General features: G+C 34.1%; 1 protein-coding gene and 1 long non-coding RNA gene across 7 annotated transcripts; both read right to left on the reverse strand.

Annotated features, from left to right (window-relative positions):
• Nucleotides 1-33389: 33389 nt before the first annotated feature.
• On the reverse strand, nt 33390-37376 carry LOC143231813 (uncharacterized). The gene is made up of 2 exons (XR_013017217.1): nt 37317-37376; nt 33390-37267 (listed from the first exon to the last, which is right to left on the reverse strand). It is a non-coding gene; the product is annotated as an uncharacterized LOC143231813 (long non-coding RNA).
• A 2298-nt stretch (nt 37377-39674) lies between these two features.
• Nucleotides 39675-108567, reverse strand: LOC143231820 (CCR4-NOT transcription complex subunit 4-like). 6 transcript variants are annotated; one of them, XM_076466502.1, is made up of 20 exons: nt 108463-108567; nt 101605-101682; nt 97310-97378; nt 94890-94955; nt 93469-93515; nt 90895-90984; nt 88435-88582; nt 87150-87314; nt 85692-85759; nt 78035-78100; nt 77110-77313; nt 74782-75125; nt 70718-70843; nt 63906-64157; nt 55651-55814; nt 52329-52458; nt 46353-46442; nt 43977-44093; nt 43221-43289; nt 39675-40011 (listed from the first exon to the last, which is right to left on the reverse strand). In XM_076466502.1, exons 2-20 carry the CDS (start codon nt 101632-101634, stop codon nt 40004-40006), a joined length of 2253 nt encoding a protein of 750 aa, XP_076322617.1. In that variant the 5' UTR covers nt 101635-101682; nt 108463-108567; the 3' UTR covers nt 39675-40003. The 6 variants fall into 6 exon arrangements, with proteins under 6 accessions (XP_076322617.1, XP_076322599.1, XP_076322620.1 ...); XM_076466484.1 differs by having other exon boundaries at nt 43221-43292; XM_076466505.1 differs by having other exon boundaries at nt 108261-108527.
• Between the last annotated feature and the right edge of the window lie 11605 nt (nt 108568-120172).

The following is a 120172-nucleotide window of genomic DNA, read 5'->3' on the forward strand; positions in this document are numbered from 1 at the left end:
AAAACTGATTTTCAAACAGTGTGCAACAAGAACAGTGGGTTAGCGGCTCGTATCCCGACATTTATTCTTATCTCTGCCGTACGTTTTGTTGAAAAACTGAATTATACACAGAGAAAAGTAGATAGTAAAAAGATAAAGGTTGTTCATAGTTTTATATATTTTTATCTTCTCTGAAATCGCACACAGAAGTAAGCATGTCCACTGAATATTTACAGAAACGTACGAGTCAACAGAAAATAGAACTTAGAAATAAACATTATAAACTACAAATAGAGTGTGAGCTGTAACGTAAATCTTAGTATCTGTCATGGTAGAGGTCACACGGAGATGGAAGGTATATAAAACAACACGTACTTGTAAATTTCATCCTAAGGTTTAAATTAGGGCCAGGAGTGGGTATAATAACAAACCTTTAGCAAGACCCACATACGTTTCTACCCACCCCCACTTTTATATTTATATACACAGTCAGAATAGGGAACTGTTATTTATATACACTAGTCAGGATAGGGAACTGTTATTTATATACAGTAGTCAGGATAGGAACTTGTTATTTATATACACTAGTCAGGATAGGGAACTTGTTATTTATATACACTAGTCAGGATAGGGAACTTGTTATTTATATACACTAGTCAGGATAGGGAACTTGTTATTTATATACACTAGTCAGGATAGGGAACTGTTATTTATATACACTAGTCAGGATAAGGAACTTGTTATTTATATACACTAGTCAGGATAGGGGACTGTTATTTATATACACTAGTCAGGATAGGGAACTGTTATTTATATACACTAGTCAGGATAGGGAACTGTTATTTATATACAGTAGTCAGGATAGGAACTTGTTATTTATATACACTAGTCAGGATAGGGGACTGTTATTTATATACACTAGTCAGGATAGGGAACTGTTATTTATATACACTAGTCAGGATAGGAACTTGTTATTTATATACACTAGTCAGGATAGGAGACTGTTATTTATATACACTAGTCAGGATAGGGAACTTGTTATTTATATACACTAGTCAGGATAGGAACTTGTTATTTATATACACTAGTCAGGATAGGAACTTGTTATTTATATACACTAGTCAGGATTGGGAACTGTTATTTATATACACAGTCAGGATAGGGACCTGTTATTTATATACACTAGTCAGGATAGGGAACTTGTTATTTATATACACTAGTCAGGATAGGGACCTGTTATTTATATACACTAGTCAGGATAGGGAACTTGTTATTTATATACACTAGTCAGGATGGGAACTTGTTATTTATATACACTAGTCAGGATAGGGAACTTGTTATTTATATACACTAGTCAGGATGGGAACTTGTTATTTATATACACTAGTCAGGATAAAGTCCTGTTATTTATATACAGTAGTCAGGATAGGAACTTGTTATTTATATACACTAGTCAGGATAGGGAACTGTTATTTATATACACTAGTCAGGATAGGGACCTGTTATTTATATACACTAGTCAGGATTGGGAACTGTTATTTATATACACTAGTCAGGATAGGAACTTGTTATTTATATACACTAGTCAGGATAGGAACTTGTTATTTATATACACTAGTCAGGATAGGGAACTGTTATTTATATGCACTAGTCAGGATAGGGAACTTGTTATTTATATACAGTAGTCAGGATAGGGAACTTGTTATTTATATACACTAATCAGGATAAAGTCCTGTTATTTATATACAGTAGTCAGGATAGGAACTTGTTATTTATATACACTAGTCAGGATAGGGAACTTGTTATTTATATACACTAGTCAGGATAGGAACTTGTTATTTATATACACTAGTCAGGATAGGGAACTTGTTATTTATATACACTAGTCAGGATAGGGAACTTGTTATTTATATACACTAGTCAGGATAGGGAACTTGTTATTTATATACACTAGTCAGGATAGGGAACTGTTATTTATATACAGTAGTCAGGATAGGGAACTTGTTATTTATATACACTAATCAGGATAAAGTCCTGTTATTTATATACAGTAGTCAGGATAGGAACTTGTTATTTATATACACTAGTCAGGATAGGGAATTTGTTATTTATATACACTAGTCAGGATAGGGACCTGTTATTTATATACACTAGTCAGGATTGGGAACTGTTATTTATATACACTAGTCAGGATAGGAACTTGTTATTTATATACACCAGTCAGGATAGGAACTTGTTATTTATATACACTAGTCAGGATAGGGAACTGTTATTTATATGCACTAGTCAGGATAGGGAACTTGTTATTTATATACACTAGTCAGGATAGGGAACTTGTTATTTATATACACTAGTCAGGATAGGGAACTTGTTATTTATATACAGTAGTCAGGAGAGGAACTTGTTATTTATATACACTAGTCAGGATAGGGGACTGTTATTTATATACACTAGTCAGGATAGGGAACTGTTATTTATATACAGTAGTCAGGATAGGAACTTGTTATTTATATACACTAGTCAGAATAGGGAACTCTTATTTATATACACTAGTCAGGATAGGGACCTGTTATTTATATACACTAGTCAGGATAGGAACTTGTTATTTATATACACTAGTCAGGATAGGGGACTTGTTATTTATATACACTAGTCAGGATAGGAACTTGTTATTTATATACACTAGTCAGGATAGAAACTTGTTATTTATATACACTAGTCAGGATTGGGAACTGTTATTTATATACACTAGTCAGGATAGGAACTTGTTATTTATATACACTAGTCAGGATTGGGAACTGTTATTTATATACACAGTCAGGATAGGGACCTGTTATTTATATACACTAGTCAGGATAGGGTCCTGTTATTTATATACACTAGTCAGGATAGGGACCTGTTATTTATATACACTAGTCAGGATAGGGAACTGTTATTTATATACACAGTCAGGATAGGGACCTGTTATTTATATACACTAGTCAGGATAAAGTCCTGTTATTTATATACAGTAGTCAGGATAGGAACTTGTTATTTATATACACTAGTCAGGATAGGAACTTGTTATTTATATACACTAGTCAGGATAGGAACTTGTTATTTATATACACTAGTCACGATAGGAACTTGTTATTTATATACACTAGTCAGGATAGGGAACTGTTATTTATATACATTAGTCAGGATAGGAACTTGTTATTTATATACACTAGTCAGGATAGGAACTTGTTATTTATATACACTAGTCAGGATAGGAACTTGTTATTTATATACACTAGTCAGGATAGGAACTTGTTATTTATATACACTAGTCAGGATAGGGAACTTGTTATTTATATACACTAGTCAGGATAGGGAACTTGTTATTTATATACACTAGTCAGGATAGGGAACTTGTTATTTATATACACTAGTCAGGATAGGAACTTGTTATTTATATACACTAGTCAGGATAGGGAACTTGTTATTTATATACACTAGTCAGGATAGGGAACTTATTTATATACACTAGTCAGGATAGGAACTTGTTATTTATATACACTAGTCAGGATAGGAACTTGTTATTTATATACACTAGTCAGGATAGGGAACTGTTATTTATATACACTAGTCAGGATAGGAACTTGTTATTTATATACACTAGTCAGGATAGGGAACTCTTATTTATATACACAGTCAGGATAGGGACCTGTTATTTATATACACTAGTCAGGATTGGGAACTGTTATTTATATACACTAGTCAGGATAGGGACCTGTTACTTATATACACAGTCAGGGTAGGGAGGGACTTGTTATTTATATACACGGTCAGGATAAAGTCCTGTTATTTATATACAGTAGTCAGGATAGGAATTTGTTATTTATATACACGGTCAGGATAAAGTCCTGTTATTTATATACAGTAGTCAGGATAAACTCCTGTTATTTATATATATGGACGGTAATACTTCTTAACAGTAGAATCATCATATACTTTTTATCATGTTGTAGTCTTAAGCCTATTCTAATTTTGAACACTACATTCTTTATAAAGTTCCTTTAGGTGTTTCAAGAATTGGAAGAGTGGATAATAATAGCTTTCCACTATATTTGTTATATCCATCGCCGACGACGCGTTTCATTCAATCCAGAGCTCATCTGGAAGGCTGGGATTGTACAACACAGTTACTGTCGGAACATTGTTTATATAAGCCATTTAACACATTTGCTGTAATGTGAACACCTTTTATAAGTTGTTGAAGCATGATTATATACTGTTCTAATTCTTTAAAATATCTATGGGAATAGATAGAGTGCACTGTTAAAAATTATAACAAGCATAACACAAACGTCTTGTGACAAATATAACACTGGTTTACAAAAAAATATTTTTTGTTTGAGGCAAGAATGTGAATAGGTGTTTTTTACTAATTTGGGTGTGCTGAATTCAAATTTATAAACAGTTTTGCTCTCTCACCTCTAGTTTTCTGGCTTTTAAATAGTCTCATTTTAGTATATACAGAGAATATACGTGCTTATTTCAACAGTTGCAGCAGCTTATTACAGATAAAACAGGATAGATAAAGAACATTGACGGAATAAATATACTTGGATGACACAATGTACACAATTCATAGTACCGCAGACAGTTAGAAGTGTGTTTTCTTAGATGATCTGGTGTATTTTGCCTCCGGGATGTCACGCAAGAGCATCCAGCAGAAGTCTCCCATCATGCTGGGGTTCCACTTGCCTTGGTAGTTGCTCTCCATCTTCGTAATGTCTTGGTGGAATCTTTCTCCGTGCTCATCACTCACTGCTCCAAGGTTTGGAGGGAAGAAGTTGAGGTGGGAATGGAGAAAATGAATTTTGAGTGACATTCGGCATCCCATATCCTCATAAGTCTTTAGCAACTTCTCAATATAGGCTTGGTAATTTGGTACGCGTGTGTTACCAAGGAAGCCACTACAGACTGACTTAAATGCTTCCCATGCTCTCAGTTCCTTTAAGGTAAGAAGCTCCTCAAAATCAGTATCCTTCAGCACTTCTCGGATTTGAGGTCCGACAAAGATGCCCTCTTTGAGCTTAGCAGCACTGAGACCTGGGAACACAGTAGACAAGTGTTGGAAGGCAGCACCATTTTTGTCCATGACCTTCACGATATTCTTCATCAAACCAAGCTTGATGTGAAGAGGAGGAAGAAGCACCTTCTTCATGTCAACCAGAGGATTCTCCTTGACGCTGTGTTCGCCAGGAACGAAAGTGCTTCTAGACCCCCAGTCTTTCTGCTTGTAATGCTGGGATACAGCTCGACTATCCCAGAGACAGAGAAAGCAACAGTACTTTGTGAAGCCCGCTTGCATACCCATAAGAAGACCAATGACCTTGAGGTTCCCACACAGACTCCAATGGTACTGGTTGTACTTAACAGCTTCTAAAAGAAGCTCCATATTGTCATAGGACTCCTTTAGATGGACAGAGTGTGCAGTGGGAATGCTGGGATATTTATTCCCGTTGTGCAGAAGCACAGCCTTGAGACTTCGCTTGGAAGAGTCTATGAAAAGACGCCAGTCTGAAGGATTATGTGGCAAACCAAGGAAAGTGAACAAGCCAGGTACATTTGTGCATTAGCACAACTTGTTTTCCATGTCGAAAAATGAAGCAAGGTCTTTGTTCCGATTCCTGAAACTAGTGATCCTTACATCTTCCTGGACTAGGTTCCACTGTTTAAGCCAAGAAACCAAGAGCTCTGACTGCTGTTTTGACAGATACAAATCACGAGCAAGGTCATTCAGGTCTTCTTGCGTGATCCAGTGTGGCTCGTTGCCACTTGTTCCTGAATAAGAAGAGTCAATATCTTCGGAAGAGATTGACTTGGCAGAATCTTCCGTTGGAGCCATTTCTTCATCTGATGAGGAAAGAAGATCCTTATTTACTGGAGGTGTTGGGACAGGAAGATCATCTGAATGGGGAACGGGTCTAATAGCAGATGGAAGGTTGGGATATTTGATCTTTTTTCTAGAAGATGCATTGAAACCAGTTATATTTGTTAGACAAAAATAACAATCATCTGCATGGCTTCGTGGCTCTCTCCAAACCATCGGGACTGCAAAGTTGAAAGCCGCTTTCTTGCCATTACACCAAGCAGTTAGTCCATTGTAGCAGGGTTTATAACAGATGTGTGGAGCCCAAGATTTGTCCTGATCACCAATTTTACAGTCAAAATAATGAAAGTAGGCAGTTCTGAGGAGGGAAGTGATGGTTCGACGCTGTGCAACTGTCGTGAAGTCTCCACACACGTAGCAAAAAGAATTGGCCTTGTTGAGGCATCCTAGGTGTTTTGACGAGCTTGAAGCCATTGGAGAATCTGAAAAAAAAACAAAGTAAAATTAAATCATATGTAAGGCAATAATAATTATGTGCGTCGTTGGAAATTGTAATACAAATATATACCCAAAAGATTGTGTAACACAATTGTCGAGGGACACCAACCTCCTGCGCTGACTGCCAGTGCACTACTGGCTGTTAATTGAGACGTGTTGGCTACGCTTAACTGCCAAAATCCGTCTTGATATATAGCTATATATATATATAATGTAATGCTATCACTTACATTTATTGCATAATAACTAAAAAAGAAGACATAAGCCACACAATATTAGAAATTAACCCTGAATGCATATACGCCTTTATGTACAGTATGCTTATCTAAAAAACTAGAGGTGATGAGTAAAAACAGATTTCAAATCTGAATTCAGCACCCCAAATTAGGTTAAAACAGCTATTTTTGTGCTTGCCTCAATTTCTTTGTAAACCAGTGTAATTAAATATAACTATTCATGGCGACGAATATCCACTTGAAGTAAAAATGTATTCTAAAGACTGCTGGTATGGGTATTAAAATATTAACTACAGTACAGAACAGCGTTTCAACATTCTGTGCTAATTAGCTTTAGATAGACGAAACTTTAATTCACAGCAGAGAATGTGCTTAATCAAGGATTTTATTTGACCTCACAGACTTTCTTTTCATTTCTACTCTCGGCGAAAACGAAATCTGTAATATAATAGCCAAACTGACAATAAGGTACGTTACAAATAAAAACACCAGACACTCTGTAATATAATAACCAAACTGACAATAAGGTACGTTACAAATAAAAACACCAGACACTCTGTAATATAATAACCAAACTGACAATAAGGTACGTTACAAATAAAAACACCAGACACTCTGTAATATAATAACCAAACTGACAATAAGGTACGTTACAAATAAAAACACCAGACACTCTGTAATATAATAACCAAACTGACAATAAGGTACGTTACAAATAAAAAAAACAGACACAAAAGTACAATTTACTATATAATCTGGTAAGAGAAATTTTAGAGAAAGTTGGTCGAGATGCATGAGATTTAGCTTTTTCTACCAGTCTCACATGCTGGATTAATTAATTATGGATTATAATTAATAGTAGATGTATGTCAGGGCTGGATTAAGGGCAACTGATGCCATAAGCACAACCCAACAATGGTGCCCCTCTCAGCCCCTCCGTTGCTTAACTAACATGACATTAAGACTCAATAAGTACTGAAAGTGAAATAAAAGTTTGAAACTTTATAACCTTTCTTCAGTTTTCTTCCAGGTCAGACCCCACAATTATATTCAATAAAAACATTTTTATTTTATTTATTTAACAGATTGGGCATGAATCAAAATCAAACAATGACTGAGGCCTTTTATTTAGAACTGATGATGGAAATCACTTGTTTGATTAATGATAACTAAAAATAATTATTTTTACTGTATATTTGTTTTCACTCTGAGTTAACACTTCTCACTTTGGTGTTAAAAATTCACACTTTGATGTTCACAAACTCAACTTTGATGTTAAAAATTTTCAATTTGATGTTAACAAAAATGAAAAATTTACTTAAAACCCTTTTATTCGAAAAAAATCTCACTTTGATGTTAACAGTTTCTCTCTTTGAACTTAAAACCCTGTAAGCAAATTATTTACTTATGCCTTAATATTTATTTAAATTTTATAAAGTCTTATTCTAGATTTTTCAATTCCAAAGTCTTTGATCAATCCTAAAAACTAATTTGGCGTAAGAAATCTGCTTCTATACTTAGCAGAAAGAAGGCATCTAGCCTGTCTTGTCGCATAGATGTTCTGTTGGGATTTTTAATATGCTTGAGTTGAGAAAATGAACGCTCAGCTGTGCAATTTGTGACCATTAATGTTAAAAATAAACGCAATGCAATGTCTACGTTTGGAAACGTACACTCAATTTTGTCTTCTGAAATTATTTTATAAAGTTCAACATGACTGAATCTGGTTTTTACAGTTTTTGTTGCACTAAACTTTTGGCGCACATGAGTGAAACTGCTGAAGCTCAGCAGAGAGATTAGTGTCCAGGCCCTCTGGGTAAGCATCAATTAGCTACTGGGAACACCTGGAATACCTTTCAGTTTCAGCAGATGAAGTGACATCATTTGTCACATCACTTTGGAAAGAACATATGTTTGTACACCTCTCCTCTTTTTCTCATCTGGGTTTCTAGTTTGTCAACAATTGTGTTAAAGGTGGCATTCAGATCTACTTCTTGTGTATCTCCATCATTGAGTACCTTCTTTCTGACATATTTGCAAGTTTGAGCAGCATTGTAATCAATATCTGGTAGTATTTCCTTTGCAACTGCTTCAAATCTTTCAAAGTCATCCCTTAAAGTGCATAGTTGCTCAGCTAATGACCCGTACAGATCTGCACATGTTTTTAAGTTCACATCCTCATTTTGCAGAACTTGACTTGCTTTATGAAACTTTTGTAAAATCTCATCAGACATGATCAACATTAAAAACAAATTCTAGCTTTTGCATCTTATTTACAATATTGTCTACTTCTCTTCTAGTGTCTCCCTTTTGTGACTGGTCTTCAACTGGATATTCTAAAGCTTCCAAAATCTTAAAGACTTCAAAATTGCTGTTGTTACCAAAGCATGTGCCTCTTCTCTGGTACAAGAGAGGGGTTTAAACACACTTTCATTTCCAAGACAAGCTTTAAGAAATTTCCATCGGCTGATTGAGGCTGAAAACAATGTATAGAGCAAATGTATTGTAGAGAAAAAACTAACTGCCACTTGACAGCAGCCAACAGCACTTCAGCCTAACAATTTAGTGAATGGGCTGCTCAGGGCACATATATGACAACCTTATTTTCTTCTAAAATCATTTGCTGCAACTCCTTATATCGCCCAGACAAGTTAGCAGCATAATCGTAAGACTGACCTCTATATTTTGAAAAATTAAGTTTGCAAACTTAAAAAGCGTTCAGTAGGTTGCCCATCGTTTAAATATCACAGTGCAACACTTAACTGATCTATATGTGATAGATCTAGCATCGAGTCAACTGACAAGCTAAAATAACCAGAAGAACTCATTGAACCAATGGCTCAGAAGGTCCACCACAGGTGGTTTTGGACAAGTAAGAAGGATTTCCTTTTCCAGAATTTCCATATTTCAAAATGTGCCCTGTTAAAAATGAATCAAACTGACTCATGAGCTCAAGCAGTCCTAAAAAATTTACATTCTGCAGTGAACCAAATTTTTCATCTGTTCCTCCAAAAGCCTGGCCACGTTTAACTAACGTATGAATAACTGCTATTACATGCTCCAAGATATGTTCCCAGTAATTGCACTCTTCTTTAATTTTTTTCCAACTATTGTCGCAAACCTAAACCTTATCTGCGAGATAAGTATGTTAGCATAGAGTCTCGGTGAGTAGTGCTTCTTTCATAACCATCAATTACAATAGTATTTCGCCAGTCACTGAACCCTTCTCTTTCAACAAAACATGAGGAAATTTTAGGGCAAAAAGTTTACAAACAAAGCAGTAAACTGACCCTGTTGATGGTGAACACAATAACCACTCTCTTGTATTGCTCACCATTGGCTTTTACCCCAAAGAAAAGTTTTTGCGAACAGTATCTCGTTGGTTTGCTACTATTGAAAGCCTGGCAAGATTTGCTAAATGGTCCATTGTGGTGTTTACATTAAGTGGGTCCACAAGCAATTCAATAAACCACATCATCAGCAGAGAAATCAAGTCACAACCCTGGATCTTTTGCTTTAGTTTCTTCATCTTTTGTAGACTGAAGCATTTTACCAAAGTTCAGTAGATTTTCATTTTCAGCAATTATTTCAACTTCAGACTGTCTGTAGAGCAACTTGCATCAACATTAACACGAGAGATATCAGGAGAATTTACAGGCAAAGTGAGATCAGTTGTGGGACTTGTGCCAGTTGAGCCAGTTTGCGACACCTTAAGGTCATCATGATGTTCTGACCTTAAAGTGGACAAAGTGGTACTTGTATTTGTGGAGCTTAGTTCAGCTTGAATCTTATCAGTCACATACAGTGCAAGTGACTTCTGATGGCGGAGATGGATTTTAATTTGAAAGCTCTTGTTGTGTAAGTTGAGTGAAAACATTAGTCAACTTTCTAGTCTTGGTCACTAAATCCAAAGCCTTTTGTTGGTTCTTTTTTGCCAGTTTTCTCTTTTGTGCACAACTTAATTGAACACGCTTCATCTTGACGTCTGGAAAATACTGAAACAAAAATAAAAAGAGAAACACAAAAGAATATGGATCATATATAGTTATAATGATTAGAAAAACATGAAATTCATAAAGAAAAACATTGGTAAAACAGTCAAACATACTAAACTCTAGGTCTATATTTAGACAAAGATTGTCAGAAAGTTATCCTAGGACTCAGGTCCATCAGCACATAAACATGAGTTCATAAATACCTTTATTGATTTGCTGCATTCTGATTGGTTGAAAACCAGTCGTGACCAGTCTCGAATCGATTCGAGACTAGCTTCAATCCATTTTAGGAGAATTAGTTTTCAGTCATTGCAAAAGTTTCATTAAGGTTGTTGCTGTGGTAGCTGTATGCAAGAAGCAATGTCAATGATAATATGTAAATCCATTGTGAGCCAAAAAGTATTCCAGAACAACTTGTGATCCACAACACATACTGTAGTAACATATATACACAGTGATCATTCTGTAATAGTACACATATATAACATATAATCAATTGTAAACTGTACTGCACATTGAACTACTAAATACTGGGTTAGGCCTAGGCTAAAATACCTTAATCTTAATCAAATATCTGAAGAATGAGTTGTAACCTCAACTTTGAGCTCAGTTTTGACCTGGGGACTTTAGATGAGCCAACAAACCATACATCAGTAAAATATGTCTGAAAATTTACCTGCATCCGAAGGCAAATTCAAAACGACGGCTTTAAATTAGTAGTGGCCCTCTTCATTATTCCAGGCTACAGTAGCGTTTCCAGTGTACTTGCACTAAACTAGTTACAGTATTTAGGCCTAACGTTACTGTCACTCAGTTGTCAGATAACATTACCGTTAGGCCTGATACTAATACATTGCAACTGAGACCACTAACGTTAAGCCTAGTACTCAGTACTAACCTTGCTCACATAAACTTGTTCAATTCATGCACTTTTTCAGATAATCCTAAATTGATTTTGTTGATTTGTCGGTTCTTTACAGTATCTTTGTATGACCACGGTGTCACAGTACTGTACTACTACTAATAGTATGGTGTATACATAACAACGTTAAGAATCATGTTGTTGTACATGTCGGAGTCTTACGCAATTTGACGTAAAAAGTCGAATTATCACCTTTAGGCTGCTCCGATCAATCAGTTGTTTTCCAGGTTTTCAGAAATGTAATAGAACACATACTAATCTGACTTTATAGTCGCAAAATAGTTGAATTACACCTAAAGGTTTGTCGTGTTTGCCTCTGCATTTCTTCTCGAACTATTCGTTCGTCTCATAAAAATATCACCAGAGGGCCGGGACGGGGCATTATGACATCAGGATAGGATCAAGGAAGAAGTAGGGAAAATATAATTGTGATCTCCATTTTTGGGTCTAAAAATGGCATATTTGACGAAATTTTGTTGGCTCTTTATGAATGGGGATAAAAACAAGGGTGACCGGTCTTAAATCACATATAAACCCGGACACCCTTGTATTTATCTCCTAAGTAAATCTGAGCTTCAGATCTCTTTATATTATTACATAATCATTTGGTAAAAGAGTAGCCTAAGTGTTGGCAGTGGGTGGTGATTACTAGCTGCCTTCCCTCTAGTCTTACACTGTTAAATTAGGAACAGGTAGCGCAGATAGCCCTCGCGTAGCTTTGCTCAAAATAAAAAAAAAACAACTTTCACAAAATAATGAATTCTTACTTCAAATACATAGTTTAGTAGTTTCTCGAAACTTTAGTCACTCATCCAGCCAAAGAAAACGTTTTTTTAACACTTCAGAGTAAAGTCGAACACGGCAGATAAGGACAACAGCAAAAAAATCGACTACAGTTGAGTGTGGCAGTGAAAAAGTTAAGGGTATGAAAGTTAGGGGAAAAACGTAACGGTTAAATTTTATATTCTATCAACAAATTATTTAAATCTCAAATATGACATTAAAATATCATATCAAAATTTTTCAGCTATTATTTATATTTTCTTTTAAAAACCTACAGATCCCGAATCTGTAAAAATATAGTAACTCGGTGCTTAATAGAATTGGCACGGAATTATTTAGTGAACTGTAATTATGCATTCTATATATTGAAATTTCATAACACGTTGACTGAACGTAAATTTTGTGACATATTTCAACTCTATTGTTACAGTTTTTAATCTGTAATAATCTAAGTAGCTCAACCTTCTGTTTTATATATCATAGGCCTAAATTTCAACCACAAACGACACAGCTTTCGGTTTAATTGTGAAAAAAATATTTAACAAATGTGCTTTAATACTCGCAAGTCTTTAAATGGTATATGGTAGAGTTAATTAATCAAACGTCTATTTTGTTTTGAAATGTGAAAAATAATGCTGTGGAATGCATTAAGTCCAACTGGATGCCCAATACTGCATCCATTTGAAGAAAATGTTGCTTTTTGAAGGAGAGCGTTTAAAAAATTAGTATTATTTTACTTAAAATAAGGAATGATTAAAGTTTTAAAAAATCCAAGAATCTGGGCCTAACGTCAGAGAATAACAACAGATCTATCATATATTACTAATATTAAGCCTAGTACTGTAGTTTCATCAACTTCAAATTGTTTATATGGTAAGCCATTTTATTTATACATTTATATCACAAGTCTTTGAAGCAAGAAATGCGTGTAATTGTTCTATATAAATAAAACCTAAAGCTAGTTAAGACCCTTTACCACGTGGAGAAATTAAAAATAAAATATTCTAAATCAGTACTTCAGACCTTCATAAGTTTGTATTAACTTAAGCCTAATGATTTTATGGTATAAATGGCTCTCGAGTATTCTTATAGGTGAAGCCTGAAACTGCTAGGAATCTAAACGCCTACAAATATTCCCTACCATAAATTATAAAATACTCGATGTATTACAATAAAAGACAGATGTTTAACCATAAACGATAGTTCAACCTTTTTTTGTGCTTGTTGACAATTTATTATTAGTTTATTTGTACTCAGTATTTAATTTTCCGTGGTTTTATACCCCGATTGCAATGAGATCAAAGTACAACATATAAACTGGTAGAACTAGTACAAGCGTGTGTCATTTGGTAAACATTTCCAAGAACCAATCTTTTTTTTTTCCTGCTATATTTTTGTAGGTCTTTATTCCATACTCAACTTATGAAATTAATATTTTTAACAAAGTACTTTAAATAATATTAACATCAAAATAATCACTAAAAATAAAAAATGTCTTTTTTTTTCTTTACTAATCATAACAAGCATACAAAAACATGTTCGTTTATAAGGGTCAAACCCAGTCGAAAGTTTTGTACACGACTAGCTGTAGGCCTAATCCTAAAAAATTGATGCCTTAGGACCCTAACTTAGCTTTTATTTTGAAACTAATTTAATGGGAAGAACATTATCCTCGTTGATGCTAAGAAAATATATAGGTTTTAAAAAAGGACAATTAAATACAAGAATTAGAAATTAAAACCCAAGCTCTTTCATCAGGAACAAAGTGAGAATGACTAAGTTAAGCGAAAAATGAAAATAAGTGTTGAGTAACGTCACAGTTATGCAAGACAGATACTACCATGACAAGTCAAGATGTATGGTGTAGGAGCCTAACTTCCTCCAATGTAAGATTTGTTTTCTGCTGTACAATGTTTTAACGTTTCATATGAAATCAATATACCTTCTCGCGTGGTACCGTGAAAGATGGTTATTAAAGAATTTTTCTTTGACCAGATGTATTATGTCTATATGGAGAATGTTTAAAGGTGAATTTTCAACAAATTTAATAATTGCCTTAGAAACTGTACTTTGGTCAGGTATAATTCCTGTGTGGTTGCCATATTTTTAAACACTTTAGTTTTTGAATAAAAAATGAAATAAAATATCCGGGACCTCGAATTCAACTTCCTCTCGGTCGTTCGGCTGCTTCCGTGACGTTTTACAACTATGACGTAATAGTTGCCAAACACGCTTCGTTGCGCGATGACCATTGTGTTCCTTTCAGTGCTGGTGTTTTATGTAAATCTGTCGGTGCTTTTTTTTCGGATTACATACTTTGTGAGACTATTTTTGTCTTGATATTGCTACTTTATGTTTGTTTTATGATAACATGGTTTACTGCGTTGCTTATGGTTGTAAAAACGTTTCGGCATCGGGCAAAAGCTTCTTTTCGTTTCCGTGCAAGGAGAAGGAACCGTCAAGGTGGCGACAGTGGGTGCGGATGGTCAACAGGAAGAACTGGACTCCTTCACACCATGCAAAGATTTGTCAAGATCACTTTGAACGCTCATGTTTTGTGTCGGATCCCACTGTTTTGGATTCCGTGGGTTTCAAGCCAGGCAGGTTCTGTAGATGTTTTTGTATCATTTTTAAATGTGGAAAAGTTTGAAGAATTCAATTTTTCAATTTAACATTTCAAGATATATTAACTATTCACACTGCTACATCTAGTTTGATTTTATAGACAGAATTATGGCGTATAATTGAAATTCATTTTGTTACGAGTCATAAATACTCGGTACAATGATTGTGTAAAAGCCGAGTATTAGTTACCATAGTCGGCAAAGTATAAACAAATAAAACTTAGTCTGTGATACCAATAATTTATAAACACCAGACAGGTTTGGAGATGAAATAATACAGACCATATTTGTTGTCATGACTTAGGCATACCGTTCTTCCACTGGAGCTATAACCGACTCGCAACCGGCCTGGGCACTATCAGTATCACTCACAATTCCGCTACTCTAACTCGTGGAACTGTCCTCATCACTAGAACTTGTCAGATCTGTATCAAAAGTAACTGTTCTAGGTTCGTTCAGAGTAGGTTCGAATTGATATAGCACTACTCAACACTGTTCAGAACACAAAGTCAAAACAGACTCCGCCTCTGTTTCTCCGTATGCACTGACCATGTTTATTTACATTCAGCGCGCTGTCGTTGGCGATTTGTTTGGCAACTATTACGTCACAGTACTTTTCCTAGAGGCAAATGTAAAAACTAAAGCGTTCGGATTGCCGCTCGGAAAGGGCTCTTTCTGCACCAAGTTCTATGTTTCATTTATTAGAGCATATATTTTATAAAAAATGTGAACTTGCAAAATTAATCAGTGTGAGTAGTTCTTTTGACTGTAAAGTTTTCATTTTTCTGTAAAATTCACCTTTAAAAAGGAGGATAATCTAATTTACGATATCAAAAGTCAACATGCAACACGGAAAATGTTATGAGAGACAGGTGCTATGAGATTAAATCTGGAAGCAATTTAGCAAGAAATATAATGTAAAACATACATGGCTGTTAAAATAAAATCCATGAACATCCAATGAAAAGTCGACAAATTATGATTGTGTTATAACACTACGTGGAGAACTAGATATAAATTAACATAAACATTTATGTTTTATTATGGTAAAATACTGTACTATCTACATACACTGTAGCTGTTAATTGCTAAATTATATTACTAATTTAATCAACTCTGTATAACAATAGTGTGTCAGCTGTTCCAATCATTGGCTGTTATATATATACATGCATGCTCTACTGAAAAAAAACAACAAACATGTTTGCATGTTACGTCGTTCTGGTGTGCTTTTCCATAAATAACAAATGTAGATTTTCAATGTGATAGCAGTGTCATAATGATTACATATTAAGGCTAGATAATTCAGTCTGAGAACAGACGGAGAGAAGGTGTCCAAAGTTCACACGAACATGAATTCAAAGGCAGTGTGGCAAAGAGTTTGAATAACATGAAGATATTCTAAGCAGTCATCCAGTATTTTGGACGTGACCTGGACAGATATAGAAGGTTGTATTGTCTTCCTATTGTAAAGAATTCGGCCTATAAAACCTAACAGTAGCAATACCTTTTTTGGTTTCCAATTACATATTGTGAACATGTGACTATGTGAAGCCAATAAATGCTGATATTTAATCAGAAGAATGTATAAAACGTTAAAGAATTCCGTAAGTAATTGTGTTATAATTACATAAACATAATTGTTTTACATCACAAAATATAGCCGACTACTCTTCCCTTTTGCGTACGTGCATGCCCCATTGATATATCTGCCATAAGAATATATTAATGGTGACAGTTTGAGGATATGTTCGTCACTAGGCAGACTTTGGCTGACAGTTGTCGGGCGGTCAGTGGAAGTACTGAAGTACTGTCATATTGAAGAAACAAACAGTATAGGATACAAACAGATTCCGTGGGTTTTAGAGCATAACCGTGGACAACGAATTATTAGAAGCACGTGTTATAATATGATGATTCGCATTCCACTCTTTTCTCTTCTGATAAAACAGTGGAAATAAGGAGATAACATGCTAGATGTAATGTGAGTGTAACATGTTGCAGGCAGTGTAATGATCTGATGGATGTATTGTGAGTGTAACATGTTGCTGGTAGTGTAATGATCTGATGGATGTGAGTGTAACATATTGCTGGTAGTGTAATGATCTGATGAATGTATTGTGAGTGTAACATGTTGCTGTTAGTGTAATGATCTGATGGATGTATTGTGAGTGTAACATGTTGCTGGTAGTGTAATGATCTGATGGATGTATTGTGAGTGTAACATGTTGCTGGTAGAGTAATGATCTGATGGATGTATTGTGAGTGTAACATGTTGCTGGTAGTGTAATGATCTGATGGATGTATTGTGAGTGTAACATGTTGCCGGTAGTTTAATGATCTGATGGATGTATTGTGAGTGTAACATGTTGCCGGTAGGGTAATGATCTGATGGATGTATTGTGAGTGTAACATGTTGCTAGTAGTGCAATGATCTGATGGATGTATTGAGAGTGTAACATGTTGCTGGTAGTGTAATGATCTGGTGGATGTATTGTGAGTGTAACATGTTGCTGGTAGTGTAATGATCTGATGGATGTATTATGAGTGTAACATGTTGCTGGTAGTTTAATGATCTGATGGATGTATTGTGAGTGTAACATGTTGCTGGTAGTGTAATGATCTAATGGATGTATTGTGAGTGTAAGATGTTGCTGGTAGTGTAATGATCTGATGGATGTATTGTGAGTGTAACATGTTGCTGGTAGTGCAATGATCTGATGGATGTATTGTGAGTGTAACATGTTGCTGGTAGTGTAATGATGTATTGTGAGTGTAACATGTTGCTGGTAGTGTAATGATGTATTGTGAGTGTAACATGTTGCTGGTAGTGTAATGATCTGGTGGATGTATTGTGAGTGTAACATGTTGCTGGTAGTGTAATGATCTGATGGATGTATTATGAGTGTAACATGTTGCCGGAAGTGTAATGATCTGATGGATGTATTGTGAGTGTAACATGTTGCTGATAGTGTAATGATCTGATGGATGTATTGTGAGTGTAACATGTTGCTGGTAGTTTAATGATCTGATGGATGTATTGTGAGTGTAACATGTTGCTGGTAGTGTAATGATCTGATGGATGTATTGTGAGTGTAACATGTTGCTGGTAGTGTAATGATCTGATGGATGTATTGTGAGTGTAACATGTTGCTGGTAGTGTAATGATCTGATGGATGTATTGTGAGTGTAACATGTTGCTGGTAGTGTAATGATCTGATGGATGTATTTTGAGTGTAACATGTTGCTGGTAGTGTAATGATCTGATGGATGTATTGTGAGTGTAACATGTTGCTGGTAGTGTAATGATCTGATGGATGTATTGTGAGTGTAACATGTTGCTGGTAGTGTAATGATCTGATGGATGTATTGTGAGTGTAACATGTTGCTGGTAGTGTAATGATCTGATGGATGTATTGTGAGTGTAACATGTTGCTGGTAGTGTAATGATGGATGTATTGTGAGTGTAACATGTTGCTGGTAGTGTAATGATGTATTGAGAGTGTAACATGTTACTGGTAGTGTAATGATGTATTGTGAGTGTAACATATTGCTGGTAGTGTAATGATGTATTGTGAGTGTAACATGTTACTGGTAGTGTAATTATGTATTGTGAGTGTAACATGTTACTGGTAGTGTAATGATGTATTGTGAGTGTAACATGTTGCTGGTAGTGTAATGATGTATTGTGAGTGTAACATGTTACTGGTAGTGTAATGATGTATTGTGAGTGTAACATGTTACTGGTAGTGTAATGATGTATTGTGAGTGTAACATGTTGCTGGTAGTGTAATGATGTATTGTGAGTGTAACATGTTGCTGGTAGTGTAATGATGTATTGTGAGTGTAACATGTTGCTGGTAGTGTAATGATGTATTGTGAGTGTAACATGTTGCTGGTAGTGCAATGATCTGATGGATGTATTGTGAGTGTAACATGTTGCTGGTAGTTTAATGATCTGGTGAATGTATTGTGAGTGTAACATGTTGCTGGTAGTGCAATGATCTGATGGATGTATTGTGAGTGTAACATGTTGCTGGTAGTGTAATATCTGATGATCTGAGTGGAACATATTGTGAGTGTAACATGTTACTGTAAATGTAATGATCTGATGGATGTATTGTGAGTGTAACATGTTGCTGGTAGTGTAATGATGTATTGTGAGTGTAACATGTTGCTGGTAGTGTAATGATCTGATGGATGTATTGTGAGTGTAACATGTTGCTGGTAGTGCAATGATCTGATGGATGTATTGTGAGTGTAACATGTTGCTGGTAGTTTAATGATCTGATGGATGTATTGTGAGTGTAACATGTTGCTGGTAGTGTAATGATCTGATGGATGTATTGTGAGTGTAACATGTTGCTGGTAGTGTAATGATCTGATGGATGTATTGTGAGTGTAACATGTTGCTGGTAGTGTAATGATCTGATGGATGTATTGTGAGTGTAACATGTTGCTGGTAGTGTAATGATCTGAGGGATGTATTGTGAGTGTAACATGTTGCTGGTAGTGCAATGATCTGATGGATGTATTGCGAGTGTAACATGTTGCTGGTAGTGTAATGATCTAATGGATGTATTGTGAGTGTAACATGTTGCTGGTAGTGTAATGATCTGATGGATGTATTGTGAGTGTAACATGTTGCTGGTAGTGTAATGATCTGATGGATGTATTGTGAGTGTAACATGTTGCTGGTAGTGTAATGATCTGATGGATGTATTGTGAGTGTAACATGTTGCTGGTAGTTTAATGATCTGATGGATGTATTGTGAGTGTAACATGTTGCTGGTAGTGTAATGATCTGATGGATGTATTGTGAGTGTAACATGTTGCTGGTAGTGTAATGATCTGATGGATGTATTGTGAGTGTAACATGTTGCTGGTAGTGTAATGATGGATGTATTGTGAGTGTAACATGTTGCTGGTAGTGTAATGATCTGATGGATGTATTGTGAGTATAACATGTTGCTGGTAGTGTAATGATCTGATGTATTGTGAGTGTAACATGTTGCTGGTAGTGTAATGATGGATGTATTGTGAGTGTAACATGTTGCTGGTAGTGTAATGATGTATTGTGAGTGTAACATGTTACTGGTAGTGTAATGATGTATTGTGAGTGTAACATGTTGCTGGTAGTGTAATGATGTATTGTGAGTGTAGCATGTTACTGGTAGTGTAATGATGTATTGTGAGTGTAACATGTTGCTGGTAGTGTAATGATGTATTGTGAGTGTAACATGTTACTGGTAGCGTAATGATGTATTGTGAGTGTAACATGTTGCTGGTAGTGTAATGATCTGATGGATGTATTGTGAGTGTAACATGTTGCTGGTAGTGCAATGATCTGATGGATGTATTGTGAGTGTAACATGTTGCTGGTAGTGTAATGATCTAATGGATGTATTGTGAGTGTAACATGTTGCTGGTAGTGTAATGATCTGATGGATGTATTGTGAGTGTAACATGTTGCTGGTAGTGCAATGATCTGATGGATGTATTGTGAGTGTAACATGTTGCTGGAAGTTTAATGATCTGATGGATGTATTGTGAGTGTAACATGTTGCTGGTAGTGTAATGATCTGATGGATGTATTGTGAGTGTAACATGTTGCCGGTAGTCTAATGATCTGATGGATGTATTGTGAGTGTAACATGTTGCTGGTAGTGTAATGATCTGATGGATGTATTGTGAGTGTAACATGTTGCTGGTAGTGTAATGATCTGATGTATTGTGAGTGTAACATGTTGCTAGTAGTGTAATGATGGATGTATTGTGAGTGTAACATGTTGCTGGTAGTGTAATGATGTATTGTGAGTGTAACATGTTGCTGGTAGTGTATGATGTATTGTGAGTGTAACATGTTACTGGTAGTGTAATGATGTATTGTGAGTGTAACATGTTGCTGGTAGTGTAATGATGTATTGTGAGTGTAACATGTTGCTGGTAGTGTAATGATGTATTGTGAGTGTAACATGTTGCTGGTAGTGTAATGATGTATTGTGAGTGTAACATGTTGCTGGTAGTGTAATGATCTGATGGATGTATTGTGAGTGTAACATGTTGCTGGTAGTGTAATGATGTATTGTGAGTGTAACATGTTGCTGGTAGTGTAATGATGTATTGTGAGTGTAACATGTTGCTGGTAGTGTAATGATCTGATGGATGTATTGTGAGAGTGTAACATGTTGCTGGTAGTGTAATGATGTATTGTGAGAGTGTAACATGTTGCTGGTAGTGTAATAATGTATTGATGTATTGTGGTAGTGTAACATGTTGTTGCTGGTAGTGTAATGATGTATTGTGAGTGTAACATGTTGCTGGTAGTGTAATGATGTATTGTGAGTGTAACATGTTGCTGGTAGTGTAATGATGTATTGTGAGTGTAACATGTTGCTGGTAGTGTAATGATGTATTGTGAGTGTAATATGTTGCTGGTAGTGTATTGATGTATTGTGAGTGTAACATGTTGCTGGTAGTGTAATGATGTATTGTGAGTGTAACATGTTGCTGGTAGTGTAATGATGTATTGTGAGTGTAACATGTTGCTGGTAGTGTAATGATGTATTGTGAGTGTAACATGTTGATGGTAGTGTAATGATGTATTGTGAGTGTAACATATTGCTGGTAGTGTAATGATGTATTGTGAGTGTAACATGTTACTGGTAGTGTAATGATGTATTGTGAGTGTAACATGTTACTGGTAGTGTAATGATGTATTGTGAGTGTAACATGTTGCTGGTAGTGCAATGATCTGATGGATGTATTGTGAGTGTAACATGTTGCTGGTAGTGTAATGATCTGATGGATGTATTGTGAGTGTAACATGTTACTGGTAGTGTAATGATGTATTGTGTAACATGTTACTGGTAGTGTAATGATGTATTGTGAGTGTAACATGTTGCTGGTAGTGTAATGATGTATTGAGAGTGTAACATGTTACTAGTATTGTAATGATGTATTGTGTAACATGTTGCTGGTAGTGTAATGATGTATTGTGAGTGTAATATGTTGCTGGTAGTGTAATGATGTATTGTGAGTGTAACATGTTGCTGGTAGTGTAATGATGGATGTATTGTGAGTGTAACATGTTGCTGGTAGTGTAATGATGTATTGTGTAACATGTTGCTGGTAGTGTAATGATGTATTGTGTAACATGTTAGTGGTAGTGTAATGATGTATTGTGAGTGTAACATGTTACTGGTAGTGTAATGATGTATTGTGAGTGTAACATGTTACTGGTAGTGTAATGATGTATTGTGAGTGTAACATGTTACTGGTAGTATAATGATGTATTGTGAGTGTAACATGTTACATGTTACGATGTGAGGACTGTACTTATGGCAGAGGCCAAGTACGTGAACTTCTTTTAAACAAAAGACAAACATTCATAGTGGAGCTACATTTGTCATTGTTGATCACGTACAACCCACATTGCCTTTGTGGTGTAGTGGAGCTACATTTGTCATTGTTGATCACATACAGCCCACATTGCCTTTGTGGTGTAGTGGAGCTACATTTGTCATTGTTGATCACGTACAACCCACATTGCCTTTGTGGTGTAGTGGAGCAACATTTGTCATTGTTGATCACGTGCAGCCCACATTGCCTTTGTGGTGTAGTGGAGCTACATTTGTCATTGTTGATCACGTACAACCCACATTGCCTTTGTGGTGTAGTGGAGCTACATTTGTCATTGTTGATCACGTACAACCCACATTGCCTTTGTGGTGTAGTGGAGCTACATTTGTCATTGTTGATCACGTACAACCCACATTGCCTTTGTGGTGTAGTGGAGCTACATTTGTCATTGTTGATCACATACAACCCACATTGCCTTTGTGGTGTAGTGGAGCTACATTTGTCATTGTTGATCACATACAACCCACATTGCCTTTGTGGTGTAGTGGAGCTACATTTGTCATTGTTGATCACGTACAACCCACATTGCCTTTGTGGTGTTCTAGAAGTTTTAGTTAATAAATAGTCCATTGGCTAGCACATCAATCAGACTTCCATTTAGTTTACACCTCTATGATAAACTTAAAAGTCACTTTGCCACCATAATATTCTTTGTAGTTACAACAAATGAAACAAGACTTTGTGTAGAATACCACACAGGTTACAATATGTTACAGGTTATTCAACCAGATATTACATTAGAGCATATATAAAATGGTCAGCTACTATAAAAGGTTGTTGAAGTTACACATTGCTCTAGTTTCTCTCACTGAAAGGTTGGATGGAACCGTAACTTATAAGAAAGAAACGAAATGAAAAAAATCAATTAACAAATACAGTAACAGCAGTTGTTACAGTTGACAAGTTGTTATTTCACAGTAACAGCAGTTGTTACAGTTGACAAGTTGTTATTTCACAGTAACAGCAGTTGTTACAGTTGACAAGTTGTTATTTCACAGTAACAGCAGTTGTTACAGTTGACAAGTTATTTCACAGTAACAGCAGTTGTTACAGTTGACAAGTTATTTCACAGTAACAGCAGTTGTTACAGTTGACAAGTTATTTCACAGTAACAGCAGTTGTTACAGTTGACAAGTTATTTCACAGTAACAGCAGTTGTTATTTCACAGTAACAGCAGTTGTTATAGTTGACAAGTTATTTCACAGTAACAGCAGTTGTTACAGTTGACAAGTTGTTATTTCACAGTAACAGCAGTTGTTACAGTTGACAAGTTGTTATTTCACAGTAACAGCAGTTGTTACAGTTGACAAGTTGTTATTTCACAGTAACAGTAGTTGTTACAGTTGACAAGTTGTTATTTCACAGTAACAGCAGTTGTTACAGTTGACAAGTTATTTCACAGTAACAGCAGTTGTTACAGTTGACAAGTTGTTATTTCACAGTAACAGTAGTTGTTACAGTTGACAAGTTGTTATTTCACAGTAACAGCAGTTGTTACAGTTGACAAGTTGTTATTTCACAGTAACAGCAGTTGTTACAGTTGACAAGTTGTTATTTCACAGTAACAGTAGTTGTTACAGTTGACAAGTTGTTATTTCACAGTAACAGCAGTTGTTACAGTTGACAAGTTGTTATTTCACAGTAACAGTAGTTGTTACAGTTGACAAGTTGTTATTTCACAGTAACAGCAGTTGTTACAGTTGACAAGTTGTTATTTCATTTACTAAAACATTTCGACTAATTGGTAAAATTAGTTTATTCGTGCAAGTGAGAGCACATATATAAGTACTTCATTAATTCTTTAGACAAGGAATCTCTGAACACACTGTATGATCATCTTTACAGTTCACAAAACGTGTCTGCAACGGTACACTTCGGTAAACGAAATATTCCAGAAAAATACATGTGATAATTATTGTCTAGCGTGATAACCGTTTTGATTTTTCTAGTTCTCAGTTTAGTTTAGAATATCAATTCCATTTATATTATCGGAATGATATTTCTGTTTCTTGAGAGTTCTTACAATGCAAAGTATTTCTTCAGTTTTCAGTCGCCTGGCATGGCCAGGTGGATAAGGCACTCGATTCGTAACCTGAGGGTCGTGGGTTCGAGTCCCCGTTACACCAAATATGCTCGCTCTTTCAGCCGTGGGGACGTTATAATGTGCGGTCAATTCCACTATTCGTTGGTAAAAGAGTAGCCCAAGGGTTGGCGGTGGGTGATGATGACTAGCTGCCTTCTCTCTAGTCTGACACTGCTAAATTAGGGATGGTTAGCGCAGATAGCCCTCGAGTAGCTTTGCGCGAAATTCAGAATGAACAAACCAAACCAGTTTTCAGAAGAACTGGTCTGTCACTAAACACTGTGGAGCTTAGTATATAGAGATGGGTAGAGAAATAATGGTTTCTGCATTTAATCTGTTTTAGTTGCTTACAAATAACTGTTAAGTTATAGCCTTATTTGAGCACCTAATTGCCATTATCGAGTGTTTCACAGTTTCTGATACTCCCAGTATCATTGAAAAATGTTACTGAAATAGAGAACTTGGAACTCATCAAAGTGTTCATCATTGTTTTTTATTCTCTCACGCTAGCAAAAAGATCGATGAATTTTTCGAACTGGTTTTATTACAACAGAAAACATTTTAAGAACACTGCTGAATTCAATCTCTTATTTTATGATGCTTACAAATAACTAATGAAGTGGAGATATAGCCTTCCTATTGTCATTATCGAATAATATTATTCTGTTCGTGTGCCACATGTATTTTTGTGGAAAATTGATAAAAATGAAAACAATTACTAGCAGTGAGTTTAATTTATAAGCATATAATATTTCCATTTTTCATAAATAACAGTTTCATTTCTTGACGCTAGATGGTAACACAACTTATTATATAATGACCTTTTCTGACTTTTCATTGTATTGTACAACATGGTATCTGACAGAACAATGTTATAAAAACAAATGAATAAATAAATAAAAAAGAATGTTATTATTGAAGGTATCAAGGAGATCACGTATACATGCAGCAGACGTATTTGTGTACTTGTTTTTGATGTCCGAGTTTCTTAATTGTCAAAACAATGCATTATATACTGGTCTACTTTTGTTAAAATTTTCAGTGGGGCTGAGCCCATCAGCGTGTGTGTGTGATTGCTATCACACTTCCTGACCTAGGATCTATACAGTGTTCTCCCTATTAACCTACATGACCTTAAAACGTGGTGCGCTCTATTATACGTATATACAGCGAGGTGGGGTGGTGTTAATAGGTGTGGTTTCCGTAATTAACGTCGGTCCAGCGCTCAGGGGTACTTGTACTGTACTTTGGGTACCATTTTAGCTTCAATGACCGTCATTATAATCCAATCTTTAAAAAACTCATATGATATTAATATTATATATTATCACCGAATTATAAAAATGAAACAAATGTTCCATTATCAGTAACAACCATATAAGGTATGCAGTGCGCAAGAGACTACGAGTTCTAGGAGGCTCACCAAGCCATAATTCAAACAAGTACCAGTGTTCTACCATATATATAATCATTCTACATTTGTGTCGGATAGGGGACTATTGGGCTCATAAGTAAGTGTGGTACTCACATATCAACCTAATTATATACGAGGGCTGTTCAAAAAATACGCGGACTGACGTCATAAAACAAAATGTACTTTATTTAGAAGTTACAGGTCTGGGACCCCTTCAAAGTACTCCCCTCCCCAACGCACACACTTATCCCAACGATGTTTCCACTTGTTGAAACAGTCCTGGTACGCTTCTTTTGTAATGTCCTCCAGCTCCTTCGTCGCATTTGCCTTAATCTCGGGAATCGTCTCAAATCTTCTTCCTTTCAAGGGTCTTTTGAGTTTGGGGAACAAGACAATATCTCAAGGAGCAAGGTCAGGTGAGTAGGGGGGGTGGGGAAGAACAGTGATCAAGTGTTTGGCCAAAAACTCACGAGTTCTCAGGCACAAATTTCGCAGCAACGCGGTGCATCTTCAATTTTTCGGTCAAAATCTCGTAACAAGATCCAACTGATATCCCACACTCTTCAGCAAGCTCCCTGACAGTCAGACGTCGATTTGCCCGCACCAGGGTGTTGATTTTGTCGACGTGTGGATCGTCAGTTGACGTGGAAGGACGTCCAGGACGCTCATCATCTTCAATGGACTGTCGACCATCCTTAAAACGTTCATGCCACTTGAAACATGCCGTACGCTTCATAGCAACATCACCGTAAGCCGTGTTAAGCATAGCAAAAGTTTCAGTCGCAGAGTTTCCAAGTTTAACACAAACTTTCACAGTGAGTCGTTGCTCATTCAGGTCATTCATTCTGAAATCCGCCAAACGAAAAATTCGCACTTCACTTAAAACCGCGTAGCTAATACACAAATGAAGATATCTGCAATCGGGAAATGGCGTCGTAATCAGCTGATCTGTGCGAACCTAGCGACATCAAGCGGATTTCCCTGGAACCAACTGGAGCCGCGCAATTCAAACAGTCCGCGTATTTTTTGAACAGCCCTCGTATATAATCATTCTACATTTGTGTCTGATAGGGGACTATTGGGCTCATAACTAAATGTGGTACTCACTTATCAACCTAATTGAAGAAAATGGTATTTCAAAAAAAAGAGAATTGAACAAGTAATTAACTAATTACAATAATTAAATATGATGTAGAAATGTCAAAACAGTAATGAGGTAGTGATGAATACGTAGAACCATATAAACATCCTTACGTAAGTAGCCAATAAATACAGTCAAACTTATTTATAAGTTTATAGTTATCAGCCACTGTAAGACGGTATAGCACTGTTCAGATTAAACGGTTTTATTCAAACTTGAATCCATGTAATTGACAGGAATTCAACATTTAGTTGTAAATAAAAGCTATTATTGGAAATATTTGGCTACTTGTATAGTGAGTTGTGTATCCATCCATATCTTGTTTCAGTATTTTTTTTAGTGTTGCCATCCATATGTTATACTTAATATTTGCATTTTTTTACAAATACTTTTATGTATTGCATTTGTAGCTGTTGATACAAAGATATACAAGTTTTGTATTAGCAACTAGAAAATCGCTGGTCTTTGTTAGCTGAAAATCACGTGTTTTAACGATCGTTTCTTAGCTAAAAGCTAAATGTTTGTATCCCTCGTTCTGTTGACCATTTGTAAGATTAAACTACATGTTCTAGGTACTGTGTAGTGGATCCTGTCTGAAAACCAGAAATAATTACATACCTTAGTGAAAATGACCGGTTAGTAATAACAGTGGTCCTGCTTGTACTTTTTCAAGTTGTGGAAAATATATATATATATATATCGGTAGACAACACCTGTATTTGTGTAGAATATATATACATATCGGTAGACATTACCTGTGTTTCTCTTATATCCTAAGCAGATTGGTAAAATTGGATTTTACCTTTCTGTGATATACAATCCACTTTTAAAGGCTATTACTTAGAGCACAGTGTTTTAAAGAAAAGTTTCAATACTATTTCTACTCTAAATTTGACTGTCTATGGATAATAGTAAACTACAAAATACACCATCCAAGTTCATTATACCTGCAGCTTCTACTTTAAACTTTGATATGTATGTGTGTGTGTATATATATATTAATTTTCTAGGAAGTGTAGACGAACTGACGAGGTTGGTTGTCGAACCCGAAACATCAAATTGTATTAAAGTAGCTGAATGTTTTTCTATAATCACATGTAAGTAAAGACATCAACTTGTATTAAAATAGCTGAATGTTTTTCTATAATCACATATAAGTAAAGACATCAACTTGTATTAAAATAGCTGAATGTTTTTCTATAATCACATGTAAGTAAAGACATCAACTTGTATTAAAATAGCTGAATGTTTTTCTATAATCACATGTAAGTAAAGACATCAACTTGTATTAAAATAGCTGAATGTTTTTCTATAATCACATGTAAGTAAAGACATCAACTTGTATTAAAGTAGCTGAATGTTTTTCTATAATCACATGTAAGTAAAGACATCAACTTGTATTAAAATAGCTGAATGTTTTTCTATAATCACATGTAAGTAAAGACATCAACTTGTATTAAAATAGCTGAATGTTTTTCTATAATCACGTGTAAGTAAAGACATCAACTTGTATTAAAATAGCTGAATGTTTTACTATAATCACATGTAAGTAAAGACATCAACTTGTATTAAAATAGCTGAATGTTTTTCTATAATCACATGTAAGTAAAGACATCAACTTGTATTAAAATAGCTGAATGTTTTTCTATAATCACATGTAAAGACATCAACTTGTATTAAAGTAGCTGAATGTTTTTCTATAATCACATGTAAGTAAAGACATCAACATGTATTAAAATAGCTGAATGTTTTTCTATAATTACATGTAAGTAAAGACATCAACTTGTATTAAAATAGCTGAATGTTTCTCTGTAATCATGTGTAAGTGAGATTCATTCGATCTCGGGAAGTGTTTTAATGATTTATGAAAGACTGTTTAGTTTTTGGAATTTCGCACAAAGCTACTCGAGGGCTATCTGTGCTAGCCGTCCTAATTTAGCAGTGTAAGACTAGAGGGAAGGCAGCTAGTCATCACCGCCCACCGCCAACTCTTGGGCTACTCTTTTACCAACGAATAGTGGGATTGACCGTCACATTATAACGCCCCCACGGCTGAGAGGGCGGGCATGTTTGGCGCGAACCCGCGACCCTCAGATTACGAAGCGCACGCCTTAACGCGCTAGGCCATGCCAGGCCCATAATAAAGTTTGGAAAAAGTTACTCCATGGCTATCAGCGCTAGCCGTCCCTAATTTAGCAGTTTTATTGTAGAGGTAAAGATGCTAGTTAACACCACCCACTGCAACTATTGGGGTGTTGTTTAGCAACTAATTATAACACACCTGGTTGTGAAAGGACGAACTTGTTGACTGACGAAAATTGGAATCCGTGCCCCACCTGATTACTAGTTCGCACGCCTTGCCCGTCAGAGTATGGTAGCCACACTCACACTGAGGAAACAAAGTACACTTTAACTATTTTTCTGATTTAAAAAGAAACTTCAAATAAAATTTTCACTATAGCAGCAGCTGAAACATGTTTACTTTATTAAGATACTGAATGAAACGTGTTCAGTTATTTCAGTAGATACTGTTGTGTTGGTTATGCAACACAAAGAAAAAAACAGAAAAAAGGATAAGTTAAAACATTTTTTCCTATAATATTTAGAAGCATTACTAGAAATTGTGACTCAATCACTATATAGATATTGTTATAAAAAGGATCAGTGTATAGTATTGTAAATTTCTAATGACCTATTGAGGAGAGATTTAAATTACCATTTTGTCAAATAAACCGAACCATTTCTATATAGATAGTGCTGCCACCTGCCTGATACACATTGATCAACTTATGATTTTACCAACATACTCCCATAACTCTAATTTATACTTCAAGTGTTATACATTGACTGACTCTTTAGTTTTCCAGTAATAATCAAAGTTTCAAAATGGCTCTGGATACTTGTTAATGCATTTATAATTTCAATATACGTAAAACAATGGTAATGACTTTTTTATAGCACCCATTTTTACTGTGGTTCAACACCTGTTTTCATTTACAGCATCTCCTACTGGAAGGTCGACTTTTATTCAACATTATCTCACCCCAATCTACAGTAAGTTTCTGGAACTTGTTCGCTGACATACATCCCACACCTTTCTGGCAATAGCTGCACATCCAACAGGTCAGTATTTTCTAGAAGTTTTACAATACATAAAACATTGATTCATATGCTTCTAGTAGTAAGTTTTATTTATAAATGATGGTCACTACTGATAACACAATCGTTTCCATAAGATATAAACGTACTAAATCATGGTTAAAAGGCTGATAAAAGTTTCGTTTATAATGTTTCTGCTCCTTTGCTGGACGAGTTTTCTTCTAAGCAAAACAGTGTTTGTAATTAGACACTATAAACTGGACATCAGCTGATGGTGACATAACTCTGTACTATAGGGTCCCAAGCTATTATCAATGAATATCTCATTTACATGTTCATAAACAAACTACCGCACGAAATTCAGGTAATGTAGACAGTAATTTAATGTACTGGTTAAACTATGAATGTAGAACAATAGATTAAGATGAAGCTCTTAAGACCACCTATCAACATTTATAATTTTGGACTACTAACCAAAAGAAAACCATAGTACTGATCAGTAGACAGTTAACTCACCTCCTACTTGCTTCAATCCATGCCAAGAGACTGACTCTCACTCTTATAAAGCACCCATACCGTTAAGTGTAGGTTATATTTTATAGTATAGCAAAGATACGAAACCAGCACACCATATCCAAAATTCTTGGATTTACCATGTGGTTAGTCCGTGTTATACAGACTAGAAAATCAAGTATCTAATATTTACACAAACTTCATGTACGGTATCAGAACCATAAGTGTCATTACATTTACGGTATTAGAACTAAAAGTCTAGTTTGGCGTCATTAAGATTATTTTCTTCATTCAGTGTTTAGTGTGTTACATAACTTCTTTATTATACAACTACCTTTATATTCTTCAAAATTCATTGTAACATGACTTCTTTATTGTACAAACTTTATTCCCTTCAACATCCACTGTTTACATTGTTATAATGCTCCTGTATTATAAAAGTTTATTCTCTTCAACATTCATTGTTTATAGTGTTACATGGCTACTTTATTGTACAACTAACTTTATTCTCTTCAACATTCACTGCTTACTTTGTTACATAGCTTCTGCATAATACAACTAACTTTACTCTCTAACATTCATTGTTTACAGTGTTTTCTGGATTCTTTATTGGACAAATAACTTTACTGTTCATTTTTTCAAGTGTTTCGTACCTTCTTTATTGTACAGTTTACTCTCTTCAACTTTAATTGTTCACATTGTTACATAGCTTCGTTTTTGTACAACTAACTTTATTCTCTTTAATTATGTACAGTGTTAGGTAGTTTATTGTACAACAAACTTTACTGGTGTTAACATTCATTGTTTACATTGTTATGTAGTTTATTTATTATACAACTTTATTATTGTACAACTAACTTTGCTTTCTAACATTCATTGCTTACATTGTTACATGCTTTATTATTCAACTATTTTTATTCTCTTCAACATTCATTGTTTAATGTTACATAGCTTCTTTATTTTAGAACGTTCTCTTAAAAATACATTGTTTACATTGTTACATGGCTTCCTTATTGTAGAACTTTACTCTCTTCAACATTCATTTTTACATTGTTTCCTAGCTTCTCTGTTGTACCACTAACTTTATTCTCTTTACTATTCATTGTTCAGTTTACATTGCTGCTTTATTGTACAACTAACTTTATTATCTGCAACATTCATTGTTTACAGTGTTACATAGTTTGTTATACAACTAACTTTATTCTCTTCAACATTTATTGTTACCTGTCTTCTTTGTTGTACAACTATCTTTATTCTTTTTTGTATTCATAGTAAAACTAATTATTTTCATCAGTATTCATTGTTCCAAGTGTTGTGTGGATAACTCATTACAGAATAAAATTGTTGTTGTTTCGAATTAAGCACAAAGCTACACAATGGGCTATCTGTGCTCTGCCCACCACGGGTATCGAAACCCGGTTTTTAGCGTTGTAAGTCCGCAGACATACCACTGAGCCACTGGGGGGCTAGAATAAAATATTTCCATCTTCCATATTCATTGATCACATGATATGTACTGCTTTTACTCATTTTAAAAAGTAGCATTACATATGATTCTTTAATATCTATTTTTCCTATTGTATATTGGTCATTGGTTTCTGAAAGTAGCAGCATTATCCCTTTCAGCAATCATTGTTGGAGACTTCTTATTACAAAGTATTAGTGATTATGTGGATGTGGGTAGGTTTGGTATTCCCGGATTTTCATAAATTATTTGACAAGGTTCCATAAGGGGATAAGTTAGCAGACTGGACAAAAGAGGGACTGGATGAAGGAAAGCAGAGGGTTGTTACATATGGATTTCAAACTGGATTGATGTCAAAAGTAGTGTACTTCATGGCTCAGTCTTATGATCTTTGCTCATTTTGACTTATACCAATGATAGATGAATGGTCAATAAATTATTTAAATTTACAGATTAAATTTACATCAAGGTCTTTGTTGTGGCTAGTTGTGAAGAGGATGTTGCTGATTTACAAAAGGATTTAGATCATTTAGTGAGTTGGAAAAATATATGGTTGATGGATTTTAATTATATTAAATGTAAGGTAATGCATGTGGGTTATCATAGTTTGAATTATAAGTATAATTTTTATGGGAATAACCTTAACAGTGTTATGAAGGAAAGGGATCTTCGTGTAACAGTTCATCAGTCTCTAAAGCCATCCAAGCAGTGTGTTGTTACGAGGGGTAGGATAAATAGGATATTAGGTTGTATCTACAGGTATATTGAATACAAGTCTAAATAGGTTATAATTTTATTGTACAGGTCACTGGTTGATTTGGAATAGTGTTGGGCTCCTTACCTTATGAAAGACATTGAATTACTAGAAAGGGTTCAGAGGAAGGTCACTAGAATAGTGCCTGGGATGGAGGGTTGTTATAAGAGAAGAGACTGAAATCTCTGTTTTCTCTTGAAAAAAAGAAGAGTTAGTGTAGGTCTGATTGAGGTGTTTAAGATTCTTATTGGAACCAATAATGTTGGTGCATCATGTTTAACAGTGATAACAGTAAGAACAGAAAACATGTTGGAATGGTAGGAGTCATCTTCAGCTAAGACTGTTTCATTATACTAACAGGGATTTGGCCTGTGAAATGGGTTGCCTTCAGATGTTCTAGAGGCAATAAATTTAAATGAGTTTAAAAAAAGCTTGATGAGGGCTAGCTTTAAGATTTTTAAAATTAATTTCAGTTTAGAGGATAGAACAGCTAAGATGGACCAGTAGGTCCCATCTTGTTTGAAAACATTACGTTAATGTGTTCTACCATTTAGTAGATTTTTGGGATTATCTGGTAGAAATAATGCAAAGTCCAAGTAATAATAATGGATTTATTTATTTAATCATGTTTACTAATAGGTAATATTGTCATGCCCGTTTTCACAAAGACCATTTAAACAGAACTACAATACTGTATGGTTAACTCACTAATCCAATTTTAGAAACGGTAAGCCTCACCATCTAACAGATACTGAACTCAATTTGTTAATACCTAACGATTAATGAGTAACACTCTCTGGCATTCTTGGTTTATACTTGCTACAAGAAACTTCCATATCGTTACATGATTATCTCAATGAGCTCCCTCTAACAAGCAGATATCTAACTTAAAATATTAAAAGTATATATCTTAACACAATGATATTGTCAATATTCATTGTTTGCAATGTATAACTGGAAATTATGAAAACAACAACATTAGGAAAAGTAGACAGTAGTCCTCATACAAACATTACTTGGACAATTATGTTTTCCTTATACCACAAGTAGCATCTTACATGCTCAACAGAATTGGTTAAGTTGTATCCTATGCTTACTAGCAAGGTGTGTTTTTACACATCATTGGCCTTAACTACAATCATAAGTAACAAGTTCCAGCACCTGGCCAGGTAAGGATCTAACAAATATAAACAATGATTGATGTTTCCAGTGAAGTGTTTATATCTAAATTAATTTTTAAAATGACATACTTATTTTAAAATATAACTTTTTTTTTGCTAAGCACAAATGTACACAATGGACTTTCTGTTGTGTGTCCACCCAGAGTATTGAAACCCAGTTTTCAGCATTAAAATTATAACTTTTACTCCATATACTGACAACATATATTATGTTATAACAACTAAACATGAAGTGATTTCATATGCTGGGGAATTTATAGTTTTGTTTCTTCCCATAGTAACAAATTATTTTATCAAATAAAAAACATTCTTACATTAGTATCTTTTCATACAAACTTCATGAGTGCTACAGTTGGTATATCCATGAATTATAATTATTACAAATACATTTTACTTAAATAAAATTGACATACATCTTACACAGAGGATGCAAAATACACTAAGTTGTTTATTTTTATGCTGAACTACCCTCACAAGTGTCTACTAAAAACAAAAGTTTATGATCTTTCAGATGCTGATGGGTTTTTCACATAGGTAATTACAAACTCATGATCTTTATTAAGGATTACACGTTCTGAAATTAATAACCTACTGAAGTGTCATTACAGGGTTTAAATTTACAAACCTGAAGTGTAATTAATTATAGGTTCTCAAATTAAGAACCTACTAAAGTGTGATTATAGGTTCTGAAAATAAAAATCTACTAAAGTGTAGTTATGAGTGACATTTGAAACTAGAGATCTTAAGTGTCATTCAGGTAACAAGCTTGCCAAAAAGAACATTCCTTAGCTGGTACTTCAATTTGCCAAGCTATATATTAACATTCTGTACAGTATAACTACTTGAAGATTTCATCCTATCCACTAACTGTAAAAATAGTTATTTTTTATTCAATACTTATTGTTTACATTGTATACAACATTACACATTGTAAGCAGGAACATTCTTTAATAATCATTGTTTATGTTGTACAAGTGGCTACATTCAGTGTAAAAAGTAAATTATTCATACTTACTTGTTTACCATGTATCACCTCCCTTTATCAGTGCCATATTTTATTTCCCTTATAATTTGTTCATGACATCTTGTCCAGCTATGATTCATCAGTTAGTCTGAGGATTTAAAATTTAAAGTAATGGGTTTTGATACCTGTGGTGGACAGAATAAAAAATAGCCCATCATGCAAGTTTGTGCTTAACAACAAACGATATACCAAAAGACTTGAGACACAAGTGAAAAATAATTTATACTTGAACATAATTTCTTTAGAATAATTTTCTGGACATCATCCACCTATGCCTAATGGTAGATACTGATCAAGCCTCAACTAGCAGTGGAATGGATGTTGCAATTGACATGTTTAGAAAATCAACTTCTTTGGCTCAAAAGGTTAAAGTCACTCAGGTCATTATGGATCTTCGGTAATAATACAATCCAAACATTCACTGGTTTTCACACCCATATGAATAGACAAGTTATTGTGATGTTATTGTTTTTATAACACATAGAAATGAATCAAATTGTTAGGTTTTTGTATGTGTATGAAAGTTTCACAACATCAACCATGAGTAACATGACTATTTAATGTCCAACTGTTATTTCATTATTTCTGATAGATAAGGAATGAATCCTCTCATTACTTCAATTAGCTCATGAAACTTGTCAACTAAACAAATATTGTACAGAGGACAATTTTAGATAATGTCTCTTTCCTTTATTAAATCAGTAATGACCTCATTATATGCTAACTGCACACTCTCTGTGTCAATTATCTAATTGAGTCCTTGTCTTTAAAACTCCAAATCAGAAGTCAATGAAACAGTAGAAATGGGCCCCCGTTTCAGGGTTTTTGTTTTATTCCCTCTTTTTGAGTAAACTTCATAAAGTTTGAAATGTGAATAGTTTCCAGTTACAAGATTATCAAACTAGACCATGCTAAGTGGTGAATGTTAACGTGAATAGTTTCCAGTTACAAGATTATCAAACTAGACCATGCCAAGTGGTGAATGTTAACGTGAATAGTTTCCAGTTACAAGATTGTTAATCAAACTAGACCATGCTAAGTGGTGAATGTTAACGTACACTTGATGGATTTTCTTTTCAGAAACATTCAAATTACAATTTTTCTACAATAAATTTGAACTATCAGTAACTTTATTACTAACTTATTTCCTTCATGGTATTTTGAAGGAAATTTGAAGACATTACAGAATCCTTAAGATAAATTGTTTTCTATTGATGTTCTGAAAAGCTAAACATCCTACATTAAATATACCAAAGACATGGCTAATGTAATGGTTTTCTTTGTGTATGAAACAGCTACATCCAGAAGTCCAGATAAAATGAGTCTTTAAAAAACAGTTAAAAGGGTTGTTAGATAAAGAACATTAAGTCTTTTGCTAATGGTATATGAGCTCAAGTGCCAAAGATACAAGTAGGAATATAATACATCAGCCATTAGAAAACACTGCAATCAAATAAGAAAACTGTAATGTTAAAACTTACATCACTATAGTTACCAACTACAAAACTAACTCTTAACCTGAATACGAGTGCAAAGCCACATCTTCAACTGTGGCAAGACAAAAGAACAAATTAAAGTGTAGGAAAATCTCAAAACAAGAAACTCGACAAGTGACTATTTATTGACAGATGACCATCCTAGCAATAAGACTTATGAGACATTAAGTTAGAGTAATACAGCATCATTACAGATATTTAAAACATTGTCAGTGTCCCAAAATATGGAAAATTGCAAGGCTGTGAAAAAGGAACCATCCCAATCCTCACTGATCTACTGAAAGCAGAAAATCAAAAACTAAAGACAATGGCACTCAGAGCTTTAGTGATGTAAGTATATTTTGGAACAGTATACACCTATAATCTCTGCAACTGTAAAATATAACACTTTCCTCTCCACAGTAAACACCTATAATCTCTGCAACTGTAAAATATAACACTTTCCTCTCCACAGTAAACACCTATAATCTCCGCAACTGTAAAATATAACACTTTCCTCTCCACAGTAAACACCTATAATCTCCATGACTGGAAAATATAACACCTTCCTCTCCACAGTAAACACCTATAATCTCCGCAACTGTAAAATATAACACTTTCCTCTCCACAGTAAACACCTATAATTTCCATGACTGGAAAATATAACACCTTCCTCTCCACAGTAAACACCTATAATCTCCATGACTAGAAAATATAACATCTTTCCTCTTCACAGTAAACACCTATAATCTCCATGACTGGAAAATATAACACCTTCCTCTCCACAGTAAACACCTATAATCTCCATGGCTGAAATATAACACTTTCTCTCCACAGTAAACACCTATAATCTCCATGACTGTAAAATATAACACTTTCTCTCCACAGTAAACACCTATAATCTCCATGACTGTAAAATATAACACTTTCCTCTCCACAGTAATATAATTTCCATGACTGGAAAATATAACACCTTCTCTCCACAGTAAACACCTATAATCTCCATGACTAATATAACATCTTCCTCTTCATGACTGGAAAATATAACACCTTCCTCTCCACAATAAACACTTATAATCTCCATGGCTGAATATAACACCTTCTGTAAACACCTGTAATCTCCATGAATATAACACTTTTCTCTCCACAGTAAACACCTGTAATCTCCATGAGGGAATAAAACACTTTCCTCTCCACAGTAAACACCTGTAATCTCCATGAGGGAATAAAACACTTTCCTCTCCACAGTAAACACTTATAATCTCCATGACTAGAAAATATAACATCTTCCTCTTCACAGTAAACACCTATAATCTCCATGACTGGAAAATATAACACCTTCCTCTTCACAATAAACACTTATAATCTCCATGGCTGAATATAACACCTTCTGCAATGAACACCTGTAAACTCCATAAGTGAATATAACACTTTCCTCTCCACAGTAAACACCGTAATCTCCATGAGGGAATAAAACACTTTCCTCTCCACAGTAAACACCGTAATCTCCATGAGGGAATAAAACACTTTCCTCTCCACAGTAAACACTCCATGACTGACTATAACACTTTTCTCTTCACATTGAACACCTATAATCTCCATGATAAACTTGTATAATGTTACTGCTAAAGGGTGAAAATATTAATTTCCATAGCTGATGGTAACAGAAATGTTTGTGAATGAAGCTTACATGTGTTGTGGACTATAAAACCACAGATGTTTAACTTGATATCACACTACCATCCAGCATGTAGTTTAAGACAGTGTAGATGAATCATTTCTCTTGTTTATATATTTTCTGTACAGTGACTACTAAAGGAAGATTCCTAGCACTTGATGCTAACATTTCTCATCTCCTCCATCTTCTCTATTTTCCCAGTCCTAATATTTGCAGGCACTGTTTGAAGGTACCCTATCATAATACGTATTTTAACTGAATCAACTTGATATGAAACAGTTTCAGTGTTAGAACAATCTCACTCAGTTTTCTAATATAGGTTTATAGTAAATGTTCTAAATTCATGCATTGTAACACCATCCTTATTTTGTTTATCCTGAGTGATAATCTATGATATATCATGGCTTAAAAATGTCATCAATTTACATTGTTTTCCCACAATCCACCATCCCTAAAGACTATTACATTTTAAGTTTAATTTCTATAGGTTATGACAATGGTTGCAAAACTCAATGGGAAAAACATTTTAGGAGCAAAAGTGTCAAAGGTTACTTTATTTCAGAAGACTTTTATTTCACTAACAGCAAATATTAACATAACAGTTAATGTGATACTTAGTTTTCATTGTTTTTTTACCAATTTTTTTATGTCCAAGCCAAATCAAATACTTAATTACAAGAATAAGATAAATTCATTTTCTTCAACCACAAGTATTTAGTTTGTTTATCTTGTAGATGGTAAGATAAATATGTTTGCGAATTTAAACAGACACAAAACTTAAAACACTCTTTCTAAGATTCCTGAAATGCACAACAATATCTTATTCAATAAGTAATATAAACTTATTGGGCATCCTTTAAAATGGATTGTATATTTGGTTTCATTAATTTTACAGATTTTAGACTTAATGGAGAATTCTAAAGATGATATAAAAGCTGCTGCCAAAAAAACTATAGATATCATTACATGGAAACCTTGAGATTTTCTGTAAAAAATAGTGAAGATGATTGGATGGAAACTTTTGATAATGTGGTGTTTACTGTAAGAAACGGTGTATATGATTACATGGAAACCTTTAAATTAGAGATTTACTGTAAAAGAGCTTTATGTGATTACATGGAAACCTTTAAATTAGAGATTTACCATAAAAGAGCTTTACGCGATTGCATGGAAACCTTTAAATTAGAGATTTACTGTAAAAGAGCTTTATGTGATTACATGGAAACCTTTAAATTAGAGATTTACTGTAAAAGAGCTTTATGTGATTACATGGAAACCTTTAAATTAGAGATTTACCATAAAAGAGCTTTATGCGATTGCATGGAAACCTTTAAATTAGAGATTTACTGTAAAAGAGCTTTATGTGATTACATGGAAACCTTTAAATTAGAGATTTACTGTAAAAGAGCTTTATGTGATTACATGGAAACCTTTAAATTGCAGATTTACTGCCCAAACAAGTGTAGATATATTTATATGGAACTAATTTGATGTCTTTCAGTTATTGTAAATATGACACGTCAGTTGATTTAATTAGTTTTAATTTAATAATATGGTTCATAGTTTGTAATACATCCTATCACATGAATAAAGTATCTGATGTGAACTTCACAGATGGAAAGAAGCAAGTACCATATCCAATGACACCAGCTAGCTACTATTAGCACTGACAGAACCGTCTATAACTTAGTTAACTTCATGCTGTGTGAGTGGTCACTAAAGGAAAAGAAAGAAAAGGTTTGTGGGAACTTGCCCCAATGTGGTACATAACCATCAATTTACTGGACACTGGCTGTATACAGCTTCCTGTATTCATTTCTTGTAGTCCTTCATATCAGGCTTCTGTTGAAAATCTATATATCTAAACAACAGAGAAAACAGTTCATAAACTGATATTTTACTCACAGTGCAAACTCACACATTCTAAAAACACCAGAAAATCTTCTCAGTATTAACTAGGAAACAAACTGAATTTATTGTATGTTCCTTTGGGATACACAGTAAACCAACTGTATGTTACATAGGGATACTGTCACTAAACCACCTGTATCTTACATAGGGATACACAGCCAGTAAACTAACTGTATGTTACATAGGGATACTGTCACGAAACCACCTGTATCTTACATAGGGATACACAGCCAGTAAACTAACTGTATGTTACATAGGGATACTGTCACTAAACCACCTGTATCTTACATAGGGATACACAGCCAGTAAACTAACTGTATGTTACATAGGGATACTGTCACTAAACCAACTGTATGTCATTTTATTAATGAAAACCATAAACATTCACATTATTAGTTGAACTTCAAATTACAGTTTATACACTCATAGATATATTATATATTGTGAAAGTTTCTAAAATACTAGGGAGGTGTTACTATTAGTTAACATTTCTCTAGTTACTGTATACACGAGGAAGGTTTTAGTATTAGTTAACATTTCTTTAGTTACTATATACACTAGGAAGGTTTTAGTATTAGTTAACATTTCTTTAGTTACTATATACACTAGGAAGGTTTTAATATTAGTTAACATTTCTTTAGTTACTATATACACTAGGAAGGTTTTAGTATTAGTTAACATTTCTTTAGTTACTGTATACACTAGGAAGGTTTTAGTATTAGTTAACATTTCTTTAGTTACTATAAACACTAGGAAGGTTTTAGTATTAGTTAACATTACTCTAGTTACTATATACACTAGGAAGGTTTTAGTATTAGTTAACATTTCTCTAGTTACTATATACACTAGGAAGGTTTTAGTATTAGTTAACATTTCTTTAGTTACTGTATACACTAGTAAGGTTTTAGTATTAGTTAACATTTCTCTAGTTACTATATACACTAGGAAGGTTTTAGTATTAGTTAACATTTCTTTAGTTACTGTATACACTAGTAAGGTTTTAGTATTAGTTAACATTTCTTTAGTTACTATATACACTAGGAATGTTTTAGTATTAGTTAACATTTCTTTAGTTACTGTATACACTAGGAAGGTTTTAGTATTTGTTAACATTTCTCTAGTTACTATATACACTAGGAATGTTTTAGTATTAGTTAACATTTCTTTAGTTACTATATACACTAGGAAGGTTTTAGTATTAGTTAACATTTCTTTAGTTACTATATACACTATAAAGGTTTTAGTATTAGTTAACATTTCTCAAGTTACTATATACACTATAAAGGTTTTAGTATTAGTTAACATTTCTTTAGTTACTGTATACACTAGGAAGGTTTTAGTATTAGTTAACATTTCTTTAGTTACTGTATACACTAGGAAGGTTTTAGTATTAGTTAACATTTCTTTAGTTACTGTATACACTAGGAAGGTTTTAGTATTAGTTAACATTTCTTTAGTTACTATATACACTAGTAAGGTTTTAGTATTAGTTAACATTTCTTTAGTTACTGTATACACTAGTAAGGTTTTAGTATTAGTTAACATTTCTTTAGTTACTGTATACACTAGTAAGGTTTTAGTATTAGTTAACATTTCTTTAGTTACTATATACACTAGTAAGGTTTTAGTATTAGTTAACATTTCTTTAGTTACTATATACACTAGGAAGGTTTTAGTATTAGTTAACATTTCTTTAGTTACTATATACACTAGTAAGGTTTTAGTATTAGTTAACATTCCTCTAGTTACTGTATACACTAGGAAGGTTTTAGTATTAGTTAACATTTCTCTAGTTACTATATACACTAGTAAGGTTTTAGTATTAGTTAACATTTCTTTAGTTACTGTATACACTAGTAAGGTTTTAGTATTAGTTAACATTTCTTTAGTTACTGTATACACTATAAAGGTTTTAGTATTAGTTAACATTTCTTTAGTTACTATATACACTAGTAAGGTTTTAGTATTAGTTAACATTTCTTTAGTTACTATATACACTAGTAAGGTTTTAGTATTAGTTAACATTTCTTTAGTTACTATATACACTAGGAAGGTTTTAGTATTAATTTAATATTTTCTCTTCTTGCGACAAACTATAAAATTGTGGACTTTTGCTCTACAATTATGCCATGTACAAAATAAGTAACAAAAGTTAGTTTTTAGTCATAATAGTCTTAATGACTTGTTGATGTTATTGGTTGTTTTAATAATAGTATTTGAGAACTTCTTTCGTATTGGTTCAAAGTATGTTTTCTCCAAAAATGTGTTTGGGATGTGTTGTGTTGGAACATTTATTATTTAATGTAAATGTGACAATATTTTCATTTCACAATACAGCTACACAGTAAAACTAACAACTGTTAATCCTATCTGTAATCCAATGAAATGATAAACAAGGTTTATGTAATATGTGAAACTTGCTATAGACAAGGCCCTTCACCCAATACCATACTTCTTCACAAATTCAGTTTAACTAAACTTCTGGGAAGCCTCACCAGAGAAAATGTTCACCAACAAAAGTAGAAATTAAATAGTAATAGGACAAGTAAAGACGTGTTATAAACTTGCATTTCAACATAACAAAATAAGTACTTACAAACAACATGGGTGCTCAAGTGTTCAAACAATATATTTTAATTATTCTATGTTTATTTAATAACTTTTCATACATCTAATTAAAGCTGTGTATTACATTAATTAAAAGGTTAGTTTCGAGTTTTGGTTGCTTGCTACTTAAAGTGTTACAATGATGTAACATTACACCAAATATGGTCGAACAGTTCATGAATAACACAGTACTCAACAAGTATTTTCATTCTCATAATAACTGGTCATGTTACTGAACTGGTTATTAACTGACTCATATTAATGTTGTAAACAAATGGATTTCTAAAGAAAAAACTGCATTTGTCATTTGTTTTTTCAGTCAGTCAGTCTTCCAGTTCTGAATATACATTTCAACTGTTTTAAATGTTTTTGAAAATCCCATAAAAGGAAATAAAACACAGCTTTCACTTCACATTTGTTGAATGGAGGTATCTCATTAACAATCAAACTGAAATTCACTAAAAGTAAATAAAACCAAAATTACACATGTAAATCATAATAATCAGATTTTAACAATGAGCCAAACCAAACAAAACACATTGACAGACTCACTTTCAGCAAATGTCTGGGGTTCTGTTGAGGGCCAAAAGCCAGGTGGGTGAGTGATGCCTGGCCACTGTGCTGCTACACAACAGAATATAATGTACTCACATGCAGTTGGTATTCACTTTACAGAATAACTTAACTTTATCTACTGGATGTTTGGTGTACAGAAGGAATCTGAGTGAGCTCATGCCATTCTTTCCAAAAAATAAACAAACATACTATAAAACATATGGTGCCCTGAATTTATAAAGCCTGTAAAATGAGTTAAAATACTTACTGTAAAACATATGGTGCCCTGAATTTATAAAGCCTATAAAATTGGGTTAAAATACTTAGTATAAAATAACATATGGTGCCCTGAATTTATAAAGCCTATAAATTGGGTTAAAATACTTAGTATAAAATAACATATGGTGCCCTGAATTTATAAAGCCTATAAACTGGGTTAAAAGTGTCTTAAACCATTAAAGCATACAAAATTTTCACCTCCAAATCAATGAAGTACCATCAACAGTTATAAAGACTACAAATTAATAAGGATACTGTTGATACACAGAAAACACAGAATGTGGGTTAATAACATTCAATGTAGTTTTGGTTTTGTTACATAACCACAACTTTAAAACTATTCCTCCAATAATAATTTAAAGTTCCTGCATTACTTTCAAATGTTAGAACTTTTTTTATATAGAATATGGATACTCAGAAGGTACCTAAAACATGTTTGGAGCACAATCTATCAAGAACGACAACTGGACTTACCTCTGTAAGCAAACGGCATGGGGAACTGTACATGACAATTGTGATTATTTATACTTCCATCTTCTACGGTCATCTGTTGAAGGGATTTCATCCAGTGGGGTGGACTGTCTGAACGACCTAAAAAACAAGATAGCCAGCCACTGTATGGTGGAACTTAATATTCCCCCCCCCCATCACATGTTTTCTTCTTTATCTAAAAAACAAGATAGCCAGCCACTGTATGGTGGAACTTAATATCCCCCCCATCACATGTTTTCTTCTTTATCTAATAAACAAGATAGCCAGCCACTGTATGGTGGAACTTAATATTCCCCCCCCATCACATGTTTTCTTCTTTATCTAAAAACAAGATAGCCAGCCACTGTATGGTGGAACTTAATATCCCCCCCATCACATGTTTTCTTCTTTATCTAAAAACAAGATAGCCAGCCACTGTATGGTGGAACTTAATATTCCCCCCATCACATGTTTTCTTCTTTATCTAAATAACAAGATAGCCAGCCACTGTATGGTGGAACTTACTATTCCCCCCCTATCACATGTTTTCTTCTTTATCTAAAAAACAAGATAGCCAGCCACTGTGTGGTGGAACTTAATATTCCCCATCACGTTTTCTTCTTTATCTAAAAACAAGATAGCCAGCCACTGTATGATGGAACTTAATATTCCCCCATCACATTTTTCTTCTTTATCTAAAAACAAGATAGCCAGCCACTGTATGGTGGAACTTAATATTCCCCCATCACGTTTTCTTCTTTATCTAAAAAACAAGATAGCCAGCCACTGTATGATGGAACTTAATATTCCCCCCCCCATCACGTTTTCTTCTTTATCTAAAAACAAGATAGCCAGCCACTGTATGGTGGAACTTAATATTCCCCCCCATCACGTTTTCTTCTTTATCTAAAAAACAAGATAGCCAGCCACTGTATGATGGAACTTAATATTCCCCCCCCCATCACGTTTTCTTCTTTATCTAAAAAACAAGATAGCCAGCCACTGTATGGTGGAACTTAATATTCCCCCCCATCACGTTTTCTTCTTTATCTAAAAAACAAGATAGCCAGCCACTGTATGATGGAACTTAATATTCCCCCATCCGCATTTTCTTCTTTATCTAAAAAACAAGATAGCCAGCCACTGTATGGTGGAACTTAATATTCCCCCATCACGTTTTCTTCTTTATCTAAAAACAAGATAGCCAGCCACTGTATGGTGGAACTTAATATTCCCCATCACATGTTTTCTTCTTTATCTAAATAACAAGATAGCCAGCCACTGTATGGTGGAACTTACTATTCCCCCCCTATCACATGTTTTCTTCTTTATCTAAAAAACAAGATAGCCAGCCACTGTGTGGTGGAACTTAATATTCCCCCCCCATCACGTTTTCTTCTTTATCTAAAAAACAAGATAGCCAGCCACTGTATGATGGAACTTAATATTCCCCCCCCCCCATCACGTTTTCTTCTTTATCTAAAAAACAAGATAGCCAGCCACTGTATGGTGGAACTTAATATTCCCCATCACGTTTTCTTCTTTATCTAAAAAACAAGATAGCCAGCCACTGTATGGTGGAACTTAATATTCCCCTATTACCTTATTACCTCATCAAAATCACATGGGAGGTGGACATACAAGTTTGCTACATTCTGTCTGTTCCTACCAGCAAATTCAACTTGTGCATATTTATGGCAATGCTAATAAAGCTATCTGCAATTTTGAACTACAAATCAAATGGAAGATAGCCAGTTAGCAGCATTCTTATCACACACCATCCAAACTAAAAGACTGACTGTTATGCCTATAAATGCCCACAGGAATATTTTGAGGCATCTGATGGATTAAACCCCTGTTCACCAATTCAGAAATCTAGAGTTCAAACCAGGGGCTTCCCACATCCTATTTTTTTAATTATTTAGACAAATTACCATCTCCATGGTAATTAGTCATGATTTCTGTTTATTATTCATTACATTTCACTTGCAGGAACTCCAAATGTGTCAATACAAACACTGGTGCACTGGGTAAAAATAAAGAAAACATTTAATCTGATTTTTTTTCTCTCTCCACTGATGTGTTCATTTTCCTGATAATATAAGCAGTTATTCTACCTATCATTTGTTCACACATCAACACACATTTAAATACTCACTTCAAATTTAATAGGATTAGCACATTGGTCACCATGTAAGTACTACAGGAATGTTTGACTTACACATTCTTTGTATAATATCTTTGGTATAATACATGCCTTTCAAATCACAACTAATAAATATTAACAATGTGTATCTCATGCTAATGTTTGATAAACTGTAACAATACAGTATGATTCCTACATATGTAAATGAATGAGACAAGAGTAGTAACACCTACTGTCTGTGATACTTCCTGAGGACAGTATTGCAGGGTCTTCATTTACCCAGGACGGTCCATGAGGGTTCCATACAGGGTGAACTTCGTTACCTATACAGTTAAGAAATAACTATACTGTCTAACGAAATCATAACAATTAATATACATAAATAACTATACTGTCTAACGAAATCATAACAATTAATAAACATAAATAACTATACTGTCTAACGAAATCATACCAATTAATATACATAAATAACTATACTGTCTAACGAAATCATACCAATTAATATACATAAATAACTATACTGTCTAACGAAATCATACCAATTAATATACATAAATAACTATACTGTCTAACGAAATCATACCAATTAATATACATAAATAACTATACTGTCTAACGAAATCATAACAATTAATATACATAAATGACTATACTTACTGTCTAACGAAATCATAACAATTAATATACATAAATAACTATACTTACTGTCTAACGAAATCATACCAATTAATATACATAAATAACTATACTTACTGTCAAACGAAATCATACCAATTAATATACATAAATAACTATACTTACTGTCTGACGAAATCATAACAATTAATATACATAAATAACTATGCTTACTGTCTAACAAAATCATACCAATTAATATACATAAATAACTATACTTACTGTCTAACGAAATCATAACAATTAATATACATAAATAACTATACTTACTGTAACAAAATCATACCAATTAATATACATAAATAACTATACTTACTGTCTAACGAAATCATACCAATTAATATACATAAATAACTATACTTACTGTCTAACGAAATCATACCAATTAATATACATAAATAACTATACTTACTGTCTAACGAAATCATACCAATTAATATACATAAATAACTATACTTGCTGTCTAACTAAATCATACCAATTAATATACATAAATAACTATACTTACTGTCTAACGAAATCATACCAATTAATATACATAAATAACTATACTTACTGTCTAACAAAATCATACCAATTAATATACATAAATAACTATACTTACTGTCTAACGAAATCATACCAATTAATATACATAAATAACTATACTGTCTAACGAAATCATACCAATTAATATACATAAATAACTATACTTACTGTCTAACGAAATCATACCAATTAATATACATAAATAACTATACTTACTGTCTAACGAAATCATAACAATTAATATACATAAATAACTATACTGTCTAACGAAATCATAACAATTAATATACATAAATAACTATACTGTCTAACTTGAAATCATAACAATTAATATACATAAATAACTATACTGTCTAACTGAAATCATAACAATTAATATACATAAATAACTATACTGTCTAACGAAATCATAACAATTAATATACATAAATAACTATACTGTCTAGCGTAAATCATAACAATTAATATACATAAATAACTATACTGTCTAACGAAATCATAACAATTAATATACATAAATAACTATACTGTCTAACGAAATCATAACAATTAATATACATAAATAACTATACTGTCTAACGAAATCATACCAATTAATATACATAAATAACTATACTGTCTAACCTAAATCATAACAATTAATATACATAAATAACTATACTTACTGTCTAACTAAATCATAACAATTAATATACATAAATAACTATACTGTCTAACGAAATCATAACAATTAATATACATAAATAACTATACTGTAACGAAATCATAACAATTAATGTACATAAATAACTATACTGTCTAACGAAATCATACCAATTAATATACATAAATAACTATACTGTCTAACGAAATCATAACAATTAATATACATAAATGACTATACTTACTGTCTAACGAAATCATAACAATTAATATACATAAATGACTATACTTACTGTCTAACGAAATCATAACAATTAATATACATAAATAACTATACTTACTGTCTAACGAAATCATAACAATTAATATACATAAATAACTATACTTACTGTCTAACGAAATCATACCAATTAATATACATAAATAACTATACTTACTGTCAAACGAAATCATACCAATTAATATACATAAATAACTATACTTACTGTCTGACGAAATCATAACAATTAATATACATAAATAACTATGCTTACTGTCTAACAAAATCATACCAATTAATATACATAAATAACTATACTTACTGTCTAACGAAATCATAATTAATATACATAAATAACTATACTTACTGTCTGACGAAATCATACCAATTCATATACATAAATAACTATACTTACTGTCTAACGAAATCATACCAATTAATATACATAAATAACTATACTTACTGTCTAACGAAATCATACCAGTTAATATACATAAATAACTATACTTACTGTCTAACTTAAATCATACCAGTTAATATACATAAATAACTATACTTACTGTCTAACGAAATCATACCAATTAATATACATAAATAACTATACTTACTGTCTAACGAAATCATACCAATTAATATACATAAATAACTATACTGTCTAACGAAATCATACCAATTAATATACATAAATAACTATACTGTCTAACGAAATCATACCAATTAATATACATAAATAACTATACTGTCTAACGAAATCATACCAATTAATATACATAAATAACTATACTTACTGTCTAACGAAATCATACCAATTAATATACATAAATAACTATACTTACTGTCTAACGAAATCATACCAATTAATATACATAAATAACTATACTTACTGTAACGAAATCATACCAATTAATATACATAAATAACTATACTTACTGTCTAACAAAATCATACCAATTAATATACATAAATAACTATACTTACTGTCTAACAAAATCATACCAATTAATATACATAAATAACTATACTTACTGTCTAACGAAATCATACCAATTAATATACACAAGTAACTATACTTACTGTCTAACAAAATCATACCAATTAATATACACAAGTAACTATACTTACTGTCTAACAAAATCATACCAATTAATATACACAAGTAACTATACTTACTGTCTAACAAAATCATACCAATTAATATACATAAATAACTATACTGTCTAACGAAATCATAACAATTAATATACATAAATAACTATACTGTCTAACGAAATCATAACAATTAATATACATAAATAACTATACTGTCTAACTAAATCATAACAATTAATATACATAAATAACTATACTGTCTAACTAAATCATAACAATTAATATACATAAATAACTATACTGTCTAACTAAATCATAACAATTAATATACATAAATAACTATACTGTCTAACGAAATCATAACAATTAATATACATAAATAACTATACTGTCTAACGAAATCATAACAATTAATATACATAAATAACTATACTGTCTAACGAAATCATAACAATTAATATACATAAATAACTATACTGTCTAACGAAATCATAACAATTAATATACATAAATAACTATACTGTCTAACGAAATCATAACAATTAATATACATAAATAACTATACTGTCTAACGAAATCATAACAATTAATATACATAAATAACTATACTGTCTAACGAAATCATACCAATTAATATACATAAATAACTATACTGTCTAACGAAATCATACCAATTAATATACATAAATAACTATACTGTCTAACGAAATCATAACAATTAATATACATAAATAACTATACTGTCTAACGAAATCATACCAATTAATATACATAAATAACTATACTGTCTAACGAAATCATAACAATTAATATACATAAATAACTATACTTACTGTCTAACGAAATCATAACAATTAATATACATAAATAACTATACTGTCTAACGAAATCATAACAATTAATATACATAAATAACTATACTGTAACAAAATCATAACAATTAATGTACATAAATAACTATACTGTCTAACGAAATCATACCAATTAATATACATAACTATACTGTAACAAAATCATACCAATTAATATACATAAATAACTATACTGTAACAAAATCATATCAATTAATATACATAAATAACTATACTGTAACAAAATCATACCAATTAATATAATAAATAACTATACTGTCTAATGAAGTCATACCAATTTAATCAATTAATATACATAACAAATTTTTACTTTCTAACCACACCTAACAAAATGAATAATATTAGTAGAATAATTAAAATACGTTAATGAAACCTACATAATTTCTATAAACTTCTAAATAATGTTTTTTCATTATAATATCATATTTAACTATGGTTTACTCAATATAATCTTGGCCACTTTGACTGAACTTATAATCACAACAAAACAGAAAAGTGTTAACTCCACAGTTCCAAGGTACTTGTAACCTTATTATTTCCTATGATTATTTTACATTTAGCAGCTGAAGTAAAAACCTGTTAAATAGAAAACAATGTCCTCCTGACATTGGACTGCTTACAGGATACTATAACACAATAATAACAAAGAAGCATGTGTAATATAATAAGATGACAATTCCCACAGAGTTTATTTTATTTGTGAACACAGTGTGAAAGGATTTAATGGTTTGTTTACAGAACAGTGTATGCAATAAGAATTGTCTGAAGTAATAGAACAGCAAGATTATTTTTATGTTATAAACCTGTACAAAGTCTAATTGATCTGATAAACTTAACAGATACTTGTATGTTAGTTACTCTCCCAGGATGGACATTATTAATCAGTAAGTGCTAATGGACAAGTATGTCATATCACTCATAAAAGATTAATTGTTAGTTACTTTATACACAGAAGAACAATTATTTCAAGTGCTTACAATGTTACAAAATTCATAGAACTTGCTTGTCATACATGTCAAACCTCACCATAAGCCTTGTTAACTCCCTCACATGGAGAAGGAAGATAAATTACTTTTTACAACAACACAAATTATCAAATTACTATACTGGTAGACATAAAAGCAATATTTATCTGGCTTTCTTACTATGTTATTACGTGCATTAATAAAAACTAATTTCTCTTCTGAGCAATGATTTACTCAACAGGTTTCCAGTGAAAATCTGGCATTCCTCTCCAAATGACTGTCAGATTTATATAGCTTGGAATACACTTTTTCTATTGGATATAAACTTGTATTTAGAGAAGTAACTGTGTAGGCAAGATGAATGTAGTAGGAAGGGCTAATCTGGTGGTTTATTAAATATATTAATATCTCTGCAGATCAGAAAGTGGAGAGACTTAATTTATATTTTAAGTTGTCAGGGTCTTACATTTGAGTTTCTAATTCATTAACCAGAACAGACATTGCAGGCTAGGTGTGAAAAAACAAACTGACCATTACATACCTCATGACACACAAAATTGTTTAACACTTTGTTTTAAATATTTTTTTGAAATAAAACATTAAAAAGATGTCAAAATTTGAATTATAAACATGTAGAACCAATGTACATTCTTAATGAAGTTGTTTAAATTTTGAAAAGAGGTCTCAAACTTCACAACATGCTATCTTTAACCTGTTTGTAACAAAAAGGTTATAATTCTTTTCCCACAAATTAAAATACTTACTTCAGTGGGAGCTCCAAGTTTTAAAATATTCTGACCAAAACAGGATCACAAAAAGGTTTTATAAAATTAATATGAAAAACATAAAAGGCATAGATATAAACTTGATTTCTCAAATTCCTTATTATTAAACAATGTTCAATTACTCTACATTAGAAACTCTAAACTTACCTGAACAAGAGAAGGAATAGTTAATATTTTTAATTTCACCTTAGATCCTAAATCCTGAAAGTATGAATATTTAGCTGTAACTTCGTGATTTAGATTGATGGTTAGATTTCACATCCTTGTCAATGGCTAGACAAGGTAAAACAATACATCTAATTTTTTGCATTGTATACTAATGTTGGGATTCCCCAAAACATAGATATGAAAATATAACAACATCTAACAGCAGTCTACACTATTATCTTACCTTTAGGATTTTGGAGGACTGTAGGAGTTGGTACTGTCTGAGTAGTTGGAGGTCCAAAACTAATGTTGATATTTGGGAATAGAGAGCGTAAACTTTCTTGCCAGTCTTTCATGACAAAAGCATTACCAAACTGTAATTTTTCAACAAAAGATAACATATTACTTAACTCTCTCTACACAGACTTGGTCAATACGACCAACAACGTAACCACCTTGTACATGTTTCAAGTCAGTATAGTATTAATATACAAAGTGTATCTTCAGAAAATCTAACAGTCTTTCAGTAAACAAGTTATTACATACAAAAATCAGATGTTTTAATGAAGTACTTTTAATAGATTAAAAAGAGATTTGAATAAAGTGTATGACTGTAAAATGATTTTCATGTTAAGACTTAAATTGCTTTTGTTCATCTCAGAAATCTCAAATTTAATCTGCATAATTTCAAAGTTTTTTCATCAATAAATCTTTATCTGTTATTTTCTTTACCTTACTCTATTAATGGTCAATTTGATCAAACATGTAACAACCAAAAATAGTTGATAAAACCTAAATTACTCTTTTTCTTTCTAGAATGACTTCAAACTATAACATGAAACTACACTTGTTTATCCGAAGTGGCTTTACATTTGAAACAGTATAGTTCTATTCATATTTAAATTAATTTTTACTGTCTTTTGACTGCCCTTTAAGCCATTACAAGTTTTAAATCTGAAGAAACATGGCTCACATTAGTTATCAAATTACTTTACACACAAGCTGCTCACATCCACGTTTATTGAAAATTTTATTATTTCTTGATGACAAGAAGCCACTTGAAATAAATATGTATCTCAGATAAGGAGAAAATGTTTCGACCTTCCTAGGTCAACTTAAAGATAAGAGAGAGAGAGTTTGAATGTGACTGACAGACATCTTAGTACAAGAGTATAAATGGGTACGAGATTGTAGGGAGCATTGCAGGTGGATGTCAGGCTATTAATTAGTATAGGTATAAACATGTTTCTTTATATTGGTTTAATTTTGGTTTTAGTTGTTGTATAAGTAGGGCTCCTTTGATTTTGTGTTTGTTTATATGTTTCCCTATTTAATAGCTGGTTGTTTTCTATGGTTATGTTACATTTACTCCAAATCAAATAAACTTGATTAATTTCTTTACTTATTGAAATTAATATTTATATTTACTGTTCATTAAAGTATCAAATCCTGACCAGGCAGATATTCAACTCTATGCCTCTCAAAGTTTAATAAATTATAATTTTATATGATCCTGGTTGTTATAGTCATTACAAATTGACATAAAACATCTCATTAAAGCCTGCAAGTTCAATGTTCACGTAGACCAGCATTAAAAACATTAGTGTAAGCATTAGTTTCTACAACCTTAATAAACAAATTCATCTGAGAGTTTTAACATCATTTTCATGTATTAATGATTGTGTGTGTGTGTGTGTGTGTGTGTGCGTGCTCGTGCATGCAGTGTTAATCTGTATAATACATGCAATGGGGTTTACACAGCATTAATCTGTGTAATACGTGTACTGACCAATGAGGTTGTATACAGCATTAATCTGTGTAATACGTGTACTAATCAATGTGGTTTACACAACATTAATCTGTATTACACATGTACTGATCAATGTGGTTTACACAACATTAATCTGTGTAATACATGTACTGATCAATGTGGTTTACACAACATTAATCTGTATTACACATGTACTGATCAATGTGGTTTACACAACATTAATCTGTATTACACATGTACTGATCAATGTGGTTTACACAACATTAATCTGTATTACACATGTACTGATCAATGTGGTTTACACAACATTAATCTGTATTACACATGTACTGATCAATGTGGTTTACACAACATTAATCTGTGTAATACATGTACTGATCAATGTGGTTTACACAACATTAATCTGTGTAATACATGTACTGATCAATGTGGTTTACACAACATTAATCTGTGTAATACATGTACTGATCAATGTGGTTTACACAACATTAATCTGTGTAATACATGTACTGATCAATGTGGTTTACACAACATTAATCTGTATTACACATGTACTGATCAATGTGGTTTACACAACATTAATCTGTGTAATACATGTACTGATCAATGTGGTTTACACAACATTAATCTGTATTACACATGTACTGATCAATGTGGTTTACACAACATTAATCTGTGTAATACATGTACTGATCAATGTGGTTTACACAACATTAATCTGTGTAATACATGTACTGATCAATGTGGTTTACACAACATTAATCTGTAATACGTGTACTAATCAATGTGGTTTACACAACATTAATCTGTGTAATACATGTACTGATCAATGTGGTTTACACAACATTAATCTGTAATACGTGTACTAATCAATGTGGTTTACACAACATTAATCTCTATTATACATGTACTGACCAATGGGGTTGTACACAGCATTAATCTGTGTAATACGTGTACTGACCAATGGGGTTTACACAGCATTAATCTGTATTATACATGTACTGATCAATGGGGTTGTACACAGCATTAATCTGTGTAATACATGTACTAATCAATGGGGTTTACACAACGTACATCTTTCTAGATGGTAAACCACAGTGTACGTCTTTCTAGAAGTGTTTTTTTCTACATGAAGGAATAAAATCAGATCATAAATTTCACACTTTTTTTAATACAAAACATACATAGAAATAACCACGTTCTTGAAAGAATGTATGCTCTCCTCAGCTGTGACTTGGAAATCAATATTTTAATAAGATGACAAATTATTCTGATGTAAACTAGCAGAATTCGAAAAAATTTATACTAAACATAACAAACTAAACAGGTAAAACTCGGTATGTACAATGTAACACAAGTTACTGATTAAAACCAATGGTGAAATGTTGGATAAAAGTTGATTTGTTTCAACTATCCAATTCATGTATTTTCTTTATGGTTTTAATTTTATAAGCATTATAATTTCCTAGAAGAGGTTTATTACAATTAATAACAGTAAAGTAGATATTCTTACCACAAATGAGCTGGGGTTAAACAGACTTGCAAGTCCTTATAGCTAAATATTCACAATATCCAAACATATAATCTCAGACACATAGTTCTATTATTAATTTATCATACAAAATGTATTCAGTAGTGGAGTAATCAGTTTTCAACACTGTTTCTTTACAGTTTTATAATTACTCAGTTAATGTTTTCTACAAAATTAACATGAGAAGATGCAGAAAGCCCGTATTTAAATAAGATAAAGTATCTTTAGAGCAGTACTGACCATAAACCAAATACTGATACATACCTTTGGTCTAACAGGTGGTACGCCAGGTGCAGGCACATGTTTGTTGTAATTGGTGAACCCAGCTAACAAAGGAGGCATCTGTTCCTGGAATGAGCTAGGCCCATTCACGATATGGTTATTTGGAGGCATGTTTATTAAGGACATCATTTTGCTGGGTGAAACTTCTGTATCAGAGAAACAACACAAGAACTTCTGTGGCATAAATAATGTGTGTATCTGGTTGTTTCACAAGTTGCACAACATATTTCAACAGCACTGTAACAGTGGAGCAGAAGCTTTAAAGGTTCAAGTGTCAATGATTTTAAATAACAGATATAAGAGCTATTCTGTCAACATGGTATGTTATACTGCATATAAAAGTACTAAGAAAGCAAACTATAACTGCTTCAGCTGAAATTAAAATTTCAGCATATGCACTGCTATCACTGATTCAACGAAAAATTTAAAAACTGTTGCTCAATTTATTTACAGAAACATACACACATACATATGAACACACACATCATCAACAGGCATAAATAGAATTCCTTTTTAATAACTGAGGGCTTGATCCTGGTATTTCAACAGTAACTTTTCCTTCACAATTCAACCTGACAACTTTCACACACACCCAAGATTCACTTAACAGTGAGCTTTTCCTTCACACTTCAACCTGACAACTTTCACATACACACCCAAGATACACTTAACAGCGAGCTTTTCCTTCACACTTCAATCTGACAACTTTCACACACACCCAAAATTCACTTAACAGCGAGCTTTTCCTTCACACTTCAATCTGACAACTTTCACATACACACCCAAGATTCACTTAACAGTGAGCTTTTCCTTCACACTTCAATCTGACAACTTTCACACACACCCAAGATTCACTTAACAGTGAGCTTTTCCTTCACACTTCAATCTGACAACTTTCACACACACCCAAGATTCACTTAACAGTGAGCTTTTCCTTCACACTTCAATCTGACATCTTTCACACACACCCAAGATACACTTAACAGCGAGCTTTTCCTTCACACTTCAATCTGACATCTTTCACACACACCCAAGATACACTTAACAGCGAGCTTTTCCTTCACACTTCAACCTGACAACTTTCACACACACCCAAGGTTCACTTAACAGTGAGCTTTTCCTTCACACTTTAATCTGACAACTTTCACACACACCCAAGATTCACTTAACAGTGAGCTTTTCCTTCACACTTCAATCTGACATCTTTCACACACACCCAAGATACACTTAACAGCGAGCTTTTCCTTCACACTTCAACCTGACAACTTTCACACACACCCAAGGTTCACTTAACAGCGAGCTTTTCCTTCACACTTCAATCTGACATCTTTCACACACACCCAAGATACACTTAACAGCGAGCTTTTCCTTCACACTTCAATCTGACAACTTTCACACACACCCAAAATTCACTTAACAGCGAGCTTTTCCTTCACACTTCAATCTGACAACTTTCACATACACACCCAAGATTCACTTAACAGTGAGCTTTTCCTTCACACTTCAATCTGACAACTTTCACACACACCCAAGATTCACTTAACAGTGAGCTTTTCCTTCACACTTCAATCTGACATCTTTCACACACACCCAAGATACACTTAACAGCGAGCTTTTCCTTCACACTTCAACCTGACAACTTTCACACACACCCAAGGTTCACTTAACAGTGAGCTTTTCCTTCACACTTTAATCTGACAACTTTCACACACACCCAAGATTCACTTAACAGTGAGCTTTTCCTTCACACTTCAATCTGACAACTTTCACACACACCCAAGATTCACTTAACAGTGAGCTTTTCCTTCACACTTCAATCTGACATCTTTCACACACACCCAAGATACACTTAACAGCGAGCTTTTCCTTCACACTTCAACCTGACAACTTTCACACACACCCAAGGTTCACTTAACAGCGAGCTTTTCCTTCACACTTCAATCTGACATCTTTCACACACACCCAAGATACACTTAACAGCGAGCTTTTCCTTCACACTTCAACCTGACAACTTTCACACACACCCAAGGTTCACTTAACAGTGAGCTTTTCCTTCACACTTCAATCTGACAACTTTCACACACACCCAAGATTCACTTAACAGCGAGCTTTTCCTTCACACTTCAACCTGACAACTTTCACATACACACCCAAGATTCACTTAACAGTGAGCTTTTCCTTCACACTTCAATCTGACAACTTTCACACACACCCAAGATACACTTAACAGTGAGCTTTTCCTTCACACTTCAATCTGACAACTTTCACATACACACCCAAGATTCACTTAACAGTGAGCTTTTCCTTCACAGTTCAACCTGACAACTTTCACACACACCCAAGATTCACTTAACAGTGAGCTTTTCCTTCACACTTCAATCTGACAACTTTCACACACACCCAAGATTCACTTAACAGTGAGCTTTTCCTTCACACTTCAATCTGACAACTTTCACACACACCCAAGATTCACTTAACAGTGAGCTTTTCCTTCACACTTCAACCTGACCACTATCACACACATCCAAGATTCACTTAACAGTGAGCTTTTCCTTCACACTTCAATCTGACAACTTTCACACACACCCAAGATTCACTTAACAGCAAGCTTTTCCTTCACACTTCAATCTGACAACTTTCACACACACCCAAAATTCACTTAACAGCGAGCTCTTCCTTCACACTTCAATCTGACAACTTTCACACACACCCAAGATTCACTTAACAGCAAGCTTTTCCTTCACACTTCAACCTGACAACTTTCACACACACACAATATTCACTTAACAGCAAGCTTTTCCTTCACACTTCAATCTGACAACTTTCACACACACCCAAAATTCACTTAACAGCGAGCTCTTCCTTCACACTTCAATCTGACAACTTTCACACACACCCAAGATTCACTTAACAGCAAGCTTTTCCTTCACACTTCAACCTGACAACTTTCACACACACCCAAGATTCACTTAACAGCGAGCTCTTCCTTCACAATTCAATCTGACAACTTTCACACGCACCCAAGATTCACTTAACAGCGAGCTCTTCCTTCACACTTCAACCTGACATCTTTCACACACACCCAAGATTCACTTAACAGCGAGCTCTTCCTTCACACTTCAACCTGACAACTTTCACACACACCCAAGATTCACTTAACAGCGAGCTCTTCCTTCACACTTCAATCTGACAACTTTCACACACACCCAAGATTCACTTAACAGCGAGCTTTTCCTTCACACTTCAACCTGACAACTTTCACACACACACAATATTCACTTAAATTATGTTTACAAATTTAAAACTGAACATGAAGCTGAAAATTACCTGTAGATAAAACATAATACGTGTTTTGATAGATTAAAGCTTTAAGTTTCTATTGGTTATAAATAATATAGTTTTATATGTCAGAATGAAATACTGGTAATTTGTGACAGAGGAGGACTGATGGTCTAGTTTATGGTTTACTGAACAAACAAGACTAAAAACCATAAATCTTATACTAAGAGATGTGACAGAGGAGGACTGATGGTCTAGTTTATGGTTTACTGAACAAACAAGACTAAAAACCATAAATCTTATACTAAGAGATGTGACAGAGGAGGACTGATGGTCTAGTTTATGGTTTACTGAACAAACAAGACTAAAAACCATAAATCTTATACTAAGAGATGTGACAGAGGGGACTGATGGTCTAGTTTATGGTTTACTGAACAAACAAGACTAAAACCATAAATCTTATACTAAGAGATGTGACAGAGGAGGACTGATGGTCTAGTTTATGGTTTACTGAACAAACAAGACTAAAAACCATAAATCTTATACTAAGAGATGTGACAGAGGGGACTGATGGTCTAGTTTATGGTTTACTGAACAAACAAGACTAAAACCATAAATCTTATACTAAGAGATGTGACAGAGGGGACTGATGGTCTAGTTTATGGTTTACTGAACAAACAAGACTAAAAACCATAAATCTTATACTAAGAGATGTGACAGAGGAGGACTGATGGTCTAGTTTATGGTTTACTGAACAAACAAGACTAAAAACCATAAATCTTATACTAAGAGATGTGACAGAGGAGGACTGATGGTCTAGTTTATGGTTTACTGAACAAACAAGACTAAAAACCATAAATCTTATACTAAGAGATGTGACAGAGGAGGACTGATGGTCTTGTTTATGGTTTACTGAACAAACAAGACTAAAAACCATAAATCTTATACTAAGAGATGTGACAGAGGAGGACTGATGGTCTAGTTTATGGTTTACTGAACAAACAAGACTAAAAACCATAAATCTTATACTAAGAGATGTGACAGAGGAGGACTGATGGTCTAGTTTATGGTTTACTGAACAAACAAGACTAAAAACCATAAATCTTATACTAAGAGATGTGACAGAGGAGGACTGATGGTCTAGTTTATGGTTTACTGAACAAACAAGACTAAAAACCATAAATCTTATACTAAGAGATGTGACAGAGGGGACTGATGGTCTAGTTTATGGTTTACTGAACAAACAAGACTAAAACCATAAATCTTATACTAAGAGATGTGACAGAGGGGACTGATGGTCTAGTTTATGGTTTACTGAACAAACAAGACTAAAACCATAAATCTTATACTAAGAGATGTGACAGAGGGGACTGATGGTCTAGTTTATGGTTTACTGAACAAACAAGACTAAAAACCATAAATCTTATACTAAGAGATGTGACAGAGGAGGACTGATGGTCTAGTTTATGGTTTACTGAACAAACAAGACTAAAAACCATAAATCTTAAACTAAGAGATGTGACAGAGGGGGACTGATGGTCTAGTTTGTGGTTTACTGAACAAACAAGACTAAAAACCATAAATCTTATACTAAGAGATGTGACAGAGGAGGACTGATGGTCTAGTTTATGGTTTACTGAACAAACAAGACTAAAAACCATAAATCTTATACTAAGAGATGTGACAGAGGGGGACTGATGGTCTAGTTTGTGGTTTACTGAACAAACAAGACTAAAAACCATAAATCTTATACTAAGAGATGTGACAGAGGAGGACTGATGGTCTAGTTTATGGTTTACTGAACAAACAAGACTAAAAACCATAAATCTTATACTAAGAGATGTGACAGAGGAGGACTGATGGTCTTGTTTATGGTTTACTGAACAAACAAGACTAAAAACCATAAATCTTATACTAAGAGATGTGACAGAGGAGGACTGATGGTCTAGTTTATGGTTTACTGAACAAACAAGACTAAAAACCATAAATCTTATACTAAGAGATGTGACAGAGGAGGACTGATGGTCTAGTTTATGGTTTACTGAACAAACAAGACTAAAACCATAAATCTTATACTAAGAGATGTGACAGAGGGAGGACTGATGGTCTAGTTTATGGTTTACTGAACAAACAAGACTAAAACCATAAATCTTATACTAAGAGATGTGACAGAGGGGACTGATGGTCTAGTTTATGGTTTACTGAACAAACAAGACTAAAACCATAAATCTTATACTAAGAGATGTGACAGAGGGGACTGATGGTCTAGTTTATGGTTTACTGAACAAACAAGACTAAAAACCATAAATCTTATACTAAGAGATGTGACAGAGGAGGACTGATGGTCTAGTTTATGGTTTACTGAACAAACAAGACTAAAAACCATAAATCTTATACTAAGAGATGTGACAGAGGGGGACTGATGGTCTAGTTTGTGGTTTACTGAACAAACAAGACTAAAAACCATAAATCTTATACTAAGAGATGTGACAGAGGAGGACTGATGGTCTAGTTTATGGTTTACTGAACAAACAAGACTAAAACCATAAATCTTATACTAAGAGATGTGACAGAGGGGACTGATGGTCTAGTTTATGGTTTACTGAACAAACAAGACTAAAACCATAAATCTTATAGTAAGAGATGTGACAGAGGGGGACTGATGGTCTAGTTTGTGGTTTACTGAACAAACAAGACTAAAAACCATAAATCTTATACTCAGAGATGTGACAGAGGAGGACTGATGGTCTAGTTTATGGTTTACTGAACAAACAAGACTAAAAACCATAAATCTTATACTAAGAGATGTGACAGAGGAGGACTGATGGTCTAGTTTATGGTTTACTGAACAAACAAGACTAAAAACCATAAATCTTATACTAAGAGATGTGACAGAGGAGGACTGATGGTCTAGTTTATGGTTTACTGAACAAACAAGACTAAAAACCATAAATCTTATACTAAGAGATGTGACAGAGGAGGACTGATGGTCTAGTTTATGGTTTACTGAACAAACAAGACTAAAAACCATAAATCTTATACTAAGAGATGTGACAGAGGAGGACTGATGGTCTAGTTTATGGTTTACTGAACAAACAAGACTAAAAACCATAAATCTTATACTAAGAGATGTGACAGAGGAGGACTGATGGTCTAGTTTATGGTTTACTGAACAAACAAGACTAAAACCATAAATCTTATACTAAGAGATGTGACAGAGGGGACTGATGGTCTAGTTTATGGTTTACTGAACAAACAAGACTAAAACCATAAATCTTATACTAAGAGATGTGACAGAGGGGACTGATGGTCTAGTTTATGGTTTACTGAACAAACAAGACTAAAACCATAAATCTTATACTAAGAGATGTGACAGAGGGGACTGATGGTCTAGTTTATGGTTTACTGAACAAACAAGACTAAAACCATAAATCTTATACTAAGAGATGTGACAGAGGGGGGACTGATGGTCTAGTTTATGGTTTACTGAACAAACAAGACTAAAACCATAAATCTTATACTAAGAGATGTGACAGAGGAGGACTGATGGTCTAGTTTATGGTTTACTGAACAAACAAGACTAAAACCATAAATCTTATACTAAGAGATGTGACAGAGGGGACTGATGGTCTAGTTTATGGTTTACTGAACAAACAAGACTAAAACCATAAATCTTATACTAAGAGATGTGACAGAGGGGACTGATGGTCTAGTTTATGGTTTACTGAACAAACAAGACTAAAACCATAAATCTTATACTAAGAGATGTGACAGAGGAGGACTGATGGTCTAGTTTATGGTTTACTGAACAAACAAGACTAAAAACCATAAATCTTATACTAAGAGATGTGACAGAGGAGGACTGATGGTCTAGTTTATGGTTTACTGAACAAACAAGACTAAAACCATAAATCTTATACTCTGCCTGAGTAACATCTATATTATAATTACTAATCTAAGTTCTGTATTTTTCAAAGGAAAATATCACAATTCTCATACTAATGAAAATATAATTTAATAAATATTTTCTAATCAATTCAGAAGCGTAATACTCGTATAACATTATAATTTGATTTAATAATGCTAAGTATACATTGATAAGTAGAATTAAAAGTGAACCCTAAAAAGTTGTAATGTGTATAATTTGATCTGCATGTGGTGTGTTAGAAACTGTCAATGTATGTAACAGTTTAAATTACTACTTTACTATGCTTAGAGAAATGATACGTTACTTTTACTTAAGACCAATAGCTGGTTCTAACTAGCTCTTAACAGAATATCTCTCACACACAGATCAGTTCAAACATGACACTTAACTATGACTACATTAATTAAACACGAGTCTAATTATAAATTGTTTAATTTTATCATTATACAAATGTCCAGAGCTCTTAGTTAACATTCACTTGTATCAATTACTTGCTATTGGCTCCTGTAATAAAAGTCCCAATTTTAAGGCTTGGAAAATTTCTTATACTAAAAGTATTACACATTTTAAAACAAGGAATGTCTTTCTTTCAACATTCAGGTATTACAGAATTCAAGAAAACAAGACAACTGTAGCAATACATATGTCATAACTGTGGCACAAGTTACCTGATCATGCCTTCACCGGTAAAACCATGGTCATAACAAATGATATTTACTAAACACACAGTTGCCTTGCTTTCCTTAACTCTGAAATTATAATTTCATCAACTTCAGGTATTGCTTTAAAAAGTTGGATGTGAACTCAATATTGATACATAGTACTGGTTTTGTTATTATTCTGTACAGAAATCATCCAGTAGAGGAGAAACAAACCCCCATTAAAGCTTAATACAATCATCGTGTTTTCAATGGCACATAAAAAAAACTAAATAAAAACTTTATATAGAACAAAGTACATGTAAGCATGTTAGTGTACACACGTTTTACTACATGCCTAACTAAAACTGGTTATTAATATTCATTTCTACCTGAAGAAAAGGCTGTAGTGGGAATATTTACAAACTTGTTGATATGACTAGGGCCAAACCCTGGGGGAGGTGCCACTCTTCTGGCACTGGAGTTCAATACAGAGTGGTTAGGATAACCAGGGGTGGTCATCAAAGAAGGATGTACGGAGTCCATTCTATGGTTAATTAGCTGAGGAAGGTGTGGTTTTTTAGTTGCTTCTTTTTCTAAGAGATCAGCTAACCCTTTAGCGGACTCATCCCATGGATCAAAACCTAAAACAATCATAACATCAATTGTACAGTGTTAATCCTACAGATCATGTAATACTTAAACTGACTCATCAGATGGATCAAAACCATCATTTAAAACATCAATTGTACAGTGTTAATCCTACAGATCATGTAATACTTAAACTGACTCATCAGATGGATCAAAACCATCATTTAAAACATCAATTGTACAGTGTTAATCCTACAGATCATGTAATACTTAAACTGACTCATCAGATGGATCAAAACCATCATTTAAAACATCAATTGTACAGTGTTAATCCTACAGATCATGTAATACTTAAACTGACTCATCCCATGGATCAAAACCTAAAACAATCATTTAAAACATCACTTATACAGTGTTAATCCTACAGATCATGTAATACTTGAACTGACTCATCAGATGGATGAAAACCTAAAACAATCATTTAAAACATCACTTGTACAGTGTTAATCCTACAGATCATGTAATACTTAAACTGACTCATCAGATGGATGAAAACCTAAAACAATCATTTAAAACATCACTTGTACAGTGTTAATCCTACAGATCATGTAATACTTAAACTGACTCATCAGATGGATCAAAACCATCATTTAAAACATCACTTGTACACTATTAATCATGCAGATCAGTTAATACTTTAGCTGACTCATGTCGTGGATCAAACCCTAAAACAATCATTTGGTTGTCTAGTTGGTTGTTTTGGTGTTTTATGGCACAAAGGAATTAGTCTATCTGCAAACATCTGGTAAAGGTTAAAATTAAAGTAAATTTAGTAAAGTTCATAAAATGAAATTATGATAAAACAAAACAAAGTTTAAAAAAATAACAAATATCATAAAACTAATTTTTACATCTAATCTACAACATTAAGAGAAAAACTACAGTAATACAAGTTGTAAAGGACTTTTTGTAGCATAACTGTAATTATCATAACTCACTAGAAAGACTAACATGCAAGTTTAAAAACCAATATTAGTCACCTGAAGTTAGCCTTTCAAGTCCTGGTTTCTAGTTATTTGACATTACGGCCATTTTCTAATTTCAAATCAAACTAGATGTACTTTGATTCTTAAAAGGGAATCACATTAAAAAGGTCTAATGTATAAATTAAAAAAACTAAAATAGCATTAAAAAGATTAATGGCCTTTAAAAAACTAAAAATATTTCTAAGGTGGACAGTGTCACCATCACCAATAACACCATCTAACGTTATGAACAAACCTTGGAACAAAACATTTAATATGGTACTGTCGTCAAGAGTCATAATGACAGCAAGATAGTCATATGTGGCTTATACCTGAGTGTTACACAGACTACACACTGGTGCATCAGTTACAGATAAAAGAAAACAACCAGTTAAAAAATTGTGACTAATGTGTAGTCTAGTTAGAACAACTTCCTCTTTCCTATCCTTATGGAAACAAGACGACCAAAGTCCAATATAGGGTTTTATTTGGAAAAGATTGTTTTTACATTGCTCACTCCAAGTTGACTGCCAACTGGCACAGAGCCGAGTCTTGAAAACAGGACCATAGTCCATATATGGAACAGGCACAGCAGTGACAGTACCAGAGCAGATAGATTTAGCTACAGTGTTGGCAAGCTCGTTCTTGTAAATACCAATGTGGCCTGGTATCCAGAAAAACTATAGAAGATTTTAAAGAGAAACTGGCCAGTCAGTTTTGAATATCGGTGACAACAGAACGTGAACTAACATGAAGTGATTCCAGGGCCAGTAGAAAACTAAGCGAGTCAGTATAAATAGTGCAGTTTCAGTACTGCTTAACTTCTATGTAATCCAGGGCAAAATAAATCGCGTACAGTTCATCAGTGAACACAAAAGCTGTAGAGGGGATTCTGTGTGCAACCATCAAACAACAACAAACCATGGCAGAGCCCACACAGTCACCTTATTTCAAACCATCTGTATATACAGGAATGGAAGGATGGTTTGGAAGGTGTTCAACAAATAATAGACACTATTACCAATCTGGAGTGTCTGCTTTTTTCAAATGACTTAAAGATAGGTCACATTTAGGGACTCTAAGAAGTCATGGTGGGATGGGTTGACCAGTGGATATACCAATGTTATCCAAGGACAGACCCAATTCATCCAATTAAGCCTGGATACGAAGACCAAAAGGAGCAATGGCAGATCATTTGTTCTGAAAAAGTATGGCCCATCGAGGAAGGAAAACACAAGTCCAGGTGGGACGTTTGGGTAAGGAACAAAGTTTTGAAGCATACAGTAAAGACAGTTGCAAACAGCAGATGTGCAAAGAAGGTTCATGAGATTCTGTGTACAAGTTCTGAACTGGGGAAGTGCAGAAAGTGTGGAAAGCCCCAGTGCAGAGCTGAAGTCCTTGATGATGAATGTGGTCCAGCATCTTTAAGGCGAGATCCTGGCAGCCATAGACCAGTGATCCAAAGTTGAGTTTCAATTAAATAAGAGCACAATACATCTTTAGCAAAAAAACATTGATCCACACCCCAAGTGGTGGAAGAGAGGACACAGAGGATGTTCAGTGCTCTTGTACCTTTGACCTGTAGCTGTTTGATGTATAGTACAAAGGTCAGCTTACAATCAAAGCCCCAAAATTTTGTCTCAGAGACCACAGGCAGCACAACTTCACCGATAGGGAGTTCAAGATCTGAGTGAATACCCCGTTGGCAGCAAAAGTGCATGCAAACAGTTTTAGAGAGAGAGAAATTTAAGCCAGTTGCTGTGGTCCACTTCAGTAAATGATTTAGGGCAGTCTGTAGCTGCTGCTCAATATACCTCATGTTCAACGACTGACAGAAAATGTGAAAGTCATCGACATAGAGCCTGTTTCCAACAGTAAGAGAGAGTTGTTCAGTGATGGCATTAATTTTCTACTGAAAAGTGTGACACTCAAAACACAGCCATGAGGGACTTCAAGTTCCTTTAGAAAAGAACAAGAAAATGTCAAACACTCTCTTAAAACATTTTTAATAAAGATGAGCAAATGGCCACATAACCCATATATATGGAGATCTTGCAAAATGCCATACCTCCATGTTGTATCATAAGCCTTCTCAATTTCAAAGTATATTGATACAAGATGTTGTTTGAGAAAGGCTTCTCTGATTGATGTTTCAAGTTGAATCAGGTGGTCCATGGTAGGGCACCATTGTCCAAACTAACGCTGGATGGGCAAGAGGTGGTTGTTTGATTTGAGGAACCAAACAAGATGAGCATTAACCATCCTCTAAGGTCTTACATAGAAAGCTTGTCAAAGCAATTGGACAATAGTGTGAAGGAATCTTGGGATCCTTCACAGGCTTAGAGAATGGAAGGACAATAGCCTGGCATCAGGAGAAACATTCTCCTGCCAGATACAGTTTAAAAAAATCAGAAAAATAGCAAGAAAAGCAGGAGACGGCACAGCATTTCATAGTTTACATCATCAGGTCCAACCGATGTATTGTCAGACTGATCAAGAGCCAGTTTAAGTTCTGCCAATGTAAAGAGAAAATTATAGTCACAGAGACAATCAGCTCGAAAAAAAAAAGTGATATTTTTGCCCAAGAAGGTAGAGGAAGTAACAGAAGTGCTAGACACCTGACAAAAGCTTTCACCTAGGGTATCAGCTACTTCCTGGCCATCAGAGAGCAAGATCAAGAGGGGGACAGAATTGTATTGCCCACTGACCTTTCGAATCTTATCCCATATGACTTTGAAACTGGTAGTAGAAAATATGCTCATTGTGAATTTAATCCAAGATTCCTTCTGGCTTTGACATCTTTCCCACTAAGCCTGCTGGAAAACAATGTGGTGCAAGAGTGTGGGATACCTAAAAAAGGTATCCCAGGCCTATTTTTGTGCCTTCCATGCCATGTGGCATGCAGGATTCCACCACAGACAATGATATCGTGGAAAACGTGTTGAGGTTTTAGGAATACACTGAGCAGCTGCCTGTATAGTACAGTCAGTTACTGCTGCCACACAGTCGTTTATTGATGGCTTACAGACGATGGCAGGATCAACTTGTGTGAGAGCAGTGAAAAAGGGCCAGTTTGCTTAATCCAGCTTCCAATGGGGCATGCAGGTCAGGTGGCATCGACCACAGACATTATTGGAAAATTACCACTGCCTCATGGATTATTGTCAACCCTCCAATAAAAATGGAAGAATAGTAAAGGGGAGCAAATTGAGAGATCAATACCAGTAAAGGACTAACTAGGTGCATGAAAATAAGTAGAAGAGCTGCTACTGAAAAGAGAAAGGTTGTGATCAGGAAGAATACGCTCTGGAGGCAATTCCTCCCATCAATATCAGCACTTCCCAAGAGGAGATGGGACGTCCATTAAAGTCCCCCAGGATTAAAAAGGAGATGGCAACTGTTCAATGAGAACATCAAGGTCTGATTGATCATATGTCTCTCCAGGCGACAGGTAGAAAAAACAAACAGTGATGGTACGACCCAAGGTAACACAGATGGCTTCCGCCTCCAAGGGTGTGCTGAGTGGCAAGGACAGGGTGGGCACGTACTGATCATCCAACAGTGCCACCCATCCACGCACTCATCCATCACATTTTTCTGCTGCTCAGAACCTATCATTTCTGTATGAAGAAAACCACCAAAAGGTGACTGTACTGGCAGATTTCAGAAATGTTTCCTGTAAGGAAAGACATACAGGATTGTAGGAAGTAATCAGTGTTTTCATGTCACCCAGATTAGAATGTAAACCTCAACAGTTCCATTGTATCAAGGTGGCCATTTTTATTTATGTGTAGGAAATTTGGGTGGAGAACCCTTCTGTTTATGACCACATCTTTTTCCTTTACTGTCTTTATTTGTGGGAGGTATAATGACCTCCATGAATCCTGCCCTGGATCAACTGGGCAGGTCTTTGCTGTTGGAAAAGTATTCCAGCAACTGAGGCCACGAACAAATGATCGCTTTTGCATATTGGGGTGGGAGAAGATGTACTCAAGGAAATGCCTGTACCTGGAACAAAAGGATGTGGATTTTGGGATTTGCTGGAATGTATGTTAGGGACAGAGATGGTTGTTCAAGTTGATTCATCAACTTTTATAACCATGGAGGTCAAAAGATTTTTCCTTTGGTTTGAGAAAGATTACTTTGGAAGCAAAGAGAGATCCGTTTGCACTCCCACTGTAGTAGTGGAATGAAATGCAGCAGCCCGAGATGAAATAGTGGACAGCAACTTTCGAGCCTCAGGACAAGTAATGTTTTGAATTGTTTTCAATTGCTGCACCTCTTTTTCTTCTAATTGTTTAGGGCAAGAATGAAAGTAGGACAGGTGAGAGCCATTACAATTGATGTAATAAGGGTCCGTTTCACACTCATAGGCATCGTGGTCCTTGCCACCTCAATGAACACACGTCAAGGAACCACAACATTACATCTTTGAGTGACCAAACCGCTGATACTGGAAACATCTGTAATTAAGATAGCCTGCCTTGATGGTTGCAGTTGGATGTGGTGATGTTGTGGTCTGCATCATAATTCCATTTTTGTGAGTGGAGATATGCCTCACTGCAGAAACTCCTTGGGTGGAGAAACCAGCGAGAATCTCTAACTCGGTAAAGTTCTTCAAATCCCTCTCAACAATAACTCCTCGTGATGAATTCAAAGTAGCATAAGTTGTAACCTCAATAGGTATATCCCCAATTGCCTTTAAATTCAAAAGAAGTTCACTGTGTTGAGATGTGGATGTTTCCACCAATATATCACGAGATCGAAGCTTCTTTACTAACTTTGGAGAGTCAGCAAGTCCCTCTACTCCCTTCTAAATGAAAAGGGAGACATCTGCCCTAAATGTTTGTCTGAAAGAGAATGTAGTGTAAGAGAATGAGATACAACAGGTGTTATAGATGTTCAAAATTGCTGCTCAGAATCTTCAAGACGTGGTTATTTATCTATAGACTATTTTTTCACTATGTTATTTAGGTTTTATTTGGAGGTTCCATAATAAAAGAATATTTCAGTGCCCACTGACTCCACCCACCATGAAGCCCTACGAAGGGACGCACTAGAATGCCAAACAAGGACACTGCAGCAAACCAGGGTTTCGTGAGCACTATACCCAAACACCAGCATCATATACAATGTCCACAACACCTGCTAAGAACATCTAACACTGGTACTTGGTTGACCCTAGCACATGTGGACTAGCCAAATGACCCAAGGGAAGGCCACCCCAAGACTGCCTGTCTGCAGGAATTCAAAGCCAAATTGGTGTGTTAGGGTTGGACCCCTCAACCACCAGGATCCTCTCCTCCCCTACATGGGTCACCATGCACGGTAGACATGTGGGTGGATGTTTAGATCCAGGAGGAGGTAAACTGAAAGAACAGAACCTTCTCTGGGAGGTCCCCTTACCACATACAGGAATTCACACTGTGGAGAAACAATCATTTAAAACATGAATTGTACACTATTAATCCAGCAGATCAGTTAATACTTTAGCTGGTTCATGTCATGGATCAAAACTTAAAACATCATATGTTTATTATCAATTTAGCACAGTTTGTCAGTTGTCATTCTGAATCTGTGAAATGCACCTAATTCATCATCTTGATGTCTGTGGTTGGAAGAGGTGAACCCAAATGCTGCTTGCCAATCTGTGCTACATTGTACTGGAATATTTTCTGGAGAAAGGTCAATATCTTGGTTCTTTATCCAATTTTCTGGAGAGAAAAAATAAACAGAAGACAAATGTTACTTCTAAACTGAGAGTTAACAAATTATTATAAATTACCAACTCTAAGATACTTAATTTATTGATTTGTGTATTATTAACATTAAACTGCTAACATGCATAAATGTAAAAAAACTAAAAACAATTTCAGACAATTTCAGACTTCAAATACTAATATTAAGAGAACACTATGTTACACAAACAAATACTAATATTAAGAGAACACTATGTTACACAAACATTGTACTTTTTAAGAATTTATCTCAACAAACTTCCAGGGTGCAGCATAACAGGCCACTAAGCTGGTGCCTACTCACATTTCAAGGAACCCTCAGACAGAGCAAGTTTCATGATTAATAATTTGTGTGAGAGAAATAACTTGAAAGAATTATTATTTTATGTTTCTTTTACAAAACAATCTAAAATAATTATTATTTCATTACAATATACAACTTTTGCAGTATGGAAGATTAGTTTTAAAACTGGTACAACATTTTGGTTACTTGGGTAACAAGGGTACAAGTTTTAATAGTAAATATGGTTTTAGCAATTATAGAACGTTCAACAATCTAATAATGAATCTAAATCACAGAATTAAGAGCAGTTACATAATGAATGTGCTCTCTCAATCTAACAATGAATCTAAATTACAGAATTGAGAGTGGTTACATAATGAATGTGCTCTTTCAACAATCTAACAATGAATCTAAATTACAGAATTGAGAGTGGTTACATAATGAATGTGCTCTCTCAACAATCTAACAATGAATCTAAATTACAGAATTGAGAGTGGTTACATAATGAATGTGCTCTCTCAACTCATGTGAACTGACAGATTATTTATGACCAAACAAAAACAAATTTGAATATGAAAACGTTTGTACAAGATTAGGAACATGTGGGAAAATAATGAAAGATGTAGGAGTTCTGAATTTTATTAATGTGGTTTGTCTGATTCTTCTATTAATTAAGGTTCTGAAAAACTGTGGTCATTTTTGTTCATGGACTTGAAAATGGGGTTTTGGATGTTTGTTCAAGTTAATTCTTGTTTTACCTATACAAAAGGTTGGGTAATTGTTACACTTTCTTTTGTAAATGTTTCCTGGTGAGGTTGATTAGTTATATTAAGGTGTTTAATTTTCATTACTGGGGTGAAAATGAATACAGTTAACATTATATTCATCTGCTTGTCTTTAAAATTTCTGATACAGGTTTACTAATATTTTCTATATATGGGATAGTGCAACTGACTAAGTTTCCTTTGTTTTGTGAAATATTTTTTGGGTTCGTTTAATAACTCTTTCATGACACGCAGGGTCTAACTGCGTCACCATCGTTTAAAGTTATTCTCAAAATTTAAACTAATTTTGTTTATATTATGCCAATTAGTATAGCACAACAATTGCTAATAATCCATGTTTATAGCATATAAATCAAGTATTTAATTTAAAAAAACAACAAAAACCAGCATTTTTCTCTAATTTATTCATTACCCTTTCAACAAGCATGATATTTAACATGACTTGATATCATCACTGGTTGGACGAACCACAGTTTTTATACCCTTAAGTTTTGTTTAGCTACAGAGCCATCACAAATAAACAATCAACCTCTCTGGCTACACCCATCTGTAACAATCAACCTCTCTGGTTACACCCATCTGTAACAATTAACCTCTCTGGCTACACCCATCTGTAACAATCAACCTCTCTGGTTACACCCATCTGTAACAATCAACCTCTCTGGCTACACCCATCTGTAACAATCAACCTCTCTGGCTACACCCATCTGTAACAAACAACCTCTCTGGCTACACCCATCTGTAACAATCAACCTCTCTGGCTACACCCATCTGTAACAATCAACCTCTCTGGCTACACCCATCTGTAACAATCAACCTCTCTGGCTACACCCATCTGTAACAATCAACCTCTCTGGCTACACCCATCTGTAACAATCAACCTCTCTGGCTGCACCCATCTGTAACAATCAACCTCTCTGGCTGCACCCATCTGTAACAATCAGCCTCTCTGGCTACACCCATCTGTAACAATCAACCTCTCTGGTTACACCCATCTGTAACAATCAACCTCTCTGGTTGCACCCATCTGTAACAATCAGCCTCTCTGGTTGCACCCATCTGTAACAATCAGCCTCTCTGGTTGCACCCATCTGTAACAATCAACCTCTCTGGTTACACCCATCTGTAACAATCAACCTCTCTGGTTACACCCATCTGTAACAATCAACCTCTCTGGCTACACCCATCTGTAACAATCAACCTCTCTGGCTACACCCATCTGTAACAATCAACCTCTCTGGTTACACCCATCTGTAACAATCAACCTCTCTGGCTACACCCATCTGTAACAATCAACCTCTCTGGCTACACCCATCTGTAACAATCAACCTCTCTGGCTACACCCATCTGTAACAATCAACCTCTCTGGTTACACCCATCTGTAACAATCAACCTCTCTGGTTACACCCATCTGTAACAATCAACCTCTCTGGTTACACCCATCTGTAACAATCAACCTCTCTGGTTACACCCATCTGTAACAATCAACCTCTCTGGCTACACCCATCTGTAACAATCAACCTCTCTGGCTACACCCATCTGTAACAATCAACCTCTCTGGTTACACCCATCTGTAACAATCAACCTCTCTGGTTACACCCATCTGCCACACCTTCTCTTCCAGGATTTACTACTAGTTCTCTCATGTTTAATCCTGAATTATCCTGTCTCTTTAGGTTAGATTAGGCAAAACAAATAACTGTTTGGCAAAGCATGTACTCAAGTAACTTGTGGATAATGTACTTCAACAGCATAATATGAACTCCGCATTCCCCAAGTGATTAACAACTTTTAACAGTGTGTATGGTAGTAATTAGTTGTTCAATGGGTAATCACAGAGAAACAAAACAATAAAATGTAAGTGTAATTAGATGTATACTGTTATAAAGTAAACCTACTCAGAATAAATGAAAGTAGTTTCACGTTACAATGTGAAGTAATTTTAGGAAGAGACAGTAACTCAGATTTTTAATGGTCAAACTAACCAACCCCACAGAGTAAGGATGGAGAAAATAAAATTTTACTGAAAACAAACATCTGAAATGTTTTAGAAGTTTTGGAGATTAAAGAAATGATATTTAATATTTTAGACAAAGAACAGTTTCTTAATCATAACATGAAAATCACTTTGCACTTGGACTAATAACAAAACCAACTCAATTTATCAAACAAATCTTTAGTACATATACTTAAACAGATTTCTTGTAGAGAAAGACTTGTAATGCTTACTAAATATTGTGAAGATACACATACTGCTTTAAAAGTTACACTATAAATATTTAATGTGCAAATGTGCATACAAACTCAGGTATTTTATACCAGGCCTGTAATGAAAGGTAAATGCATTTGTTCACACGTTTTAAGTTTGTTAATAATTTGTGTAACTGCTGTACTAGGGAAATGGTTTATATCAGTTAAGTACTGAGTTGAGTGTGTGCAACTTCATTAACATTCTGTAGTGTATATAATAGACTAAATACAGGAGAATTTTTAGAGTGCCTAGCTTTAACAGATTACATAAGTACAAAAAGAGTATTTCTTATGTAATTTTTTTCTATGACTTTTAGTGATGAAAACTTGCAGAGTTTATGTGGTGTTAATATTTAAAAATATATCATGTAGTCATTTCCATTTTCAATTGTGAATTTTATGTCGGTAACATCCAACTGTAACTATTTGTAACACTATAGAAACGTTTCTGTTATGAAACATTTTATCAGTATCAAGACCTTTGTAATGTTCCTGAACAAAATGTTTTGCAACATTATACAAACACAACAATCTCAGTTTTAATATGACCACAGTGAACGTTCATACCACTAAACAGTTTAACAAGCTGGTAATACCTTCTGAATCCCCTGATTCTTGATCTGCAGAGCATGAAGAAGTGGGGAGTCCATTATGAAGAGCACCACCTAACTTACTGTTAACAGAAGGGTCATTTTTTGGTGTTTCAACTGTGGGCAGAGTATGGTTCTCAGTTCTATTGCACTGTGATATTTCTGTTGAACAATCTCTCATTTCACTAGTCTGCTCAATTGGACAGGGACTTGGACCTTGTGGTTCCTGACCAGTTGTTGGAGGTGTTGGTTGAGATCTAGAAACGTACAGAGACTCCCTACTGCTGCTGTTACTGTGACTACTGCTACCCCTAGACAAGCTTTTTTCTGATGATCTGTCCCTTCCTTTTCTGCAATGTCAGACATATTTGTTGAGAATCAGGTGGTACTATTATGAAAGCTTATAATTCTGATAAATAATCATATACTGTATATTTACAATTTTCAGAAAATAACTTTCTATAAATAATTCCTTATCTCTTCTTTACATTTCAATTGAACTAATAAGATTAAAATTTAAAACTCTTGACTTTTCTTTAAAGAAACATAAAATTAGTTGAAATATGGTTATTAACTCCTTCACCCTGGGTATCCTTTATTACATGAAAATTTTAGTGTCTTACATTCAAAGTTTTTCCATTTATTAAAGAAAGTTATCAGGGAAAAACAGCATAAAAAATTTCCAAAAATAAACAGAGTAAAAAATACAATTCTAGACTTCAAAAGTAACATTAGTTCATCTTGGACCCTTAACTCTTTTAATATGGACATTTTCTGAACATGCCGTGTTTATTGAGCTATATTCAAAATGTAAACTACTTCCTTATCACTGCATACAAATTAATTTGGTATAAAAAATAGCTAATTCAAATTTTAACAATATGAGAGTTTTAACTTATTAATTTTATTTTGCAATACTAAGAAACAATTCTGATTTTCCCCTAGAACAAGAACCATGACATTCTATAGCAATGTCTTTTTATCCAGTTTATTTACAACTTCTAACTAATTATTCAATGTAATGTTGTCATTCCTCAGGAAAAACGTAGTTTTTATAGCCTCCAATCATATTTAGTTAGAGATATAAAATAGAAAGCAGGCCCCATCTGTCACATCCTGTCTTTTTTGTGATGTTTAATATTTATAACCAACTCAAATTTTAATTATTTTGCTTTACAGAGAATTGTCTATTTCAATTTCAGTTCAACTGATATTCTCACAGGAAACACAATTCAGCTTAGCTGATTTTTAATGGTGCTTGTCACACAGAAAGCAACAGTTTTACAATATTGTCTAATTACATCAAAATTAATTCATTGTAGTAGTACCATCAGTACAAAACATAAACAATAAAACCAAGGTATTACATTTCTTGTTTTTCCAATGTATTCTTTATTCATTGTTATACAAGCAACTAAAATGTAAAAATTAAAACATTATTCAGTCAGATAAGGTGAAATGTACAACAATTTTGAACAAGGTACTCTAGCTGACAACTCACAAATAGTCCATGTATTTCATCATTCAACAGGATAGTGTGAGCTACATGACTAAGTGATTTACAGATTTTATAATGGGTAAACTAATTTACACATGGTCCAAAGAGTATAAAACAATCAAATGTAAGTGTCAACAGATGTATGCCGTTACAAGTTTAAATCAGTTACAATTTGAAGTCATTTTAGAAATAATAAAAAATGTTATCTTTTTGTTGGTTACAAAGACAGTCAAGGTTGAGCAACTTTGTACAGAGTGAAGGTAGAGAAGATAACAGATATAAAGTTTCTAAAAAATGTTTGAAGTTATACAGATGAAAAGTACTTTTAATCTTATGGTCACTTTGCATCAGAGCAGTCAACACTGACTAAATATATTCACAGAAAATGTTTATTAAACTACTTCATTAAAAATTCTGATTTTCTATCAACAAATGACTTAATGCTTCCATAAAGTTAAAAAAATTTGGGAAAATACACAATGTATTAGAAAATATAGGACAGAATCTCTAAAAATTCATATTTAGGTAGAATCAACCATGCTCATAACAAGAGAGTTAACATGTTAATGAAGCTTATCCAGTGTTCCATGTGTTACATTTTAATAAACAACCATACATCTAAGTAGACGTATGAAAGTTTAAGTTATTAGTGATAATAAACAACCATACATCTAAGTAGACTTATGACAGTTTAAGTTATTAGTGATAATAAACAACCATACATCTAAGTAGACTTATGATAGTTTAAGTTATTAGTGATAATAAACAACCATACATCTAAGTAAACTTATGATAGTTTAAGTTATTAGTGATAATAAATAACCTGTTATTCTTACCCGTTGTTACCCTCTTCCCTTGAATTATGTCGTTTCTGTCCACCACCTGCTGAAGATTTCTGTCCAACTCCATGCTGAGATAGAATAACACATTTTGTTAGACCATTAGCCCTATGTTCACTTTTGTAGTGTTGCAGTGTTGGCCAGCCCTCTCGAGTTGTTTGCCCATTATTTGTGTTGTTTGTAGGAGAGGATGAAAGCCTCCTAAGTAGTATTCAGAAATATATACATATTAAAGTGACCTTAACACTTTTTCAAACAGAAGTGCTATTCTCCTATTAGAGCCACAAGCCAAGCACAATCCCATCACAAACTGAATATTACTACTATAAAAGTTCAAGTCTTTTCAAAATTTATTAGTAAAGACACTCTACCACCATTCACCATCTTATCACAAAACATAACTTGTACACTTTCAAGCTCAATCCATATTAGTGATGGTCATTTGTGAGTTAAAAGTACTTACATGAAACATACATTTGTGTATAGGAATGTAAGCTGTTAAATAAGTGATCTAATATTTTCAAACTCTTTCAGAAAACAAATTATATAAAAACACGAATCTGTTGCAACATTGGTTTCTTTACAAACAATTTTAGCACATTACCTAGTTAAATGATTGCAACATTGGTTTCTTTACAAACAATTTTAGCACATTACCTAGTTAAATGATTGCAACATTGGTTTCTTTACAAACAATTTTAGCACATTACCTAGTTAAATGATTGCAACGTTGGTTTTCTTACAAACAATTTTAGCACATTACCTAGTTAAATGATTGCAACGTTGGTTTTCTTACAAACAATTTTAGCACATTACCTAGTTAAATGATTGCAACATTGGTTTCCTTACAAACAATTTTAGCACATTACCTAGTTAAATGATTGCAACATTGGTTTCCTTACAAACAATTTTAGCACATTACCTAGTTAAATGATTGCAACCTCCCAACACTTGCTCATACAGTTTTCGTTCATATTCTTGATGTTTCCTAGTGAGAAGAAGTGTTATCTTTTAACAAGGTTTTGTGACTTTCTTGGTGTAACTGTAAAAATATTTACTCAACTGTAACTGAATATTCATCACGATGAACAAAAATCACCATTTAATGTTTATTACAGTAAATATTTCTAAAGTTAGTTTACCACTTAAAAGATCGTAAAGTTCACCATCGGTTTAATGTCACCTTAGGAAGTGGGTTAGCAAGTTATTTTTGAAAAGAACGTCTCAGCTAATTTGCTCGTTAGCAACTTTTACAAGATCTATTAATACACATTACACCCTTTACTACAGAGAGATCAATTTATTATGAACGTACAAAAACAAATTTGGTATAAAAATGTAGTTAGTAAATCAAATTTTATCATACAAGATTTAAATGTTTAAATGAATAAGGAAATATTTCAGTAAATCCTTGATCTCTCATATCAGAAGTGTGGTGTTCTCTGTCTTCCCTATCTCATTTCAAATATACTTAGCAGCACTCTGTAGTAGTTTAATGTAAGTTATTCATTATAATATGTATATATATAGTTAATACTGTTTAAATTTTATAAACTTCAATCTTTTTAGCCTACAGAGTCAAACTAGTAAATCAGATGTAATAATCACACCACATTTCATATCCCCTTTTCAATTACCAACATCTCTTTGTGATGTCTTATTTATAAACAAGAGAAAAGCATAACATTAGTCCATTTAATATCCAGAGCAGTGGGTGTTGCCAATCAAACAATGCATTAGGTCTTTACATCACAGATTTTCATTCAATTTCACCTGAGGTGAAAAATAAATCCTTTGACATACATGTACATAGTTCTAATCTATCAATGTTTTAAGTACTGTCTATTTCATCTTCCTGTGGAAGCGTATCTTATTATTTTAAACTCCTAGTGCCTTAGTTAAATTATAATAGTCACAGGACATTGTTTACTTTGTGTGTTATTAACCTGTGCACTTAAGTACATTATTTAAATAATAATTATTCACTCTATTCATACCATTATAAATGTCTTAAAATTCATCGGCAAATTCATACCATTATAAATGTCTTAAAATTCAACAAAAACATCAAAGGGCTGTATTTTCTGTTTTTCATGTATATTTCTAACCTGATATTAAAAACTATGTGAAAATTAGAAATATTTAATGATATAAAAATAACAAAATTCTTCACAAGATACATAAACAAGCAGCTTAAACATTATGTTTGAATAGAAACATGAGCTAAACATTTGCTGGATAATTTACAATTTGTGTGGCAGGATTTAGTTAAACGTGTCAAAGGACAACACTAGATGCAGATGTACACTGTTATGAGCCTCAAACAATTCCGAGTAATAAACTGTCCTTTGTTACAAACTGAAATTATTCTACAAAGAAAAAAAGTACAACTTAGATTGTTTTAATGGTGGTCACAAGGTTGGTCAGATAAACCAACCCTGTATCAAGTCAGGGAGAAGTATATAACTGATAAGGTTTACTGGGAAGAATTTCATATTTAGCATGTTTTGGATTTTATGCAAGTGAAATCAGAAAATTTGCAAATGATGAAAAGTACTTATGTTCATGCAAAACTCATTTTGTATTCAAAGCAGTCAGTATTCTGAACTCGACATATTAATGGACAAATCTTTAATAAAAATACTTCAGTAAAAATCAGATTTTTCCTGTTTAAAAGACTTGTAATGTTTACTAATATTTGTGAATAACCAAATAACATATTAAAAATGGTAACCATAAAGTAACTACCAGTTTTCTATGCTACAAGACTGGTATAATCCACCAGCCCTATGTGGAAAAAGTTATAAAAATAAATAATGTTTAGATAAAGATAATTACTGAAATGTTTATCCAAAAATCACCTTAAATTCATATAAAAAGGATAAAAAAATTTAATGTAGAACATAACCAAACTAATGAAAGTATGCTGTATAATTTTATAAATTGTTATCCCTACTGGCATGGGTATCACATGCATAACATGAAGTTTTAGTCTCACATTCAAAATTTTATTAACTTTTTCCACGAGTCACAGGTCATTTAAAGGCGATGTCATCACATTTGATGACTTGCATTCAAATTTTTTCTCAAGTTTGGAATCAAACTGTATATTATATTTTCGTATCTTACATTAATTTCTTTATTTAAAAGTAAACAAAAATAATGTATGTCACACTGGTTCAAATTAGATGACTGATGTCAAAATTACAGATATTTCATATATGAAAGCCTGATATTGTTTACTGATGATCTGCCAAATTACCTGAACTTATCTGCTTACTAATATAAAAATAATAGAACAAAAATTATACCAAGCACAAAATGGTTACAAGGATGATTCAATGAACAAACTCCCCACGACTGACAGTTAAACTACTTTTGATTTGTTATATCAATTGGTATAATTACACACAAAATCTGAGCTCAGTTATCCATATTTTAATTATATGAAAATTTTTAGTTATTAATTCTATAAGGAAGTGTTAAAAATTTCTGAATTTTCTCTAGGTATTCTGTCTTCTCTATTTATATCCACTACTTCGAAATTACTCAAAACTGCCACTGCTTATACAAACCATTACAAAATAAAATCCAAGGCTATAAAAGTTAAGAGTTACTGAAACGAAAAGCAGATTCCCTTTGTCACACCCACCAGTTTTATTTGGTAAAGAGTTACTGAACAGAAAGGCAGATTTCCTTTGTCACACCCACCAGTTTTATTTGCTAAAGAGTTACTGAACAGAAAGGCAAATTTCCTTTGTCACACCCACCAATTTTATTTGGTAAAGAGTTACTGAATAAAAAAGATTCCCTTTGTTACACCCACCAGTTTTATTTGGTAAAGAGTTACTGAACAGAAAAGCAGATTCCCTCGTCACACCCACAAGTTTTATTTGGTAAAGAGTTACTGAACAGAAAAGCAGATTCCCTTGTCACACCCACCAGTTTTATTTGGTAAAGAGTTACTGAACAGAAAGGCAGATTCCCTTTGCCACACCCACCAGTTTTATTTGGTAAAGAGTTACTGAACAGAAGGCAGATTCCTTTGCCACACCCACCAGTTTATTTGGTAAAGAGTTACTGAACAGAAAAGCAGATTCCCTTTCTCACACCCACCAGTTTTATTTGGTAAAGAGTTACTGAACAGAAAAGCAGATTCCCTTTGTTACACCCACCAGTTTTATTTGGTAAAGAGTTACTGAACAGAAAAGCAGATTCCCTCGTCACACCCACCAGTTTTATTTGGTAAAGAGTTACTGAACAGAAGGCAGATTCCCTCGTCACACCCACCAGTTTTATTTGGTAAAGAGTTACTGAACAGAAAGGCAGATTCCTTTGCCACACCCACCAGTTTTATTTGGTAAAGAGTTACTGAACAGAAAGGCAGATTCCCTTTGCCACACCTACCAGTTTTATTTGGTAAAGAGTTACTGAACAGAAAAGCAGATTCCCTTGTCACACCCACCAGTTTTATTTGGTAAAGAGTTACTGAACAGAAAAGCAGATTCCCTTTGTCACACCCACCAGTTTTATTTGGTAAAGAGTTACTGAACAGAAAAGCAGATTCCCTTTGTCACACCCACCAGTTTTATTTGGTAAAGAGTTACTGAACAGAAAAGCAGATTCCCTTTGTCACACCCACCAGTTTTATTTGGTAAAGAGTTACTGAACAGAAAAGCAGATTTCCTTTGTCACACCCACCAGTTTTATTTGGTAAAGAGTTACTGAACAGAAAAGCAGATTCCCTTTGTCACACCCACCAGTTTTATTTGGTAAAGAGTTACTGAACAGAAAGGCAGATTCCCTTGTCACACCCACCAGTTTTATTTGGTAAAGAGTTACTGAACAGAAAGGCAGATTCCCTTTGTCACACCCACCAGTTTTATTTGGTAAAGAGTTACTGAACAGAAAAGCAGATTCCCTTTGTCACACCCACCAGTTTTATTTGGTAAAGAGTTACTGAACAGAAAAGCAGATTCCCTTTGCCACACCCACCAGTTTTATTTGGTAAAGAGTTACTGAACAGAAGGCAGATTCCCTTTGCCACACCCACCAGTTTTATTTGGTAAAGAGTTACTGAACAGAAAAGCAGATTCCCTTGTCACACCCACCAGTTTTATTTGGTAAAGAGTTACTGAACAGAAAAGCAGATTCCCTTTGTCACACCCACCAGTTTTATTTGGTAAAGAGTTACTGAACAGAAAAGCAGATTCCCTTTGTCACACCCACCAGTTTTATTTGGTAAAGAGTTACTGAACAGAAAAGCAGATTCCCTTTGTCATACCCACCAGTTTTATTTGGTAAAGAGTTACTGAACAGAAAAGCAGATTCCCTTTGTCACACCCACCAGTTTTATTTGGTAAAGAGTTACTGAACAGAAAAGCAGATTTCCTTTGTCACACCCACCAGTTTTATTTGGTAAAGAGTTACTGAACAGAAAAGCAGATTTCCTTTGTCACACCCACCAGTTTTATTTGGTAAAGAGTTACTGAACAGAAAGGCAGATTCCCTCGTCACACCCACCAGTTTTATTTGGTAAAGAGTTACTGAACAGAAAGGCAGATTCCCTTTGCCACACCCACCAGTTTTATTTGGTAAAGAGTTACTGAACAGAAAGGCAGATTCCTTTGCCACACCTACCAGTTTATTTGGTAAAGAGTTACTGAACAGAAAAGCAGATTCCCTTGTCACACCCACCAGTTTTATTTGGTAAAGAGTTACTGAACAGAAAAGCAGATTCCCTTTGTCACACCCACCAGTTTTATTTGGTAAAGAGTTACTGAACAGAAAAGCAGATTCCCTTTGTCACACCCACCAGTTTTATTTGGTAAAGAGTTACTGAACAGAAAAGCAGATTCCCTTTGTCACACCCACCAGTTTTATTTGGTAAAGAGTTACTGAACAGAAAAGCAGATTTCCTTTGTCACACCCACCAGTTTTATTTGGTAAAGAGTTACTGAACAGAAAAGCAGATTCCCTTTGTCACACCCACCAGTTTTATTTGGTAAAGAGTTACTGAACAGAAAGGCAGATTCCCTTGTCACACCCACCAGTTTTATTTGGTAAAGAGTTACTGAACAGAAAGGCAGATTCCCTTTGTCACACCCACCAGTTTTATTTGGTAAAGAGTTACTGAACAGAAAAGCAGATTCCTTTGTCACACCCACCAGTTTTATTTGGTAAAGAGTTACTGAACAGAAAAGCAGATTCCCTTTGCCACACCCACCAGTTTTATTTGGTAAAGAGTTACTGAACAGAAAGGCAGATTCCCTTTGCCACACCCACCAGTTTTATTTGGTAAAGAGTTACTGAACAGAAAAGCAGATTCCCTTGTCACACCCACCAGTTTTATTTGGTAAAGAGTTACTGAACAGAAAAGCAGATTCCCTTTGTCACACCCACCAGTTTTATTTGGTAAAGAGTTACTGAACAGAAAAGCAGATTCCCTTTGTCACACCCACCAGTTTTATTTGGTAAAGAGTTACTGAACAGAAAAGCAGATTCCCTTTGTCATACCCACCAGTTTTATTTGGTAAAGAGTTACTGAACAGAAAAGCAGATTCCCTTTGTCACACCCACCAGTTTTATTTGGTAAAGAGTTACTGAACAGAAAAGCAGATTCCCTTTGTCACACCCACCAGTTTTATTTGGTAAAGAGTTACTGAACAGAAAAGCAGATTCCCTTTGTCACACCCACCAGTTTTATTTGGTAAAGAGTTACTGAACAGAAAAGCAGATTCCCTTTGTCATACCCACCAGTTTTATTTGGTAAAGAGTTACTGAACAGAAAAGCAGATTCCCTTTGTCACACCCACCAGTTTTATTTGGTAAAGAGTTACTGAACAGAAAAGCAGATTTCCTTTGTCACACCCACCAGTTTTATTTGGTAAAGAGTTACTGAACAGAAAAGCAGATTTCCTTTGTCACACCCACCAGTTTTATTTGGTAAAGAGTTACTGAACAGAAAAGCAGATTCCCTTTGTCACACCCACCAGTTTTATTTGGTAAAGAGTTACTGAACAGAAAAGCAGATTCCCTTTGTCACACCCACCAGTTTTATTTGGTAAAGAGTTACTGAACAGAAAAGCAGATTTCCTTTGTCACACCCACCAGTTTTATTTGGTAAAGAGTTATTGAACAGAAAAGCAGATTCCCTTTGTCACACCCACCAGTTTTATTTGGTAAAGAGTTACTGAACAGAAAAGCAGATTCCCTTTGTCACACCCACCAGTAACATTCTCTTTCAGAATTTGTTAATTCTTTCTTATGTTTAGTTATATATTATGTATCGACCATAAAAACCAAAGGTTTTATACATCAAATGATGCATTGTATAACATTGTGATTGACAGATAGTCAGTTTCACCTGTAATAAAGCTTTGGTTCCCATAGAAATTACCACGGCTAGGTTGGATGAATTTGTAATGGCTCTTGCTGCAATAGTAAGAAAGCCAAAAATATTGTAATTATTAGAGAAAATTGTCTGCTTTTTGCATGTTATTATTCTATTGTTCTTTGGTGCATTAATTAGTTAAATAAAAACTATTTTATGCACTACTACCATCAGTATAAAAAATGTAGGGTTAAGAGTCATCAACAGCTGACAACAACAATAAAGAATATTCAGGTAAATACTTTATTGTTTAGCACATTTACTCTATTACTACAAATGTGACAAACATAAAAATAGAAATATCTTCAGGTCAGATAATTTTAGATTAGATAACATAGGCAAACATAATAAAAATATTTCAAAAGGTTTGCTGAAGAGTAGCTCATGGGTAAGGTGATTTGGAGTAACAAAAGCTACATGTTCCTCAAGTGATTTACAACTTTTAATGGCTTGAATAGTACTTAAACACTGTTCAAAGGGCAATAAAACAGAATATAAATAGATGAAAACTGATCTTAAAACTACTCAGAATAAATGAATGTCATTTCATGTTACATTTGAAGTTATTCTAGAAAGAAAAGATTTTAGTTTTTATTGGAGTAGTTACAAGACCAGTCCAAGTGACCAACACCACACAGACTTAGGATAGAGAAAATAAAATACAAAGATTTACTGACAACAGACTCTGTATTTATGTTCTAGAGATTACACAAATGAAATTTGAGATTTTTGACATGGAAAAAAGTACTTTTAATCTTAAGACGAAAATTACTTTGCACATGGATTATTTGAAAGCAATACTCAATATATCACTTTGCACATGGATTATTTGAAAGCAATACTCAATATATTCGAGGAAAATTTTTAGTTTATTAAAAATACAAAAAACATTTTTACTGAAGTATGTTAAAGACATCCAAATTTTATGAAGATATACACTCTTATTGAAAGTTAGAAGTATTAAATCTATACACTTTGAGTAAGTACAAAGACGTCACATGGTTAGTGAAACTGACAAAGCCACATGTTGAGTTAAAATGTAACCCATTTTAACAGTTTAAAATTTTCCTATGAAATTCAAATATTCAGCATGAATTAATTCTATTGTTACATACTTGAAACCCTTTTACATTTAGTATAACCAAGTAACTAAAATTTAAAATCTGACAACTTTTCAAACACATACCCTTGTTGCATTTCTTCTTTTGTAAAACTGGCTAATTCATCACCTAATTCATGTAAATACATGCAGTCCTGTGAAAAGAGAAACTATATCTGAAGAAAAGTAACTCTTATAAATTTAGAATACATTGGATCTATTACTTTTGATCAGTGAGAAATTGGTCAAAGCCAGAGACAAAATAACTTTCCACTGCATATGAACAATGCCAGCTTCCTGTGGGATTTATGTTCACGTTTAAACAGAGTTGTAACTTACATTACACACAAAACATCACCACAGAAGAAAAAATGTTGTATCTGAAATTACAATTCATTTCATATACTTTGACATTCATGTTTCTGGAAATACACCTTAAGAAATAAGCCACAGAAGGAGACATCACATCACCATATATAACATAGGATCACATCACACATGTTTACTTGTATGTGTGTGCGTGCTCACACATGCTCAACAGAATAATTCCTGAGAATGATTTTCATTTTTGCACTCAAGTTACTTTTGTATTTTGTGTGATTTTGATGAATTACCAAATACATACTCAAGATTAACAACTCTATATAGATAACTTAGAGATATTTAAACTATGAGCATTTCTTTAACTAGCTTTATAATGTGGCCACATTCTTTCTAAAAATTTTTTATCCTGGCTTTCCAGCCAAAATTCCAGATTTTTCAAACAAATACCTTATTATTTAATAAAGACACTGTAGCTTGATAGAAGACAATAAAATAATTCATTTGTTAAATAATACTGGATCTAGCCTATTATTAAATGTAACAACTTAAACAACCCTCCCTACATAACAATAGTAACTGACCAATAAATAAACACGTAAAGTTTACCAGTGAGAGAAACAAAAAAGAAATTATATTGTTACCCGATCCCGATAGCCAACTATTAAGACTAAATAGTACATTTCTAAATCAGCCTGTAATTAAAAATAAATAACTTTTAAGCCTTTCAAATACATCAACTTCAATGGAATCTTTTAAACATACTTTGAAACTGACAATTTCAGAAAATTACATTTATTTTGAGCTTGATAAGTTTTGTTTTAGAAAAAGTTCGACCATATTATAAACATTTAGGTTCTACACTCAATTTACAATTCTAAATTAGAATTACTCCATGTTTAATATTCCAAACGTACCAAAGTACTTTATTTCTGTTGGATATTCTTAAGGTAGTTTTATTTGCCTGTCACTATAGGATAATTTGAACACTATAAGTTACAAAACACATAGGCCATAAATATTTGGTAAAAAGATCAGGTTAAACTGAAAAACCACACTTATTATAATTATTTTTAATCTTATATGTAAAGGTTTTGTTTTTCAAACAGTTCAAAAACATTCCACAAGTATTAAGGTAAAACATCAAAGTGAAAATATGTACTTGTGGCTTCTCAGTTAAAGACATCTAACTTGGTCTGTTCTAATAATAGTTTCCACACTTACCGATTTTGGGCACTGCTGATTTTTAAGGAAGTGACTGCAGTACTTGGTTGTTCCTAGAGATGCTTTTAATGTTCTCCCATCAACGTGTATATTATTTACAGCTTGGATAGCTTTTAAAGCATCTTCACCTCGGTAGTACGTCACATAAGCACTTGCACTTGGACCCTGCATGTAGCACTTTCTTAGAATTTACATGATTGTCTTTCATAAACATAGGACTTAACACATGCATATCATGTGAGGAACTCAATAAAGAGACAGCTATTACATTTAAATTAAACAGAGTTCACTCAATCTTTAAAGTATCAGGCTACATATGCATACTTTTTACGAGAGAAAAAAAAAGATTATGATAAATAGCTTTTACTTCAGTTCCTAGCTGCAGATCTTTATATGTAGACATCCTTTATGTCTGTGGTTACAAAACAGTGTCAAATTGATGCTTTACTTCAAGTAAGAATACATATACATACTTAAAAAGTACACATGAAAAGCTTTGAAATATGTGTCTTGTTTGTTCACAATGTTAGCTTATGAACCAGATTCTCACACTTTCACTTGTATCAATATTTTGTTCTACACTACTGACGGCGTGTATGACACCATGCATCCTGGATTGATGTTAAGATTTGATGATCCACATATAATTTTAGAAGTGTTTGGATCATTAATATTTATTCTTGAAACTGACTGTCAGAACTATTCAGTTCAAAAATATGACAAAGGATGATATACGGAACATTCTCCACATGAAGAGAACATTCATAACCAGTTGAGTGACTAGACACAGTAAACACGTGTCAATATTCTGGCAAACTTTCTTAACAGTCCCTAAAATTAACTGACTAACAAGCTAATAAATGAACCAATCGAATAGCTTACGTAGTGCTGGTAGCAGTAGATGCATGACCACACAACAACACAAAGTTATGCTTACACTGATTAACTAAAGGTAGACTAAAGAAACATATATTAGTGCTGGATAGATCATGTAGACTGGCTCACAGTAAACTACTGACCATCAACCTTCATGGTAATAACAGTAGTTACACGATGCAAAATCACCTAAATATGGGTTTTACAAGACTGACTTAATATAAGTTTACCATTTTGGTTCCATTCATCATTTCCATTAACATGTATCTTATAAACATAGGTAACAGTTGTTTTAGTGGTTTTTCATCAAACATATTAGTGGTGTAATGTTCACAAGACAACATGTATTAATAAACATTTACATCAAACATGTTACTGAGATTAATTTTGAGATATAAAAGAACTAAACCTGTGAGCCTGCATATGACGTGCTGTGGTTTACAACAACTTTGTGTATCTTCCCAAACTTTCCAAAATAGTCATGTTTCTTTAGCACCTCTGCCTCTGCAAGTCTGGGAGGTAAGCCTACAACAAACACTAGATTCTTCTGTACAACCCTGTCAAAATTAACCAGTACTGTAGAAACTGAAACTTACAGAACATCAGGTAACTTACATAAGTTACACTTCAATTCAAGAAGTGTGGATTCTATACCTTTTGTAATTACACTTCAAGTGGTATATTGTGGTTATATTCTGATTTTCTTCAAAGTTTTAAATATTATTAGCAATACTAGAAATAATGCAAAGCTTACACATTGAGAAATAACAATAAACATACACCACGTTGTCAAAAGTATCATGATGTTTATCAGAGGAACATCCTGGTGATACAAGTCTTAATATGATGTAGTATCATATTTAGTCCAAGATTCTGTTACCATACTCTTGTATAGCTTCTGACAAGTATCTGGAACACCTTCCATCAATCAGTTAATAACAAATCAAAGACTACTACTAAATTAACTTCTCCATATTGATTATCAGGGTATGCTCAAATTGGGCACAAGCCCAAGGTGTCCATTTAAGACTTGTTGATGAACCTAGATTTTGTAAAGGTTTCATAAATCAGCCACCAAAATTATATTTAACCAAACACCTTGCTCCATGACAATTTCTGATTCTAGTTTCACACCAATCAGAAAAGGATTTAGTATTCTTGATGAAGTGTAAAGTGTATATTCCAGACCACCCAAAATACATTAATTCAGAGCCCCCATACAGTTATCACATCAAATTCTTCTTTAGATGCAGATACTGGATATCACACATAGAACAGTCTTAACAGATAAATATTTGAAAAGCCACAACACTTTGATTACACTGAATGTCTACATACAATGTATATTTATCACATAATTTATTGCAACCATTTCATACACTAATATCTCCAATTACAAGCTGCTGGTTAACTTGTATAAAAATTCACAGCATTTTGCAATACTCTAAACACCTGAATGTTACCAATCTACTTATTTTGTATGTTTTAATATTAAACATGATAATGTCCCGGATATGTATTGACACTTTAAACTTGGCTATATATTTAATACACTTACAATGACATTTTAAAATATTTAACTGTAATAAAATACAGTGTAGAAACAAAATGTTTTCATTTACTTCATCAAAAATTATACCATCATTATATTTCTTTGATATGCTTGGTCAAACAATGAGAACAAACAGAAACTTGATCTCACTAACAAGGTTTATCCTTCATAAAATATTTAACTGTAATAAAATCTGTTGTAAAACAAAATGTTTTCATTTACTTCATCAAAAATTATACCATCATTATATTTCTTTTATATGCTTGGTCAAACAATGAGAACGAACAGAAACTTGATCTCACTAACAAGGTTTATCCTTCATAAAATATTTAACTGTAATAAAATACGGTGTAAAAACAAAATGTTTTCATTTACTTCATCAAAAATTATACCATCATTATATTTCTTTGATATGCTTGGTCAAACAATGAGAACGAACAGAAACTTGATCTCACTAACAAGGTTTATCCTTCATACCGACATCCAGTTTCATGTTTGATAACATCAAGAAGCTCCTTCTGACCAGATTTATCACACAAACATCCAGTTTAAGGATGTTTGACAACATCAAGAAGCTCCTTCTGACCAGATTTATCACACAAACATCCAGTTTAAGGATGTTTGACAACATCAAGAAGCTCCTTCTCACCAGATTTATCACACAAACATCCAGTTTAAGGATGTTTGACAACATCAAGAAGCTCCTTCTCACCAGATTTATCCATCATACCAAAATCCAGTTGAAGGATGTTTAACAACATTCAGAAGCTCCTCTGATTTATCCAACATAGCAACATTCAGATACTCCTTGTCACCAGATTTATCCAACATAGCAACATTCAGAAGCTCCTTGTCACCAGATTTATCCAACATACCCATATCCAGTTTATTAAGTATGCTTGAGAACTTTCAGAAGTTCCATCATTAGATTCATCCAACATTTTTTAAAATATAATAAGAATCAGAAAAAAAGTTATCCAACTTTTATTACCATATATAAAAATGGTCCACAGTTGGTGAATATTGATGTTTTTGTCAAATATTGTATTTTTAGTAATTAAATTATTTTTCTTATACACATCAAGCCAAACAAATATTTCTTTAGCACACATCATTTATATGATATGATAAATATGGAGTTCTGACAGTAATTTGTGGTCATTTTAATATCCAAGTTTTGTCACAGTATCAATCCAAATATAAACATTCCTTCTACAAGTTATTTTACACATGCATAACTCTACAGCTAATTATACTTGACACTTTAACCTTCACAAAATGTTCAAAATCACATCACTCATGAACATCAGAGCTTACCTTAAATTTGCCAAATGCTTTCTATTTTCTGATATTTTTTGTTTTCTTTGTAAATCCTTTTGTTTCTTTTCAGTTTTAATTCTTTGTAATCTGATAAGGAATTTAAAATAAGAAACATTAAGAGGTAAAGAGAGATAATAATGTGCCACATACACACATGAATTTTATGAATACACTTAAACTTATAAATTAAAGAATGGATACGTTTTATCATATAAAGGAAAGACCATATGATAATGCACTTCCTTATCTATTTTAAACCATTGCAAACAAGGCCAAACATGAAGTCTTATCTTAAAGATACTCAAAGATAGTGGTAGGAAATAATTTTCTATCCTCTACACACAAGCATCACACATGAAAGATTAAAACAGGGACAATGTAAGTTTCACAAATGGTTTATTTATGATACCTTACTGACAAAGTCAGAGTAATAAAATAATCATTAAATATTTAAAACATTCTTGTTCTTCATAATCATGGAACTTCAAGTATGGAACTTTTACATGTGGGTTTTTAAAAATTACAAATGTTCATGACCTCCCACGTCTAAATGACCTTTCACCATTTCCTGACAGCCACGAGAATATAGTTCTTCCCAATAAAACAGATAAGGAAATAAAATATAAACTAATTAATACAATTGGGCCAATTCAGAGAATGGGAAGAATTTCTTTTCACAAGTTTGGAGTCTAATTTTTTCACTTCACATGCAGGTTGTTGGTGTTTTTGTTTGACTTTATGCAAAAAGTTACAAATATAATTAGTTTTGTTACAGTACATTTACTCCTACAGTCCTACAGTAGTTACAAAACTTACAACAGACACATTAACTACACAACACCTTTACCTTAAAATCTAGATATTCTTTTGTAAAAATGTAAAAAAGAAATGGTTATGAGAGAATGTTTTTCAAACACATACATGTATAAAAATATTTAAATACCTTGTTACCTCAATATATTACTTTAAGTAATTTTAATGATACAACATTGAATTAAGACTTTCTGAACAGGCACTAATTAAAACTAGTTCCTTGAGAAAGTAAAAGTAAACTTGATGTAAAAATGTTGCTAATAATCTAGATTTTATTCATGATTATGAGAAACCCAGTTGAAGTAAAAATGTATCTCAAGGCGGTTGCTATGGGTATTAACACTTTAATTAAAATAGAGTACAGAACAACTTTAACCTGAAGATGACCCAAGGTCAAAATGTTCTGTACTTTAATTAAAGTGTTAATATCAATACCACTAATCGAGATACAATCTAGATTTTAATATTATGAATTTTAAATTCTTAACTCTATAAAGCAATATTAAAGAAAATCCTCAATTTCCCCGATCATGAGAATTATGACATTTGATTTCTAGATACCCCTTCTTCAATTTACTTACAACCCCTCTAAATTACTTGTATGTAATGTCATTATGGCTCAGGTAAAGCAAGTTTTAAAACCTTCAATCTTAATTTGTTGCAGCTCCATAAAATAAACAAATTATAAATTATACCCTCCTTTCTCCACACACCAGTCACATCTTCTCTTACAGAAATTATCACAACTTCTGTTATATTTAATTCTATTACTCAAACAATAGAAATCATTTTAATTTATCAAATATACTGTATTACCTTGTTTTTTGTATGCAAAGCTGTCTATTTCACTTCCAATATCAAACATGGGAAACATATCAATGAATTCATCTGCATTTTTAATGGCTTTTGTCACATACTTAGAAAGCCAGAAAATCTGTGACAATTATGGGACATTTTCTGCTTTCTGCATGTTATTATTCTGATTTTTTGGTGCCTTATTTAAATAAAAATTTAGTGTACTACTACCATCATTACACAAGAAGTAGAAATAAGTGTCACGGACAGTCAATAGAAGGCCCAGGTAATTATTTCTTGTACAAAAGTAAATACAGGAAACATTACACCTATAGGCTAGATAAAACGTAATAATAAAATAATTTTCAGAGATATGCTCACAAGTAGCTCACTTGTAATTTGATAGTATAACATGAGCTGCTACCAAGGGATGTACAACTTTATATGGCAGGAATATTAGTCAGAGTTATAAAATTTAATTATAAATAGATGTATACCATTATGAGTTCAAAACTATTCAGGATAAAGAAATGCAGTTTTACGTTACAATTTGATATAATTCTAGGAAGAAAAAAAATTTAGGTTTTTTTTTTTTATGAAGTTAGTGAAATTGAAAGAAAAACCTTGTATAGAGTTAGGTTAGAGAAAATATGGTTTACTGAAAAAACTACTGATATTTATGAAGGTATTACACAAACTGATCAACTTTGTAATGAGAACTGGCTAATATTGCTCATTTAGTTCATTGTGTTTTAATGCTTTAAACATTAATGTTTCTTTTATAGAACAAAGCTGAACAATGGGATATCTGTACTCTGCTGTATATGAATATCAAAACATGGTTTTTACATTATAAGTTACTTCTGGGACTAAGATTAATGATTCTAAACATTAAGTCCATTACATGTAATGAGGTCACATGATCACTTGTAGTTTTATAGAAAAACAAACATTAAAACTTACTCTTGTTGTGTTAAGGGTTTAAAATCTGCAGGGTCTTCAGGGTATTGCTACAAAAAGATAAATAGATATGAATAACATATTTAGTTTATCACCAGCAACTTACAGAAAAAAACATCACATTTAAAGACACACAAGCTGAATGTCATCAAAACAAAATTACAATGATTACAATAACTTAATTAAAAATTACCTCAACTATGACATAGAGATTTCATAACTTTCAAAACACTTGAGAACAAAAAGAATGAGCAGTGATTTAATTTCTTCCTGTACAAAAAGTAAATATGTAGTCAAGTGGTTTCCAGACATTTTTGATGGCAACACACTGTGTACATACAAAACACAATTTAACAGTACAGAAACAAGTATAAACTGGCACATCACAACTTCCTATTTTACATGCCGCTACACAAAACTGTTGGTGAACCTTTACATGTCACGTACCCAAAAAAATTAAGTTTCTGCATACCATATTGGCAAACAAGTTTAGAAACACTTTATATTACTGAAATTTATAAATAAAAACTTAAAACATTTTGTGCAATTTCCATAAACATGACAACACCCCTTAGGGCAAATGTGGCTACCCAAACTGTCATAATACCCATTACGGAAAGCACTGATTGTCTTTCACCAATTAGTTATTCCATATCATAGAAGCAGAACTAATAACATCAGAAATTGGCTATCAAGAAAATAAACTTTTGTAACAAATTTCAAATAATAAACTGTAACAAGAACAAAAAATAGTGAATTATTAATTTATTGACAAACAGAAAACAATGTGAAGTCTGAGACAATTTTCAGTTTATTTTTAGTAAACATAAGAGATATGAAAACAAAAATAAAGATTCCATATATTTTAAAGAATTCACTCAGAGGCCTGCAAGACAACTAAAATAATATGTATACAATGTTGTGGTTCTTTAGTTGCTTCACTCTAGCTAACAAATTCACAACCAGAAGTCAACTGATCTACATGTAGAGTGAAAATCCTGCTGCATCTTACCTGAATATCTGACAGCTTACCTTTCGACAAGCAGAACATAACCCATTTGAATATCTGACGGCTTGCCTTTCGACAAGCAGGACATAAACCGTCTGAATATCTGACGGCTTGCCTTTCGACAAGCAGGACATAAACCGTCTGAATACCTGACGGCTTACCTTTCGACAAGCAGGACATAAACCGTCTGAATACCTGACGGCTTACCTTTCGACAAGCAGGACATAAACCGTCTGAATACCTGACGGCTTACCTTTCGACAAGCAGGACATAAACCGTCCTGAATACTGAACCTTCGACAAGCAGGACATAAACCGTCTGAATACCTGACGCCTTACAAGCAGGACATAAACCGTCTGAATACCTGAACCTTCGACAAGCAGGACATAAACCGTCTGAATACCTGACGGCTTACTTTTCGACAAGCAGGACATAAACCGTTTTCATCTGTTCGGATTCTATGCCAGCAAAAACGACAAATCTAGAAAAACAACAGGATTTATTAGTATAATAAACATAAAAATATATTAGATATAAAGAACAGAAAAGCCACGTGCACAGTTACAATCTGCAATATAAGAATGATTACTTCACATACAACACAGAAAAGCCACGTGCACAGTTACAATCTGCAATATAAGAATGATTACTTCACATACAACACAGAAAAGCCACGTGCACAGTTACAATCTGCAATATAAGAATGATTACTTCACATACAACACAGAAAAGCCACATACACAGTTACAATCTGCAATATAAGAATGATTACTTCACATACAACACAGAAAAGCCACATACACAGTTACAATCTGCAATATAAGAATGATTACTTCACATACAACACAGAAAAGCCACATGCACAGTTACAATCTGCAATATAAGAGTGATTACTTCACATACAACACAGAAAAGCCACATGCACAGTTACAATCTGCAATATAAGAGTGATTACTTCACATACAACACAGAAAAGCCACATGCACAGTTACAATCTGCAATATAAGAGTGATTACTTCACATACAACACAGAAAAGCCACATGCACAGTTACAATCTGCAATATAAGAGTGATTACTTCACATACAACACAGAAAAGCCACATGCACAGTTACAATCTGCAATATAAGAGTGATTACTTCACATACAACACAGAAAAGCCACATGCACAGTTACAATCTGCAATATAAGAGTGATTACTTCACATACAACACAGAAAAGCCACATGCACAGTTACAATCTGCAATATAAGAGTGATTACTTCACATACAACACAGAAAAGCCACATGCACAGTTACAATCTGCAATATAAGAGTGATTACTTCACATACAACACAGAAAAGCCACATGCACAGTTACAATCTGCAATATAAGAATGATTACTTCACATACAACACAGAAAAGCCACATGCACAGTTACAATCTGCAATATAAGAGTGATTACTTCACACACAACACAGAAAAGCCACGTGCACAGTTACAATCTGCAATATAAGAATGATTACTTAACAAACAACACAGAAAAGCCACGTGCACAGTTACAATCTGCAATATAAGAGTGATTACTTCACACACAACACAGAAAAGCCACGTGCACAGTTATAATCTGCAATATAAGAGTGATTACTTCACATACAACACAGAAAAGCCACATGCACAGTTATAATCTGCAATATAAGAGTGATTACTTCACATACAACACAGAAAAGCCACATGCACAGTTACAATCTGCAATATAAGAATGATTACTTCACATACAACACAGAAAAGCCACGTGCACAGTTATAATCTGCAATATAAGTGATTACTTCACATACAACACAGAAAAGCCACATGCACAGTTACAATCTGCAATATAAGATTGATTACTTCACATACAACACAGAAAAGCCACATGCACAGTTACAATCTGCAATATAAGATTGATTACTTCACATACAACACAAAAAAGCCACATGCACAGTTACAATCTGCAATATAAGATTGATTACTTCACATACAACACAAAAGCCACATGCACAGTTACAATCTGCAATATAAGAATGATTACTTCACATACAACACAGAAAAGCCACAGTTATAATCTGCAATATAAGCACAGTTATAATCTGCAATATAAGAGTGATTACTTCACATACAACACAGAAAAGCCACGTGCACAGTTATAATCTGCAATATAAGAGTGATTACTTCACATACAACACAGAAAAGCCACATGCAAGTTGCAATGTAAAAGTCATAACTTCATACACAACACAGAAAAGCCACATGCACAGTTGCAATCTGCAATCTAAAAGTCATAACTTCATACACAACACAGAAAAGCCACATGCACAGTTGCAATCTGCAATCTAAAAGTCATAACTTCATACACAACACAGAAAAGCCACATGCACAGTTGCAATCTGCAATCTAAAAGTCATAACTTCACATACAACACAGAAAAGCCACATGCACAGTTGCAATCTGCAATCTAAAAGTCATAACTTCATACACAACACAGAAAAGCCACATGCACAGTTGCAATCTGCAATCTAAAAGTCATAACTTCATACACAACACAGAAAAGCCACATCTCTAGTCACAATCTGTGATCTAAGATGATTACCTCACACACAACACTTGTGGAAAGTAAAGATGTTTGATTATTACAGAATGAGTTAACAAGAATAAACTTATTTTTCCTGATATCATACTGAAGACACTAAGTTTGTACTAAAACATGGAATGTTTCAATGTTTTATCTTAGGAAGTGTTGAACTTACATTTGGAATGTTAGATAAATTGTGCACTTTGGTTAATTTTTTTATCCACATTTTTAACAACATATTTTTACCTGATATCCACAAGTGCATGGATAAAAGTTTATGTCATCCATCTCCAGAGGTTCCATGCACAAAGGGCACTAACAATAGAGAGAATAGTATGAAATTGTCTTAATGCATACCATGAAATTAATATTTTTTAAATTTATTAACTGTTATTTTATAATAAAATTTAAAACAATTAATACACTTAAATTGTGTGTTTATACTTCGAAACATTAATGCACAGAAAAGTGTCATTCAAACAGGTTATACTGTTTTCGTATAATGCAGAAAACAACAAATGAAACAAAACATTTGTTTCTCATTTTGTTTATATACATTATTTCACATTGTGTATGACTGGTTATTTAACTTTCCAGGTAGATCTAGCACTTAGATTTTCCAAATGTCTATTTTCTGATGCAAAGCCACCATCTTTACATATACACATTTCTGTAACTTAACACTGACAACTGCCACCATCAACTAACACACACAACTGTTATGTTCACACTAACTCAAGGTTAACAATTCATTCGTATATTCAGTGAATTACAAACAGAGCCAGTATTAAAGTAACATTCGTAACTGTCTGAGCTGAATATTTAACTTTTGAAAATTGCCACAGAATAAAGTATTTTAAAATGTAGAAAATCTGCTACATAATTCTAATATTCAATCTGAAAACTTCTCACCACTATATCCTAATACTATTTTACAGTAGCCCAGATTACCACAAGAACAAGCTTTTGACAATATTTAATACCAGTTAGCACTATAAAGTTTATTAAATATCTACTTCCAACTGTGGCTCGTGACAACAAACATAGTCCAGTTCCTGAGCCTGAATAATCCAGTCATTACATTCTATAGATCTCTCATGAATGGCACTGAATTAATATATCCTTTGCTACCATGACACTTGTGACAGTGAACTTGTAAACAACACTTTTTTGTATTTAAACGATTCATCTACTGGTGTAATCACAAGTAAAATAAAGGCTTTGTGTACCACCTGGCAAACATTACCTGTTTGAAATGACAGGTTTTCAAAGCATTGAGAAATTCCATTAAACTGAACAAAGAAAAAAATTATATTTCACAACTGTGTTCATACTCATGGTACATATATTCACCACTCTGTATTCACAACTGTGTTCATACTCATGGTACATATATTCACCACTCTGTATTCACAACTGTGTTCATACTCATGGTACATATATTCACCACTCTGTATTCACAACTGTGTTCATACTCATGGTACATATATTCACCACTCTGTACTCACAACTGTGTTCATACTCATGGTACATATATTCACCACTCTGTACTCACAACTGTGTTCATACTCATGGTACATATATTCACCACTCTGTACTCACAACTGTGTTCATACTCATGGTACATATATTCACCACTCTGTACTCACAACTGTGTTCATACTCATGGTACATATATTCACCACTCTGTATGGTACTATATTCACCACTCTGTACTCACACTGTGTTCATACTCATGGTACATATATTCACCACTCTGTACTCACAACTGTGTTCATACTCATGGTACATATATTCACCACTCTGTACTCACAACTGTGTTCATACTCATGGTACATATATTCACCACTCTGTACTCACAACTGTGTTCATACTCATGGTACATATATTCACCACTCTGTGTCACAACTGTGTTCATACTCATGGTACATATATTCACCACTCTGTATTCACAATTGTGTTCATACTCATGGTACATATATTCACCACTCTGTACTCACAACTGTGTTCATACTCATGGTACATATATTCACCACTCTGTACTCACAACTGTGTTCATACTCATGGTACATATATTCACCACTCTGTACTCACAACTGTGTTCATACTCATGGTACATATATTCACCACTCTGTATTCACAACTGTGTTCCTACTCATGGTACATATATTCACCACTCTGTATTCACAACTGTGTTCCTACTCATGGTTATATTCACCACTGTATTCACACACTGTGTTCCTACTCATGGTACATATATTCACCACTCTGTATTCACAACTGTGTTCCAACTCATGGTACATATATTCACCACTCTGTATTCACAACTGTGTTCATACTCATGGTACATATATTCACCACTCTGTATTCACAACTGTGTTCCAACTCATGGTACATATATTCACCACTCTGTACTCACAACTGTGTTCATACTCATGGTACATGTATTCACCACTCTGTACTCACAACTGTGTTCATACTCATGGTACATGTATTCACCACTCTGTACTCACAACTGTGTTCATACTCATGGTACATATATTCACCACTCTGTACTCACAACTGTGTTCATACTCATGGTACATATATTCACCACTCTGTATTCACAACTGTGTTCATACTCATGGTACATATATTCACCACTCTGTACTCACAACTGTGTTCATACTCATGGTACATATATTCACCACTCTGTATTCACAACTGTGTTCATACTCATGGTACATACTCTGTACTCACAACTGTGTTCATACTCATGGTACATATATTCACCACTCTGTACTCACAACTGTGTTCATACTCATGGTACATATATTCACCACTCTGTACTCACAACTGTGTTCATACCCATGGTACATATATTCACCACTCTGTACTCACAACTGTGTTCATACCCATGGTACATATATTCACCACTCTGTACTCACAACTGTGTTCATACTCATGGTACATATATTCACCACTCTGTACTCACAACTGTGTTCATACTCATGGTACATATATTCACCACTCTGTATATTTGTTACATCTGAATCTTCAAACTGAATAAAGATCCAGTCTCTGATCTGTTAACCAACATCAGGTAAGAATCTTACCACTAAGCCTCATGTACTCTTATAATTGTTTACTATAGATGTTTGTTTATACTACAGAGGGTTAAATATGTTATGTGAAAATCATTTTTAAAACAGAGGGTTAAATATGTTATGTGAAAATCATTTTTAAAACAGAGGGTTAAATATATTATGTGAAAATCATTTTTAAAACTTAATACACTATTCTTTATGTCATCATAATTAGTCTTACTACATCTGATGACTGCAACTATTTCTACATGTAAGGCTCAATGTTAAGATATTGCATCCAAAGCATACCATTCTCCACCAAGTTCTTACCATAATACATCAAGTGCCCTAGAAAAGTGCCTTTTTAGGGCACTATAGTCCAACCACACAGTAGAATCATGGTGCTGTGTCCAAATATTTGTTTTTTATTACTCCAACAACTGATGAACCAAAATTTCAATTAAGTCCATTGTTAGGAAAATAATTATCTGACCAATGTTAGGGTTTGTGATCACTAAATAATTATCAGACCAAAGTTAGGGTTTGTGATCACTAAATAATTATCAGCCCAAAGTTAGGGTTTGTGATCACTAAATAATTATCAGCCCAAAGTTAGGGTTTGTGATCACTAAAGTTAGGGTTTGTGATCACTAAATAATTATCTGACCAAAGTTAGGGTTTGTGATTACTAAATAATTATCTGCCCAAAGTTAGGGTTTGTGATCACTAAATAATTATCTGCCCAAAGTTAGGGTTTGTGATCACTAAATAATTATCTGACCAAAGTTAGGGTTTGTGATCACTAAATAATTATCTGACCAAAGTTAGGGTTTGTGATCACTAAATAATTATCTGACCAAAGTTAGGGTTTGTGATCACTAAATAATTATCTGCCCAAAGTTAGGGTTCGTGATCATTAAGTTGTTTTTTCTATTTTTCCAACTGTCTAAATACAACTTTTATTTTTGTTGTTAAGCACAAAATAGTTGACAAACGTCAACCAATAAGTAATGTACTGAAGTACATTTATAATTCTCAACACTAAAAGTGAAGCATGTCTTTGATGTCATGAGTATATTGAAAATGATTTTTAAAGAGCAAATAAAAGTCAAAATAAAATGATTCTGAGCAATAACCTTGCTTTGGAAAGACTTTATCAACACACTTGGAGATTTCACTGTGTTTGATACTTCAAAGTTTTATGTAATAAATTAATCTAGCAGGGTTTTTCTTGGTCAAAGTTGCCAATGAAATTACCATATGACTGACTCGTGATTTTAAGATTAACAAACATTTCATACGAATTTTTATGACACAGAAAGTGGTAATTTTCCATGAACATAAAATAAATAGCTGGAAAGTTACCTAATCTACTAGATGTAAAACAATTCAGTAGTTTTTATTTTATTTGCACCAAAGAACATAGAATAATAGAAGGTATTCAAGTTTAATAGATACAAATAAGAAAGGTCATACCTCAAGAATTTGATCCTGACTTGAAGACATATTGACTTGAATATTTAACTTGTCAAAAGCAGTACACTACCAGAATTACTGTAAAAGAAAAATTCTGATTAATAGCAAACAAGTTATATACATGACAAACATTTCTTAGCAAAAATAAAAACCATGAATGTTCTTACTTGAAGGTTTACAGATGAACATACTTTATATACATGTACAATTTCTTAAATTTACAGGCATTTGGTATATCCTTTAAATTTCTTTGTTTAGTAATTTAATTATGTTCTTTATATAAATGATTGAGCATAAGTTTCTATCTCAGATGCTGGACTTGTTTGTTCATGCACAGTTATTATTGCAATATTATGTATAGTCGTGTATCCACGAATTTGTCTAACTAGCAATTTTAGTGATTGGCACAAATGTATTATATTTGAGGACCCATTAATGATATTTGTTTAACCGTGTTTGATATAGATATGTCATAAAGACATAAGCATCAGATGTTTGCTGTTGCTGGCTGGAACTATTACAGGTCAGCATGAAAAAAAATGTTAAACTTACTAATTCTTCTTCCAAAGTATAACGGTTATTTCTAAATGTTACGTGTACACATGGAATAACTGTGGACAATGTCAATTTGTTTCACGTTGTACAAAGAAAGGAAAGGAAATTTATAGGTTGAAGGCCATAGAAAAAAAAATGACCATATTCTTTTTAAATGTAGTGTTGTGATGAGGTCAACAGTTTCTGACCAACATAAAAGCCACAATTACAGAAAGTAATGTTGTTGTCTCTCATACATTTACCAAACATGTGACAAGAACACAGTGCCATATCACTCATAACTTATGGAGTTTTGCTGGGATCACTATTACTGAAATACGAGATCTAGGACAGGTACGTCTCACATAATCATGGTAAATACAGAGAACCAGGACAGGTACATGTCTCACATAATCATGGTGAATACAGAGAACTAGGGCAGGCACATGTCTCACATAATCATGGTGAATACAGAGAACTAGGACAGGCACATGTCTCACATAATCATGGTAAATACAGACAACTAGAACAGGTACATGTCTCACATAATCATGGTAAATACAGAGAACTAGAACAGGTACATGTCTCACATAATCATGGTAAATACAGAGAACTAGGACAGGCACATGTCTCACATAATCATGGTAAATAACAGAGAACTAGGACAGGCACATGATTCACATAATCATGGTAAATACAGAGAACTAGGACAGGCACATGTCTCACATAATCATGGTGAATACAGAGAATTAGGACAGGTACATGTCACATAATCATGGTAAATACAGAGAACTAGGACAGGTACATGTCTCACATAATCATGGTAAATACAGAGAACTAGGACAGGTACATGTCTCACATAATCATGGTAAATACAGAGAACTAGGACAGGTACATGTCTCACATAATCATGGGAAATACAGAGAACTAGAACAGGTACATGTCTCACATAATCATGGTAAATAGAGAACTAGAACAGGTACATGTCTCACAAAACCATGGTAAATACAGAGAACTAGGACAGGTACATGTCTCACAAAACCATGGTAAATACAGAGAACTAGGACAGGTACATGTCTCACAAAACCATGGTAAATACAGAGAACTAGGACAGGTACATGTCTCACATAATCATGGTAAATACAGAGAACCAGGACAGGTACATGTCTCACATAATCATGGTAAATACAGAGAACTAGGACAGGTACATGTCTCACATAATCATGGTAAATACAGAGAACCAGGACAGGTACATGTCTCACATAATCATGGTAAATACAGAGAACCAGGACAGGTACATGTCTCACATAATCATGGTAAATACAGAGAACCAGGACAGGTACATGTCTCACATAATCATGGTAAATACAGAGAACCAGGACAGGTACATGTCTCACATAATCATGGTAAATACAGAGAACCAGGACAGGTACATGTCTCACATAATCATGGTAAATACAGAGAACTAGGAACGGTACATGTCTCACATAATCATGGTAAATACAGAGAACTAGGACAGGTACATGTCTCACATAATCATGGTAAATACAGAGAACTAGGACAGGTACATGTCTCACATAATCATGGTAAATACAGAGAACTAGGACAGGTACATGTCTCACATAATCATGGTAAATACAGAGAACTAGGACAGGTACATGTCTCACATAATCATGGTAAATACAGAGAACTAGGACAGGTACATGTCTCACATAATCATGGTAAATACAGAGAACTAGGACAGGTACATGTCTCACATAATCATGGTAAATACAGAGAACTAGGACAGGTACATGTATCAAATAATCATGGTAAATAGAGAACTAGGACAGGTACACGTATCAAATAATCATGGTAAATACAGAGAACTAGGACAGGTACACGTCTCACATAATCATGGTAAATACAGAGAACTAGGACAGGTACACGTCTCACATAATCATGGTAAATACAGAGAACTAGGACAGGTACACGTTTCACATAATCATGGTAAATACAGAGAACTAGGACAGGTATGTGTCACATAATCATGGTAAATACAGAGAACTAGGACAGGTATGTGTCACATAATCATGGTAAATACAGAGAACTAGGACAGGTACATGTTTCACATAATCATGGTAAATACAGAGAACTAGGACAGGTACATGTCTCACATAATCATGGTAAATACAGAGAACTAGGACAGGTACATGTTTCACATAATCATGGTAAATACAGAGAACTAGGACAGGTACATGTTTCACATAATCATGGTAAATACAGAGAACTAGGACAGGTACATGTCTCACAACCATGGTAAATACAGAGAACTAGGACAGGTACATGTCTCACAACCATGGAAAATACAGAGAAACTAGGACAGGTACATGTCTCACATAATCATGGTAAATACAGCAATGAGAAACACTGAGTTCAAAGTTAATTTTCCTTTGAAACAACTTTGTTGTTTTTATGACCTCTATCAAAACTAAAAGCTGGATATTCTGTGTACTACACCTCTACAAAATTTGACACATTAAATATAATGTCATAGCATTAACGGTATCTTCTGATATTTTTACTTTAAGTGCAACACATGAGACATTTTGCTAAATTTACATGCACACCACTAAGTAATCACAGATCATATTCAAGCACTTTATCAGCTCAACAGACTAGAAATACAGAAACTGTATTTTAAAATAAATCCAATGATTCTTTAAAGATGTTACAAGATATGCTCTAAAGTCATGGTGCACAAAGCACAGGGTTAGCCTCAAGAGGGCATGAAAATTATTTCAGGGGCATCTAAAAATACAAGATTCAGTCAAGAATGTCTCACTCCAAAGTTCAAGTCACATTAAATTGTTGAGAAAACTGAAATTGTATATCTTATACTATCTACAATTCTAAAACTTTTTATATGAAGTGTAGGAAGGGAGCAACAAAAAAAGTTTATAAGAAAGAGGGCACAAAGAAAGTGTTCTGAAGTACCAACATCTGAAGTATAGTCTTCCTTGTATTACTCTCATTTTTCAGTTTTCAAGAAATAAAATCAGTCATATCCACAAAACTGACAAAACTCATGTGTAGCTGTAGGTTAGAAACCTAACTGTAGTTAATATCTAGAATTATATGAATTCAAGATATTTTGTCAACATGCACATTGCAGCTTTGTTGTTCACATTCTACTTTATACATAATTTTCAACATGAACAAATAAGTGACTTCCTTTTGGTACTGTTTATGAAGCATATGGAACAGTGATAAGATGACTGCTACAGAAAATCAAACAGATTACTACATTAATGTACCCACTACACAATGATTAGAGCAAATATTAACTCGTGTTATCAAATATTTAATCATATTCTATTGCACTCTAAAAATGTTTTAAGAGATACTCACTTAAATAACAGTACAACATTTTGAGACAGCTTTCAATGTGATAACTCTTATGTCTCATTTCTAATAGACATGATCATGTCCACAGTTGTACCTGTACTTTAAGTGTTGTGCATGATCAAACATCTTCCTTCTGACCCAGTTACCAGCCTTTCCAAATCTATCAACATATCAAAATGGTCCACTGATGCATGTTTCAGTCATTTCTTATATACAAGTGAGACCAATATAACTTACTTTTTAACTATGTGGGTTCTAAATTAGGATAATGAACCTGTGTAATTATTCTTAAGTTCAGACACACCCTTCCTCTGCCCTGAAGTTCACGAAATAAATGATGACTCTTAAGACAATATTCATACATTGTGTTCAATTACAGCTTTTGTAACTTGAGCTGAAGCCTTGTAAGCACAATTATAATACTGTGTGATGTTATAGCGTCCTACACTAATCTAACACCGAAGTCACTTCAACAATGTTATAGTGCCCAACACTATTCTGATGCCGAAGTCACTTCAATAACAAAGTGCCCAACACTACTCTAACACTGAAGTACAATTTTTTCCTCAAAATCCTCTTTAATGATATGCATTTTAACTCAAAAGTACCATGAAATTATATTCAATGCATGGTCAGTATAAAGGTACTTAATTATCTCAAAAAGTAATACAACAGTCACCTGGGTCCTTGCAGTAGTTACACTAATTACATACATGTACTGTATTGCATCACGTGTATAGTTTTTCACTCTTTCTCAGCAACTTCAGACACACTAAGCAGATATTAAAACCATGAAAATAATAAAACAAAGCCTCTGAGATTCTACTAGTTAAGTCCCAACCACTTGCTTTATATCAACTTAATTTCTTAACCACTTCCACGAGTCTGACTTTTGTGCAACAGTATTTCAAAATAACTTTCTGAGAGTCAACAACAGTGAAGGTACCCTCATTCAAAAGAAAGACAAACTATATAAAGAAATTCAAATTATACATTATAGAGCACATTCCAAGTTTCATGGCACCAGAACATAAACTAATGAATGTGGGTGAGGACCATGAAGAGCACCTTATCACACTCTATGCCTCTGAATTATTTTACAAATTTATTAAATACATGAACAATCAAATATGGTCTTGGTCATGATACTTGGGTAGATGTTTGTGGTGTGACAGGAACAATATCACAAAGTAACAATTTTTGTAACCATTCTTGTTACCTCATGAAATAATTTAACACTTACATCAACTATTATAACAAATTTTTGCAACTAATTAACTTGTAGCTATTTAATAAGTCTAATAATGTTAGACAGTTATTTTAGCAGAAGCATTCATGCTAGAAAAACAAGAACTATGAATGTTTTAATATTGAAAATTATAGAGTAGTAAACATTAAAAAATACAAATACTAAAGAAAATCAACTTGTTTACAAGAGCATTGATGCTGTGAAAGATGGTTTAGACTACTCAACCAGATGATCAAAAGAAAGATAATGTATATAGATATTTCAAGTCTGAAGGTCAGACATACCATATGCTACTTACCACATGATATAATTACTTCAAATTTAACATCTGATATACTACTGTGTGAAAAATGTCTTACAACCTCCCATACAAGTAGAAATTAAAACCTATTTTCACTGTTCCTGAGTATAAAGTTATCTCAATCTGTTGTACTCTATTTCCTCTACTACAATTTTTAAATGTTTCACACTAATCTATTCAAGCACTTCATGTCATATTTTGCAGGAACATTAACATCCTTAAAGTCAATCAAATTATCAACTGATCTAATTCTATCTTATTAAAACAAGGATATTGATTGGCTACAAGTGATGTAGAGAACACATACTCAAATACCAAATGATGAATTTCAAAATTCCACATATTTAGTCCCTGAAATAATACTTTCACACTATTACCTTAGGTTATTAGCGATACTACATAAACAAAAAAAAACTGTCTTTAGTTCAGTCTTATATAAAACATTTATTTCACTACAGTGACTTTTTATTATTATTATTAAAGAATGATTTGTAATTTCCCTCATACTTTCAGTTCCCATTTCAAATTATGGTCATCGCAAAGTAAGCACTATACTTCAAAATTTCATTATCGGTTTTAACAAATATGAACCAAAATGATACTGAAACATATATTATTCCCAGAACCAAAAATAATAAAACCATTCTATTAAGCCTCAAGAAGATACAAATATTAAAGTTTACTTGACAGTAACACTAAATTTAAACAATCGTAGGTTTATTATTTATCAAAGCAAGTTTTACTCACTTTCACTAGTTTTCAGCACCACTGAATATTGGCATTAAGCTTGTAGGGCGATTTGCCTCATGATACAAGATTTGTAATGTGTTACTAAATATACATGTCCATCCCACATTTTAGTTTGAAAATGAAAGTGATATATTCATTTGTACTATTGTAGTAATTAAGTTCTTACTTTTTATTATGTTGCTAATTTATTATAATTAAAATCAAATAATTTATGCAAAACGCTGCAAAGTAGCTTAAAATATTTTTTTTAAATTCTGACTTTATATGATAATCAAAGCAAATAATTATAATGAATCAAATGGGCATATTTATTAATAGTTAGGCTTTACTGCTCTTAGGCCTAACAACTAGAAATAAAAGCTGTACAACACATAACCAACAAAACCCGTTAACTTTAACTTGACTCATAAGTTTTACTGATTTATTAATACTTACAATAATACTAACAGTAACGAGTACAACAGTCGAACACAGATGGCCAAACAAGATTCAACGCAAAATAGAATTTGTTTTCTTCTGCCTTTCCAAGGTTATTTATTAACATATGAATCACAATTCACTACATTTTCTGACCCATAACAAAGCTATATTTCCAAAGTGTACTTTGTTTTGTTAATATTATATTAAAACTACTCACCCAAATTTATAATAGAACCGTTTACGTCTGCCTACCTGTCAAGACATACAACTGATCAACCTTGGAATTGCGCAGTTATTTGCGCAAGTAACCCGGATGCTAAAAGTATTTCAAGAAGAATAAAAAAAAAAAAAACTTCGAAAATGAATTGCTACTAAAAATCCAACAAACCAATTAGAAGTAACTTGTAAATTAATTATATATATACATTTATACTTCAGGTCTCTATCAGAACACATTGAACGTGCATTATAACATAAATAACTCTTTAGCACTGCGACTAACATAAACGAATACAAATAAGTGTAATTGATACCTTTTTATAAATAAATAATTTGTGTGTTTTCTTATAGCAAAGCTATATCGGGCAATCTGCTGAGTCCAGCGAGGGGAATCGAACCCCTGATTGTAGCGTTGTAAATCCAAAGACACACACACGCACACACATAAATAAATAAAAGTAAATTACTTATACACATCAGAATTAAAACGTGATTTCTGCGTTAATGAAACCAATTATACAAAACAAGCTAACAAAAAGTATATAGTGTGTTTCATATCATTATACGAGAAAACAACACTTATTTCCAGCCTTTATCCCAAGAACAACTCCCACAGTTCGGCTCTTTTGGGATATTCAGTTTGTTTTTTGTTTTTTTTGTTTTTTTAATTTCGCGCAAAGCTACACCAGGGCTATCTGCGCTAGCTGTCCCTAAGTTAGCAGTGTAAGACAAGAGAGAAGAAAGTTAGTCATCCCCACCCACCACCAACTCTTAGGCTACATTTTTACCAACGAATAGTGGGATTGACCGTAACGTTATAACGCCAACCACGGCTGAAAGAGTGAGCATGTTTGGTGCGACGAGGATTCGAACCCACGACTCTCGGATTACGAGTCGAGCGCCTTAACCATCTGGCCAGGCTGTGTCAGAAATCCTTAGTATAGTCCTCAATCTTCATACACCAATAATGTACGAAACTGTCTTCATAAGTGCAAGAATTAATAATAATAATATAAATCTTAAAGTTAAAAATTGTTTTAAACATGATAGCCAATAAAAATAATGAAGCTAGCTTTACAAAGAAATGAAATGGTGTCGGGATACAAACAGTGGGAAGTTTCGTTCTTCGCTTACAAAACATTTTTAGTCAAATATATTCAGGTAATATTTTCAAAAATTTTGGTGTGGCATTCTTGTTAACGAAATATTGAAAATTCGTAAGCATGAATATTTCAATCTGTAAGAGACTAGAAAACTGTATAACTTTAGCCTGACTCCCCTTGGAAAATATGAACTGGTCTCGATGGAAGCAAATTAGTTTGGTTTTTGGTTGTTTTGACTCTATATAAAGTTTATTTAGAATAATATGTTACATATGCAGTGTTGGATTCAGATATAAGTGCACTTGAAAATTTTATCTGAATGTTGACAATTGTTTGTTTGTGAATTTCGCGCAAAGTTACACGAGGGCTATCTGAGCTTGCCGTCCCTAATTTAGCAGTATAAGACTAGAATGAAGCCAGCTAGTCATCACCACTCACCTCTAACTTTTGGGCTACTCTTTTACCAACGAATAGTGGAATTGACTGTCACTTCATAACGCCTCCACTGCTGAAAGAGCGAGCATGTTTGGTGTCACAGGGATTCGAGCCCGCGACCCTCAGATTGCAAATTCAGCTCCCTAACTACCTGACCATGCCAGGTCTTTGTCTTTTAAAGAAACGTCTCCTACCCCACTAGTGAATATAACTTACAGATATACTACACGTTTTCTATCCCCTTATTTGATATTAAAATGTTCATATATTTGGGTTGTATAATTTTAACAAAGAATGTTGGTCAAGGAAGCAACTAAATTATTTTCTTCTTTTTTTCTCTTTGTGACACATTGAATCAGATCTTTCATTTAGAGTTCTTTGTAACGTATTGAATCAGATCTTTCATTTAAAGTTCTTTGTGACACATTGAATCAGATCTTTCATTTAAAGTTCTTTGTGACATATTGAATCAGATATTTCATTTAAAGTTCTTTATGACACATTGAATCAGATCTCTCATTTAGAGTTCTTTGTGACATATTGAATCAGATCTTTCATTTAAAGTTCTTTATGACACATTGAATCAGATCTTTCATTTAGAGTTCTTTGTGACATATTGAATCAGATATTTCATTTAGAGTTCTTTGTGACACATTGAATCAGATCTTTCATTTAGAGTTCTTTGTGACATATTGAATCAGATCTTTCATTTAGAGTTCTTTGTAACATATTGAATCAGATCTTTCATTTAGAGTTCTTTGTAACACATTGAATCAGATCTTTCATTTAACCCCTCGGTGTGGATTCCTGTACGTGGTGAGGGGACCTCCCAGGGAAGGTTCTGTTCTATCTGGTTACCTTCTCTGGGATCTAAACATCCACCCACGTGTTTGCCGTGCGTGGCGACCCGTGAAGGGGAGGAGAGGATCCTGGTGGTTGAGAGGTCCAACCCTAATACACCACTTTGGCCTCGAATTCCTGTAGACGGGCGGCCTTTGGGTGGCCCCCCTTGGGTCAATCGGCTGGTCCACTTGGGCTAGAGTCAACCAAGTACCAGTGTTGGAAGTTCTCAACGGGTGCTGTGGACATTGTGCCTGATGCTGGTGTTTGGGTATAGTGCTCACGAAACCCTGGCGTTGCTGCATTGTCCTTGCGTGACTTTGTAGTGCGTCCCCTTGTAGGGCTCCATGGTGGGTGGGGTCAGTGGGTACCGAAATTTTTTCTTTTTCCTATGGATCCTCTAAAAAATTTAAATAAAATTGTAAAAAACAGTCAATGGGTAAGCGACCAAGTCTTGAATACTCAGAACAGCAATTTTCAACATCAGTAACACACGTACCTCATTTTCTTATATTACATTCTCTTTCGGAAAAACCTTTAGGGCAAATGTCCCCTTTTTTATTCAAAAGGGACTAGAGGGACTTGCTGGCTCTCCAAAGTCAGTAAAGAAACTTCGATCTGGTGACATATTGGTTGAAACATCCACATCCCAACACAGTGAACTCCTCTTGAATTCAAAGGCAATTGGGGATATACCTATTGAGGTTACACCCCATGCTACCTTGAATTCTTCACGAGGAGTTATTGTTGAAAGGGATTTGAAGAACGTTCCCGAGTCAGAGATTCTCGCTGGTCTCTCCACTCAAGGAGTTTCTGCAGTGAGGCGCATCTCCACTCGCAAAGATGGAGTTACACTGCCAACAAATACCCTCGTTTTAACATTTACTTCACCACGTGAACCTGCCACCATCAAGGCAGGTTTTCTCATTTGCAGGGTTCGGCCATACACACCAAACCCTCTTCGATGTTTCCAATGTCAGAGATTCGGTCACTTAAAGACATCTTGTCGTGGTTCCCTGACATGTGCTCGTTGTGGAGGCAAGGACCACGATGCCTATGACTGTGACATGAACCCACATTGCATAAGTTGCAATAGTTCTCACCCCTCTTACTTTCATTCTTGCCCAAAATGGTTGGAGGAAAAAGAGGTGCAGCGTTTGAAAACGACACATAACATTAGTTATCCTGAGGCTCGGAAATTGCTGTCCACAACTCCATCTCGGACATATGCTGCTGCACTTCATTCCACAACTACAGTGGGAGTGCAGACAGATCTCTCTGTGCCTCCAAGAGAATCGTTTTCAAAACAAATGAAAAGCCTTTTGACCTCCGTGGTTAAAAAGGTTGATGAATCGACTTCCACACCCATCTCTGTTCCTCCCATACCTTCCAACAAACCTCAAGATCCACGTCCTTCAGTTTCAAATACAGGCATTTCTTCTGATACATCTTTTTCTCCCACCACAAGAGACAAAACAATTATTCGTTCGCGCTTTCAGTCACTGGATTCCCTTCCAATAACAAAAACCTGCCCACCCGACCCAGAGCAGGATCCATGGAGGTTGATAGACCTCCTCCGACTAAAGACAGTAAAGAAAAAAGACGTGGTCGTAAACCGAAGGGTTCTCCAGCCGCTTCACCTACCCGTTCTTAAAAATGGCCACCTTGATACAATGGAACTGTCGAGGTTTACGTTCTAATCTGGATAATATCAAAACGCTGATTGCTTCCTACCATCCTGTTTGTCTTTCTTTACAAGAAACATTTCTCAAAACTGCTGATACTGTCTCCATTCGGCAGTTTTCTCTGTACAGAAATGACAGGTTGTGTGATGGTCGAGTACATGGAGGGGTGGCACTGTTGGTTGATCAACACGTGCCCACCCTGTCTTTGTCATTCAACACACCCTTGGAGGCTGTAGCCATCCGTGTTTCCTTGGGTCGTACCATCACTGTTTGTTCTCTGTACCTGTCCCCTGGAGAGACATATGATCAATCAGATCTTGATGCTCTCGTTGAACAATTGCCATCTCCATTTCTAATCCTAGGGGGATTTTAATGGACATCATCCCCTCTGGGGAAGTGCTATTATTGATGGGAGGGGCCGATCTGTAGAGTGGATGCTCTCTGATCACAATCTTTCTCTTTTTTAATACTGGTTCTTCCACTTACTTTCATGCACCTAGTCAGTCCTTTACCGCTATTGATCTCTCAGTTTGCTCCCCTTCATTATTCTCCCATTTTTCATGGAGGGTTGACAGTAATCCACTAGGCAGTGATCATTTTCCGATCCTTTTGAGAGAGACTGGCCGTGGTCAATGCCACCCTACCCGCGTGCCCCGATGGAAGCTGGATCAGGCAGACTGGTCCACTTTCACTGCTCTCGCAGAACTTGATCCTGCCATCGTAAATCAGCCATCAATAGACGACTGTGTAGCAGCGGTAACTGACTGTATTATACATGCAGCTGCTCAGTGTATTCCTAAAACCTCAACACGTTTTCCACGATATTCTCGTCCGTGGTGGAATCCTGCTTTCCACTTAGCACGGAAGGCTCAAAAGCGGGCCTGGGATACTTTTCGTAGATACCCCACACTTTCAAACCGTGTTGCTTTCCAACGGGCCCGTGCACATGCTAGGTGGGTAAGACGTCAAAGCCAGAAGGAATCTTGGATTAAGTTCACAACCAGCATATCTTCTACCACCAGTTCCAAGATCATATGGGACAGGATTTGAAAGGTTAATGGGCACTACAATTCTGTTCCCCTCTCGATCTTACTCTCTGATGGTCAGGAGGTGACTGATGTTCGGAACATCGCTAACACTCTAGGTAAAAGCTTTTACCGGGTATCTCGCACTTCTGCTTGTTCCTCCACCTTCCTGGCCATCAAGACTCGGGCAGAGCGATCACCTCTTTCCTTTCGAACTGACTGTTTCTTTGACTATAATTGTCCCTTTACCCTGGTGGAACTAAAAATGGCCCTTCATCGGTCTGCCAGTACGACTGTTGGACCTGATGATATTCATTATGACATGCTGCACCATCTATCTCCTGCTTCTCTTGATGTCCTTCTGATTGTTTTCAACCGGATCTGGCAGGAGAATGTTTTTCCTGATGCCTGGCGCCAGGCTATTATTTTACCTTTCTCTAAGCCAGGGAAAGATCCCAAGATTCCTTTAAACTACTGTCCAATTGCTTTGACGAGCTGTCTCTGTAAGACATTAGAAAGGATGATTAATGCTTGTCTTGTTTGGTTCCTTGAATCAAACAACCTCCTCTCGCCCACCCAGTGTAGGTTCCGTCGACAGCACTCCACCACAGACCACCTAATTCGTCTTGAAACATCTATCAGAGAAGCTTTTCTCAACCGCTAACATCTTGTATCAATATTCTTTGACATAGAGAAGGCTTACGACACAACATGGAGGTATGGCGTTTAGCGAGACCTCCATACATATGGGTTACGTGACCATCTACCCATGTTTATTAAAAAAAATTTACTGGACAGGAGATTCCAAGTTCGTGTGGGTTCGACACTTTCCCCTTCTTTTGTACAGGAACTTGGAGTCCTCTCAAGGCTGTGTATTGAGTGTTACACTCTTCAGTATAAAGATAAATGCCATCACTGAACAACTCCCTCTCACTGTTGCGAATGGGCTGTATGTCGACGACTTTCACATCTCATGTCAGTCGTCAAACATGAGATATATTGAGCGGCAACTACAAACCGCCCTCAATTGTGTACGGAAGTGGACTCTGGCGAACGGCTTTAATTTCTCTCTCTCCAAAACTGTATGCATGCACTTTTGTCGTCGACGGGGTATTCACCCTGATCCTGAACTTCATATCGGTGAAGTTTTGCTGCCAGTGGTCCCGGAGACCAAGTTCTTGGGGCTTATCTTTGATCGTAAACTGACCTTTATACCACACTTAAAGCAGCTTCGGGTCAAATGCACAAGAGCACCGAACATCCTCCGTGTTCTCTCTTCTACCAGTTGGAGGCAGATCGCTGTTCAATGTTAGAGGTATATCGTGCTCTTATTAGATCGAAACTCGATTATGGATCAATGGTCTATGGCTCTGCCAGACCCTCGGCCTTAAAGATGCTGGACCCCATTCATCACCAAGGACTTCGACTCTGCACTGGGGCTTTCCGTACCTCTCCAGTTCAAAGTATATACATTGAATCTCATGAACCTTCTCTACACCTTCGCCGTTTGCAACTATCTTTACAATATACTTCGAAACTTCATTCCTTACCAAAGCATCTCACCTGGAAATGTGTTTTCCTTCCTCGGTGGGCAGTACTTTTTCAGAACAGACGATCTGTCATTGCTCCGTTTGGCCTTCGCATCTGGGCGCAATATGATGAATTGGGTCTGTCCTTGGATAACATTGCAGATTCCACAGGTTGGCCCATCCCACCATGGCTCATTACAGCCCCCAAATGTGACCTTTCTTTCAGTCACCTAAAAAAGGCAGATACTCCAGATTGGAAGTACCGTCTTTTATTCAATGAATATCTTTCAAACAATCATTCAGTTCCCATTTATACAGATGGTTCCAAATCAGGTAATTCAGTGGGCTCTGCTATGGTTTGCTATGGGTCAGTAGTTGCGCACAGAATCCCTTCTACAGCTTCTGTGTTCACTGCTGAACTGGATGCCATATCTCTTGCCCTGGATCATATTGCAGCTGAGCAGTACTCCAACTGCACTATTTATACTGATTCGTTTAGTTCTATACTTGCCTTGGGATCGCCACACGTTAGCTCACATCCTATTCTCGCTGATATTCGAAACCGACTGGCCCATTTCTCATCAGCAGCTACTTCAATCCAGTTTTTTTCTGGGATACCAGGCCATGTTGGTATTCGCGGGAACGAGCTTGCAGACATGGCAGCTAAATATGTCTGCTTCAGCACCATCACTCCTATGCCTATTCCGTACATGGACTATGGTGTTGTCTTCAAGGCTCGGCTCCGTGCCAGCTGGCAGTCCACTTGGAGTGAGCAACGTGACAACAAACTTTTTCAAATCAAACCCAAAATTGGACTTTGGCCATCTAGCTTCGTAAAGTTCGGAAGGAGGAAGTTGTTCTCACTAGGCTACGCATTGGTCACAGTTTTTTAACTCATCATTTTCTTTTATCTGGAACTGATGCACCAATGTGTAGTTTGTGTAACACTCAAATCACTATCAGCCACGTTTTACTTTCTTGCCATCGTTACAATTCTCAACGACGGCAATATTTTAAACATATTTTTTCCCAGGGTCAGTCTGTAACATTGGACAGAGTTATTGGCGATGGTGACTCTGTCCACCTTGATAATGTTTTTAATTTTTTAATGGCCATTAATCTTTTTAATCTCATTTAAGTGTTGCATATTTATTCATTACACCTTTTTAATTGTGGTTCCTTTTTTACAGTTTTAATCTCTCTCCTTCAATTTGACATTGGACAATGGCCAGAACATTAAATAACTCGACACCAGGACTGGAAAGGCCAACTTCAGGTGACTAACGCTACTGTTTGAACTATCCGTTTGAACTACTCGTTAGTCGTCCTGGCGAGTTGTTATTATACTTTTGCTGCATATCATTTCACACTTTTACTACTTAACTTTTTAGTACTGGCCATATTGACTCATAACCCGGAACCAGGACTGGAAAGACCAACTTCAAGTGACTGACGGTGGTTTTTATACTTACCTGTTAGTCTTCCTGGCGGGTTATAATCATTACCATTCTGCTACAGGTAGTCCTTTACAACTTTGAAGACTGGATGTCACCATTGGTTTTTACACCATTTTCTGTTTTAATTGCTGTTTTATTTTTACCTTCATTTACTTTTACAAATTTTACTCCATTTACTTGACTTTTATCTTTTTACTGGACATTTGGCTACTCGTTATTACGATTTTGCGGAGTGTCTTTTAAAACTTTTATTCTTTTACATTTTGATACTAGTTGCTATGACACATAACCTGGAACCAGGACTGGAAAGACCAACTTCAGGTGACTGACGGTGGTTCTTGAACTTACCTGTTAGTCAGGTTATGATCATTACCTTTTTGCTAGAGTAAATACCTTACAACTTCTTATACTCTGCCTTCTATCTTAACATTGTAGACTAGGTGTCAACATTGGTTTTATACTTTTTTGTTTTACCTTCATTTCCATTTATGTCTATTACTACATTTATTTATTTATTTTACATTTTTACCGAATGTCTGGCGCAGATAGCCTCGCTGCTTTGTGCCATAAAACACTAAATCAATCAATCAATCAACTTTCATTTAGAGTTCTTTGTAAGATATTGAATCAGATCTTTCACTTAGAGTTCTTTCTAACATATTGAATCAGATCTTTCACTTAGAGTTCTTTGTGACATATTGAATCAGATCTTTCATTATGAATCAAGATTTACATGTATTTATACTAAAATTATATCAAAATGAACAAAAATATTTAAAAGCGAGTAGTTTTTCTAGATTTGCGATTGTAATGTAAATCACTTTCACGTATCTGGCGGTGTGGTACAGGGAGCTCAGGGCAGTGTGGCTCTGAGAGATGGATGATGGAAGGTCCGGATACATGATAGCAGATGCATTCTTGCCAGCCCGATGTTTGGAAGTAGCAATTGCTTGAGTGGTCAGCGGGTTCACGCCAACTTCTTGAAATAGCGAACTTCATGGCTCTCTTTTCCCCACTATACCATCCTGCAAAAGAGCAAAATAAAATTGTTATTATGAAGATTAAATTTATTTCATCCACAACTAATGTGTAAGAGGTTCATACAAAATATTTTATATATGATATTTTTTCTACACTATTGGAAATTAAAAAAAAAAGATATTAAAATTTTGAAACTTCTAAAATTTGTATAATATAAATTCTTACCATTCAAGCAATCAAAAATTGTCCGTCTTACGTTCTAGGGTTTTTTGGTGTGTTTTTTTCAGTAAAATGAGGGTTTATCTTGATCCCCGACAGGCATGCTGTAATATGTCTTGTAGACTTCACACATTTTAACAGATGCTGTCGCACAGTACTTTTTCGTCTTGTGTTGATAAATTGGACACATACATAGCAGAATGTGTCAGGAGAATGCTCGCAGCTTCTTGGTGCCATCTCTGATAAAATCAGATAGGTCTATGTGTTCATTTAGACAGCTAGAACTAAACTGAAGTGGTGAGTGGAGTATATATATTACTATGGAAAGTTCTACAACATTCTAGAATGTTTTTGAAAATTACAGAAAATTCTCTATCAGCTACTTAGCACTGAATCAACCTGAAATATTCTGGAAAATGGGTAAATTTGAAAATTTCATTATCCAGGTCACAACAGCAAAGTTTGAAGAGAAAAATAGGTCTTTTCCATTTACTTTAGGCATAAGCAATTGAGAAATAACACTTTCTGTCCAGGAACAAGAAAAAAGTAAACATTGTTTTTTACATAGTGCACTCAAATAAGTTAAATGTTCCCTCTGAAAGAATAACTTTTATTCAAGAAGGGTATATGGTAATCAAAGAACTTAAATGTACCCACTGAAAGGACACCTTTTATAAAAGAAGTTGAGTACATGCCTTGAATGGACACCTTTTATAAAAGAGTATGTGTGTTTGTGTTTTTCTTATAGCAAAGCCACATGGGGCTATCTCCTCAGCCCACCGAGGGGAATCGAACCGCTGATTTTAGCGTTTTAAATCCGAAGACATACCGTTGTACTAGTGGGGGACTTTTCTTAAAAAAGGATACATAGTAATCAGGAAACTCAAATGCCAAAGTTTTCTAGCTTATCTTGAAATGCTGAAATCTCCGTTTAACCAAGGGTGAAATTCTTCTGGTACTTAGCGGTACTGAGTACCGAAACTAGTAGCAGGATTTATTTGAGATCCTTTTTAGGTTTTTATATTTCCATTTATAATTTATTTTCCAGAAACCAGTGTACTTTACCCTGTCTACTCTTTGTTATTGAAAACCACCAACCATTTGTCATTGAATTTCACCGGTTATATCATTTCTTCTCGCACGCTATAATTTTATAAATCTGTGTGTAATATTTTCTTGGCACGCTGAAGGTGTCTTATGTTTCATTTGTTGCAATAATGGCGCATATGTTGCGCACTTGTTAGAGTTATTTATTATCACTGTGTTGAAGGTGGCGCAAGATGTGATTTTGTGATTATAAATGTGAAGAAATGAATTCATGTATTTAATGTTGTAAAAATGTATCGCACTTTCAGAATATAAATTAAATCACATAATGCGATTTATTTAAAAATTGAATTGAAGAATAGTATATCATTAACTTTACTATAGATCAAGAGAACGTTTTAAGTTAAAGAAAGTACTTTTACCTGTTACTATTGTGTGATATTAATGTTGTATCATTAAAATGTAAAATAAATATAAAAATATAAGTTGTGACGCCGTAAATAAGCAAAATGAATTGATTAGTGTACTTAATGAATATACATATATATATATGAGAATGACGTTGTTTTTATAGATGGCGACCACGCATGTTTATATGTAAAAAGCCTTTAGTTTTGGTAATAATAAAAATAATCTTATGCCATATGAATCCTAACTTACACTTTCGCTGGGCGAAAAGTTTAACATTATATTAATAATTTAAACATAAATTGCCAAAATACAAAACTTGTTAAATTTAAATACAATAAAGATATACAGAAAACGATAACCTACTTGTACTTAACGATCATTGTGGTAATTCCTATTTTAAATTTTCTGGAACCCAAAACCTTTTGTTCACCAGGAGAGTTCTTGATTATGTGAGCTAAAACGTTAAACCTTTAGTATCTGGTAATCTTTAAAACTCAACTTATCTCTTTCTTAACCTTTTATAAACAAGACCTATTTGTGGGCCTAATCTCATGGTAATAACACCACCACGAGTTAAGCATCAGTTTATCTCGATAAACCCTTATATATGTTTTTACATTAATCTTATAAATATGTATATAATAACCCTTATATATATATTTCTTTACCAACTGAATTAACCTTCCCGTGTTTAGCCACAATTAGAATTAACAAAATCTGGCCCTCTCTCCTAAACAAAGCCTGCTCTTAGGCTTTATCTAAGGATTGTGAGACGACCACTTTCCAAAGTCAATTCTTCTGTAATTTTTAGACCTTATAACTCAAGACCTGTCGCACGTAAAGCCAGTAAGATATATTTTTATCAACTCAGTCTATCAGATAATTTGACAGCGAGTGCTGAATGATAACTATATGTTGTAGTTGTAATTGACGTTGTGAGAGTTACCTTTTCATTTTTATATTAATCTTTGCAGGT

This window comes from Tachypleus tridentatus, chromosome 1, assembly GCF_004210375.1.
Source record: "Tachypleus tridentatus isolate NWPU-2018 chromosome 1, ASM421037v1, whole genome shotgun sequence".
Taxonomy (NCBI): Eukaryota; Metazoa; Arthropoda; class Merostomata; order Xiphosura; family Limulidae; genus Tachypleus; species Tachypleus tridentatus.

Coding starts and splice junctions, on each gene's coding strand:
- LOC143231820 (XM_076466484.1), bottom strand. CDS start 101,634: ATGTCTTCAAGTCAGGATCAAATTCTTGAG. Junction 55,815..63,905: donor CACTACAGCCTTTTCTTCAG/GTAGAAATGAAT, acceptor TCTCTGATACAG/AAGTTTCACCCAGCAAAATG. Junction 46,443..52,328: donor AGTCCTCCAAAATCCTAAAG/GTAAGATAATAG, acceptor TTAACTGTATAG/GTAACGAAGTTCACCCTGTA.